Here is a 144,179-nt window from a genome sequence, read left to right as displayed (position 1 = left end):
GCTGCACCCACTAAGATATTAAAATCAAAATGCATTGGAATGAAGTCCCTCTGCAGCCAGATTTATAACCTTATTTTGCCTGGCATCAGGACAAAGCCCAGCTTGCTCATTCATTGCCTCATGTCCCAAGTCCCACCTATGTAAAAATGTGATCTGCTGCCACTGTGAACTGCAAACAAGATGCTATTTCCTTATTCAATGAATTAAAGCTTTTTTGCTTTTCCAAATAAATTGAAAATTCTCTATATCGTTTTGCATATTCAAATGAATTGTATCTTGTAAGGCTAATAGACATGGGCCTATGAATTGTACTATGAAGGCTTCACCCTTATATACAAAAAAAAAAAACACAAAAAGAACTTCACATTATCATGATGCAATACACTCACATGGTTTTCATTCAATATACTGTATATTATATTTTCCCTGAATCATAGCTGACTTTCATAAACTGGATCCCACAGCATATTTAAGGGTCAAACTTTACAGTTTTTATGCTAGCTAGCTATGATATACCTCCATTACTCTAAATCACGAAATTGCTATCCTCAGTCACAAAACCTGGAGTACTGGGAGGGAGATATCCTGCACCAAATGTCAGGAAAATTAGCTAATCTAGTTAACTGCAAACCACTGCTCATGTGGTGATTCACATGGTAATTGTCTGTATGTGAGTTGATTTAAGTGAGTATTGGCTAGTTAGATGTTAAAGCATCACTCACTACTTTTACTCAAATTTCAAATTTTGGCTTCAATGTTTCAGAACAGCTACTTGTGCTGTAAAGCATCATATGTGGATTGTAAAGCAAAGTCAGTTATGATGGCTTCCTTGCTTTTCAGTTAGGAACTCGGGGGAGTGAATTTACTTACTTTGTAGTAACTGTTTTCTTCTCTAGGCTGCCTGAAACTCGCAAAACATGGGCAAGATCAGTGGTTTCTGACAAATACTGTGCAGGGTCACTGGCTACTGATAAATAATAGTCAAGGTCAGTGATTTATGACAAACACTGGAAGGTCAGTGTATGAAATGAATGGCAACAAAACTTACACTCTTGCAACAAGCCTATTAAACAACACCTATGGTATCATAATGCACACAGTTGCAAAAACCCTAAAACCCTAAAACTTTAGGTCTGTTCCTGCACCATGGACCCAGATGGCCTCATTAGCACAGCCTTTTTGAAGAACCACAGAAAACCATGATCATGTAAATTGAAACATTATATGAAATAAACATAAGCAATTAAATTTGGCTGTGAGATACTCTACCTGGAGAGGCACGCAGAGACCAAATTCTCTCCTTCAGGGCAGCCAATTTCTGTGGATAAGGAGCCAGCTCCTCGGTGGAGTAAATAACAAAATTTTAATGTATGCTGATTTAAGCATAATTTCCTATCTTAAATCCATTAGCTACTCTCTTTGCTTAAATAAATCTCTCCCTGGAGAGTGAAATTTAAAAAAGTGTGGCTCACCAGCCAAGTAGGCTTCACTGTATTACAAAGACTATTCACAGATACTAGTGTTCAGCCATGATTGTGGAAACCATGCAAAATTTTGTGGAATATCCTGGAATGAGCTGACATCACATATTGCACAAATAGCCAGCCATGGTCATATGGCAGAAATGTGCTTATGAGTTGTTGCAGCAGCATGTGTTTTGTTTTTTGTTTTTTCTCATAATGATCAGCCGCTAAGAGTCTGACGGAGAATCTGACCATAGCATGGTGCCCTATCCAAAATCTCAATCTGACCAAACCAGTTGTTCTTCAGTGCACTCAGATGGAGAGCTGAAATAGTGTCTGCTATAGCCATGTGGGAGTTGAGAGCTGAGATCTGCTTTCATTACTCCCTCCCCCCCCCCCTCCCTTTCTTGGCCATGACTCATTCCTTTCATGTTTGCTTCCTGGATTTGAAGGCCTTATTGACAGCAGCGTTCTACTGTGGGCTTGATTGACAGTTCAAATTCTAATCCTTTTAAAAACAAACCTGGGTTTTGAGAGCCTTCCTTTCTCACCCTTAGAGCTGTTCCCTCCTTCATGATAGGGGTGACAAGAAATACATTGTGGTCTGACAGGCAAGAAAATGTTCCATCAAGGCTCGCCTTTAACTGGCCCCCAGGGCATTTTCTTGAAATGATTATCAGTAGTTTACTTAATGATTACCGTGTAATTTATTTCACTTCTGTTGCGCGCTTGTGTTCTGCCGGTGCCTGATTGCCTGTCCTTTTTAGGGAAGTGCTCCTTCTTTCCTCTAATTAGGAACTGATCAGATGCAGGTGTGTACCTGGGTACTGTATGAAAGAATTGCTTGAGAGACAATAAGGGGCCCTCTTTTCTGTGAATGTGTCACATCCTTTCCTATGCTGCAGCTTGTTCAAATCTCTCTGGTTACTGCAATGCAAAGGATTATGGAACACAACAACTGCATGTCAAATTTGAGCTTGAAATTCAATGTTTTGGTAAGAAATCACCCCCAGGAAATGTTGTGATTCATAAATCCTTTCTGTGTTCAATCAAGTATTTTCCTTCAGTCCTATTCCAATTGACCCATTCATAGTGCCTTTGACAGGCGTCGATCCTTGTGTGCAGTTGAGTAATTTCAGGGAAGTAATCTGGGAAGAGCACGAATGAAACCAATATACAAGAACACTCCAGTATATGGTATTAGGTACAAAATGTGTGAGATTTGTGTGGATTCATGTTGCTTAGGGTATTGCTTCAGAGCTCAAATTTGCGTGAGGGAAAAGATTGCTTGTGTAGGTATCACAAGTGCTCAACTGTCTAGCTGCTCATATTTTTACACTTTTTTTCCTACTCTCGCTCTCACTTACTTTTCATCAGATCCAATATGGTTTTTCACACCTCTATGCGCCTTAATACACTGTTGTACACACTCTGATATCTGAGCTGACTTAGTACTCCCACTTATAGTTGAATAGGGCTGTTTTTTTTTTTTAAACTCTGCTGGTTTAAGTACAAAGGGATACAGGTAGCTTATATTGCTGTACTATATTGTACCATAAAACACTGCACTCTTCATTAAGTATGGTTTCAGCACCTACCAAAGTGCAAAAGTGATAAGAGCTTGCACAGTGTGTGTCAAAATAACCTAATATTTTAAGAATTATGTTGAAAATGTTTGAGAAGGACAAAATATTTTTTTGAAAATAAACTCTAAAGAGAGAAAGGTTACAGATGTCCTTACTCCCAGCGTTCAACTACAGCACCTGCAATCATCTCTACACTCATATCAATGCCAGTATAGCAAGCCATTTTAACATTTAATCACCACTGGCCACTATGTAGCTATGGATACTGTCACTAGAAATTCTCTCACACTAGTGACGATTTTGTCCTCACTAGTGATGTAATGTTCTTACTATTACACATTTTATTTGAACTAGTGACATTTATTTTCTTAATAATGAAGTTACTTTTCCTACCATTGGCATTAAAGTGCTTACCAGTAACATATTTGTTTTTACTAGTGGAAATTCTGTTCTCATCAGTGACTTTTTTCCTCCCTTCCATATGGCATTCATTTTCTTGCAAGTAGCACTTTCATTCTCACATGTGACTCTTTTCTTCTTACTAGTGACAACACTATTCCCACTGGTGACATTTCTTACAAGCGACACACATTTTCTTACATCTTATGATGGTAAGCTTAATTTGAATAAGGACAAAGAAAGGCTAATGTAAAGAGTAAAAAGAGAAATCTTTTAGTGTAGTAGACGAGTACATTCAGTCCACAAAAAATATTCATTCAAAAAGGTGTTTGTTTGCAAACACCTCTACTGCATAATATTGCACTTGGAAAAAATAAAAACCAGTGCCACTTGCTGCATTTCCTTGATGGGGTCATGATGATCGACCCAATATTATTTAATTTTTTTTTTCTGAATAATTTCCAGTAGATGACAAATCTCTTTTACATTAACATCAGTTATTCCACTTCTGTTTGTGGTACAATTTTTGAGTTTATTTGCATTCACAGTACATAATATACTGACAATGCAATGCAAAAAATAATGCCATGATGTACTGACAGGTATCAGAACCCATGCTTAAGCTTTAAGTGACCTCCACCCACTGCCAACACAGCTAAATAAAAACATGCACCTTCTTATTTTACAGCACTCCTAGGTACACAAGGGCAGGGTTTTGTATATTTTTGTTTTCAGGGTGTCATGATTATATCAGTATGATTTACCTATAGTATATTTATTACTTTATTATTATAAAATGTAATACATGTTATTATTACTCTGTTGCAAGGATCCAGAAATCTCAATTCATATTTTTAACATTTATCCTGCATTTTCCTTCTCCTTCATTAAATTCTGCATGTTAAAAATGTTAAAGAAATCTCACACTTTCATTTGTTAACCAATAACATAATAAATGCAACCTGACAACATAATTGAATTTGAATAATATATTATTTAATATTTGATTCCTATTATTATTATTATTATTATTGTGTTTAACACTAGAATACCAATAGAAATGTTACTCCCATTTTCTTGTGCCTAAGGCATCTACATTAACAGGATATGGTTTTGCACAGAAATCAATAGATTGATCTATGGGGATGACCTTGACTATGATCCAAAGGCACTCTACTTAAGATATTAAATTTTTCTCCTCTATTTTGTCAAGATGCACAAAAATTCATGATATAAAATATGACAGAATGTTGGTTTCAATTAGAATTTAAGGTTAATGAATAATTTCATAGGAGCTAACACTACCACGTGAGTAGAGCTTGTGTGCTGTATCGGACCCCGTACAGGGTATAAGGGAACAATGGACATAAACAGCCCATTTTAACCCCCGTCACATTAGTGTGGCAAGACTGTCTTTTTAGTTTTCTCTTTAACCTGTTAGAATGATCCATCTGTGGTAACCACAGCAAGCCCCATAGACCAGACAGCAGGCAACGCAGACATAATGTAAAATAAGGGCCACTCTACGTCACAACAGATGATTTTCCCGAGCATTGGGTGCACGGGTGCTTTCACACAAAATTGCAACGTTCAAAGCCTGTCATTGCTAGGCACCTCCGTGTTGCATGGCTGCAGCAATGAAGGAATTTTTATGGGCCCTCTCCATCTCAGGCCCATGATAATGTGCATCTCTCTTGGGATTCATACCAGAAAGGATACCTACAAGCAGATATCTGTATCATAGACTGCCAGTGTGGAGGTCAGAAGACAACCTGAACAGTGTGCCATTGGGCAGAGTTTACCAGCACTATAAAACATGTAACTGTGCAAGGCTACCAGCACAAACAGGTATGGTAACACACTCCGCTAGAGGAATCACAGCCTCATGGGCATTGCTGAAAGGTAACCCCCTGACTGACATTTGTACAGCAGCTAGCTGAGATATGCCTCTGACTTCTACCAGATTTCATCAGCTGAACGTGACATCAACTGCCTGGACTGGGAGAGTGGTTTTGACCCCTGTGGCGTGTCCATAATCTTAATGGGTATGGCAGTGTGACCCCGCATAGAGCTCATACATCACACTGTCACTAGGTTTTTACTATGCGTCTCTTCGCCATGTTTGGGCACAGTGTTTCAGCCCTTCAGGCTTTGCTGCCTGGCGGTCTTTCTTAAAAATGAGACAGAACATAATGGATGGAACCCTGAGTCTGTGAATGAAAGAACAACCGCCAGACTCCACCAGCGCTGTGAACAGCGCATTCAGGATGATTACAAGGGCGGAGCACGCTAACTGTACCCTAATACACAGGGGCTGGAGCAGGACATGAGCTGCGTATGCAAGCGGGCATGTTTTATAATAAGCTGCATACACACAGACAAGCAGCACTGCCCAGTGAATCCATTATTGTCTATGGAGAGCTGGCAGCAGTAAGGTGAAAAGCAAGCGGAACAGCATGTGGTGTGAGAGTCCGTTAGAGTGGGCGGAAGGTTCAAGACTCAGAAATGTTCAACCCCCGTAGAGCCACTCACGCATGCTGTGAGGTGATAGCGAAAGGTAGCAAACTTTATTTAAAGTGATGGTGCATAACATGCAAGCAAAAATAATGCAAACAGCATTTTATGGAGAAATATCTGCTTTTTCTTTGATTAAAGCATTTCACATTTTTATCTTTGATTTATCATCTGAATAGCCAGCTCTACTGGGTTGCTCATAGCTTACTAGAATCTTAAAATAGTCATTCGTTCATGAGTTTGCTATTGCTTGGACCCCATCAAAACCACCCACTGTCTGGCCCCACTGCCAAAATTTAAACTGTCTCCATTTATCCTACCAAGAAATGGGGTATTTTTATTCTCTTCTCGCAAAACTCATTGTATATGCAGCCATAGTCTACCTTAGCTCTGTAACAGAAGTACAGATTGTTGCCAGTGCCTAAGGCTCTCTGTCTGGTAGTGTTTCTTTCTTTCACAGAACCAGGGTTAAATCTAACATTTTAAAGTGCTGGTGTTGGAGATACGGATCACACTGTGTTGTTGCTTTGCTTTGCAGATGCTCTTATCAACGAATACATGGAACAGTCACAATCTTATGTCTGTGAGCAAGGTGCTTTACCCCAATGTGTATTTGGTTTAAAAAGTGTATAATGGCAAAGCTCCTCCAGAATCCAACACCAAAATCATCATGCCACCATTGACTGTTCTAAATGGTGACTCTTGACTCTTTTAAATGGTGAAAGGTCAAATAATTCACCCCCAAAAACCTGCTGCCTGCATTACCATGAAAATTAAGTGAATGGAAATATCTGTGTCTGGCAGAGTTTTAAATCAAATTAATAATTATAATATTAATTACTATAATGTTCTTTGTTCTCCTTAGCTTCAGATCTCGGTGAGACATTTTCTGAAGTTTTTTTTTTCTCTTTCTTTCTTTCAGCAGGAGAAGAACAGCATGAGCACATGGCTGGATGGACTAACCCCTCCACAAATTAAGCCCCCAGATTAGCTTCATGCTGGCTGGCTGTGAGGATTCTTTGTGCCTTTGTACCTTTGGTTTTGAGAAAAGGGTGTGAGCGGATGAAGTGAGAGACGGTGATGCTGCAAGGTGCGGGTGACCGGCGTGTGCTGGTCTGTACCCTTGCTTTTTTAAAGTGAGCTCACCCATTTCGGGAAGCTTCACTTTGGTATGTTTTTCAGACAGGGCGATATTCTATATTCAGAAGTCACTGGTGCGACTGGCTACATGCGTTGCGTTGCTGCGACCGCACTGCATACATTCAGTGACATACAAATAAGCTGTTGTAAAGCCCTGGTGGCAAAAGGACTAGCACATAAATCAAAAAGGTTTTATGAGGACACTGTGCAGGCCACACTGCTACATTAGACCACATCCTTATCATTTTATGTCACACCTATTAACAAAAAGTAATGGCAGGGTAAATAATGGTAAATATCATTTTAGGAAGCAAACACTGCTTGAATTCATTTGAAACACATAAGTGAATTCAAGAGAGAAAACTGTGCAAGCTGAATCTAAATAAAAGACGGAATGTATTTATTTAGAGTCCACTGGTGTGTGTAAACTGTCAGATTGACTTTGGGATTAAACTTTTACAATGAAAATAATCTGCCACTGCTGTCTCCTTCCACATGTTTACTGAAGAGAGACCCAGACTGCTATCTGCAATATTCTTTGCTCCAGCAGCTTGGACGCCTACAGACCTTATTAAGACTCATGCATTAGAAATAGCCAATCATTAGTAGTACGGTTACATCCTGGTATGTCAAATACCCAAAATAATATTCGGCAACATCAAAAGCAAGAGGAAAAAAGTGTGAAATGAAGAGTGCCCCCTTTTTACCCCTCAGCGGAACATGAATAGCAAACAGCAAAGCTGCACGTCTTATTTGATGTCTTTTCCAGGAGAGACTCATGATGGTGACGAGTGGCAAGCAGTTTTTTTTTTTCTTTTATCACCAGTTAGTTAGTTGGGCTTTAGTTCACCCATCAGCCTTAAGATCCTGTAGAGTCCTGCACCCACCCCTGCCCCTTGATCCTACCGTCATTGCCCTCCCCTTTCTTCTCCCTTACGCAGTGGTATACCTCAAGTGACAGGTGGCCTTCTGCGTTCTTGTCAAAGCACAGCTGATTTCCTTCCCACTTCTACATTAGCCAAAAATTGTTTTCAGTCTCTTTACATTGGCCAACTAATTTATGTACAGACCCAAAAGACGTAAGCTTAATAAATAAATCTTACAATACTAACAACTGAAGGCTAGTTAGTAGTTAGGTGTTTATTTATCAGGAAGCTTTAAAGAGTAATTGACGTGACCCAAACCCTGAAGTTAAATACCTTCTAATGGCATAAATAGTATACATCTCCACAAATACCCACTTTAAAATTTAAAAAAACATTGTTGCATCATGAAATCAGGAGTAGCTTGGCATACCGGGATGTAAGCAGGAGAACTGAAGCAATTTCAGAAGCCCTGATTGTGTCAGGAGCAGAGATGAGAAATCATTTTCCAAGTGTCTTTGTTTTTTTCAGCATCTCAGTGGAACTGAAGGTAAACACGAACCTAATGAATTCACCAAACGGCGGCTGAGCAATTAGGACAGCTCAGCTGGCTGGCAGTACTCAGAGGTGATGAAGTAACACACTAGCAAAAATGTTGTTTTGATTGAGACCAATTAAAGGAAACTATCAACCACATGACCCCACTTGCATTAAAATTTCAATTAATCTTCCTTTCCCCCAACCTCATTGAGAGATGATGGCATGCTTTTTAGAACGTAATTTACAGGTCACTGCCAACCTTATCTTCCTTTAGTTCTCAAGGAATTGAGATATTCATGGAGAAATGACACTTTACAGCACTCATGCGCCACTTCCTTCATATCCAGCTGTGCGTGAAGTTCACTCTAAGACCTCTTCAAAACCTCAGTATCAGACTTGCCACCCATTACGGTATGTAACAGAGTCTTATGCTTGAAAATATTTACTTAGAATGCTACATATAATGGCATTAGATTTAATTTCCTAAATGGAGAGTACATTTTTGCAGACCAAAAAAATGCACTGAGGCTTGTTGTATGGTAAAAAAAAAATAATAATACAATAAAAAAACACACGGCAGGAGTGTGATTGGACATCCCTAGCATTTATAAATCAGCAGTGTGAAGCTGGTTTATAAATGGCTTGAGGCATGTGCTACAAAACAAAATGGAAGTTTTAGGTTTGTCTCACCACAACAACCTGTGCATTAACACATGCCAATGTGACAATCTTTTCCAGCAGCAAATTCCACAGTCCACTGCAGCGAAATGGGTGCTAACTGGAGGGTACATGGCTCTCCACTGATATCATACAAGAAACTCAACAGTACCCAACGCTTTGTAGGTTGGAGAGAACAGTGTAAAAAGTGGATCCTGGCTGACCTATCCACCTCTATCCTGCGCAGAACAATGGCAATTTGTTCCACCACTGTTGGCTCCCACTCACTTTTGGCAGACCTGAGCCGTAGAGGTCAGATGGGTTTACCCTGGCCTTAATATATCAGAGAACAGCCCTGGTTGTGCTTTAAGTCACATCATCACATACAAATGACAGCAGTGTGTCCATAAGAATGCTCATCTCACAATGAATGTAAGCTTGCGGTTATATAAAAAAAAATAAATACACTCAGTGACTGCATACATATTTTACACTTTTTTAATCGTGAGTAAAAACGTGTGACAAATAATTAAAGCTACACATCTGTTCTTCTGTTGCAGCTGTCTCTCTGAAAATAGCCTCACTCACCTTGATTTCACTTTACACAGTGAGCGACCACTGGCACGAAAGATTAAACCACATGAGTGTAACTGTGGAATATTATTATCAAGTTCCCGCAGTTGACTAAATACAGACTCCTGCGTGATAACGCATCAGGCTCTAACACCACATAAAGCTTAAAGAGTCGAGTGCAGCTTGCAGATTTCACTCTGCAGTTTCTCTGTACAGATGAAGAAAGCAAATGCTTTTCCATTTAGCGTTCTGTTCCTCAGAATACCAGGTGGCAGGGGAAAACAGCCTAACCAGTCTACCCTGAGGAGGGGGAAGAGGTTCGGGCATCGGAGCTTTTCCACTCAAGTCAGAATGAACTCCGCGGAGATGCGGTGGCAATGTAAATCTGTCACCATTTGAGAAAGAATGAGAGAAAAGGGGCAGCGGACAGGAAATTGGTCGCACGGGAAAGGGGGGAGTCGCAGTTATCAAGGCCTGTTCCGAGAGGCCACTGATGAATGGGAGTAAACTGTCACCCTGTCTCCCTGGACGTTCTCTCCCCCTCCCCTGAATTTGGGAATAATCACGCTTGCCGGGAAAGCAACTGTGTGCGGCCGTCCTCTGGTGGGCTCTAAAGATAATGGGGTTGATATTAACGCCCCCGTTAAACGTTTCCTCGCCGACACAATTAATTGTAGCACGTGCATCAGGGGAGATGTATACAGGATGCAATTACTTTTAGAGCTGTATGACAATGTTTTTTGCATAGGATTATTGAACCTCAGCCTTTAATATTGAATGCAATCAGTGCCTCCAGGGTATTCATAAACATGCATAGTGGCTGTAAATAATGTGGGTCTTAACTAGAGAACTATCCTGGGCGATTGCAGGACAGTTGCATTTGTGCTTTTGGCATAGAGTCATCTACATCTTTGACTCTGTTTGCTTTCTTGAGGTGTGATCCCAAATGTCGTGAGCATCTGAAGTGCTTTGGTCTCTTCAAATCCTGCATACTATCCCTTAGCCCCACTTATAATGGTTTTTACATTTCATGCTGAGAATGGACTGACTGCAATTTCCATCATACAGTATAATGGCACCATAACCATTGCTGTCTGAAAGTGACTTCTCTCTCAGCAGTCATGGTCCATACAGAGCTTGCCAAATGATTACAAAGAATTACAAGTTGCTATATATGTTTTAACATTTTATGCATTGTTATTTTTCAGCTGCAAACATATTATGAAGATAATTGTAATTCTCAACCATACAATAACCCATTTCTAGTTGCATACCCACATTTTATGTTTATATTTTTGTATTTGATGTATTAATTTTAAACATAAGTTTATATGAAGTGCATGTTTGACTTAAAAAAAGTCACCTCTTGTGCAGGCCTAATAAATTCAGTGAGCTATGCCCATCAATCACACAAGTCTATGCCGGAGGATGTGGACAAACAGTAGCTCTCCATCGAAATATGTGATGTCAGCCAGCATTTCAAATGTCAGGAACAGACCATACTTTCATTAAAATTAAGTCTACAAATGTTTACTTTATTTAAACAGCAGATCTGGCACTTTTCTTTACATTGTGAGTGATTTCATAGTCCATTTGGTATACTTTGAATGGATGTGTATCTCTAATTTTCAGTTTACTATGCCGGTCAATTGAGAACGAGTTGAGGCCGACTCAACATAAATATTCTTCCCATAATGGAGCTATTTTAATGGAGTCAATTTAGTTTTGAAACCAGAACTGCATTAGAAGAAGTTTGGTACCTTCACAAGACCACTTCATAATCTGTGAGATTTAAGACCTGCATGTTATGTCTCAAATTATTGCTGATGCTAAATGCAAGCAATGTTTGTTGCTTTATCTTTTTGCCTGTTCTTTTTTTTCTTGAAAGAATTGGTAGTTACAGCTTTAGCAAAGAGGTTGGACGTTTACGAAGACTCGAGGGTTATCAAAGCAAGACAATATATGAAAAAACTAATATTTTGAGGAGTGAAACTATGCTGGGGACTGTGCCATAGGAACATGAAAACTGACATGGAGAATCTCTCCCCAACCCAACAATGGACCATAAGAGGAGTTGACCTGTTGCTCCGCAAAGGCACTCTGGGATTTTACATACAGTATTCTGACAGGCCTGGCAGTGTCATCGAGTGAATATTTTAACAGTGTGTCAACGCTGTTTTCCCCCATGTGTCAAAACATCAGATCCTTGGGGGGATGGCAGATGCATTCCAGATATAAATAAATGCAGATAACCTGGGTTCCAGGGAGCAGCACCAGACAAGCTCCTCCACCCAGACAGCCTGTTATGTCCACAGTGACTTTGGATCACAGTGTGCAACTTTCATCTCGGCACTGAAATTCAAACCCGCCTCAAACCACGAGAAACACAGAATATGTGGGCCTTCCTTTAGAAGGTTGCTGACTTGCTGTTACTCACCTTACACTGCCTTCTGTAAAAATGTGAACAAGCACAGTCTTTGGCTAACTTTGCCTAACTTATTTCCATAAACTCTATCCGTCATACCTAGTATAAACACCAGCTGCAATGACGGAAAGGTAAGAAAGGAGATATTTTAAGTGAGTTTGAATGCTGCGGAGTCATGGCAGGTACTGCCACAGCTCTACACAGAACAAGTACATCTCGCTGAATCAAGGGAAGCCGCTTAGAAAGGCATTGTGCGATTGATTTTCACTCTTGTTGGATTTGGTTGAATTTTTAGTGCAAATTATTTCCACTGAGCTGGTATGGTTCCAATGTATTGTTAAATATGATTAATCTATTTCTGTTGTCCCCAGTTGTATATAAAGTGTTTGTGTGTGACTTATGTCTTCCCACTTTGCACAAACAGAGGAATATTTCTACACAGCGACACCTGCTTACCAGATAATTTTCAATGCTTGCACATTCTAATTTCCAGTTGTGTTCTAAACCCTTGGATGGCATACAAAATGGTACTTCACCTAAATTCCACAGGGGGATTTAAACAGCTTCCAGCATGGCGGTTAAATCCAACAAACGAACAGTCAGTCAATAAGATCATTTTCCTTTCAAGATTATTTAAATATCAGAGGAACAAGAGCCGAGACCTTCCCAAGGTCGAAAGGTCACGTACGCCTCGTGCAATATAGAGGAGGTCAGCAAGGGAACAGACACTCACGGTAAAGCAAACTCAAACTCATCTCTCTTGATAATAATCTATGATCTCCTCAATACAAGCAGCCGGTGAATTATTTCCATGATTTCCCCCCTATCACAACCTGTCCCTCTAAGACAAAAAAAAAACTGCCTTTGAAATGCCGATGACTAAAAGACATAAGAAACAAAGGAAGCATTTAATGCAGATGACAGCTGAAAGTGATTCTCTGGGTATCTGAAAGCCTGAAACCCTTCAATACCACTTTGCAGTTCCTAAGGATGAAGAGGAGAGAAAGGCCCTTAGGGCAGCTGTTAGGAATGAGACAATTCATATTATAGTTATGAATATTCCTTGATATGTAAACCCCCCCCCCCACCCAAACGCGTTCATTTTACAAAGCTAGCTAGTGCTGTGCAGGCCATGAAATATGCACACAGCAACAAAACTGCAGACATTTGTACATGGCATTTTAAAACTTAAACTGCTCTTCCTACTCACATAATTACTCTGTTGATGACACCTTTCTCTGAAAATGTTTTAAAATAATAATCAAAAGCACTTGCAAATGTATCTGTGTGGTATCACTTGTTTGTGATAAAAACCTGAATTCATTTCAATGCCAGTCATTTAAGAGATTCAGCTTCTCCAACAACACAAGGAATTATGTGCACTTCTAACTTTTGACAACTCCTGTTCAATTGCTCTGGCTGCTCAAGATTAAAACTGTTTATCTTCTTTCATGGGTGACCAGACCATAATGTCAAAAAAACTGGGATGAACATAAAAGGGAGGATTGTGAGTTACCTAAAAGCATCTATGTGCAGTGCACAACAGTGATGTATCTTGTAAAAAAAATAACATATTTACAAATCAATAGTGGATATCAGTGGAGTTATCTTGTCTTACTTTATATGAAATATTATGCTCCCTATATCCTATGTCCTTCTCCACTCACAATTGCTGTGTCCCTGCATGAAGGGGAAGAATTTGATATCAGCTGACAGAACAGTACAGTGACAGACACTTGTGAGCTCAGTAGCTGCTTGATAATCGAATGACTCATTTGGTTTACTGAAATAGGCAGACACAAGGGTGTTGCTACTCAGACTTTTACATCTCATGCTGATTCTCACTTGCATGGTGTTTCAGATTAGCCTTGCCATCCTGAGGAATACTGAGCTCTACAGACTTGTCAAAAAGCTTGTACTGTCATAGGAAGCATGGGTCCAATGTAAAGTGTCACTCATTGATTTTGGCACTTAGAGTCTCTTTTATTTCGCTTTGTTTGTTTTTTTTTTTTTTCCAATGTTGATTCTGTAAAGGTTGCTTATTTGCCTGGTTTCTGTTAGATAAGGCAGTTAGCCAGCCCACTTAACTGGCAATTTAACTACTGAAAGTCCACTCACCCTACTTACTCCTAAGTGCCATCAGGACAACTGTCATTTTAATATTTAGTACTTTTTAGCATATCAATTGGCAAGAATAATACAGTGTAACGCTAGGCTGCTTATTTTAATTCACAAACATTCACAAGTGATTTTATTAGCCCCGTTGTTCTCATTCTGAACTCTGTGCTCATTTGGGAAAAGACAACATTGAGTGACAACAATGCTTTGTGATGACTGCTTATGACTTGCTTAGAAATGGGTCCAGGTCAGAGTTAAAGATTTGTATGTGCAACATTCAAGGGTGCACCACTGCAAATGTGCAATGTTGCTGAAACGTGTTTACATGGTATATGTCAGTCTGTAATCCTGTACACATCTTTGCCAATCAGCTTTGCCAGATGGAGTGTTAACGAATGGAGTGTGATTTCAAAGGCTGAGGCGATTACCTTGTCTCAACAAAATTAGGTTACAGCACAAAGTAACCATATTGTTTCATAGTGTTGATGAGACATGGTACTTAAACTCATTAAGCACAGTATTTTACTGTGTTTTGCTAACGATACCTGAATTTAAAGACTCTTTTCCGCAAGTCATCGTTTTTTTCTACTCTACAGAAACAGAAAATTCACATTGCGAGAGGGCGCAGGGATTAATCAACAGGCAGATTAATAAGAAACCTAATCATCTGGTTCCAACCTCAAGTGGTTGATTAAAAAAAGGAAGAAATCATCAAGGAAAACCACATTTCAGATGAAGACTACAGCACAAACCTCAATTACGAAAATGATTTAAAAAAATGTGACCCGTCGATCCCGAACCGCACGCATTCAAAAAGGCGTGTGCATTTGTCATCCCAATTATGTCCCTGAGGGAGTGTCGGACAGGCGTAGAAGCTCGGATCCATCAGGCTCCTGTCAGAGACCACCACCTGACAGAGATGACCTTGAGTTTGACTTTCCCCTGTGCAACTCCAGACTGGCTTGATTTCGCTTCAGTCATGGCATATCAGAGGCCGCAAAGCTCTGAAATAAAGACAGCTGAAATGTATTGCCTGCAGAACAATTATTTTAGAGCCAGCCATTAAAAGGGCCCGCATGACAAGAACACCTCTGAAGTATTTTGCATTTCATGATCTGTCTTCAAGCCACAATCCCTCAGATAAGACCAGAGCAATCTATCTGGTGAATGTGTGTGCATAATGGGAGTAAAGCTCATTATTTACTGTTTCATTTTTCACATCTGAAGTTCAATGCCTGAAGAATTTCAATGTCATTGTAAAATATTCTTTGCTCCGGGAAATACAGTATGCATTTTCAATGACTCCTCGTTCACACCATTACAAACAGAAGGGGTTCAAACCAAGAGAACATTCAGCACACCGCCATTATCCTCTTGTTTTGAAGCTGTTCGGAACATTATGTTCTTTTAGTTGCCGTGTTTAGCTGTAAGAGCATAATACAGGGAACAGAACACTCGGCCCATGTTATCCACCATTAACCGTACAAACATTATTCTCATCAGAGGTCTAGTTTCAGGTTAGACTCTTCAATTTCATTGGTTTGCGCAAATAAGGTCCATTCTGCAAAGGACCGCAGAGACAGGAAATCCACCCCTTTCCTCTTAGACAGTTGTAATATTTGGATCCCTTATGCCAGCACACAGTTATAAAGAAGAATTGATCTGCACTGTGGCCCATTTTTCCTCCCATCATCCAGCAGTAAGCTGGGACAGCTGGCAAGAGGGCAATTTATGGGAACAGGTTTGTCACAGAGGGTGAAGGGTGGGTCATTCCAGCTAGACCTGATGAACCAGCATCTTCACCGCATTCCTGAAGACTCGCACATAATACTATCTATGGTAAAATATCATCGGAAATACTACTATCTGAAGTTAATGACCACGGAGGAGGTTGAAATATGTCTTGTTGACAACAAAAGCACAGCAGAACCCCTCAGACAGTGGACTTGTGGGGATTGTCACGATTAAATGAAAGGGCTTACTTTCATCCTCCCCACAAGAATGAATCACTTCATTTCTGTCTCCGCTTTGTTTTTATGAGAGGTCATACTGTATTCCTGAACATGTCTACAATATCCAGTAGCATAGTCACGTCTTCCCTCAGCTGACTCTTATGTATTGTTCACACCTGTTATTTTGAGGCCTACGGTCCGTATTCAATCACGGGTGAACTGAGATGGGTTATTAGTGGTGAGCAAACCGATGGGGAAATCAAATTCCTGACAGCTCCGCAATCAAAACTGCGCAACTATTGAACATGAATATTCCTTAGGAAGCTGTACAGTATAATGAGATGACTCACTGTCCCAGAGGTGGGGGTGTTTCCACTGAAGAGTGTCAGTAGCTATTTCGAACACCTTCCGGCCTTTGATTTTTACAGGTTGTTTATTACTTGAATGTACACTACAGTTATTGAGTAGGTAATTGCATTTAATTAATAAAAAAGCCAAGGGAGGATGGAATGCCTTGAAGTCAGCAAAATTCTAAAGCATGTTTCATAAATATCAACCTGCACCACAACTTTACAACTTTTTAATTATATGTATTATATGTTTTCTTGTTTATCCAAGAAAAAAAACAAGAGCATAACAACATATTCAAGATTATCAGAGACCCCCCCCCCAGTGTGCAAAGTTCACTCATGTACCTTTTTAATGTACCAGAGGATGGCGTTTGTCTCACTTCAGCTCTCCGGCGTAATGTATAGCTGGCAATCCCAAACAGGGTAGCATAATGGGGGGGGGGGGCATCAAAAATAAAAAGCCTACAGCTACAGCAAGCAGTACTCCCGTGCAGTGTGCATGCAAGCGTCTTGCTCTCAGATGTTTGGTAGTAAATCCTTCTCTGTTTCATGGTGATCAGCCATTCCCATTCTAGTGTAAACACAAGTTAATTATACAATTATGAAAACAACATCTGAATGTGTAATGACTGATGAACCCTAAGGAACTCTTTGCAGTCCTGCTTTAAGGCATGACTCCCCATTTCCCTCTTAGGGCATACTGATGGATACACACCATACCAGCTTTCCGCCATACAGTGGCAGAGATTTTTCAGTCTCCCCTAGTCATAGGATTGTATTTGTGAGATGTGTAATGCATTATATTACATCACTGCTCTCAGTGCTTACAGTGCCCACACCTGGAAGAGCGAGAATATGATTTAGAAAACAACAAAAAGAAATGAAATATGTGTAAAAAAAAAAGAGCAAAACTCAGCTTTACACAAACCGCAGAGGTGTCAAAGACAACAATTAAAGTCCTTGTCTCATTGTGCTTTGTATCCTTATTTGAATGACTTGAAACAAATTTAAATAACTCATTGTAGTGAAAACAATGTCTTTCTGGAGAGCTAGTGCAGGGATTTTGTCAGTGTGGAAAAATATTATAATGGTTTAAAATTCTGAAAAACCTGGCAAATGTATATTCTTTGGTCGTGACCAGCTATGCTCTTTTGACAAGATACATGATCTTAATCAGTTCTTTTCATGTGCTGCAATTTTGTATTTTTTCATGAATGCCATCAGTTATTTCGGTTACTCTTTAATAACAGAGCTCGCCCACACCAGCTGACTCATGTCTCAACATGTTTATAAAGGATTTAGTGTTTTCAATCTGGCAGTTTCACATTCAATATATCTTCAGCAAACTACAATGATTTCCACAGTAGCAGTCTGCAAGTTGCTTTTTTGTGACGATTATTATATGTCCATTCTTTCATACTGAAATTTGACTTGTGCACAAAAAAGCACAAACATAAAAAAGCATGTGTGTCACAAAATAAGGCACAAATCAATAGATCATATCCGTTGGTCTTGACATGGCCAACAAAACCGAGCATTGCACATCATTTTCACGTTGCAGCTCCTACGGTATTCTGGCCTGATTTATAATAGTTTGTTATTAGTTCTTTTCTCACTCACACAATTCCACCACAGCTCAGGGTTTAGAGTTCACTTCCTGTGAGGTTTCTGAGCCTGTTAAGAAGAGAGTGTCACACCAAGTGCGGCATGTCATTTAGGGCCGACCCACACTGTCACTCGCCAATTTGAGAGGTGCCGGAAGACAACGACATGCCAGGCACTGCCCGAAGGTTGCCAAGCCACTGTTGCAGGCCTGGAGGGAAACCCAGAATATCCATTCACCTTCATTTTGCTCCTCTAGAACTGTGCCAGCGTGGTCCTCAAGGACAGTGGAGGAGGAGGAGGAGGAGGAGGAGGAGGAGGAGGAGGATGCAACCCTTGGGAGGAGAAGAGCTTCAGAGGAGGCGTGTTTACTGAGAGGAAAAGCCACCTCAACTGCAGGGGCTCCCTCCGGCTTTCTCAGTGTCGCACAGGTCAACAAGCTCCCCTTGCCCTGCCCACCAGCATCATCAGATCCTCGCCAAGCAAATAAAAAAGCAATCTGGTCTCAAAGCTTGTGCAAACCAGACACACAAACGGAGATATTACAGAGAGGGCAAGAGTTTTACTATCAGAATCACAGCCCAGGAAGACGGTCCCCACGGGTTTCGCATTAGAGACAAGCTGGCTTACAAGTCCAATCTAGCCGCGGCACAGACCGAAATGTTGAATAGGATAGCAGCATGGATCTTTGGCTCTGGACCAATGCCCAGATGTTGCTTCCATGCACATATTTGATACGCAACAAGCGTGCTCTCTCTCTCTTCACATTCCTGTCTTCGTTGTGGCAAGTGATAAGAACAGCATGAAGTTAACAGCCCCTATATAATGGAAATCAATGTTGTGTTTACCGTTCCTTTGTCTTTGACCTGTTATGTTTTTATTTTTCCTCAAAGTATGCCTTGTAACAACCCATAGCACCTGGAAGGTGCTATCAGAAACACACACAACGAAAAGAGCTGTAAGCGCAAAGCTCCCCTCACACTGACTTAAACTTGTCTTCAATCACTTTTTCAAAGCAAGGAGGGGCCAAATATGCTCTGGAACAAAAGTTATTCTGGGAATATAATGAATTCATGACCCATGTGGGAGTCATGAGCTCTACTGCATTTGCTTCGGAGAGACCAGGAAATCCTTCCCTGGTACAATGTTTGCAGGCTACATGAATGATACAAACCACAAAAATAACCAAGCCCCCCTCGCACACAAATGGGGGGGGCGGGGGCGGGGGGGGTGAAGCCACCTGGGTCACATCTGCCACACGCGTACCTGCTCTGTCACCTCCCAAGCACCGTTTGAGCGATTAAGCGCCATCTTGTTTTGAAGTCAATCTGCCGAGATTGTGCAGGTATGCAGTTACCCCTTATGCCGGCACAGTCGGCGTCAGTAGGGCGCTGACTCCGCTGTGACCTACCGGGACGGGCCTGGGCGGCCGCAGGGACGGCGTGCCGCATCCCGGGGAGCAGCTGCTCCTTTTGTTTACAGCGTCCGGTCCGCTTGATTCGATACGATAATTCCATTACAGCGTTTGGAGGCTGAGCCGCGGCTATTAAAACACCCGCACCGGCGGAAGTCGCTGGATAAAGTGCGCGACCTCCCCCCCCCAGCAGCTCTGTGATGTGCGGCGCGGAGCAGCTGCAAGGCGGGGTGGCCACCAGCTGCACCTCCGAGTCACCGAGAGTTTTGCACGCGGTGGGGAGGGCCTATTCCTATCGGCGCGGCCTGCCGCAGAACTGCAAACAGACGAAATGAGGCGGCGCTCCTCTTCATTTCGCGCCTCTCCAAATGTGCTAGGAGAGTCTTTGAGGAAAAATATTTACCAAGCGGTATTTGCGTCTGTAACTGAAGACTTTCTAATGAAGTGAGAACGCGCCATTCCATCTTAATATCTGCGTAATATATAAATATATACTATGTGGGAATAAAATCTAATTCAGCGAAGAGCCATGTTTACTTCTTCCACACGGCAAATATCACATTCAAATGTTAATTAATCCCCCCCCGCTTATCGAATGACTAAACACCTACTGGCAGTCATGTATGTGCCACTGGAATTTAATAATCACCCTCGATTAAAAATATTCAGCTTGAAATCAATAGATGATCTAAATTCATGAATATATTCATTGCAATTATTTCATGCAATATCCTGGTATCAGACATAAGGATATCCATGCATCACTTCCTCTTTCAAAACTGACACATTTGAATCTATATTCGTGCCTGCAATAATTTATCTAATAACAGAATGCACAATGTACAAAGTGGTTCCTGTAAAATGGTAATGGCACGAACAAGATGTCTTCCCCTCCACTTCCAAGTCGGGGGATATCGATCCAGCATGCGGTGCGTTTTCTCTACACCTTGACTTCAGCTTGTGCCCTCGTTATTCAGCTGCGGGTTTCTGTTACATAACATTTGTGCATTTTCCCATGACAGACCCCTCTAAGATAACAGATAAGATATCCCCACAAAGCCATCCTCCCAGCTGTAATTATCCTTGAAGGATGCAGAGGAATAGAAATGAAAGTTGAAAGGTAAAGTAATCAGGGATAAATCACCCCCTCTCCTCACGGTGCTTTTACACAGGGAGGTAAAATCCTACATTTCCATGTGATTTTTGCAATAATGGTGGATCCGTTCAAAATAATGTATCGGAGCTCTGCAAATCAATAACAACCTTAGGCAAAATACAACTTTGAAATTCACAGCAAGATCATAGGCATCCTGTTCTGCCTGAGAGTGGGCCTTGGTTGGTGGATACAGTGCAGAACAAGGCTCTCGTGTGGATCATCAAATGAACTGAGTCTCAGAAGGCCTTCAATAGATTGTTCAGTCTTTTGAAGACCCAAGCATTTTAACAGGATGTCAGTTTTAGATCATGCTAGCCATATAGAGAGGTGCTATAAAAGCAAATAGCATTTAAATGTATCACTGCATGACTGAAATGTAACCTTAATTTAAGAGCTATACGACCTCAGATTTTTTTTCTCTGTAATACTGTAAACCCTGGATAGTGGATCTCCTCAGAATTAGCATCCATTGTCAGTTCAACAGATGCTGTATAAAAGGCTTTTATCCCTTCTTAATTAGAATGTTCTCATTACAGGCCTAAAAAGAACAAACCAAGAATGGTGCACATTAAAATTTAGGGGGAAATTTTCACAGATGACTGCACCTTATCAGGAAAAAAAGAGGGGCACAAGGTATTTTGTGTTGCTTTGCATCCAGGCAGCCTGGGCAGAGATTTCAGAAATGTGTTTTAGAAAGAATAGAATAGAATAATGGCAGCTGCTAAGCTCATTAAAACAAGAGGGTGGTGAATAGCCTTTAATATTTCCAGCTTATATATTATATAAACTGCAGTATCACAAGTAAAGCAGAACGATGCCTTGAGCATGTGCTAGATATGCCAGGAATGGATTTACGCCTATATCATCAATTACCAGACACTTTTTTGAGCTCCACTGCCTATTACAGTACACTGTCAAGTTTATAGGTTGAATTTCTGTTGAAGTTTACTTTTTTGGTGGGTGGGGGTATGGGGAGGGGTGCTCAAAGCATCCTACACCCAGTTTTTGAGGGAGAAATGGAAAGCTCCAGACCATTTTTGGTAACTTCTGCAAAGTCAAAGAAAGACTTTCAACAACTTCAGTTATTTACATCTATAAATAACTCCCCCTTTTAGGGAGTTAGCGGATTGACTTGCCCCAGTTAAATATATAATTAATAACCTAAAACGTCGGGGAATATATGCAGACTCCCTTTTGAGGAAAAGGTATTCAGACTTATTACAGTGGCACACTTGAATATTTCTAGGTTCTCTTTGATATTAGTTCATTCTTGAAGCATTTCTAAACCTGTGTATTCTTACGCAACATATAATTGGTAGGCTTATTGTGAAACATTTCCGTGTCATTTTGTCTAAAAGCTTTTTATTTAGCTTCTCAAAGCACAACACAGTGAAACAGAAAGAGAGTCAGCATGTGTCTCCTTTGAAGAATGGAGGTTCTCGCTGGCGTGCCGTTTGCCTTTCACATTTCCCCCTATCAGTGCACAAAACTCAGGGCAGGGTTCACGCCAGGGAACAGCCATCCAGCACCCAGCGGTTGGTGGCAATCACGCCGTTTTCGGGTTGGGAGTGAATTTCAAGGCGGCGTTTTTTTTTTCCTCCCCAGCACAGATGGCTTATCTTTTAATTAGTGCAAATTTCAACAGACACCCAGCGATGGGCTAAGAATGTCTTTTCATCCACCGGCAAATGGAGGGAAATGCTGAGTCATCGCAAATAAGGGAAAATCTAGGACGGTGTCAAAGGTTTGGGAAGAGAAAAGAAACGGAGAGGAAACAAAAGCGCGCCACACTTCCTGAGAACATCGCTCTACTATTTGCATTTTTTGTGAGGGGTTTCAGGCACTGGGTCCTTGCAGAGCGCGGGCTCGTTCCTGTGTCTGTAAACAAATCGGATTTCATTACGATGTGTCAACAGAAACAGATGTTGCTTAAGACAGATAAACAAAGAGTGTTGCAGTGATTATACTCCAATGAAAGATTACGCTGGTTTCAATTATTCATCATGCATTTGCATCTCCTGCTCCATAATTTTGTTGCAGGTCCCATCATTATAGCTCATAAATGAGTAAGGGGGATATTTGATTCCTTGTGTAAATATGATAAATTGAAGGATTGAAATTTTAAAAATTATAGAGATATTTGCATTTCAAAACATTTTTTTTTCTAGTCAACCGTAATGGCATGGACTCTTCAGCAAACTTGCATGCAATAAACTGTACCAGTTCTAAGGGTTGCGCATAGCAGGAGGGATAGTATCACGTAGACTCTTGGCACGTGGTAGTCGCTGGGCTGTACTGGCATGTACTCCATCTTATTGAGCTCTGACCTGCTTATTAAGCTATCATTTATATGAGGGTAGTCCAGTTCTTAATGAGTTCATATCTGAATGACAGTGTACATATTAATTTCTTTTGTAGTGGATAATTTCCAGAACACAACACCACATTGTTCTCAGATTGCACATGAAAGAGGAAATGACAGACTCTCAGGAATCTCATTCAAAGCCAAAAAATGATAAACATGCAAGTCATGTTTGTTTTCAAGTGGATTCATAGCATGAATATTGGCCAGCATTAAAGTAGAATGATGGCCTGTATTATGGACACTAGAGTCCTCCATTACAGAAACTATTTTTCTGGCCTGCATTACAGTAATTATACTATTGGCCTGGACTGCTTAAGCTACATTAGATATTGACCTGCATGGCAGAAAGTTGACCTGCATCACAGAAGGTAGACAATAGGCCTATAGTGAAGAAATTATGTAATGCAAGCCTACTTTCTAAACTAGACCTGCATTATAGAGGTGTGAATATAGACTACTATAGGACTAGAAGGACTATACTATTTGCCTGACTTAGATACAGGACTATATGACTATGTAACAAAATCTACGATAGAGTCCTACATTAAGGGAAATACAATGCAGACCTGCATTACAGGAGATTTGTTCCCAGTTTCACTCAGCAGCTCACCCCTCTAATGAATCACCATCCCTAATCTAATGCGCTTCAGCCAGGTCCAGCTTTAAAAGAAGTCTGTGTTGTTGGTTTTTTTTTCCAGCGAATGTGGACTGGAGGTTAGCCTTCCTGCTGGGGAATCCACGCAGCATGTGCGCTGGCAGGCCTGGGAAGGATCGATGGAGCAACGCAGAAACCCTTTGAATGAGACGTCGGGGAGCTTCACCATACCTGCCTGCCGTTAAACCCTTGGCCTTACAGAGACCGCAGCAGAGGGCTTACCCTCTCCAACTCAGACATAAGCCAAGCTGGCTGCGGGCAGCTGCAGCCTCTTTTTCGCAGAGCCTGTCTGCTTGGTTTGGTCGTGGTTTTAAGGCAAGGCTAAAATGGCCACAATCCACATACATGATTTCATGTTTCTTGACAGGTTTCATCCAGACTGATTTTCTTTCCAAACATTTTATATTACACATCAGAGCCTTTATTTTTGTTACTGGAGCAAATTGGATCTTCTCAAAAGCACATCAAATATAACACAGTCCTTCTAGTGATTCAGACCTATATCTTGAACTGTTTAAATTGAACCTCTCATAACAAAAGCCAGAATTAAGAGAAAGAGAGAGACATTATATTGTTACACTCTCGTAGGTAATACCCCCAGGGGGAATGTCTTGAGAGACAAGGCCCTACCCAAACTCAGAAGTCTGCTCCAAACCCTGAGATTGTTGAAGCAACGAGATGTGAAGATTTTAGTCGTCAGAGCTTTTGCCACTTTTTCCCCACATCATGTGGTTGTTCCCTTTCTGCTAAGACCCCTCTCCCATACAGTATACCCACAGAACACAGTATATCTGTTTGTGTTCAGAAAGCAGATATTGCATCAATTGTGAAACCCTGGAGAAATGTGGTTCGATGATGTTTCCCTTACCTAGAGAGGTAGCATTGCAAGCAGATTCTGCAGTAAATGTATTCTGGCTGGGAGATACTGTAGTCCACACTCCTTATGATATATAAGGGTGAGAGTTACATTTCTGAACCTCCAATAAATCCTTTGAAAAAGAACATGTAGCTGCTTGAGAAACGCACTCCTGCAATTCCACTTACTGCATTTATTTCCCTAATATCAGTGTGCCTACTCATACTCTTAAAATATGTCTTTCATCAGAATTAAAATAGGTAATGATGCTAGATTTTTTTTATCAATATATTGAGGATTATTTTTATGATGTTCAAAAAAGGATATGTGTAACTGCACATTATTAATATACCCTCCATTTCCCAACATTTAGCACTAGCTGTACAGGAATATAATATAGCCTAACCATATTGTGCTGGCCCAGACACAATGTGGTTCCATTTTTCAACTAAAGAATTGATCTGCCTCGAGTGAGCTCAAGGCTTGTAGGAAATGCAGTATGCTGGGAACTGTAGTGCAGAAAGTCATCTCTGAGGCAGTAAACAGATCACTTTTAAACAATGTGAAACTAGAGAAACCTGTTGCAGCTCATTTTGAACACAAGTGATACATCAAACGGCAATATGCTAGAAATCGAATGCATAATGTGAATAGGCTCTCAAACTGAAGGTCTATTTTGTTTATCCTCTGAATAATGATGTTATTATTACGCCTGTATGTGCTGCTATGTACCTTACCTGAAAATGGCCATAACTGCAGTGATGCACAAAAGTGTTCCTCATTTTTGCTGTGAATGTTTTTTTCTTTCCAGTCAGGCAGCTAACACAAGCTGACACATTATATATATATATATATATTATATATATATACACACACACACACACATTATATATTATATATATATTTTTTTTTTAGTTTTTCTCATTTCTAGTTTTTCTTGTGATCACAAGGGTTCAATGGGAAAATGTGTTTAGAAATGCTTTTTCTGACTTGTATGATCATCCAAATCAACAGCTCCAGTTTTGGGAGGATACAGCCAACTAAGGTGTAATTGCCCTCTCCAGGTTCCAAACACTTCCCATAGGAGTCAAAGCTAAATAATAACTAAAACCACAACCCAGTCAACTTGCTCTAAAGTAATGGGTGCGTACTTCTATGGTTGTTTGTTGCTTACACCCAGAGAGCATTTGCCTGGTCATAACAAGCACATACAAATATTCTAGTTGTGTTTTTCTTGATTTATTTACATACTTGAGTTTCTCAGGCAACAGCTGAGATTACTCACAAGCTCGTTTTTTCTTCATTTTGTGTGTAATGATTAAATGTATCCTGTAAGAAGCATGCATTTTCATTACAGAACATCAACGCGCATTTCCGCAAATTTGTATTTGTTTCCACTCGGCCATTCTCTACCCGTGCTCAGCTGTCTCAAGTGTCTGCTTCCTTCACATTGGAAGAGCTGGCAGCTAATTTGGCACAGCTGTGTGTGTGTCTATGACTAATACCAAAACTACAAACCGATGTGGCGGAAGCATTTTTCTTCCCTGAACAGTGCATTACGAGCACACTCTACCAACTCAAGAGCCTAATCTAATTTTTCCTCATCCTCTCCAAGCATAAAGCAGCCATGGGGTTGTCTGTCATCCTCAGTAAAAATCAGCGCAAGACAGCAAAGGACTTCAAAATAAATAAGTACATATTGGTGGATAATTCATTGGTGGTGCCCACAGAACTTTCACTCTTCTACCTTCAAAAAGTGAGCGAAGTTACAGTGGAATGTTTGAGGATGATGTGCTTTTTTTTTTCCCCTGCACTCTTGGCAGAGGAGAAAGAATGCCCTCTAGTGTTTCAGCTGGCTCTGAAGTATACACAAGAGCTCAGTCCTCATAAATATCCAACAAAGAGACTTATTTGTTTATTTATGCAGGAAAAGAATATACCACAGAATAGAGGCAGCTGGCAAGCTGCAAAACGAAGGCAGAGAGCATGCCCTTATTTTTGTCCTGAATCTGTCTACGACTTTGCCTTCTTAAATAAGGATCACCAATTAGGGGCTGAATCATTATCCTGCTTGATTGCATCTAATGTGGCCACTTTGCCTTTGTTCACTTCAGATAAGATCTTTACAGGTATCGCAAACAAAAATTATTCCGAGTTAAAAACTAATCTGCTATCTTGTTATAATTATTTCATGCAACCAGATCTTTGTCATGATTACACTATTTAATGAGAAGTACGAAAATGGCAAAGCTGCTTTGTTCAATGCAATTAAGTAAAGACGACATTCTGTTGGGTAATCCTTGATAAAATGGGCAAGCTTGTTAATCACGAAAAAGCTCAGGACCATAATCAGTTGAAAGGTAGGTTCTCTGCCTCCCCTATTTGCCACCGTGACTGGAGACACTTAAAAGGCATCATTATCCTCCAGATGAGATAGACTGAGTCCCGGAGAGAGGTTACATGAAATATACATTGAATGCAGGAGAATGCTTGAGCCACCAACATTATCTTTAAAACCTCTCTTTGCAAAGCATTACTAAACTATCATCAGATCCTAGGACTAAAGAGATGAATACTACTAATAGGGAAACATAGCACCTTTAATGCTGAGGAGTAGGCATCTTAACTGTAATGGAAAATTAGTCTTAAGGGGCATATAACAAAGAATTTTAGATGACAGGGCAGTGACGTAGCTGTCAGAAGTTTGAAAATAAACTTCTGAATCTCTGAAATGCAGACATTGTTGCCACTTCTGCAGTGAAAATAAAGATCACACAAACGTTTACAGTACTCTATGGTCTCTCGTCAAGCTTCAAATCATTTCACATTGTGATTTTTTCCATGGCTTAATTCGATGTTTCGCTTCAATGCATACATTAAGAAAGTATTTTTGTGTTGAATCAAGGGGATGTATTTTTTATATATATTTAGAGAGGATGACTCACAGAGACATCTGTCCTGCAGTACACTCAAAGAGCCTGTATATTTCTGTTTCCTTTTTTCATTTTCATTGCCAGGCAAATTGAATCATTCTCCCCGTATGTTGAAGGCTCTCCACTATTTCCTTCTTCTACCAGCTCTCAGGCTGAGTTAAAATAACTGATCTTCACCTGTCTCCATAGTAACAAAATCAGTTCTGATCACTCCTTAAAAAAGGGTTCTGAACTTGACATGTTCGAGGAATGATTTACAGAGTTATCTTGTAATCAGGCCAATATCCGGAGAGTTATAATATTTGTCTTCATGTTTCTGTCGGCCGTATTAATTGACAGATCCCTCCCACTGCAGCCTAAGTCCTGCTCGTCGGGGTGTGAAATTAGCCCATGGATTAATTGGGTGTGGCTTAAACAATAACACTCTGGCTCTAATGTCGTCTCGGCACACAGGGATATAAGGCGGTAGCCAGCATTCTGTGTCCCTTGTAGTCATCCCAGTCCTAAACTGTACGAGATCAAGCAAGCACAGCTCTGCAAATGAGACAAGTGCAGAGCCTCACCAAATTCACACACATTACATTATCATGTAGCAGGCAATATTATCCAGGGTGACTTATAGGTTATATATATTTACATTACCCATTTATACAGCCGGATATTTACTGAGGCAATTCTGGGTTAAATACAATTCTGGGTTGAATAAATTGAACCGGTAACCTTTTGGTTATGAGTCTTGCTCCTTACCACTATGCCACACTACCACCCTACACTTTCCTTTTTTGCTTTGTCAACTCTCGAAACACATAGGTTCAGCTAATAGGCCTTATACAAGTCAGCAACAGCATACCGTGCCCTAGACCAGGCTCACACCCAAGTATTGGACACAACTCCCTGTCATGGACTGAGGAGCTGGAACAACCCAGAGCTTTGAGTCATTATCTTTTATATTCGGATATGAGGTCGGGAAGAACCGAAATCCCTCTGAAATGAACAGAAGATGGTGCCATTGCCGATCAGTGGGTGGGTCAGCGATTTGATTGAATTCCGGCCGAAATGAAATTTCCCTCAGACACAGTTCCAGGCCTGCAGATAGGGTGACAGCATTGTTCATTATGGTTTTTCGGGTTGTAATCGAGGAGCCCTCTGTCTCTCATTAAGAGCACAACAACTGATTCTCCCGGCATTATCATTCTGTGCGACCTTCACGTTCACCTCATGTTCATTACTGGGATTGCCAGGCCCCACGTAGAAATGATTTCACAGTACATCAAACCGCATACAGGAGTGGCGCACAAAGTCGACGAGGAGGTGCGGGAGGTACATGAAATGAATATGAAATGGAAATGTAATTTTCTCTTAGCCAGAGGGGAAGTTGGTATTTCTCACATTGTGGGGATGGATCAAGACATCCCAATGGGTCATTTGGATACACACTTCAGAGATATCAAGTTGGTTAAGCATTGCAAATGTATAGCTGGGTCAGTCTTAATGGGTGTGTGTGTTGGGACCGGAGGGAGCTGGGAGAGTGTGTATGGGGGTACAGGGAGATTGCACACAGGATAGTATTCAGTATCTGCTGAGCTGTTGTGTCTGTTTATGAAGCATTTCACTGTAGCCAAAATAGGTGTCCTCGCTCCTGTTTTTCCCAACTTTTCCCCATTTAGTCTGCAATTCACTGGTGTGCCATTATGATGGAAACTAGAATGGGAATTACAATGATTTATACATAAATCATTGTAACATTTTACTAAATTATACTGAATGGATCTACACTTCAAAAAGCCTACATAACCAGGATGGATTATGATAATGATAAGTACCAGAATATTTCCAAGAAATGAAATTGTGTTGAAACTACATTCTGAATTCTGCCGGGATAGACAAAGCGGTTTGTCCACAAGTAGCTGAATCACTGACAAACTCAGCAACATATTGTCAGTCTTTTCATTGAAGCAGAGTCAGTTAGCAGGCTCTTAGGCACGGTGAATGGCTCTCCGATTGTCATATGAGCTTGAGAATGGAACACACCGCTACTCCTCAGTGAAAATTGATATCTGTCTGACAGATTTGAGATAGTTCCACAGCAGATCATTTCAGCCTTACAGGGCTTGCAGACATTTTTGGCCATGCTCTATTTGTTGTTCTTGACGCAATAACCAAATGGTAAATGAAAGCTGCATATTCATGATTGATGAATATTCATTCAAATACTTAAGATGCTTTGTACAGTGATTAACATATTGCCCAGCATGCAATTTTGTCATCGATGTCATTTTAGTTCAGGGGGTTTACACCAGGGGTGGCCAACCCTCTCCTGGAGAGCCACATGTCCTGCACGTTTTAGATCTCTCCCTGCTCCAACACAGCTGATTTAAATGATCAACTCTTTATGAACTCCTGAAGCTGCTGAACAACAAACTGATCATTTGAATCAGCTGTGTTGGAGCAGGGAGAGATCTAAAACATTCAGGACATGTGGCTCTCCAGAAGAGGGTTGGCCACCCCTGGTTTACACCAATACCTCTTAACTGGCATTGTTAGCCCCATTAGACTTATCCAGCTGATAACCTTGCTACAACAGCTTTGAGTTTCTATATGGTGAGACAGTAAGGTAAAGGTTTAATGGAGATAGCAAGGGTTGATTAAATAATGAACTGAGTGTGGTTTCACGAATGCCTACAGAGTGCAAGACATGCATGAACAGAAAATGGCAAATAAAATGATAGCATTTACGATTAATAGTTGCTACTTCAGTATGTTTGCTTAATTTTGAACTCACAGCCAGCCTAAACTATGCAGGATATGCAGATGTAGTTGAATTGCCAAAAAATGCTTTTAATTGTCAGGGGTTGTAAGGGAATAAATGCCAATAGTGTGGCTTTAAAATTATACAATCATTAAAAATTACAGGGCACTGCAATCCCATAGTCAAACCAGACTGACTTGTACTTAATGTGCCTGTGTGTTATTACACTTCAATTTTTCATTTAAAGAGTCAAAAGCAGTTCATGTCAGGCAGTAGCAATGTAGCCAATGAGTTCTATTAAAATATATATAAAAATAAATAAATAAATAAAACAGATCAATAAAATATTCACTTCCAGCCAGGTAGGATGACAGGCCGCTCAGCTGACTAGGAAATAGGCCAGAGCATGGTTTCTGAGCAGAGCTAACCTATGTGTTTTTTTTTTTTTTTTTTTTTAAACTAATAAAATTTAACTGAGCTCCCAAGTGGCTCAGTCAGCAAGGCACCTGTCTTTTTTAGCCAGGGAAACGGATGGAGTGGAAAAATTGGGGGCAGCTGGTTGATGCAAAAAGTTCATGTAGCTCTTTCTGGAGTTCAAGACTTCAAAAACAGTGAATAGAGCCATGGCTGACAATGTTCAGCCTTGAGAACTGAAGCATTTTGTTTCAACAATGCACTTCATTTTCTACAGATACAGTACATTACAAAAATGTTTTGTTCACTGGATGCGTCACATTGCTGAGGCATGCAGACAACTTCTAGTTAAATGCATTGATTTCTAGAATGTATTGATGCTCATTAAATTTTAAAGCCATCAAACGATAAGCAAAGCATTGATTAACAGTTACCTCTCAAATGGACATGCATTTGCACTGTTCCCAGGTTCCCTCAGGCCAATTCACACTTGTTTGAAAAAAGAATGGAGCACTCTTTTACACCAACATGCTGTTGTCAAAGAGCTACTCTGGGCCTCTGAGAAAAAGGTCATGCACTTGGATGTTTGTGCATGACAATGCCTAACAGATTGTGGTATTGGTACATGATGCTCCCCAAGACTAACATTTAGATGGTGCTATCAGGAGTGACCACAGCCAAAGGATCATTCACAGGATCTAGGGCAGGGGTGTCCAAACCTCTCTCCTGGAGGGCCACTTGTCCTGCATGTTTTAGATCTCTCCCTGCTCCAACACAGCTGATTCAAATGATCAGTTTGTTATTCAGTAGCTTCAGGAGTTCATTACAAATTGATCATTTGATTCAGCTGTGTTGGAGCAGGGAGAGATCTAAAACATGCAGGACAAGTGGCCCTCCAGGAGAGGTTTGGACACCCCTGATCTAGGGAGAGTTAAAAAAAAAAAAAAATAATTCCCAAAAATAAATGCATTTGTCAGGCATCATCACCCTTTGTAAAAGTAGCCAACTTTTCCAAAATTCCATGTATAGAACAGCACAATTACTGTTGCGTAGCAGACAGATTAATCTTTAATCTTTACAGTATTTGTGAAAGTATGCCATTCATTCTCTTCCTTTTTTTTTTTTTTAAACCTTGAGGTGATTGCACTTCATGAAGCCACATCATTCCTCAGGTCTAAAATCACTAATGGAAAAATACAGCTCCTTTCCAACTCCCTGACTAATCACAATAATTCTAGGCATTTAAATGCATTAAACAAATGTTACAATGAAGAAAGCAACCAAAATGTCAATCACTAAAGGGTCCTTACAGGAAAAACTATTGAAAAAAGCAAGCTATAATGATCAACCGAATCCGTTTCCTACAGGCAAACATTAGAACAGCCATGAACATAGACCTTTTTTGCGTTTTGCTAAAGATAGCTTTCCGGTACTTGAATACAAGGGAAATTGTGCAACAGGATTTTGGGTTTAAACAGTGGATAAAGTCCATTACCTTTTTAAAATTTCTCATTCATTTAGTAGACTCAGTAACAGCAAAAACATAAGGCTGAATATACCCAGACACCCAGCCTGCATGAGTGTATAATAGATAGCCCTCCCTGTGTGTGCTGCCAGCTTTGACATTCAGAGTAACTGTGGCACATATAGCAACCAAGCTAATGCAGTAAGATGAACATGTTTCTGCTGAGAGCTTTATCTGAGGTATTGATTCCCCACAGTCAGTAACAAATGTACATCACTCAGTTCATGTCCCTCATAGATGACCATTTCCAGTGGCTGACATGTTTGTAGATAAATGACTTGTAAAGGGCACTGTATCTTGCAACTGCATAGCGGAATAGGGGCCATAGTTCTGTGCTGAATATAATAGAATACAATCAGAGATTTCAAAAGAATGTGACAGTACAGCTGACTAAATTCACTGATGTTTTATATAAGCATAGATTGCCATTACATTGAAGGCCCAAAAGGTGTGGGACCCACTCATGAGTTTCTTGATTTAAAACACTATGAATACGCAGTTACAATAATTGAAAGATTTAGCCTTATTCTTACTGACTGTGCATTCTGTGCATAACAGAGCAAGTCCTCCGTTCCTTAACGCGATGAATTGTAACAGCCAGTACTGGGTCTGTGGTAAAGGTGACAGTTTGCATTTGAAAAAAATGCTTGTGTTTGACTTTGCTGTAATGGAAATGATGAACTGTTATTGAATTGCTCCTCTAGTTCTTCCATAAGGTGAGCCAGACTGGCAAAAGGCAGAAGCAGCACCAAACTTGGCATGCAGGTTCATAGCCGGGGCACCATGTTCCACAAGTCTAACTACATGTATTATTACAAATAAAATGACTTGGTGAACTAAAGCAAGTGACTGGAACATTGGTTAAATACAAATGAATTTTTGGGAAAATGTGCAAAGCTAAATGAGCTTTGGAAATATTATAAAAAAAAGTAATATAACAACTCACCCTACTGTTTGACCATTTGGGGTGGCACTGGCAGCATCAGGTGATGGAAAAAAATGGGACCGTGTTTTGCTCCAAACTTGTCAAGCTCCCGCACATCAATAAAAAGTTGAAATAACGTGGGGCATGGAGAGGATAACGACAATATCGACCTATAAAATGTTTGTTATGGCCCAGCTATGGGCCCAACATAAGCTGTCCCAAAGAAGAGCAAGAGTTGTTTGGCCGGTGGAAAACAGGGAAAAATCATAAAGGAACAAACTTATGGGCTTCCCCGAGTTGGAGGGCCAAGACGTGAGAGCTAGGCTAGGCTGGTCTAAATGTCTTGTGAATCCTTACCTCTCTCCCGTTCACAAAACACAGTGTCTTCCGGTCCACTTACTAGCCTACTCTTTCTATCTACACTGTGCTAGACAGAAGGATCTCTCACGTCGTGCAGGGAAGCCCAAAACATAAAAATAAAGACAATAAACCCGGGGGGGGGGGGGGGGTGTGTTGGGGGAAAGACACACAACAAAACCATAGACCACTTGTTGGGGGCACAACCATCTCTGTTTGTCTCTCCTAGATGTCTCTCCTCTACAGGCAAAAGTTGCACCATTTTAACCAGGATGGCACAGGTGTGACCAATTGGCTCGTTAGCACTGATCAGCAGCACAGCTTGTTAGCGATGATCAGCAGCGCCTTGACTCCACCTGCACACAGGCCATCTCAAAGAGAAACAGAAAGGGGAGGGGTGTGTAACATGTCACAATGAAATTATTGATTGTATTTTTAGAGAGGTCATATTTTTGTTAATGATAAAATTCATGTAAATATTGCAATTGACGATGATAATTAATTTTCCCTTAGCTGGTATGTTCTAGGGGAGGAGCTTAAAGGGGAACATAGATAAAGCTGGTCCCAATATTCATTTGAGGGGGTTGAGCTGAAGCAGCATTTCCCAAACCTCTCTTGGAGGACCCCTTGTACTGCATGTTTTAGATCTCTCCCTGCTCCAACACAGCTGATTTAAATGATCAGTTTGTTATTAAGCAGCTTCAGGAGTTCATAACGAGTTGATCATTTGAATCAGCTGTGTTGGAGCAGGGAGAGCTCTGAAACATGCAAGGCAAGGGGTCCTCCAGGAGAGCTTTGGGAAATGCTGAGCAGAAGAGATGGAGTAGTGTTGTGCTAACTGAAAGAAAAAGCTAAGTAGTTGTTTGAGTAAGGTGTTTTTGTCATTTGTAAATAGTTCTGCTGGGATTATTTTTCCTGCATTTCTTGGGAAAAATAAATCTCTCACCAGTGATGTGCATTACAATTCTTGTGCTGCACTCATCACTGCTCTGTCATCCCATCACACTGTGTGAAACACTAAAACATACTTAAAAAATATATTAATTATTATTTACTTGTTAAAATTTTACTGGAAAAAAAGCACAAGTAATATCAGCCACTTTATTTTTTTTAGTCTGCCCCTTATATTTACTTGGCTATTTAGGTATTTCAGCTGTCTGATTTCTTCCCTGGAGTTATGCGTTTCAGAAGCCTTTGGACATTCAATAGGGATTTGTCATGACTCCCAAATGAAACAGCACTTCTATTCTGTATGTATGGGAAAAGAGTATATTCTCCTTCTAATATTGTCATCTAGCACCTACGCTATTCGTTTTAAGAAGTAAAAGTGTATTCTGCCTTGTGTAAAAGCCCAAGACACATATGTAATGTTAACCCCGTCATACTCGTGTGTTTCCTATTTCTACTCACCAAGTAATACATAGAATCAAGGTCTAAGGGAGCTTTGCTATTTGTGCTTAAAACACACTGATGTAAGAAGTAGTCACTGAAGTACCTGTGAAACTGGCAATCAGTGTGGGAACTCTCCACAGGTCCCTCATCTACCAACCGAGGGTGACCATTGTCTGGTACTACCTCATGACTCCTCTTACTGCATAGGAAAGCTCGGTAACCTGTCTCCATTGCTCCTACCTTTTATTTTCAACAGCCAAGCCTCGGGTTAGACAACAGCAATCCTGCATGCCTGTTGCCATGGTATCACTTGTCACTTAAAGCTGACGTGTGGTGGATGGGCATCCCTGTGCACCGCAGATGAAATCGATTCTCACAGTGTTCCCTGAGTGTGCAGACGCGAAAGGTCAGACAAAACTGTTTGTGTCATGGAGCCGTCCCTTGCTGTCTTGTGTTTACAGATGGGCACTTGGTTGAACGTAGAGCTCTGCAGACCTGAGATTTCACTGTACGCCACATGGCAACAGTTCACCTACCCATTATATAGAGTTAAAGTAACAATGTAAATACATTGAATACAACGTATGCCAAGTTAAGTCAAATTCTTAAATATACTGCCCTAAAACAATAAATAAGGAAAATTCAGATGTTATGTCAGGACATATAGCCAAGACTTGGAGTTATTCATGTAGCATTGGTAAATGCATCGCTGGATCACCATTGCTGTGGTGCCTTGAATGACTCATTCATTTGTTTACTCCTACCCCTAGTCTACGAAGGCATTTCCATGACAGTATGGACAGTAATAGTAAAAAGCACTTCCCAATGGTCAAACACCCACAAGGCAAAGCCCAACGGTGAAGTATAATTCACCTGCAATTTGAATAGTGTATAGTGTTGTCACAGAATGAAGCCCTTATGTTTTACAATAAGTAAAACATAATAAATCGTTCATGGTTTCTTGACTTGCTGTATGGTAACTGAAGTCTCATACAAACTCCATAATGCATTTTGCAATCAATTACAGAGAGGAGGTTCAAACTGCTGGGGAATGGAGGCAGTGATGTTGAAAGGATCCCTCTACATTTCTGCTAAAACCTTGAGTAAAAAAATGGACTAATTGGTCCAATACACACCTAAACATGTAAAAAACATGTAAAAAATACTGACCTGTTCCAGGGAGCCAGACCTCAAGTGTCCATTCACTTCCCATAGTGCAGTGCATTGATGCCTGATGATCAGAAATTGAGAAACCAGTGGGAGTTTTCTCTGTCCCTGAGATGATTTAGTGCATTTCATTTGCAAGCCAAATAAGGTGTTAAGTAAGGTAAGATTTTGAGTAGGTAGGTGTTGAAAAATATGCGCAAAAGAAAGCAGATTCACAATGTAATCATATTTATATGAGCAATATTAAATAAAACTATCATGTGTTTTCTTAAGTAAAATATTATTATTATTATTATTATTATTATTATTATTATTTTTATATTATTATTAATTGTACATTTCTGTATGTTGCATAAAGAAAAATACAGTAGCAGTCAAGATGCTTAAGGCTAATTACCACATTTATTGTTTGCGTGCCCTTATATCTCTGCATGTGTTCTCTCTTTTACCAGAAATGTCTTCATATGTTCATGTGTCTGGGATTTTGTTCACAGTATCCCTATATGCATCAATCCACGTATGTACCTATTAAATACTTTCTCATGCACCCACATACACAAATATTCATCCACTCCCACTTGCTTTTGTAAACATAACGACAGACAGGCTTTTTTCTGCATCTTAAGTGGAGCTAGGTACTGGTGCATGCGGGGGTGGAGAGTTATGGGCGCACGAGGGTGGATGGTTGCTAAGGTAATTCATAATCCAAACGACAGGTGTGTTTACACAAAGTATAATGATTTAAGTTATTTTTGCAGTTAAATACATAGTGAGAGTTTTCTAATGATCGAAGTTGCCTCAATGATAGTTATCTGCATCCCAGGTATGAACATTAGCTCACCATAACTGAGGTACTTTAAAAAATATGCTGTCATATATTTATGGACACCTGAGGTTGCATTAACTGTGCATCAAAGTCTCTGCAGTAACCAGCTATCAAAGCATACGTCATTGTGTAAATGCAAATGTACACTTTCTAAATGGATAGGATGCATTTTATGAACTTTATTGTAGGGCTCCATCAAAGGCAGATTTCTAGCAAGATTTATCAGTGAACCTCTGTTTCTGTGTTCAGCTAAAGGAAAGGATCTGTAGGGGTTAGACAGTGAATGGCAACTCCTCGATCAAGTTAACATTTGTATATACTCACAAACAGCTGTTGTGGCCAAGTTGTGAAAAGGGTATTTTGACCAAATCAGAATGCAGACCAGATCAAGACAGAGTGCCATTTTCAGTCAAAAATATATATTTATTCAAGCATGGTGCATGTAGGAACACGTTTGCAAGAGTCGCTGAATGCTGTTTCCAAGACAACTGCTGAGTGTGCCACCTTGCGTGCATGAAAATGAATGTGGGGCACATTAGTCAATCTGTCAGTCTATATGCTGTGGCAAGCATTCTTTGATTGTTGAACGATTAACATATTTTTAAATATTGCTCCTCATGCTGTTTTAACAATGTAATAAATGACTTTTAAGGCCGTGAGGCAATTTTTTATCATCGGTTCTAAGTCTTGTGGACAGTTTCAGAGTCATGCACCTGGAAGTTGCCTTTACTTTGATGTACTTTAAAAATGCAGATGGTTGGGGAAGAAAAACCGAGGGGTAGTTACACCCTGTTGCTTGAAAAGAAAATGCCATCGATTCTAAGCCAGCAACCCGGCACACTCATTTCCCAGTTTTGATGGTCATTTTCAAGCCTTTTATAAAGGCCTTCATGTCTCAGGTAAAATACAGTAATCAGAGACAGTGGTGATGGGCAGTTTAAATTCATCTCCAAGAGACATGGAAGGCAATTTTCTACTTCCCATGTCAGTTCATTCTGGTCTCATCTTTGCAAATCTTCCAATTTCACACTTAACATACAATTGATAGTGCTTCTAGGTAATTTAGCCCTGCTATTTCAAGTGAACATGACAAAGGTAATGTAGTTGTTCTTTGTGGATTTCATTTTTTAAAAGGGCCTAGCTTGGCCAAAAAAAGGGTGACAAACTATGACACTGAAACACCTTGTCTCTTTGCTTTAAAGACAATTTTGGATGGTTACAGAAAACAGAGAACGAAAACCAAATTATACATACATCTATTTTTACTAAGCCTGTGGTATGTTGGATTTTATAGACCATCAGCTTGGCAATGCGCTTGGCATGTTTAACCAAAACTTTTCCTAGAACAAATGTTCTGAGTGTATTTTGAGTAGGACAATTTGTTTCAAATTATGTTTCGGTGCAGAAAATCTCACCTAAGACCATTTGCATTTTATTGAGAATATTCATGACATCAGAAAAAAACAAGCCTCTATTTGAACCAAATGTTATACACTTAGTCGCTGATTATTATATAGCAGTAGTATATTTCCATCGTTTTATTCGGTTAAGAACAAAGTGTGTTGCATGGGCAGGTTTTTTACTACAGTATATACTTTAATTTATGCCATTGCATGATTACAGGCCAATTGAATGAAATAAATGTAGAAATGTGAGAAAGTTTTGTGGATTTTTGTGGAAGTGGTTAACTCAATGAAATCAGGATGCATCCCTTTATCCAGAAAAGTCTAATGGCACCAATTCATCCTCCTTACACTCAGCTGCATGCTCTTGTCTCTTTCTTGTGAATATCCCTCAGCCCAGTCAAAGGGCACCCAGCAAGCCACGAAATAAGAGACTGTCAAGGAACAAATGTGCCCTGGTTTTTAATGAGCTTTTTAATTCAGCACATAGAACAGAAATTGAGCCCTAAACATCAAACATGAAATACCAGAGCGGTCCTCAAATGGAGTGAAGTTAATGAGTGGTCTCCTCTTACATCTAACTCAGACAGAATCCCATAAAGACTGCACTGCATCAAATGGCTTCGGATGCCAGCGAGCTCAAATTTTTTTGTCCTTTTACCATGACAGCAAAGCTACAACACATATATGCAAAGATGTATTACTGAACTCTTGTGTCCCCTTTGATGTCAGAGAATGTAGATTGAATGGAAACGAATTACTGACCCATGTTCATGACTGTCCTGTAATACAAACACATTTTACCCTAACCTGGGTGTCCTTTTACCAGGAGGTCAAGAAAATGCTTGTTTTGGATAGACTCAATATCCTAAAATATGTGCAAATTATATCAGATAACACTTCAGGAAGCATAAGACTAAAGATATGTCTTTGCTTGAGTTTCGATACGTCGTTGCTATAATAAGCCAGTAGTAGCAGATGCTTATGTTGCTAATGTTGCCTAGTAACCAGACTTCTCAAGTTGAGATGTGTGAAAAGATTTTCAAGGCTCCTGGTAAGGAAACAGAGCAAACCGCAAGCAAGGTGCGCTGTAAGTGCATCCCAATGGCTGAGACCAGTAAAATGAGCTAAAGGGTTCACTTCATCAGTTAAGTGAACCCGTCTTGGCAGAGCCAGACAAAGGGGCCTGCTTGAACTAAGCCAGCAGACACAGGGGAGCAGAGTCTGCACTGGACTCTGCCACAAAGAGCATTAGTTACATCGATTTGCAGAGGCAAACTGACATTTTCTTTGGTCTCGGTACTGACTGCAGGTAAATCACAAATTAGCCAACTAGTCCTCTCCTAACCTTGTCCACAAATGTCTCATAGCAAAAAAACACAAAAATAAAAATCTTTTGGAAGATGTTTTGGGTAGTGTTTTAGCCAATTTCTGCATGAAGAGAGAATTGCTGTGGGATCACATTCATATTTTGTTTATTTGTTACCACATTAGCTGTTTTTGCTGTGTATTGTCTTGTTTATTGAAGTTATTTTTTAGACATCTTGCTCAGGAACATACAGCTGTTATCACTAGTCTGCAAGTAGCTGATCCTATTATTATTAGTTGGATTAGTAGTAGTAGTGGTAGTAGTAGTTGTTCTCATGGTAGTAATTTAGCTAATAATTATACAATGCCTAATCTTACAATATAAGATGATCATGATGTTGATGGGGCAAACCCCTTGTGTATAGTATGGGGTATACTTATCTTTGGTAGAGTTAATGTACTCCATTTTATGATGGCATCATATGACTACAACCATCACTGGCAAACATTCTTCTCTGTCATACATCATGGAACCATAATATAATATCTTAAAAATGCTTAAAAAGGCTAATTATTTATATACAGTATGTACAGCTGTTAAAATGATTGCCATATCAAATAGCCATATAAAATGAAGCAAGCCAAGCTACTCAGAACAACCTAGTCCACACTAACCCACACAAACAGCAAACACTGTTCCAGGGTACCTGTGATTCAGCTTTGCTTCATGAGGAAAGCTTCAAGGAGAAATTAAATGAGTTTTTCCTTTAAATATATTCATTGAAATGAAATCAGCGATTTCCAGTATTGGATTTAGATGTATCTCTTCACCCCTGCACCTCACAGAACCAGAACATTCAGTGTAGGTTTACTCTTCAAAACATCAAGATAGAGAACATTCCACCCTGCCCCACTAAGGCTAAATACTTTCATTGAAAAACATCTAACCTGCTGTTCTCTAGACAAAGTGACAAACCCAGCACATATTTCAGAAAAAGCTGTCTCGCCTTTTTGTGGCTGCCTTTGTCTACTTTGAATGACAGGAAATCTTTGAAACAACCTTGTGCAGATATTGCAGATATTAAACCAAATTCTCAACCTGAAACATTTGTTTAGTTGTACAAAAGACCTAGTTTCAAAGAAAGAAAAAGTAAAGCACAGACTAAATACAGTTTTGCATAGTTCAAAAACAATTTACAGTAACCAAACCATGAAGTATCACCACTTACAAACCAGAAACACAATGGAACTGTAAATATGCTATATACTGAACATAGCATTCATTACAAGCATCATAAAATGAAACATGAACTTGGTAAAGAGCATTTGTTTTCTGCGTATAAGAAATATGTATCACGTGCATGTATCCATGTATGTTTAAGAATGAAGTATGCAGATTTTGAATATTGATTATCATTTGTTTTTGGTATCAGCCTCAGTATGAGTTTTATAAAATGATCCTTCATGCTTATCTGTGTGCTTGATTTGCTTTTAACTTAAAATCTAGACATTATAACTCTTGTGTCCTTTCCTTGTTTTCGCTCCTTATTTATACTAAATGAACTGTATGATGCATGAATGAAACGCACGACATTACATTCTATCAATAACATTCAAAGAAGTCACTTTAATTCTCAGATATGAAAGTTGCTCAAGGAGCAGGGCCTTGGTAAATACCAAGCAAAAACACAAGCCCTCTAACAGGAAGGTTTATGCATGTTCAGTATCACGACACTTTGTTTCTTTACTTGTACACCACATGCACAGAACGTGCCAGTAAGCCAGTAAATCCACATGTTCATTTTATTTTTCCTGAGAGCCGACAACAAAAAGGGAATTTGATCCAGGCTGTTTGGCAGACTGAGCAGAACTGTCTCCTGTTAAAGTGAGATGAAATGTGCCACTGCCTAGGAGGACACACAGACCACACTGACTGACTGCCTGTGTGGAAAGGTTGGCGGGGCGGGACTGGCCTAAAACTCCCGGAGCTGTGAAGCATGCTGGGAGAAGAGGAGGGGGCCCCGCTGTAGCGTGGGCTTAGGGAGACTTCATCAGGTAAGCTCTGGCATTGTGAGAAGACCCACAATGCATCGGCAGGGTTTAATGAGTGGTTTCAGACCTGGGGTCTCTAAGCTCCGGAGATGGAGGGGGGGCGGGGGGGGGGGGGGGGGGGGGGGTTGTCGATAAATGGACAAAGTGGGTGGTGGGAGTTCTATTTTTGGGTAAGGTTAACCTACAGAGGGGACATGTGGGACGGAGAGAGATGTTCAGTCATAGCCATCTCTCATCAAATTCACTGTCAGATTCCACAGGAAGAGCTGCCATCGCTCAGCTAAGGACAGTCCATAAGGAAACTATTTACTGGTAGTAGAATGCAAGCAGAATGTCACAAAAATATTTAGGAGGTTATTGGGGGAGACAGTATTTCAAAATGTATCATGTCTCTACACAGCTATGGAAAGAAACACTTACATCTACATGTGCTTATGATTTTTTTACTATTTAAGTACTGTTTAAGTAAACTGTATCGTGTTTATTGTGGTTGTATGTATGTTCTGGAAGTTAGAGTGAGTGGATTTGAGGGTTATGAATCTGAATTCTGGATGGGATATTAGTTTTGTGCTCTTGGGCAGTATTTTACCTCAGTCGCTCCAGCAGAAGTCCCAAGTGAATAAATGGGTTACACAACATGGAAAATGTAATGCCATCTTAGTCATCACGAATAAGGGTGCCTGAAAAACTAATAATAATAGCTGGTGGTTATCAGAGAACTTTTGCCCGCGCCAATTTCTTACTGCCCCATTTAAACTTTTCTGCTTCTACTTTATCATGCAGTTCCTCTAAATATTTATTTGGAATTCAAGTCAAATCATAGGTCGGACCCGTTGCTATATTGAACCACTGAACCTCTGCAATGACAAGACATGGTTTATTACACAGAGGAAGACCGGCGATGATAAATGCTGTAGACGATGTTTTTTTTTTCTTTCTTTCATCTAAAACACAGCCACATTCCATAAACATGTGTACAGCTTATATGCTTGATTTCAACAGGTCACGGCATTCCAACTTTCTATAGAGGGAAGAGGCTGCAGTCACTCTGGAAATTAGCATATGTTAATGGTTTTTCTGTTTACTGCAGAGCCTGTCTGTCATTTTTTGCTCTATCTGCCAGTTGATTCGTTTCCTCATGTGCTGCCAAAGCGTTACATTCCAGCATCTTTTTTTTCCTGCAATAAATTTTCTGTTGGAGAACAATGAGATTTTTTTTTTCCAGTCCACCTTTTAGTTGTTTTGTAGCAAGCGATTTTGGAACAATGCAAAGCCATAGCAGCTTCCTATTCCAGTGTCGGGTGAAAGCATTTTCAAATATTCTCTGGTGAGTGAAAATGATGATCTTTCAACATGGGTGCTGAGGGAACACGGCCATTGCTCTGCTGCCAGATTTCACATCGGTCAAACAAGTTTCACCACTGGCTGTTAAGTGGTAAATGTTAAGTCTGAGCAGTTTTCAGTTTTCCTGAAAGTTATGGCATGAATTGGTCAAAACGTGCATAATCAGTGTTTAAAAAAGTAAATAAGGAACTGAAAATGAGTTTTGGCCAAGTTCAGCATGCTGCTTACATGGCATAGGCATAGGCACTCAAGTAAGTAAATAAATCATGATTATTCTGCATCAGCCCTTTTTACCTGCCATTATCAATTAACTTCATCGGGGGTAGCATAATGTGATCAAATGGAGTTAATTACCACTTGTCTGGTTTGATGTTAATTTAATAATTGTTCCTCATTCCGATAAGACTAAGTGGAAGATTCATGAACAGGTGTTTCACTTATGAAAAACAAGCAAACAAATAAATGATTAAATAAATACAGGCCGAAACTGAAGCTTTGGACTGTATTTCCGTACATTGCCAATCATTTACAAGAACACAGTTCCAAGTTCCATTATCAGTTACCAACAAATGTATTCTTTGATAAATTTAGCACCACTTTGTGAATTAACCCCAAAGTCAAATATGATATCTCTCCAAAATAGGTACTTGGCTTTGAGCAAATTAATGGCATATGACTTTAACTGAATCAGAGGGTGACCTGCAAAAACTGTCAGGCTGTCTTGAAGAACAACCATAACGCCCTCTCCCTTTCCCCTCATTTCAGCTGTTTGGACACCAGCAGTGCAATATTTCGATAAGGGAAATATCAAGCCCACTTTGGCTGAGGCAGCTGAATGGTATGGATCCACAATTTGGCGTTTATCATGATGTTCTTCAATTAGTCTCGGAGCATGGGGAGAGAGGCCAAGGCACCTCAAACATTAGCCTGCGTGTCGATACATCACCGACAAGTGCTGCTTTTTCCTCCCCGTCTCTTCGGGAACTCCCACAGGATCTCAGCCAGAAGCCCCATCCAGAGCCCTTCAATACGCATTATCAACGTAGCGAGCGATTAGTCTTCCTCGCGAGGACTCGCCAACCCATTATACTGAGTGCTTCTAATACGAAATCAACAGTGCAAAGTCTGTTGCATCCACTCTGTGATTGCAGGCAACCTTGGAAAATGCCAAACAAATGATTAATAAATGTTCTTCAGGAGGGGGTGAATGATAATTCTATTAGAGTGATTGACATCTGCAGTCTTTTTGCAATTTGGTAAGCCCTGTTCTTAGACAGCTTTACAACAGAGGGTACTGAGAGTACTTTCTTACTGACATCCAGTCCCACATGAACCTAAATATCAGGTTTTTTCTTTTTTTTTCCTAACCAAACACCTACCCTTTTTTTTTTTTTTTTTGCAAAAACTGCAGACGCCCATGTGATTTTAGCCCAATTAGACTGCCATCTCTGCGTTTTCTTGTTATCTGCAGCAGTGGTGTGGGATTTGCCTGGGAGATGGGGGGATTTCCATGGCTCTGCTTGTATTATGCCTGGGACTGCGGGCTCCTCTTTCATTCCCAAAGGGAGGAACATTTTTTTCCGCTGGACCACTGATGTTTGCTGTCATACACGAACAGCGGAAAAAAAAATGCCCTGAAACTTTATTCAGATATCATAGAGTTTTGACTTTGACAGAAAAAGGATAGATGGTGCATGCAAATCATGGTGCAAAAAGCAATACCTGGAGCCTCAGTGAGACACGATCACATTCAGATGGCCAAATCAGATGTCTGGTGTTGTGAATAATGAATGGAACAGCCATTCATGTCTTTTTAATAAACACAGTTGACATCCCTAATGTGTCTTCATTCAAACCAAAGACAATACCAATGACTACTTTTATGAGACTAGTCCTTGAGCAAGAGAACCCATTCTCTGTTTTTCAAAGCCTAACAGACTTATGCTTACATATTAATGTACACTGTTCATGTCAATATATTTACCATGTGGTCCTTTGAAGGGAATGGATGCACCATTTAAATACTGTCATTTCACAAGTTATACCCTTGTGCTATAATACCCAGCCTAATTTTGTAGACTGCACGGGAATGAAAAATCTAACCCGCACATGAATTAAAAATTTGAAACTTTGTGTTAGTAACAGTTTTCTTTTTTTTCACTTGACAGGCAGCTGTGGTTTTTACCTCAACACTGTGTTTACAGAAGGGCTTTAATCAGCGATGCACATCTAGTGTTCACATTCTGTTCCATTTACAAAGTGGAAGGATGGTCTATTGACTGCCTGCTTCCAGTACAAGTCTCAGAAGACAATCCCTCACTGTCAATTAGACATAACAGTGTCAAGTTCTGTTGATTGTGACTGACCCAATTTTTGCTTGCATTTTGAGGGATTAGAAACTTTACTTCACATCGCATTCAAATTTCATGTAAGCAGCACCTTCCCCTGCCCCCTGGAAATTACAAAATGAATGTATTCCACTTAGGCAGAAGCACGGGAGGTATTTAATTTATCACCTTGTGTTCTCACTGCCGGCTGGGTAAGCTGATGGTCAGGATGAGAAATAGCTTTTATCACATTATGTACTCTACATTACTGATGCAGAGGAAGCCGAACAGATATCGCCGAGCCAATAAAAATGTTATGAAAAGGCAGCCACAGTAGAGTGGCCTACCACAAAATCGCTAAACATCCACTGTCACCCTTATGAAGCGTTTACTCTCTCCATGTCGCCATAAGCCCATCTTTTGCAGCGACACTGTGGACCCTCTTATTGCAATCCATTTCCCCGAAGGCTTGCTCTTCTACGAATTGTGCGTGCCGGACAGACCGGAGCTTTGTACTCTCCTAATGCGCTCCTTCAGGCCGTGTGTTCACGCCTCCCGCTTGGAATTCAGGGGGTCTGCTTGTTCAACAGAGCAATCACTTTTCACAGAGCCGCTGGATCAAAGGGGACATGGGAGCATAACAGACTCCTAGCTGCCCTGAGTGGCTACCTGCTTCCCATTTGCCGCAGAGACCAGCGAAGCCTCCCCGCCTGCCGGTGGACCTAACCTTTTGTGCTATGATGAGGTAACCCGCCGTATGATTACTCAAGCGGAGGCCGGTTTACAATGAGATGAAAGAGCGGTCGGGGGCTCTTAAAGTGCTGTCCTTAGGCCAGCTTCGCCAATTCGCCATTCTCCGCTCCCTGAAGTGCCAGCTCACCAGGGGAAACAGAGCAGAGGCAGAGGGAAACCATTAGGGGGTCCGCTGTTAAGACCTTTCATCTGTGATTAAATGCTGCAGACTGGTGTCCTCCTCAGAGGCAAAAGATATCCCGGAAGATGAATCTGTTTCCTTCATTTGTCCACACCCTGAATAAGAGCAAAATAAAGGCCTTGTTAAATTAGGTTGATGGCAGTAGTTAAATGGTAGGGAGCTGACTCCCAAGTGATGGAAAAATTGTGAAAGAAAATCTCCTGAAAAATGATTATAGATACAGAGTAAATATGTCTTCTGTGAAATAATGCCTTTAGTCACTTGGTTTCCAGTTCTTCCGCTTACCTTCCAGATTATGATGCCTGCTCAAAGCTCAGCCTTTATGTTGGTGTGCTCACATACCACTTTTACTGAACAGTAGTAGCAGTTGATGAAGTTATGTGGCAGGGGACCACACAGTCATTACACAAGTACAAGTATACACCTTACAAATGACTTATTTCAAGGTACGTCTGATACATGTAAAAGAACCCTCTCCCCCCCAAATATGCTGTGTGCTCAGTCTCAGAAAAATGTCACCATAATAACCATTTCCTCAAAAGAAGGTGTTGTTTGTGCAGTTCTTTCCCAACATTCTGACACATCCCAAACCATCAGCACTGGAGAGACGAAAGGCCAGCTCCGACGATGGTCACCGCTTCCAACCCTTTTTGTCAGAGATGGATTACCTCACCTGCTAAATTATATGGCCAAATGGCTCCGAATGGTGAACAAATTATGGCCCCCTGTACATCCCGCCCCAAAGAACAACCCTTAGGATTGCTAATAAATCATTTCCGTCCTGCCTCTGCCTTCATACCATGATGGGCACCGGGAAAATCAGACCTCGGGAGATTAATGTGTGATTACACAGACACTCTGAGCTGTCAGGATACTCTTCCAAACAGAGACATGGGCCAATTGAATCTGGATGCATGCTTATAAATAACATCTTCACCGCGCCCAAGGTTGAGAGACGGTTGCCAGCCTGTGGACTACGGTGGAGGAGGAAAGCCACCTCTTAGTTCCCGCCAATGATAGACTCCACCCTGGCCTCGCGGAGGTAATGATGAAGGTCGTTTGGGGTATTTCCCCTACATTCAGCGAGGTTCCTGGTGTGTGTTTTCTGGCGGAGGCCTATTTAAATTCAGCGGTTAGCACAGCGCATATCCGGCGCCATTATTAATGATGTCAGTTTTACTCCTGGTACGGCAAAGCACAATAAATGATATCCCCGGATCACTTATTACAGCAGCCCCTTAATTTATTCCGCTAAGGCTGCACGGCCAGTATTTAACATTACAAGGATGGATCTCCCCAGCTTACTTCTGCCTCTCTAATAAAGGTCATTTTTACCAGCCGCATGTGTATTAAATTTGACTTACAATTTTACCAGCAGCAACATTCAGTGTCAGCGGCTTTCAGAGCTCCTAAGTGAAAATCGATAGCCAGGGCTAAACAAGGTTTAAATCAAGGTGTAATATCCATAATAATTCACAGACAAGCCTTTTATATCCAGTCAGAGATCGACATCAAATGAAATAAGTTTTGGGGCCGGCGTGGAGCAGTCCTCCTGCCTGGAAATTGTTGGAGCAGAGAAACAGGCCGGCAGTGCCACGGGATATTTTCTTCCGAGCAGAGATACTCAAGCACCATGTCAAATTATATACCATGCAAGCTTTCAGGCCACTCACCCTGCTGAGAGGAAAGCGGAGTGGCTCGGCTCAGCGGTGGGTAGGTGCATTCAACGCTATCTGTTCTGTGGGTGTTCCAAAAAGAATCACAGATTTTAAGCAGGTGTTTAATCTCCGGGCTGTTGTTCGAGAAGGTGTGGCATTACCAAATGTAATGCCCACGGTGTCCTCAAAGAATCGTGCAGAGTCCTCAGCTCCAAAAAAAACAAAAAAAAAAAACAAAAGCCAAAAACTTATTTAAACAATGAATTGCTTATGATGATTGAATTTTTTTTAGGCAGACAATTGCAGACTGATATAAAATGTTCAACACGGAAGAATCAAATCACGCTTATGCAGCAATTCTTACCCTGGCAATACATTGTATTTTCCATTTCAAGGCAGAAGAAAAACCCTGAAACTCTGTCTCAGTTGCAAACAACTTGGATAATTGAATCAAAAATGATATCTTCTCTCCCTTGGAGTAGGCTCAGCACTTCACCTTGCTTATAACCTTTTCACAGTTACATGCTCTAGCAGAATCTATTTCTCTTGAATATATTTGGGTTTGGAAATGTCACATTACGTCATTAGAGTGCTAAGCACCTTTAAAGTTGTGCTTTAATGCTTTATAGTTCTTACTGAATATTTCTATTTAGGAACAAACATGCTGGAAATGGTGCAAGGAAGCAGCCTACTATGGGGGAGTTTCCTTCACTGTAGGAAATAAACATTTAAATATTGAAAGGTTGAAACAAGGTAAAATGTGTTGATTAATGTAAACCAAGGACATGTTCTCCTCTCTGACACCTCTGAGACATAACATTTCAGAGAAGGAGGTGAGCTTTGATGGGGTGCTGAACACAGTGATTTCAGTGACAGGCCCTAATAGTATAAATGAAAAAAGCCATAACAGCACAAGTACATAATGAGATGCACAAGAGGACCAATCAGGCCTTCATTGTGTATGGTTGTGTGTGTGTGTGTGGCTGGGGATGGGGATGGGGGCGTTCTGGCTTGTATAAGGCTCTGTAAAAGCTACTCAAACCACACTGCTTACACCCTCTCTACTACTAGAGTGTGTCTCATTGCCAGCTTTTCATCCTGGCACCTCTTTTAGTACATAATTTAAGCAATTTCAACAACAGCAACCCCAGATGCAATCAGGCAGCCTTACTACCAGAGAAAGTGGGTAGCAGGCCCTACTCACTCAATACTCATGTTTGTCTACTTTTATGAAATGGTAGGTGCCCTCCAGTTTTTTCACCCATTACTCATTATTCAACCAATTTCAACAAAAAAAATCTCAATAATGTAATAGACTGGCAATGGTAAACATGCCTATATTTAACCTTGATAACTGTGACCATAACCAATTATCACCATTACCCCCCATCTCCCCATGCCTATGTGAGCGCCCATCTAAATCCTCTAATTACTTACCCACACTGGCTGCCAACCAGTCAAAAAGCATTAGGACTCTTTGATATCCATCAAGGAGAAGCTGTGTCTCCCTCTTGTTCTCTTTCCTGTGGGGGGGGAGTCTTGTTGGTGGGGGGTGCAAGGGAGGTGGCGAGGGGGGGTAATATCATCCACTCGCAGATGAGGCCAACTAATGAGTTTAAAGATCTATTCACTTTGAACCGCCTTCAAGGCCTCGCTGCGTTGCCAATGGGCATGGGGTGCCAACTGCTGTGGGCCCTGCAGGGATCCCTGGAGCTGCGGCAAGGAGGGCCACACCTAACTGCAGACAAACTTGCATCCCACTGCACAAAGGGCAGGGGTCACCGCGAGCCGTCTGGCTCGGCACTGATGGCAGCCAAACAAGGTCTATGATTTTGCGCACATAACAGCAGTTCTTGGTAACACAGGCCTTTGGAGTAAGCTGAGGATCTCAGTATCACCACGGTGTATAAGAGGCAGGGGTAACACCAGTCCTCTCATCCTTTTGCAGGACACAGCTTATGATCATTGGACTTAATGATCAAAGGCTCAAATCCCCGGTGACACTACTGCTGTAACCTCAAAATTGTATATTTTCCCTCACCAGTGAAGAAGATTTCACCAGTGAAGAAATCCACCTTCATGAACATGTTAGAAGATTTCTTTTTAAACTTTAAGCCTTCAGCAATATTCAGCAAAAGGAAAAATAGTAAATCCATTTCATTCTTTTGCAACAGCATGCATTAAAAGTAGGTCTCAAACCCAGACCGTGTGCATGCCAGCAGTCTGAAGCTGGAGGCGTACATAAGTCATGTTGGGGTAGGAACTGCACAGTATAGCACTGATGAAGGGTTTTCTCTGAAAATCATCTGTCGCTCTCCTACCACCTATCAGCTTTGAGCAGGTCCTTGAATGTCCTCCAGATCTTGTTTAGGAGCCTGTCTCCGTGCTCCATTCTGGGGCTGCCACTTCTGCACAGTATCACAGCAACACAAAGGCGGCTTAGCTCATGACCCGCTGGGAACGAGGAGTAGACAGGCAGCAATGATGCCAGCCAGTAACTAAGTGGGGAGAGCAAGAGAGAGAGAGAGAGAAAGACCATCTAGCTGTATCTGGTCCAATTGCTTGTTTATATTGGCACAATATTGTATCCAGTGCACTGTTTGCTCTGATAAGATTGCCAAAGGCACAGATGCAATCAGTGAATAAAAAAGAAACATATTACTTTCTTATCCACAGTGTACATAGTTATATATCATCATGGGTCATCACCTGATTTTGCTGTAAGATTGAAACTGTCGATTTTTACACTTTCTTGCATTTAGTTCTTTATGAGTATTTCTATATATTTCCAGTGTAAAATGAAAGCGCTATAATATACAAAGGATAATGATGTAAGTACCGCATGTTCTTCACATAAGTTTTGCACTTTCATATCTGTCTCAAAAACAACTTTTTCTTAATTCATGTGTCAGTATTAATAGATATCATACTGGGTTTGTAGTTCTAGTAATTCCATGGAAACCGAGCCCAAAACCTTTGCGTTAATAGGTTAGAGTGCTGACCATCAATGATTCCAGTCAGTCTCTAATGCCACTATATGTGAAAGCAGTAATTATAAGTGCCACTATTTTCCGTGAAGCTTGAAGGCAAAAAAACACTTGAGACCCAGCTGGTGCAACACTAGAAGTGAGTCATCCATCCACTGGGTGCTGACAACAATGAGTGAAGGGACTGACAACATAAGGAGCAGAAACAGCTTTCCTTTTCGAAAGGCAGTCTTTTGTTGTTGTTTTTTTTATTCTATTATTTATGGGGTTTTTTTGGGGGATTTTCTAGATTATGCTCAATTTATTACAACATCCTCTGTACCCGTGCATTAGTGCTGAGGCACAGCAAAGGCAATCCTCCAATACACACGCCAGCAATGACAATCTTCCATGCTACGTGTCCCACTGTGCACCTGGAAATGGAAATGGGAGATGGGCGGATCCCACAAATGTTGTCTGAGTCCCTCCCGATGAGTGAACATGGAATCCCGACCAAAGAAACTCAATGTAACCTGGTGGAATGAGAGCAGTGCTGAATTCCAAAAGTGCTTAATTGAATCCCCTCCTCAGTTTCTATATCCTCACAGCCTCTGTAAATTGATAACTGTTCACCGTTTTAAGGACTATTTTAATTCCATAGGAGACAAGTGAAGGTAAGAAGACATTTCCTTCGTTGTGTCCTTCATTGGAGGATGTATAGATGTATCCTCACGGGGAAGAGTCTTTCAAGAACCTGAGACATAAACCCCTGCACACAAGCCACATGCTATACTTAAAATTATTATTGTTGCCATAACATAAACAGTCACAACAGCAATACAAAAAAGATGCATACAACATATAAGCAGAGGAGCACAATGACAAGCTACAATACAGATTATACAAATTATATTTTAACAATTGCATATGTCTTAAAGTTTTTGTTGTTGTTGATCTGAATAGTTTGTAAAGAGATGATGTAACATTTTAAATCCTTAAATCCTCCTTTAAAACTGGCTTTTTATACAAAACTTTAATTTCATGGGTGAAATGGCAGCAAAACAGTCAAACAATTCCATACGTTCCATACTAAAAGATACATATGTCCAGAAGATGTAGGAGATTCCTGCTAAAATTCATATGGAATCAACAATGTTTGATTTGACCAAAACCAACTGATGCTGCATCAGTCAGTTATACAGGAAGTATACCACTAACAAGGTCATAGCCACAATTCAGTTTAGCTAGTTAGCTAACATTTTGGCTGAGATTTTTCTCGATGTGTCTAAAAAGGGTCTTTTATGACCAATATTGTTAGTAATGTGGTAATATTTGTTTCATATGAGCTACATGCATGCATTAGTATACAAGAGCAGTATGCTAACGACAAACCTTTTTATGACGAGCATTATTCAGTTATTTGGACACTTACTGTTCCTGTCTTCATCTTCTCAGCCCCACTTCAAGCAGATGACTGGGAATGTTTGATTATTATCTGTAGGAACAATGGAGAAACATGTTGAAAATGAGGAAAAATGTTAATTTAATTAATTTGTAAAATAAAATAAACAGCTTTAATTGAATTACTGGGAATTTCATTGCATCTTGCAAGCAGTCATGGAATGAGAAATGCTTTATTGAATTTCAGTTTACCCCACGGTTAAGTTATGGGCATTCATTATTCAACATTTCGAATCTATCACACGTGTATTATAATGTGTCAAAAGCGCATTCGTAAAATTAATTATATCTAAGTGCTTCATCAAAGGTGTTATCATGTTGGGAAAGCCAATCACGATACTTGCGCTGTAGACCCATAACAGGAATAGGTGAGCGCTGCCCTCTGTAGGTAAAGCATCATGAGGGGCTGCCCAATGACTTTTTTTTTCTTTGCCCCTCAGGCAAGGGTGCTTTTGGTATGTAAAGAGTTAAAAGGTCAGCACTGGACAAAAAGCTGTTAAAGGCGGGGTTTATCAGTAGAATTCAGGAGTGTAATTGTGGATTGAAATAAGGTGGTCTCTCTATCTTTGATAGAGGTCAGCCCTCCAGGGGAAAATAGCAAAGGGATTAGGCATGGGGATTAGGCCGTCTTGTAATTACAGCCCACAAAAATTATGCAAATCGCCGTTAATCAATACGTGAGGTCAGAGTCTCATCCCTGTGTGGAGCAGCGTGGGACACGAAATGGAAATTACCAGTCTCGCCCACAGTTCATTTCCTCAGACAACGGGCCTATCGGAGTGAAACAGGTGCTGCTGAGTTTTATCCATCAGACACAGGGAGAAGAGAAGGGAGCACATTATACCCCATAACTTTGTGAAAACATGAAAACGAGGGACATGTTTAAAAGCTTCTTACAAATACGACAGATGCTACAATTATCAGCGGTTCCCCATTAGGCAGAAAGGCACAAATGCAAGCATTAACGTAGCATTAGCAGCATTATGCCAACATATTTCCCTTTTAGCCGAACGGGGCTTGCTACCATGGATACCTCGTGAAGAAGCTGAAGTTTGAAGCGAAGCTCAAGGTTAACCCAGATAAGCTGTGACAGTTCTAACCAAGTTGGAATGTCAGCTGCAAACCTGTTCCTGCCTTTCAGATTTATGGTGCGAATACAATTTCACCTTGTTTCTCAGCCATTAGTCACTGTTTGTGCTTTTTTTAAGTGCACTGTCAGGGCATTGTAAATCTCAATGAATGAAAGGGCCTGTTACATGACTGTGGTCAATTCAGAACAATATGAAAAATGTCCACTTATTAAAAAGAAATAGAGAAGGAAGTTTGGCAGATGGGATCTCATTGAACTTTGTATGAAGGATGCCTGCAGTGTTTTTCTTCAATGGTTCTGACATCAATCACCTGACAATAGTGCTTGTGAGTGTTTTGCATATGGCAGTAAAATTCAACTTACTCACCGTCAGACAGGCTTTGTTAACTATTCATTCACTGGTGTTGGTACTACATTTCGGAACAACACATTTCCTCTCAGGCCTGTGAATCGGTAAGAGTATAATCAGATGGCACCCCCCAAAAAATGCTTGGGGGTCTAAAACAGTGTGTGAAACATAACAGTTCATGGAGAATATTAACAATTCTTTGTGCATAGTCTATTCTGTCCTCTCAGTCCTGTCGCTGCATGCAGAAAGCACAGAGCTCTGTTCATGTAAAATGCATTCCATGTATTATTTATTATACTTTTCACAGCAGCCTTGTGAGTCATGGCGATTGAAAATGCAGCTCCTCGGTTTCGGGTCCCCGCATCCGTACCAACGCGAAGCGGCCCGTGAGCCCGACACCCAACAGGTGACGCGACTGGGCTCAATCAGGTGAGGCTCGGCGCGGTTCAAGCAGGAAAACTGGGTCGGCGGGTCACCGGTTGAGGGGTAAAGGGATAGAATTCGGGGGGTGGGGTGGTGGGGGTCATGTGCCCCTCCATGCCCCGCCCCTGCCCCTCGTGGCTCTGCCTCTGCTGATGATAAGCTGCAGGCTGTATTCTGGGGGGAGTGCTGGTGCCAGGCCGCTGCAGACCCACACTTCCATATCGGTATCTTGTCCTCAGGATGTTTCACTTGGCCGGCTTCACGTTTGAGCGGCCACGCGTGAGCTAATTAAATAACATCAAACAGCCTCTAAATTACATCGGAAACGCTTACTTTTCCATTTACAGGCATTACATTAAGATGAGGTCGGCCCTGTCTCGCCTGCACCCCCCTATCGCCCACCCCCCTCCCTTTGATATGCCAAGGTCAGCGCGGGAGCACAAGGATATGGACGGCACATGACCACACGCCAGCTCAAAGCCAGAGGGAGGTGTCAGCGCAGGGGTGGCCAGCCGCTTCACCGCGTCTCCAGACAATTAAAAGAGAGGGAGCTCTGCTTTTTCAAAGATCGCTCATTCTCTCTGATCCGGGCAGCGGTTTCCTCCGAGGCGCTTCGAGGTACACCCCGCTCTCAGTCTTCCCCAGTTTAAGATCAAAGTGTGCCCGTTATGTAGAGAGGCGGAGACCTTCCCAATTTTTATTGATGAATCTAAGAGCATTGGAGAGATTCACATGAAAGTCTTAACTATCTATTTACATCAAGGCCTCGGCCGACCAAAGCGATGTTGGAGGAACATGTAGATCAGATGCAAGCTGTAGGAGTTGCCTTGTTTTGTGTTTCACTTCAATGATGCAACATATGGGATTCCTGGAAAACTGGGGTCCGTGATGAATGACATTACTTTTCCTCTGATTACCAAGAATGCTCTCAAAACATTCCTGTGTTATGCTAGTGCTGTTGTTATCCTGTTTCCACAAGGTAATAACAATATTATTAACACATCTTGTCATCATTCGACTTGTGCCCAAATGAAGTAGACCGTTTCCAGCTCAGAAGAGCCAGTGTTCTTCTATTCTTCACTGCAAGTCTGGGCAATTTCTATGCTGGAGGGCGACAAGTTTAGAGTTACTTTTCAATTCCAAGAAATGATTTCAATTAAGCAATTAAGAACGCAAGCTGAGCGATTGACCCTGTAGTCCGGATGAGTCTGTTCAACTTTCAGATTGTAATCACAGCACAACAGCCTTGAGCCGCGCTTCCGCAAATGAAATCTGATTGCCTGATTCATTCATACAATTCACTGCCATTGCAGTGTCTGCTAGCACTATCCCTGGCAGCATCTTGCCAGCTATCTCCGTGAGGCACAGAGCTAATCACAGACAGCATATTCACCACCGCGCTGGTCTGTATCCACATCATTAGCGCCGGCGGTTGAGAGGGCATAAGAAATTACACGAGAATCTAAAATGGGCCGCGTTTGCCAAATATCCCATATGGATTGGGGGAAGCAAGTGAGCAATGGGCTTTTGCCATGCTCACGCTTAGCTACGTTACAATGAGGGGCACTGACACATTGACAGCTGGGTGATGTACAGTCATTTCACACCACAGCCATACCTCTCCTTATTGACACCCCCCCCCCCAATCCATATTTCCCCATGCTTCCACGCTACTCTTCTATTTTTCCTTCCTGTTAGCTCGTGTTCACCTGAGCCCTATAATGGTGCCCTTGCGACGTCTTAAAACGCGGAGACGCTCGTAAATTTCCAAGTGGTTAAGCCAGCTGTTGCAAAGTGTTCGAAAAGAGCACGCCGGTCCGCTGCCGTTCGCACAAATTCATCATGTTGATGGTGGCAGAAGGGGGACAAGGATCAGGCATAATTTAAGGGAGATGGACACAAAGGGAAAGGTGTGTGGGTTGAATGAGCGAGAGTCAGCATCGGGTGCGGGGGGACCGCCCGTTGAGAAGGAGGTTGGAGTAATCGTGGATGATGCCTTAATTAATTGTGACAGACTTGGGTTAATGGTCCATGGTGTCATTGGTTCTGATTTAGGTTTTATGACAGCATTAATTTAGGTCATCTGGACTGAAAATGGCCAGCGTAATTGACAGAGTTGCAGAAACATAGGGCTCTGTTTATTGAGCCAGAGCATTACAAATGGTCGCAGTAACACGGTTAATATGTATTTACAAAGGGGAGATTGAAGATTTTCTAAGGACAAATTCAATCAGATATAAATGAATACACATTGAGGAAACATGACGAGAGGCAGGCTGTGTTTGTTCATTTCTATCTCTTCTGACAAGCCCCATGCTAGCGGGTGAAATTAATGCAAAAACATCGGAAGCTAAAGACTGAAGTTTACTTACTCCATTCTTATTTGCCTTTGCAGGAGACATGTGACAAGGTTTGACAAAAGTGCAACTTAAAGCATACCGATCTTCCCCAGTGGTCCCAGGCCTGGAAGTATCCCTGGAAAAAATAGTAAGAACTTTTGACATGTTGTGTGGTCTGCTGCCATCTCAGTTCACTGAGCACAACTTTATTGTAAAATTCATGTGTTTTTGGATATTGTTTTCCCTGAATAAATCTCATAAGAAATTCCGTCAATGAAATGAAACCCGCCATGTCCAGAACCTCAACTCGTCTGAGCTGAGAGAATTTCTTTCCCCTTTCCTGGCTTGTTTAGCACCACAGGCTAATCAGTGTGGGAACATCTGAAAACCTGACTTTTCGTTTTAGTCTGCGTTCATATTTTGGTAACAAGCTGAGGCATCTGATTGGCATTTTATGAAAACACATTTTTATGTTCATAAATAGGGAAAGTGGCTTGCAGACACTGACATCTGATTGGAAATTCAATATGTTCACAATTCCCAGCTCTGCATGTGTACATCTGTCTTTTCATGTGTTCCTTCTGTCCAAATATCCTAGTTTCTAAACACAAATAAAACAAACAGCATGATCTCTTGGAACATGTGTGGCTGATATGTAGAAATCAATTGCTGTTCTCATTACTTCTCTGCTTTCTAAAACCACAGTCAAAGGGGACATATTTATATCAGTGTGGATTATTGTAAGGATAATTGTGAATGGTAAGGTTCAGTACTTTATTCTGTATACCCTTACAAACAATGTGAGATGAAATGCAGGGCCTTTTGTTGCACATAGCTCAAAAAAAAAAAAAAAACGCAAACAGAAAAAGACAGAATTCCAGAAGGAAATAAAGAGATCTTGAAGAAGCGAGCATAATATTTTTTCTCATCTGAGTACAAGCAGTGAGGAACAATTCCTCCAAAGAAAGGACAGTGAATGTTTGCTGTTACTGGATGGATAGTACGCTGGAGAATAGTGCCCCCGCCAGGTTAGTGTCACACACCTTATCCATGGCAACCACGGCAAAAGTCACACTGCTGGATTTAAGGTTTCACACTCAAAGAAGAATGCATATACACTACTTACACACACTGATTAATGTGATTGCATTATAGTCATGTAGACAGATCAATGAGAAACACTCCTCCAGTGAGCCGCTGATGTCCCAGGTACATTTACATTTATTCATTTGGCAGATGCAACTGTGGATTAAGTACCTTGCCCAAGGGTACAGCAGCAGTGTCCCAGCGGGGATTGAACTGGCAACCTTTCGGTTACGAGTCCGGCTCCTTAACCACTATGCTACACTGCCGCCCATACAGGTACTGTAACTTCAGAATGGTAGGGTTAGAATAAGGATGCACAGCCCTGAGCCTAGCACTTTGCTGTTCATCCCAAGGTTCCCCCCTCCCAAAAATAAAAAAAAAAAACAGTTTACCTCAGCCCTGCAAAGGAGCTGCTGTCAGATTATGATTGTTTCATCTCATTGCCAAAATTGCCACTGATTCTGTAAACGCTGCTGTACTACGCGTCTCCATTTGTGAGCCGGGGGACGAGCAGACTCTCACTGATATCATAGTTACATGTTACAGCATACACGGGTCGTCAAACAAAAAAAGCCCTTTATCTGATCTAGGGGTGTTGTACTTTCTTCAAACAGGTACTCAATGTCCTCCTCAGTCCAGTGACCCATCCGCCTACTTACTGACTTAAGCCTGGCCACTGTACGCTCTGCTGCCACCCAACGCTGCCACCATGTGGAGCATTTCCGCCTCTACTGCACTGCCCTGGACTCTGCCTGCTCCTCTGGCACTACCATTTTCTACCAGTAAAGAGACCATATGATGAGTATTCTTCTAAAAGGTTTGTCTCGGTGAGTCTTGAACAATAGAATACTAGCGGGCTCTTGCCAGACAAAGTGGCCATTGGTAATTCAAAACACTCTTGCACATGGGATGGGATGAAAAATAATTGACGGATGAAACTAATCTACCCTCTCCAGCGACCCAACCTAACCCAACATGCGCAGCCACTCTCCCACCCCCTGACAATTGAGATTTTCAAGTATGCTTTTTTAATGTCCCAGCATCAAAGTAACATGAAACGATATTTATTTCATGTTATGAAAAATGTGTTAGATGAGCACATGCGACATGTAATATTTAAACTTCCTATCTTGTGCATTAACGTTCAGGGACCGGCAAACAAAGACGTTACATAATTCCATTTTACAGTCATGTCCTCTCTCATCAGATTAGCACCTTTTCCGGTACAACAGACAATGATGTCTCATTGTTTAGCTAACCACATTGTTTTCATAATACCACAGGAAAAGTTATTTATGAACTTTCAAAAACATGTAACAAAGATAACTTGGTAAAAGTCAATGTCATGCTCCTGAGCACTCTCAATCCTATTTTACAGTACTGGGCATGCAGCGAGACTGGATTAAATGTTTGCTGGGCCTTAGGCGAACAGGCCACTTCAGCCTCCTTTCCCCCCTCCTCCCTCCCTCCCTCCTCCGTAACATAACAGAGTTACTTTTGATGCAGCTATTGATTTTGAACAGCCACCCACACACGCTTCATTGCAAACTTTTTTGTCACCCTTTAAAGCATTCTTCAGGAGGACACAGATAACTACTAGACCTGTAGTTGTTCACAGACAAACAAGTAAATGTGTGAGTGGAATAACTCAATGCTGTGAAAAACAGAAACCATGTATCTCATGATGAGAGCCTGTTTGGATATATTTGGTAGCATTCTTCGCTAATATCTCCCACTCGCTTTTGGCATAGCTAACACAGAGGCACAAACCAGTTGAAGGAGATAATATCAGGAGACACATTTTAAAAGAGAAGATTAGCTATATCAGTCATAAATTTATAGAGTACTTCATCTTTCAAGTTCCAAAATAGCTTGTTACCAATGTTTAAATAGTAGTAGTTTTGTTAGGTTATGTCTAGTTTGCAAGTTATCATAATTAAACCCATGAGAGTAATTCTTGTATGTACACTAGTCAAACTATTCAAACCAACAGGGTCCATTAAAACTATATTAGCTAAGAGATTGTGTATTTCATGTATGTCATCATAAAGTCAGCTAAAGTCTATTTCCTAATTTTACATATTTCAAACTACACTTCCCTTTATGTTTTCCTTTCTGACTCCACATTAATTTCTATGTCTTAAACTCTTTACAAACACATTTTACCCTTTCTCTAAATACTCTGTACTCCTTTTTTTCCTGCTGTCTCTTTCTATTCTAACAGTGCGGGACAGGAAAATTGACTATAAAACAGTTGTATAACTGAGTTGGGATGTTAGTGTTTACTGTGTTTTACAATTGTGTATTACACTTGTTGTTTTTAAACGTTTTCCCCATTGAAATAAATACACTGAAATACACTGAAAAGTCTAATACTCTATGAATCTACTAATTCACAAAAGAACTCACATATTCACCAGAGATCAGAACAGGTCAGTAATAAATAAGTACTTACGGCATATCTTGCTATACAGCAAAATTTGCTCTGTAGTATTATTTTTGCTTGGTGACTTTTTTCATGAAAGTGTTTTAAGTCTCAGTATTGGCAGCACAGGGTGTTCGGGGCCACTCAGAGGCCAAGGTGGTATCACTTCTACCAGTTAGGAAAAAACAAGAACGCCATTCCATACAGCTTCAATGGAAGTTGGTGGTGACTTATGGGGCACCAATCATGACAACTTAATTTTGTATTTCAAAAGGAAAATAGAAATGCTGGTCATATTTTCTCATTTTTTAAAGAAAATAGAAATAGAAACATATATCTTTAGATCTTGGGACCAGAAAATAAACACAAGATAAAATTAATATAAGAACAGTATGGACAAAAACCTTAATCAAATCATAAACTTTATCCTAACCCAAACCATAGCCCTGTCCCAAGCCTAACAACCCTAAAATTAAATCCCTAAATCCTAATCTGTTTCTTTGTCTCCATGCAGTGGCCATTTATCAGAATTGTAGCCTAACTTGGTTTAGCCTGTGCCCAAAGCTCCACCCAGTGGGTATTTTTGAGAATTGCAGGTACGGTGCCTTTGTAGTATAAGGCAGGTAAAGCTGTGTTGACCCACCGCCCCTCCCCCCAGACGGTAGGGTCAGGATGTTAGACCTGGGTGGGGGAAAATACATAGTGGTTGAGACTTTTTCAAAGCACTAAAGCACCCTTTTGAAAGAAGTTCATTTTAAATATATATATTTTTAGAGTATCGGTTTGTCTATATTCAGTCTTCCCACTGAGCTTTCTTTTCTCATCGTACTTGTCTACCCCTCGGTGAACACTTGCTTGAGGTGAAAACAATATCTTAAGTTTGAAATTGAAACATTTCATGCACTCGCTTAGATTTTTTTTCTCCACTTGATGGCAGCAGAGATCACAAAACTAAAAGAAATTGGCCAAAATAGGTCAAAATAGGCCCTGCAGTGAAGCAGCAAAAATACTTTGTTGATGCCACATCTTCAGCCCAACCACAGCAGTTGGTATCTTAAGCAGGCAGATTCTGGGTAGGATGCATGACTGAGCTGGGTTCTGTGGTTATCTCTCAGGGTCTGTATCAGGTCAAGTTACCTGGAGCTGCAGCAGCCCAGCCGAAGAGCCTACCAGTCCTCTGTGGTAGAAATGCATGAATCTGCCTTGCAGAACCACTTCACCAGATAGACAGTGTCTCACAACTAATGCCCCCAGTTGTGAGTGTGGGAAGACACCTCAGGATGCAATTGTGTATGAGGCTGTTTGTCTCCCAGAGCTGGGGCTGGGTCTCTCCCTAGCTTTTTCCCCTGCCAGCAGGAGACCCCCTCAGCAGTCACCAGTGAGACACATTCTTCACTCCTACCCCTGAGTCTGATTCGAAGCTGATTACGTATTTGCTTTTAATAATGAATGCGGTGTGCTCCACTGTTTCAGCCAGTGAAGTCTGAGACGCTGTGCTTCTGGTCCAAGTCCTCACTGTGCAAGCACAGAAACACCCTCAGCTAGTGAATGCAGGTGTGGGTGTGTTTGCGCAAGTGTATGTGTGGGCATAGATGTGTGGGTGTGTTTGTACAAGTGTATATGCGGATATGTATGAGCATATCTGCAGGTGTGTGCATAACTGCCTCTTGTGTATTTCCCTTCCATCTCCTTTAGCCCTTTAATATTTATCAAATGTATATGTGTGACTGACATTTACCAGTACCAATAAACATCCCATGCGTGTAATTTCATAACCATCTGCATTCAGTCAATCCACATCACAATGGTTTGTACAGAACTGTACTGTCACTGCCCTCAGCCAAAACGGATAACATTTATTCCACTGAAGATTCAGAAAAAAATGCATAATTTCATAAAACAGAGAATACACAAAAGCAAAAAAGACAGCTCCGAGCTCACACAAATTTAGACAACACTTCGCAATATCTGCCGAGTTAGAACTAGGGAGAAGTGTTTACTATGAACTATAAAATATTAACATTTTATATTAAATTAATATCAATATTATTAATGTAATATCATTTGTTAATTTAAATATGCATATTTGTTAAGTCCACTACAGAGACAGTACAATGAAAATGGTAATAACAACAGTAATAAACACACTATGGCTTGTTATATTGGAAGAACTACATTAGAGTCAAAGATTATATAGTAAACATGGAAATCCCCACAGGGTCACCGTCAACCTTTTCCAAGCTCCGTACATTTCCTGTCATAGCTGCTGTTTGATGCCTAGTAAAGGCAGCAGCTGACAAAAAACACAGCCGAGAAATTTTGGCCACAGCTTAGCTGTATTGTTGTCATGAAAATTATGTACCACATAAGCAAACAATACAGTCACTTAATATCAAAAGCAGCAATTTCAAGTATTTTGAGCTCTTTGTAAATTCACCACTGGATCAGATACAGCCTTCTCCATCTCTGTGCCTGTGATTTCTGTTCATTAAGGTGTGCACATGAGTTGGAGGGGCTCACTAGATTAAGAGGGCTGGTTTGTCAGGCTGTTTCCCTCTGTCTTCCTCCTCTTCTCCAGCTCCTGCTCATATTTCTCCAGCTGGGTCCAGAAACCTGGGTTGGGATCCACCACTGATCGGGCTGCCTTCACCATCTGAGATGGAAAAGAGGGCGTCTGTGTGAGAACAGAGACTCACACATGATATACACTTGTGTAGGACACACACCCAAGAAATTGAACGTATGCATGTGGACACGGTTTGCACTACAAGCTACTACTATCATAACAATGCAGGGAGACATACAGAAAAGTGAGACTCATTCAAGGAGACAGCCATAAAGGAGCAGCTGCTAACCAACCTTAGACAATTAAAGATACTATATGTGTTGGTTCACAGGTTCACAGTCAAATTAATTTGATTTGCATTATATGTAATTTCAGGTAATCCATGCCATGCCCGTGAAATCCCCCAACCCAGCCCCACGCCCCTCATTGCTTATGGTAGTCAACAGTTGACTAATTATTATATAATAATTATATAATCTAATAAAAGTCTTTCTGACAATGAAAACATCCAACCTTATGAAAGGAATTTCCATGGCAGTGCGTAGTAAGCCAGCTTCATCAATTGCATTGTACTAATATCCCACAAAAAGACAATAACCTGTTAATTATTTGATTAGCTTGCTAAATCTGTCTTGATTTGTGAACTGATTTGTCTGTTAGGACTTCCAAAGTTATTGTCTCCATGGTTCCAATAAGTTTAGATACATTACCTTCAGAATTAGGATTCTACATCAAGTGTGCACTCAATTGACGGATCGCAGCTGCTGTGCTGAGCTTGTTCTTAGAGCCTAACAAGCATGCCGCCCTCACCTGGAAGGCGTCTGCCAGGGAGAGGGATCGATGCTTCATGAGGTATGCCACGCAGATGGTGGCGGACCTGCTGCGCCCGTTCTTGCAGTACACCACACAGTTGCCCCCGCGCTCCGCCTCACCCTGGATGGCATCAGCGCAGCGGTCAAAATACTTGTGCAGGTTCTCGTTGGAGTCGTCAAAGACGGGCACCCTGAGCGTGCAGACACGCGTAGAGGGGAAGGGCTGCTGCTTGGACACGTTGATGCACAGGGTGACGCCCTCCTGCCGGATCAGCTCGTCGCTGCAGGCCGACCGCGCGTTGCTGATCAGCAAGGCGTCGGTGATCCGGCATAGCTGGAGCATCTCTCTGTCCTTCTCGCGGACGCGCACATACAAACCCGCAAACTCATACACACGCACACACACACTGTCTCACACATTTACACACGCATGCTCTCACACACTTACTGACATAGACACGCACTTGAACAGACACACATATGTTGAATCACACACTAACACACACCCTGTTAAACTGGAGGATGTAGTCTCAGGCCCAAAGGCTTTGGAAGGTAAAGAAATTGTGCAGGCTGATGCGGCTCTTCCTTTTGTCCTGGACTCTGTAACCCTGCACAGTGCACTGTGGCTATATTTACTGTAACATGCAGACGGGGTGATTGAGAGGCAATCGCCAGGTCCTAGTGCCCCTCTCAGTGTGCATTAGTTGTGATGAGCTGTGGAGAGATCATAGGACACATCTGTTCCGCTGTACTAATGTGCTAAAAGGATATGTCCAGCTCAGTGATTTCTAAGTGCATAACACTAACGTCTTTCAAAAAATTTGCAATGTCATAAGAAGATTCTGAAACAATAATGATGTCAATAATAGCACCTCCATATAGCTCCTCTCCTGTATTTCCCTAACTGAATTGAAAATGGAGAGAGAATATCACGTGTCTTCATACGATGAGCTAAATTCACAAATTAAATAGGTTTTATGGACCCTTCTGACCTGTGAAGATGCCTCTGTGCTGTGGTTTTCTGTGCTGTTCTGTACGGGCGCGGGTTTAAAACTGACACACACTGCTGGCTGGGGACAGTGACTCGGGAAGGACTGAAACCAAAGAAGACGGAGTGAAATGATAGGCTAAGCCTGGGCCAGATCCCTCCCCTTCCACTTTCTCCCCTCCCCCCTGCCCCAGCCTTACTTCAGCCCCTCCCCCACCCCTGCACAGCCCTGCAAGCCCAGGGTATTTATAGCTGTTAGTTAGAGGATGAATCAGAATCCAGTGACCACACTACAGGACATTTCACGTAGGGGTGCACCCTCTCACACATCTGTAGATATCTCCTGATATAGTGCTCTCAGTCCTTTACTCCACTACTTTGTATGTCCTGCTTACAGACAATATAAGTAAATAAAGGATATAACTTGAAAAGATGAGCAATAATGCTTTTCAGAACAAAAATGTGTCTTTTCTAAATTTTAGGCCAAAAGAGACACCCCAATGCAACACCTTGCAGTATGGATCAATAAAAATGACAAATTAAACACTAAAAGCAGAACCTAAACTGTCTCAGCAGTACAATGCTAAATCTGTAGTTAATTTTTATTTCGTTTTTAGCTATTTAGTGTTTTGTGTAGTTTAAGACCAAATATAACTGTTTGTAAATGTGTTTATTATGTTTTTGACATTCATTAATTTATTTCAATATTTTAAATATATATATAAAATATATATTTAATATTTTGACCGAAGGTTTCCTTGAGTAGTAGCAGCATGCAGGACTGCCCTACTCGTAGCGATGGGTACGCAATGACGTCGGATTCTCTCCACGCCTGCGTGATGTCGTCACATCGAACAAGCAGCGGGCAGCCATAGCGATACGAGAAAGTAAGCATAGACATGGAGGCCGTAGGCTAGATATTGTACGAAGAGTTTTTAGGCCATTACCATCAAGCCGCAACGCTTGAGAAGTGCATCTTTTTAAAAGACAGAATCATCTTCTTAAGACGAATCTGTTATCTTTAACTAGACACTTCTGTGGATATTGTGGGTGAGTTGAGTAGCATCGAGTAGCAGGAAAGATGACTGTGGGACCGGGCGCCATTTAGCTTAGCTAATACTGCTGCATAACAGCGAGGATTTGAAAAGGAAATCGGCAGCACGTTTTGTTCCACCTTATCTTTAGACAGACGAACACTCCAGATGTTAACACGACAACATCGGTCTTTAAGTACACTGCTTCCATTCGCGCTTGTGTAGTCGAAATATAGCTAGATCGCTAGTTTCTCACCTAGTGATTAGCTTGCATGTTAGGTAGCCAAGCAGCTCGGCCGAAAAGCGCGTTTTGGTCGCTCGCTAGCCGGATAGCTCGTTAGCTTATGGTTGCTAATGATTGTGTTTATTCAATACCTTTGGCTAGCTAAGTTAAATGTTCGCGGTATTGTTTGTATTTTAAGTACGTTTTAACTATTAGTGAAGATCGTATTCATTTTAGCGCTAGCCATTACAACACAACCAAGAGATGGCCTAGCTGTACGGCATGCCTCGTGTGGCACGGATACGTCAGGTAGAACAAGTTATTAACACGGCGGCCGAGTAACTGAGCTATAACTACCTATCAAGCCATCTAGCTCATATCAGATTGTCAAAGCTCATAACACTAGCAGGGCAACTAAGAATGTAGTCCTATGGCATACACCCATACATATAGTTAGCTGCCTACATATATCTAATGGAGAGTATTATGTAAACTGTAGTCCGATACAGTTTACCGTGTTACAGATGTATTGGTAAGACATGTCTTCTATCTACACCTGTCATTTAACAGAACCATTGGTTTCACATAATCTAATATTACAGCTAATTTCACAGTAATGTGTACTATATGCGAGAAGAGCAGAAATATTAACAGCGTTATCAGGTCTATGTAATTGCACAGTATAAAGAGGTTAAGATTGAATTTTAAACCATTTTTTTGCTGAATTGTTGGCAGAATCAATTGCCATGGTTACTGTTGGTCAGATGTCACACTGTAACATAGAACGGCTCCTGTACTAGATGTAGACATTGTTTATGTAATTTCATAAAGCATGGTCTGTATTGGTACAACAATTTGTCTTATATTTGGTTATGGAGGGCCACAGACTGTTGGTGTTGTGTCTGCCTTTCCCCTCAGTTGTTAAAATCATTGTTGGAACTGAAATTATCAGGCACCTCAGGTGTAAATCAGTGGCCTCAAAATATCTATCCTTGTAATATATAATTCAAAATAATGTATTGATTTTCTGTTAAATACATCATCATTTTTTGGGCAAAGGGTGTGGATCCAGTGTATAGGAGCCATTCAGACCAGATGGTGAGAGTGTGGAAAGTACATGCATCCGTGTGTGTGTGTCCAGTGTGACCAGTAGCGGAGGGGGTTTTGTGTGTGTGATAGACTAACAGTGTGAATGTTTTTCTTTGTGTATTTTTTTGAGATACCTTCTACAGACTATAGCATGTGCACAGCAGAATTGAGTAGAATCTATTCCAGGATCTTAGAGATGATACTCCACACATATGCCAATCAAGGCAGTGCTTCAGATACCATAATACTGTGAATTGTGTAAACTTTCCTCTTCTGAAACCTGGAGAAAAAAATGTAAAATGCTGCTGTCTAAACAGACCACCTTTCAGAAACTTCGGCAGTTGAAACTGTCAAGTAAAAAAAAAAAGTTAAAACTAAAATTTATGTTGTACTGTCAGAGCACACTTATGGAGCTTTACCCATGTCTTCTCATGACATACGGTAAGTTCTTCCTGCTGATACAGGTGTCTTCAGTTGGGTCATTCCATGTGAGAAATCCCACTTTTTTCCTTTATATGACACACAGGTTTTTTATCTTAAGCATTTTGGGACAGCAAATGAAGGCTATACACATAACCTAGGAACCAGTCTTAGATGTTCCACAGGAAACTCTTAACCTGTAACATTTAGAGTTAAGCTTGCTGCTAACAATAATTCTCACTACCTCTAGCTGCAGTTTACTTGACCAACAGTCCGTTGTATGTTGAAAAAATATTTCCACGCTTAACATAAATTGCAACTTATTTTACGACAGTAAGAAAGCAGAATGAGAAACATATTGTGGGACATCTTTCATGACAAGAGAATTTCCACTTTAATCATAAAAAAGGTGAAATATAAGAACATTACAATAAGAACAGACTGTTCTGTTCCAAGGCCCATCTTAGTTCATTATCAGTTTTTGTCTATATTTCAGATTTTGTTAAGTTGTGTTCTGCTTTTTTGCATTAAAATCAAATATCCAAGAAGCATTAAAACTAAATTTTAAAAAACCCATGAGGTTTTAGATCTAAAAACAAAACATAGACAGTGAATTCATCTTAGTTTATCATCTGCATTATCTTAGTTTGTTTTTGAATGATCCATGGGTTCTGATCCAGCAAATACTTGCCAGCTGTTGTTTGCATTTTGAAGGATTTGTGTGACAATGCTTTCTAGTGTTAATGTGAAGTTTATTTTTAACTTATTTCCACTTGCCCCTCTGGTTCTGTACACACAGTCTAAAGAGAAAGCATATATTTCTTGGTTCTAGTGATTATATCCTTTGTAAGACACTTGTTGCTTATAGCCTCTGTTTAATTTTATTTCAGACTTCTGTTATTTAAAGGAATAAATGAAAGCATTTACTCATTTTTGTTTAAATTGCCCCGAAGGATTTTCATAACTGTATTACATCATTGATGCTGTAGTTCAGAGTAATGTTACCCACGTTACTCTGAAAAAAAATAAATATAATTGTTACAACAAAGCTACTTCATTAAACCTGTTCTCTGCTGCATACACATGTACTTCAGAATTTCAGTTTGAGTCAACAATGATGGAGGCAAACAAAGCTAGACTTTTTTTGGCTCTCGGTATGAGTATTAAACTAGCTAACTATTGTTTTTTATTATGGAAGATCAAGTTACCATGCTGCAGAGTCAGCTGGGTGCAGGAGCCTGTTAGATGTGGGACTGGAAGCCCCCCTCAGCAGGCACACATGATATGGGAATATTACAGATTCCATGTTGCCAGTCTTTTTCTAAGCCCTGGCAAGCTATTTCTGTTGACTGCACCAATCCAGTGGGTTGGACCACACTGAAGGGCAAGTATCTGTGAAGTGCATTTGCTTTGTCTCTCATCAGAACGCCTTGAGCATTAAAAGCATAGCATTTACCTGGGGGTTTCAGTTGCCTTTGTCATTCTCTGTGCTGCTCCAGAATAGCCCAGGGCTGTCACAGGGCTCACAGTCACACGATTTGTGTCTGCGTCCTTCACAGTGGCAAATCAAAGCAGTGTTTCTTTTGCTTTGGGCTGCAGATGGGAATTTTGCGCTTTTCAAACATATTTTGTGTGGTTTTGTGCTCCTGATATGTGAGGCCAGAGGTACACCTGTCTGCAAGCCCCCCTGGGTGAGGTGCAGCCAACACTACAGTCCTAGCGGTGGCACCACAACCCTTGTGTCACGGTTGCTCTCAATCCAAGGGGGCATTTGTTTTCTTGGTTATCTTCAAGCCTTCAGGTTCAATAAAACATGCAAAAACTCAGGGTGACTTCAAGGTGTTACCAGTCTTGCACGGTATCTCTGCTCATTGCAGACCTTCATATGGAAATAAAGGCATCTAGATGATATCCTCAAATTGAATTTATTTAATGCTTACCAACATACAATACAGTTTTCGTTTTCATACAAATGTAATGTATGAAGCAATGGTAATTTTCCAGCAGTTTGTCCAAGCCATGAAAAGGCAGCATCTTTTTCAGCAGTGACTTCAATGAACTGATAATCTAACCAGTGGTTTCGGGTTTTGGTGCGGGAGAACAGCATGAGTTTGTTCAAACCAAGTTAGTGCATTTATTGATAAGTAAAGCAGAATGACCTTTGAAACATTCATAATTGGAATCTGTGTAGGGTAGCTTTATGTAGAGGGGTGATGGGACGTGTAGGAATGTGTGTTCTGATTTATTTTATTCCAGTATTCTGAATCTCCCCGGATCTAATAATTGAGCCCTGCCTTTTTCCCCTGTCATTGTATGAAACTCCAGTTCTGTGTGTGTACATTTTGATTGGCTTGCAAAGAAATGTGCTCCAGTCACATATTCATGCAGGAAAATTAATATCAGTGAATGGGCCCGGGACTACTGTTCATGGATATTAATGTGAAGGTTTGGGTTTTTCATTTTTTGTAAGAATTTTAATATTGGCACAAGGAGTCATCTCGTGGTTCTTTAATCCAGCTAATCGGATATTCACTGTCATCTCTAGTAATGGGTGACACCTGCATGCCATGGCTTGCTTGGGCCTGGTGTGCTCCCAGCCTAAGTTGTGCAAAACAGTAAGGTCCATAAAATGTCTGTTTTTTGCCTTCACTGTTGTAACCTTTTACTCAATATTCCAGATGCAGGTTGTAATGCTGCATATGTACACCATGTAAAGGGTAGCCTTCACATGTGCCATGTAGATCAAATGTTTAAACTGCAAGTGCAAATAATGAAATGAGTTTTGCAAGGTACTTTGGTCTCCCCATGCCCATTCAGAAGTAAGCACTGTCATGCGTATTGATTGCTTGTCATTTGTGACTAAAATGTGCTGCTCTTATAATTGAAAAGGGAGTGACCATAAACATTTGCCTAACGTGGATGTATGTGAGGAGACTAGACTCATTTTGCAGTGATCTAGTGCTGACCGGCTGCTAGTCTTAACCGCAACAACAGTTAATAGCTAGATAGTAGTTAACAGTTAATAAGTTCTTTGTGAGGAACCATTTTAAATTGTATTATATTTGTAATTAGAGGAGTCTGTTGGCTGTATTTTCAGTGTTGTTTACAAATATGGTGAAGCACAGAAGGAGGCCATTGATACAAATGACTCTTAATTTGTAGGAAGTCCAATCTTTTCTTTGGCATAAAGCAGAGCTCTGCTGTTACACTGGCAGCTGTTGGCACAAAGTGCTGCCAAATGGGTTGACCTTTTATTGTGACTGACATTGTGACTTCATAGCCCCCTAAGGCTGTTGGCAAATGAGAAAATCATCGCTGCTTAAAATATATGAAATATTTAATTTAAAGAAGCATTACAAATGTTGCTCCCTACATGATATTTGTTGTGTTTTTCTAGCTAGAATTGAGGCCCTGTCAGCTGTAGCAGAATCTGTAGCAGATTTCTCCTCTTTCATTTTGCACTCTGAAACTGAAAGTAAATGGGCAGTGCATCATTTCCAGATTGGACTGTATAAACACAGGGTGTGCTGTGGCTTCAATTGGGTTAATGCCAGATGAGGCTATGATGAAAAGTGAGGGTACATGCAAAAGTAAAGTGTGTTGTAAATACTTTCATGACAGTGTTATGTTGCACTGAATAAATAAATTCAGTGAGACTATAAGGCATTGCTGAATAGAATATGCAGAAGTTGCTACACTCAGGAATACTTAATATTCTTATCTTGCTACGGTTGTCATGTGAATGTTTCGTCAGTCACAAGTGGATTAATTAACGTCAGTGGAGCTTCATGCTCATTGATACGCTTACAAGGTTCCCAGTCATTAAAAATCCTAGTATAGATTTTCATGCTTAAGTCATGTAAAAGTCATGGAAATTGATTAAATATCCCACTCTCAATAAAATCAATAAAGTTAAAAAAAGTTATATTTTTTCTCTATAACTGGCAAAATGCATTCATCTTTCTTCACAGCTTGCTAGCATGATGTCTCTTGCTATCAAGTCATTGTGTTGATATCGCTAAAAACAGGGCTAACTCATTAGCTTGTACAGTATACAGTACCAACTACACACACCTGTTTCCTTTCCCATTGTTACTGCAATTTGACACTAGCACCAGTAATTTTTTCCATCTCTAAAATGTTCATTTTTTTGTTGGAAGACCGTCTGGCACAGCTACTCCTGTGAATGTCATGTTATCATAGATCATAAATTGTACACTGCTTCTTTTTGTAGTCGGCACTGTTCTCCCTTCCTTACTTGGCTTGCTGTGGTATAGTAGCATTCCTTTGGAAACCTTGGGCACAATTCGGTTGCTGTAGCCAAGAAATACTAAAAACAAATACTGGTATGTTGCACTTTGCATCTTTAAGATTAAGTACTTGACTCAACTGAAAATAAGACAAGTTAAAATACAGTGGATTCACTTCTCTCTGTTTCCCCGTGTCGTATTGTAGCAACCAGAACCGGTGCAGTGCCTTTGTGTTCTTAATTTGATAGTTAAACATAAATTGCTAGGTATAATGGTTGGATTGTTAGTAGAACATTTGTCAAATGCATTGTCTAAACATTTCTAAATGAAATGTTATGCACATTTAGTAATGAAAAAACTGCAGAGAGTAGTAACATCACAATGTTCAGTTAATGACCTTTTAATGCACATAATATAGTATACTGTAGTCTAGGTTCACTCATCCTCTTTGTTGTCGATTAAGGTTATTTGGTGTTTTGAAGAAAAATCCAAAAATTGGTGTCATGTGGTAAATCAGTGGTGAACATGTTTTAATTAAGAAGTTGCAGCTGATTTCATAGTTTGCTGTATTGAATACAGTTATATGTAGCTTGGTTTCCTTTGTACCTGCAGTGCTTGGTTTTGTACTGTAAAATTTGGACATGTGTTTTGACATCGTCATATTATTTATGTTTATTTTGTCCAGACATGTTGATGGATGCAACTTGTAGTAGGTAGAGGGTCTTGGTGTTAGTGAACTGTGTGTTTGTGATTATATCAGCTTTTCTAGCTTTTATGATATGTCTCCATCTTATTCTTCCCCCTCACGGGGAATATGATTATAGTGTTATGGTATATTTCTGTATGAATTCCCACATCTGCAATTGTATTGAAAACATTTAGGAAATGACAAAATGGGGTGATCTGATGTTTACCAATACTGTATACATACAAACTGACTACTGGTACAGCTGCTGTATCACACATTGTGTGGCCCTCGTTTCTGTCCAGTCACTTGTTTCATACCATCCAGGACTCTCTGTATCTATTACCCTAGGAATTATATTTCACTGAGGTTTTGACATCATAAACATTCCTATAAATACCAGAGTCATAACAACAATGTGGTGTGGTGACATTTTAAAGTGTGTTCAGAAATAAAGATTAATTGAATTGATGTATGTGTTCAGTATTCAGCCAAAATATGTTCAAAAGGGTTAGAGCTGTTTAGTAACATATTATGTTATTCATACATTTTTTAAGGCCTGTACATTTCTGCAGTTGCAGAATCACAGAGAATTTGTAGAATTATATAGATGGGATTTCCATTTTTCAAAGGAAAGGCCCTTTTTATGATCTCGTTGTGTGTTTTAGAGTGTAATCAAATAGGCTAGATTCAGTGTCTGTGATTTATTGTATATCACCTCTCTTACTGTGAGTTATTTATATGAACTGTATATAGGATACACTGGTAATTCTTCCCCTAACCAACCAAACGGGGGTGTGCACAGTGATAAACATCGTCACACCACTAGGAAGCACAAATGAACTTGTGTGGTCTGTTCATGTGCATGGGGCCTAACCTTCATTGCATTAGCTCTGATGCAAAATCATGATGTTTCATGAAAATGTACATGGAAAAATTGCATCAGTGTTTCATTATCTGAATGGCTACAACAGTGAGAAGAAGCATCTGGGCAGTCATGAGATGGCAAAAAAAAAAAAAAAAAAAATTAGGAGTGCAACTTTATATCTGCTAGAGTAAAACGTATTTTGAATAAACAACACATATGTAGCATTTAGAACTGCTAAAGTCTTTAATGCTTTTCTGTGTTGAACATATTACTCATGCTTTCATAGGTTTGGGCCAGATGTGACACTGTACAGGAGTATACGCATAAAAGGATTAACCGAACTGTGGGATGAAATGACTCTCTAAGATCATGTGTAGTGATTGTAAGGACTTTAATTTTGGGATGGAAAATAATAGACTAATTTATCACCTTTGCTACAGTAGTAAACTAAGCCATTGTGGACATTAATCAACCTTAATGCATAATAACAATAGTTGAGACTTCGTTACACAAATTGCCATGTGTACCAAATGGTAAGAGATATTGCTTGCATTATGGGTTGTCTGAAGCAACACCCGTTTTCATTTCAAATGCGGCAGGCCTGCTGCTAGTTGATGTACCCTGGCGAAATGTGCAAGCCATCTCTGTGCATTCGAATTGTGGCCGTTTTAAACCCTTTTGATGTTTCCTTTTGATAAGCTGGCACTCGAAACCACACAGGCTGTAGCGAACAGTATGTACCTCCCCCTACCCTATGTCAGTGGTTGAAATAATTTGAGTGCATTTTTTGAGAAGTAAATCCCTAGCCAACATGTGTGTCTTTGTCTGCGTTGTGGCAAGCTGTTATTGTGTAGGTATTACAGACCTTTCTGTGGGGCAGGGGTTGTGCTTATCGCCACAGTCTTGCAGATTTTCAAGGCTACAGAGGAGTAGTACATGTAGGATAGGGGATGGCAGCCCTGGTCCTCAGTCAGACTGGTGAAACTCCCTGAGTTCATGGTCCCATGCAGTAATGTACCCTAATAGCTGATCCAGTTATGTAATAATGAGAATAAAGCAGAAAGCTCTCTGGCATTAGCCAGGGTGGCCCGGGCCCCAGGATGTGACGGGTATTGTCCCCTCTCGCCTGCGCAGGTGTGCTCGTTGGTGCTGGCCATGGCAGCGGACATCGGCTCCCCGCCGCGCTTCTTCCACATGCCGCGCTTCCAGCACCAGGCGCCCCGGCAGCTCTTCTACAAGCGGCCCGACTTCGCCCAGCAGCAGGCCATGCAGCAGCTCACCTTCGACGGCAAGCGCATGAGGAAGGCCGTCAACCGCAAGACCATCGACTACAACCCCTCAGTCATCCGCTACCTGGAGGTGAGGGTCGCACGCACGCGCTCTCACACACACACACAGACACGGCCAGATCCATATACGCTCACCCGCAATCACAGGCACACAATCGCTGGCAGTCAGGTGTGTACATATGCACACAATCACAGGTGTAGACAGGTTCATACGCACATGCACGAACACACACACATTATACAGACTGGATTGGATTCATACACACACACTCAGACATGCACAGTTGGATTCACGCACAAGGACACAGTCACTTTTCAGGTGAGACACAATCACTTTTCAGGTGAGACTCACTCTGTGTTTTTTGTCCTGAACCTCAGAATCGCCTGTGGCAGCGAGACCATCGTGATTTCCGAGCCATTCAGCCGGATGCAGGGTGCTACAATGATGTAAGTCCAGCTCCTGAGGGACACTCTGGTTCATTAAACAAGAAATATAAATGAACAAATGTGAAGTTTTTATGTTTCAGTGAACATCTGTTGGAATGGATGAGAGTGTGTGTGCTTGTACACGTGTATGTGCCAGAGTTTTCGTGGCTGTGTTTAAAAGTACACTTGTTTTGGGATGTGTGTGGATATTTAGCACTGTATGTTTGTGTGTTTACTTGGTGTGTACCTGCATGCGTGTGAGAGAGAGAGAGGGAGAGAGACCGAGAGAGAGAGATTGATTGATTGACTGATTCCGTATGTGTCGGTGTGTGTTTTGAGTTCCTCATTACTGAATCATTGCTGTCTTTCTCTTCTCCTGCAGCTCGTTCCCCCTGTGGGCATGCTCAATAACCCCATGAACGCAGTCACCACCAAATTCGTCAGAACCTCAACTAACAAAGTCAAATGTCCCGTCTTTGTTGTACGGGTAAGTTCCTCTATGTGCACAGTCAGCATGGCCAAGCAATTGAGTCATGGAGACCTTAGTGACATGACGCAGGGTAGGACCTTTCAGTGTCTCACACGAGGAGAAAGGTTTTATTTGGAGCGAGCATGCTTTCAAAGATAAAGGGGTTAATTTATCCCTCCGCCATGCTTTGTATAATGAAAACAAAGTGTGGCGTTTTTTAAGACAAAGCTAAGAATGTCCATTGTGTCTTGTTTTCAAGCATTTAACATTGAACCTGTTTCTCTCGTTCTGTCATTTAGTGGACCCCAGAGGGGAGGCGTTTGGTGACTGGCGCCTCCAGTGGGGAGTTCACTCTGTGGAATGGGCTTACTTTTAACTTTGAAACTATTCTTCAGGTAAGCGATTTTCTTGGACTTTCACGCTTCAGAGATTGACAAAAATTGATAGTTCCACATTATCTTAAAATGTGTCAGAGAGGCTTGGAAAAGAGGTGATTTCTTGCGTTTCCAGATGTCACTTCTAAGAGTCATCAGAATGTGCTGTATGACACTTAAATGCTCACTTTTGCTTTTATGGATGGCTGAGGAGACTTCTTTATATTCATCAGTTTCTTTCCTTGGTGCAAAGCTCATTTTCCAGCTCTGTACAGACCAGGGCTAATGTGTGCCACAGTTTACATCCAATTTGCATACCTGTGCACATTCTGTTTACCATTCTTTGTGGAGGTGGTACTTGCTGCAAAAAGATATTACCTGGTCTGTACAGTGAGACTTACAATAAGATGGCACTTTAAATAGCTTTTAAGGATCAAGTTCACTTCAAAAATGAAAAATATTTTGAATGGTATATGTAGCACCTATGTTTTTACTTTTCCAAAGTGAACAGTGATCAAATATTTAACCTGGCCCAATGTTTGTGTGCTTTTAAAAAAACCTAACACGCGTGACTAACGTTCGTCTGTGAGTGTATGCGTGACAGCCCACTGAGCTTGAGGAAACCATTGTGCTCTTTCCCCCTTTCAGGCGCATGACAGCCCAGTGCGAGCCATGACTTGGTCCCACAACGATATGTGGATGCTGACCGCAGACCACGGAGGCTACGTGAAGTACTGGCAGTCCAATATGAACAACGTCAAGATGTTCCAGGCACACAAGGAGGCGATTAGAGAGGCCAGGTCTATACCCAATCTAACATTTTCTGTAGTTAATCCAAGCCTGTCACTGTTCCCAGAGTGTGGAGTGGGTGGAGTTCTGCACTGCCAGAGCCGTGCCTGTAGGGGGCGGCGTTCCGGCACGTGCGGCTCCTCCGTGCCGCTGTACTGCTCCCTGTGCTGCACTGTGTTTCTGTTCCCGATGATTGCTCTCCACAGAGATGTATGTGTGTGCTATTGCAACACTGCATTCGTTCATATCGTCCTATGGTGCCTGAGTGATGTACTTTGCTTTTTCTACTATACACATTACCATGTACAGAAGGGTTTTATTTTTTGCGTTTTTTTAAATAAAGTATTTGAACATATTTATAGGTATATTAGTAAATCTTGGCTGAGTGGAACGGAGGGTGAAACACTCCCAGGTGCAGAAGGTACGCTGGTTTTTAACTGAGAGTCTGAATGGACGTGGTCCCCATTATACACTCCCCTTCCCCTTTTACAGTCCACCGTCACACTGGGGCCAGGAATAAAGCTGCCTTTGTGATTCGCACCTTTTGAAGTCAGAATCGAGTGTCATTCTGTGGTTCTATTAAAGTGGACAACATGCTTTGTGGACTTAGTTTGGAATAAAGCTCTGCCTGCCTCTCACGCACTGCACTGCCACCGTACCTGCCTCCACTGCAGTGCGCTGAGGTCCCATTAGCAGAGGGGCCGGTAACCGCGTCGCCGGACTCTGAGCAGCCACATGATTGGTGCATCCCGCCAGGCCCCCACCCTTTCTGCTGTGAATCTGTGTTGGCTTGGCGGCGGGGGCGTGCCGGTGCAGAGCATCAGAAACGGGGCTCGGAGGGGGCGGGAGGGGGAGTTACGACACGGTTTGGGTGTGAAAAAAGGAGCATTTCACACAAGCCAATGGCAAATGACACCAACTTCAGTTTAACCAATCGAGAGGAGACAGAATGAAAGCTATGAAAGTATGAAAACATGACTATACTTAACTTGAAGTGTGGAGCTCTGATTGTACAAGTAATCAGTCAGGGAAGACCTGCAGAGGATGAATACAGAATGGGTTCCCCCTTTTTCAGAAGAAAAAAAAACCATTGTGGTTTCACGGCAGTACCCTCAAATGCTGTTTCGCGTTTTTATGACCTATTACTCTGCCTGGTAATGCTCCATTTGCTTTTTCTGTCGGGTATGATTTTTTTTTTGTTTGTTTTTTTGCCTCCCAACATTACAGCAGTAACGTCTTGTGTACATCTGAACTCGTGCACAAATGATCTAAATCTGTTTGAAATGACTTCAGTTCAGCAAGCTCCAGCAAGCCTTTGATGTCCAGAAAAGATATGGAAATAGTATACATAGGCTAACCAGGATTCGATTTTTGTTTTTTGTTTTTTTTCCCCCTTCTATGAAGAAATTCCTTTTCGTGACAGCGTTAGATGGCCAGACCTTAACGAGTACCAATTTGAAAATGGACTGCAAAGGAATTTTCATCTTTTGCAAAACGACAAATTGAACTGTTGATTGACTGTTCATTTCATGCAAAAAAAAAGAAAAAAGCTAAAGACTACCCATTAAAACATGTTATTGAAGTACGCAGTCATCATGCGTGTATAAAACAGTCTTAGGCTACCAGGAAGGCCAAATATAATGTTTAACAGCCGATGTCAGCTTTTGCACAATTTTTTTTTTTGTCTAGCTATGCACAAGCTAATTGTTAGCCAAATGACTTCCCTTCACAAAATAAAAGGTGGTTGTCACACACAAAATGATATGCTGATAGAAGTGATAAAAATGATGTGTGTGATCCCTCATGTTTTTTTTCCCCCCCGGTTTTGGATTCACAAAATAAATTTTTACAGATTACCCTTATGCAAAGTCAGATACTATTAACTCGGATGGTCCCGTCTAATCGGTAACCGTATATTATCATGTATTGCACTGTCCATCTTATATTCCTTCTGTACTTTTCAGTCTGCGGAGAGTCCATTTTTGGTTTGTGTAAACCTAACTGTTTGTCCTGTGTGTGACCCCTTTTGTGTTTGGTGTCTCATTTATCTGTGGCTGTCGCGCCCAGGAATAGAACTGCAGTGAATTTTTGACCCACGCTCCTCCTGCACGTGTCTTCTGGTGGCTTTTTAGGGTACTGAGCTAACTAGCCAAACACCCCAAGCACGTGAATGTCATTCTGCGCGCTTCACAACCTTTACTTGTACTGTCACCCCATTATATAAATACACACAGTCATAGGAAGTTCAACAGTCTTTTGGGAGGTTGTCAAAAACGGATGATTAACGGATAAATAGGTGAAAAAATCGAATCCTGTCAAGCCGTTTGGACATTTTTTTTATGTACGTATATTTTTGTTTTCGTAATATTTCATTTCATATAGAATCTCGTGCTATAGGCTGTTAAGTAATGGTGCTGCGCTTCCACCATACCTTTGGAAACGATGGCAGGAATGGGGACATGTTCTTTTTTTTGGCTTGGTATTCACCTGGAGAACACAGAGGGTGGTCATTTTGCAGGGGGAATGGGGTTTAGAGGGACGGGTTGTGTTGGTTGGGCGGTGCGGGGCACAGTGGCACGCCCGTGTGGCACTTGTTGATCTCTATGGGGGCCTGGCAGGTCCTCCCGCAATGTTGATTCTCTCCCCTGCTGTGTCTTCAGTTTCTCTCCCACGGATAATAAATTTGCCACTTGCTCCGATGATGGAACTGTTCGCATCTGGGACTTTCTGCGCTGCCACGAAGAGAGAATACTGAGAGGTAAGTTCGTGTTACCAGCAGAACACACACATGCATCCATTTACATACACACACCATGCCACTCACATCCCATTTTATACATTAACATTTGCCCTCGCCCACCATCACACACAGGGGCTTACATGCGCGTCTGTGTGCATACACCCCTATTACACATGTACACGCGTGCACACATATTGGCATACACTCTTACACCAACGCACATCTCGTTGCTCACACAGCCCGTTAAACATGAACATGCGGGCTGACATACAATGCCCCACCATCCAATACACGAGCACACACACACACACACACGGCCCCTGCCCCTCGACCCCTCACATGAACACACACACACACACATCACTTTCTTGATCCATGCTTTGGCCCAGTCTTTGCAAATGGTCAGCCTTAATGTGACAAAATAAAATTTCAAACTTGCTTGCTGCGGAACTTTTACCCCATGCGTCTTGTTCTACAAAGACCTAACAACAGCGTTCCCTGACATTCTGTTGCACCTTCTGTGGGTGCTGCAAAATCAGAGGGCAAGCTTAACTGAATTTACCCTTGATGTGAATAATCGCTTGCAGTGCATAATTTTTGTACAAATTAGTTTTTTGTCCCTTGTGTTTGTGTGTGTGTGGGACGTTCCTGAATGAATGAAAATGAGTGAATGAATGAGTGAAAATGCTGTTTGCACCATGTAGCTGTTGGTTCATGTGTAACCTTGGGTTTAGCGAACAATATCTGGACAATAGTATCGATAGCAGCCAAGTATTGTGGGCACATGAGTGACAACAGAAAACTGCATAAACTGTCTTTAATGCGTTTTTAAGGCAGTCATTGCTCTTGGGAAGGATTTGTGATCTGTGAGCTCCCAGACACCGTGAATGCACTTTCGGTATTTCCCTCTAAATGTTTTTGAGAGAAACAAGGACTGATTTGATTACTCAGAATCATACTGCCAGTAATCCTTCTGACACCCCCAAAAGGTTATCCATGAAAGAAACTGTCAAAATGCAACATTTTGGAATTATTGATTTCATGCCTTACAGTGCTGTAATTTCCATTTCCTTAAAAGGTAATGGCTAGGTAGTCACATTTATCTTGCAATGCCACAACAGCAAATTTGTCACATTTACAGACTGGGGCTTTGTGTTGTAAGTTAACCATTTAAGAACTGTAGTCAGTACTCTTTAACAGGATGCAATTGTAACCGTAAAACCAAGTCCTTTTCTTTCTGATAAAAGATATCACTGGACAGATTTTTTTTTTTTTGTACTTTTGTGGACATCGTTGACTTTTTGACAGTATTTTACCTTAGCAATTCAAGCATGTCTGCCATCTGCAGAATAAAGTTGTGTTGATTGTCTCTCTGACAGTGTACCTACAATATTTGCTTTGATTTTTTTTTTTTTTTTGACAAGTTAATCTCCCAAAACCTTAATTTTTCGAGTAATCACATCTTGTACTCTGCTATGGGGATAACCAGAATTTAGAAGTATTTTCTTGACCTCTGACTATGGCTCAATATGACAGCAGTGTGAAAAAATAAAAGGGAAAAAAAGACCATTTTCTGGTCATACTGCTAAAGTACAGCACATTTTCAGGAGGGCTTCACAGAAATGGAAGCAAATGGGGACAGGCTGTGTCTTAGTTGTGCTAGCATTTGTCAGTTTTGGACACAAAAAATCTGACAAGCATTCAGAGTGAGCTGATGAAATGCAGGTCACCATGATTGTGTCCCCATGGATATGCCTGATGTGAACATCACCAATAAACACAAGTTTGTACATTTTTTTTTTCCAGCTTACACTGTCACATTGTTGGATGAATGTGTTCTGCCTGAATAAGACACTGCTGACAGCAATTATATGACTAATAATATGACTTAATAACAAACCAGGCAAAATGACTGGCAGAAACCAATACATTTCCTCTGAAACACTCAAAAATCAGATAATGCAGTTTTGAGTAAGCATTGAGTTTTTATTGGATCCTTCGGTGTTTATTTGCAGCTCGGTATGCAGCAGTATTAATGCAGTATTTTCAACCTATATGTATATTCTTATAGCTCATACTGATGATAACACAACCCATTTCCTATTAATAGGTAATTATAGGTAAATGGAAGTTGTACTCAGCTGTGCCAAATTGCAAAACTAGAAGACCATTTTTGTCACTTACTTAAGCATGTTCATGATTTAGTTTACACTCCCCTTCAGAAAGTTGGGAATGGTAATTCATGGAGTGGAACACAGCTACACAATAAACATGACTACAGTTTTTGTGCAGGCTGAGTAAAAATAGGAGCAGACAGTACAGATAACTACAAGTACAGGTAGCTACAGGTCACACTTTTAATCTGTGTAGCTGTTTACCCTGTTATACACTGTAGTGTGCTGTGCACAGTGTCAGCATCATTTTGCCTTTTATTTTTATCCTTCACAAAGTGGAAGGCTAGCAGAGGAACCAGTGGTGACATGATTACAGTCTGTAAAAAAAATATCATTAACACCTTTGAAGGAACATTTCCTACGGGGAATAGTCTTGAAGACTTCCCTGACTTGTGTTACCAGACAGCTTAATAAGAGTTTCACAGTGGTGCTGTAGACTATTTGCAGCAACTCAGAATTTCACTAATAGTTCTAATTAAAGTCACTTAAGGAGCTTTAGCCAGTTTGTCACAAGATTCACAACTGCACCGTACTGTTAGAACACTTTAGAGAGGACAGCAACTGATGCCATGTGTAACTGAGTTTCATGCAGGAGTTTGAAAAGGTAATGTTTAAAATATTACAGCTGCTGAGATATTGTTCAGCAAAGGTATTTTATGAGTACAGCTGGCCTACAGCTGTACTCATGAAATGCCTTCAGCTGTCTAAAATAGGTGATAAATGTCTATCACTGACATGTTTTAGTTTTGCCAGTTCACTCTCTCGTAACAGTAACAGTAAAGTAAAAACAAAAAACGGCTTCAATAGTTTCTGTACTGCAAAAACGTAGGTGTAGCCACGATGTCAGGAACAGTGAGTTAATAAGGTTCAAAAAATTACAAAATCATGTGGACTTGTCAGCTGGCCCTTACTGTAGTGTTTGGAACTTTCATGTGTGGCTTTTGGCTAAGCCCAGCTAGCTTGTTAGCCAAAAGTGTGTGCAGAAATAAGTCAAATTTGAAAAAGAGTGATGTAACTTGCATAGTAATAAGTACATCAGAAGTCGTGGTGGTGTAATGCAGTTTAAGAAAATGACAATGATATAATAGAAGTGGACACGAAACTGGGTGTCATTGCTATATTATAAAGTGTATCACTTCAGAACATTTTATATTGTATGCAGGATGTAAACAAATAGTTAAAACAAAATGGTCAAATCAGGACTGAGCTAGTCTAGATAGCACTTTTGTCTGGTGTAACTTTCATTGATGGTCAGAGCCACTTTTACAGTGTCAGTGGGAATTGTTTTGAAAGTTGTATGGTTTTGCAGCATGTATGCAACATACAATTTACACAAATTAAGTTATTACCTTTGTATTACACTACCAGGGCCATGAAAGACCAACTTCATCTGAGCTATATTCAGTAACTCAATGTGTTCAGTACATGAAGCTGCCTCATAAAACTTTGCCATTTGTGCTTTGTAGAATGGCACACTTCATATATTGCCTTCTTGCTTTTATGGAGTGTATTATTGCCTCAGGTATGGCCAGTGTTAGAGGAAAAGGACATTAATTTCTGGTTTCCATTAAGAAAATGGGGGCACAGCCAAAAGAACCTAGAAATCAGATACTCAAACAAAGCTCCACAAAGAAGCCTTTACATAATATCAGAATAGTATGAATGGTTTCTTTATATCTTTATATCTATATTATGTCCTTCCAGACCTACTTTAAAATGATTTGTTTTCCATTTCAAGGGGAAGTGAAGCATGTCTCACTACAGTAAAACCACTAGATTAATTTCCTTCACACCCCGTTTAGGATTGAATCGAAAAATGTTTTCTCAGTCAAAGATTATAATGGGTTGAAACCAAAAATATTTGAGTGCACGATTTCTAAAAACCTTTGCTGTTTTGCCATGTTGTAGCAGTAGTGCCAGACACAGGATTTTTGTTCTGCTTAAATTTCAGGCAGACACTGATTTTGTGTCTTCCAGCATGTCACATTTCCTTGTTTGTGCTTGTAAAAAAAAGAATCCATCTGCCCAAATGGGTTCCAGCATCTATAAGATTTTGATCCATATAATTGAAAATATTTGAGAGTGAAACTGTTCACTAGAGATACAGATGTGTGCAAAACTAAGAAGTGCATTGTGAATTTAGCGTGGGCATTCGTGAGGAGTGTTTAGCCACATTGAGAGCATTTCCACTGTCGTCAGTTACTAGGGCAATTTTACAATTCAGAATCACACATACAGCACAGTTTAATTTTTCAGTTATGTCTTGCTAGAGCTGATTATTTTAGCACTGCTTTTACCAAAGAAAAGTCTGGTAATTGTTTTCATGTATATGATTTGCATCTAAGCACAAAGCTAATCACATTTACAGCATGTACTTTCACTAACAAGAAACCGTATTTGTTAAAATTGGCATCATTTGAAGAGATTGTGATTTGTCATTTGGTTTGTGATGACCTCAACATGCTGATTTACTGTTTGACATGATGGGTTCTCACACTTATGAGTGAGTGTGGTCATTTAAACACAACACACTGCAGTCACTTTGTTTTCATTGCAATAAGTTTAAAACCCATATTGACCACAGGTATAGTTAATATCCACTTGTTTCAGACCTGATAAATAATTGTCTGTGGTAAGTGGACATGATTAGAATAATATGTTTTTGTAAATGCAATCTGTGTGAGCAGGTGCAGATCAAATCGTTCGTGTTTTTTTGTTCCCCCATTTTGGTCAAAATTGCAATAAAGTGACCAATCACCAACTTCTCAGAAACAACATGTAAGAGCTGCTCACAAAGATATAGCGGACCTGGATCTTAAGAGCTTGTGTGTATGAGAGAGAGAGAGAGACTCTGGAGCTCTTTGTGAGACACTGTTGTCTGTGTGTACAAAGCCACTGACTCAGGTCACATTATGCCACAAAGTAGAATGCTGTTTAAATAGTTATTACTATAGCACATATGGGTTGATTCGAGTTTTTCATTTATTGAATCTTTAAATACATCCTGGGAAATTAATTTTCTCACATCAAAAGAGCTTCGTTTGAAAGAACAGGGGGCCTTTTTAATTGAATAAATTTATGTATTGAGTGTGCACGGATGTGTGAGGGAATTAAATGTCCAATGGGTTTTGCACATTGAATTGCTTTTCTTTTGTACAGAATGATAAGTCAGAGAAGAAAGAGAAAACATTTATTTTGTCGGTATAGTGGTCTAGTGTTTCACCTGGCAGAAGTCCCTACCATTGTGCTTGTTGGCTGCATTTGTCAGATGGTGGTCCTTTGTTGTATTACCCGTGTTGCAAGGATTGTTTGCGTGTTTTGAATGTTTGCAAATGTTTGTTCAAAAAAAAAAAAAATTGACGTGTATGAATATTCAGGAATTTTGAACAAAATCCTGAAATAAACATTTGAACACCTGACAGGGCACTGAATAAACAGCTTTTCTTTTTAAACCATGAAATTGTCTGAAGGTGCAACTCAAGGAAATAGGCATGGTGGCTTGTACATGTAGTTTTGGTTAACTTTGCATCTGGTAACACTGCTGTTATTGCAATAACAAGCCCTCATTTTTACCCTTTTCTACATTTCAAATGCTGAGTTACCAGAGTGCATGCGATTTGTGGTCACAGACTTTTTTGGATTTACCTCTAAACGTCACTGATACTCAGATCCACCATTGTAAAAATATCCTAAAGGAGCTCTTAACAGCTTTTCTTAGGGTCTCCAAGGACTATCCTTTTATAAAAGGATTTACTTTACTACCTTTATTTTTTGTCAAATTTCAGTGGGCTTTTCCTTTTGTGTCATTGACCCCATATGGCCCTTGTAGTCTGCCAGATATCCTGTCACATTTTTCCCATCACATTTTTGCATTTTTCATCTTAACAGCATTTCCTGTCATAATTTAGGATAACACACAAGTCTAGAACACTAGTAAACTATATCCAGCATTCCCACTAAATAAACTGACAAATCATCTATGACAAATCCCATTTGGTTTTTCTCTGAAAAAAAAAGGCATTTTAAACTTGTTGGGCTAAGAATTTACCTACTAAAAGGCAAGCAAAAAACCTTCCCTTTATAGATTCCCTGAGTGACATAGTGCCGCTAACATGTAACACACTTAACAACAATGTTGACAAATTTTTCAAAGATTCTGGTGTACCCTGAATAATGCAGATATGTGTGCAGAAGTTAGTGCTAAGTAAGTAAGTTTTTCTTAAGAGTTTTTGGAGCGGTACTGATTTAAACTGACATGCACCATCAGTCAGTGGATATCCAGCCCGAGCCAGGAACCGTCTGTTCATCTGAATCAGAGGGTACTTACTCAGACTGAGACTAATGTACTCAGAGTCAGTCATATCTTATCTGAACTGAGTCAAGCTCATTGATTGCTAGTATCAGTCAGTGCTCATTAAAACTGAATCAAGATCAGTTATTGCTAATCCACACTGAATCAGGATGTCAGGATTGAGGATATGTCAAACTGAGATTAGCTTTAGGATCAGAAGCCACTGGTTTTGGATGACAGCTTGTCCACATTTTCTAACTGAACATATTCACTTGTTCATTTGGCCATAAAGCATAAAGATGGAGTACATGCAATCACTCATTCTGCTGTGTTTGTACCTGACAGCACAGAATACAGAATAAAATAACATTAAGTACATTGAGCTGAACACGCTGCCCCCAAAAAGCATTTCCTTTCATTTTGGTTATTTGTTTTACTTTCTTTACAGTTAATTTGACATTTTTAAAATGTGTATAATCCAGCTGCCAGTTATTTACACCCCAAACCTTGTACTTGCAGTCCTTCAGTTACATGAGTAGCACGCAAAAGATATTTCATCATGTCATTGAGTAGACCAGAGTATAATTTTCTTTTATTAGGACTCTTTGTTTAAATGTTTTTTTTTTTTTCTTTCTTAGGTGTAAGATGAAAATCACTATCAGATTTTTGAAGGTGCTTACACACTACTGACATGTCAGTTACCAAAATGTTCAATTTGTTGTACCTTTGGAAGAACCTTGCATCTGAATCAGCCTCTGTTTTAGCCAGTAGCGCTAGTGCTAAGCATGTAATATGTTGGAGTTGCATGTCAATTCTTCCCAGATTCTTCCAAAAAAAATTGAAATGAGGGATTATGTAAATCTGCTGCCTTTTTCTAAACTTCCCTCATAGTGTGGGGGTCTCTTATCACTGGCTGTCACATATACTAGCCTGATCCACCAGGGCCTAGTTTCAGTTCATGTGTGAAAGTGACAGCTTACTGCTCCAGACATTGAACTTCACTGATCTGATGTGGACACAGGCTGCATCCTACTACATTGCCAAACCAGTTTGATTTAGCCATCTTGTGTGTTCTTGGCCAAACCGATAGCTTGGCTGTTTGATATTTATGAAATGAACTGGCCGTTAAATGCAATGACTATGGCTTTACGTAAGTAAATGTCTATTTGGTAAATTGGATCAGAATTCTTTTTAAATGACCTAGCTTTCTAGTGGGATAATGTCAGGTATACTGCATAACCATATTCTGTGGCTAACTACCTTCATCAACCCCGCAGTGTAATTGTGTTTCGTGTGGGTGAGGGCATGATGATCTATGAATTCCCATGAGCAATGATGATGATTTAAAGGGCAGGAAGCATACTTGGTGACAGGAAGCATGCAAAAGATGAGTGGGAACCTGAATGAAAGGGCTAATACCCAGCAGCACTACTGACAATAAACCATTAGCCATTCACAATTTTGTAGCATATGCTTTTCTCAGGGTTGGAGTCAACTGCCTGGAACCAAATAAACCAGATTGCTAAAGTTCAGTGACAAACCAAATTCAGTCTGCCCCAGGTAAAAGACTAAAGCTATTTCCCTGTGTGCATTAAACCACTGGTTTGGTTTTGTGCATTTGATCTACTGAAAAAGAATGGCTGAATGGTGTGGTTAAGATGAACAGACATGAAAATGTAATTGCTGTGCATCATAGCAGAAACAGAAAGCTGTGTTACGTCAGAAGATTCATAACAGCGTTTTTACAGCTGTGTAAGGTGTAGATGTGGCGCCTGTTGGGGAATGGGCTCACTGCTTCTAGCACTTTCCTGTTTTCCTGTTTCAAAGAGCTGCATCAACACAATCACATGGTAAACACAACTACCTCACTAACCTACAAATGGTAATCCACAGGAAATTTTAAACAATGTGAAGATTTGAAAAATAAACACAGTACACTGTTGTGTCTAAAGTTTCTCTTGAGCTCCCGTTACAGATTGTTCTGTACTGTTTGTCCAAACAGGTCATGGTGCAGATGTCAAATGTGTGGACTGGCATCCCACCAAAGGTCTAGTGGTGTCTGGGAGCAAGGACAGCCAGCAACCAATCAAATTCTGGGACCCCAAGACAGGACAAAGTCTGGCAACTCTGTAAGTACTGGATCTGGTTCTGTGTTATTACTATATCAAAGCATACAAACCCCAAATGGCCGCTGGTACAGGCCTTATTATGCTCTCATTACTGTTTGACAGCTCTCAGACTGTTTGACTGTGTGTGGTTGGTGCTCTGTATTGGAGAACATCATTCAATAATTAATGCTTTATATAATAATCCTCTGATTCCATCCACAGACATGCCCACAAAAACACAGTTATGGAGGTAAAATGGAACCTCAATGGCAATTGGCTGTTGACTGCTTCACGTGACCACTTGTGCAAACTCTTCGACATCCGCAACTTAAAGGAAGAGCTGCAAGTCTTCAGGGGCCATAAAAAGGAAGCCACAGGTCAGCAGACAGACATGTGACTGTACATTCTTTGCTGCTCCAAAACACGCGCACACACACACAAACACCACCTGCGTCCCCATGTAATGTCCCCATACCTTCCTTCCTCCTCCTCGCGTTGCCCCCTCGCATTTACTTCTCCCCCCAGTTTTTCTACCTCACCCCCTCTCCTGGTCCCAGTACTTCCCCTCACATTCCCTCCCTCCCCACAACTACATGCCCTCACTCATGCACCCCTCTGCCCCCGGAGGCACACTTACTACCCCCTGACACTCACCAGTAGCCTGCTCATATTATGCTCTCCCCCTACTTTGTGTTCCTGGCCACAGTTTGTTGGGTAATGTTGTTTCGTTTTTTGTTTTGCAACCCTAATGTGAGTGTTTTGCCTGTGTGATTGTGTGTGTGTGTGTGTTTGGTCCGTGTGTGTTTTGGCTGTGCGATTGTGTGCGGTTGGTCCGTGTGTGTTTTTGTTTGAGTAGCCGTTGCCTGGCACCCCGTCCACGAAGGCCTGTTTGCCAGCGGGGGCTCTGACGGATCCCTCCTCTTCTGGAATGCAGGGTAAGAGTGACAGCTCAATCATGCAATCAGCTCACAGACTATATTCAGTGATCAGACCACTGATACACTGCCCACAAATGTGAAGAATGGCAAATATGGTGATAGGTAAAGGTATTAGGAGTTACAATAATTGTTACAGAGACTTCAGTAATGATGTTAGTAGTTTTTGTAGAACATGTTTCTTGTTCAAAACCAATGAAACTGTGAGTGTGAGTTGATATTAGAAAAGATGACCATACATTAACACTGAGCTATTGTCTTAAGTCTTCATTATGTCATTGTTTAACTTGGATGAGGAGGCAGGAAATGTCAGTCATAGCAGTAGCTTGTCTTTTGTTGATCTGATGCATATTTTCCTGACATTGAGCAGATTTGTGACATTGTTAATACTGATACTTGATGGTTTTAAATACATTCCTGTGAACACAGTGAGCAGCATTCAGACAATTTGAATAGTTCTTTGGCAACAAACAGAATTTTAATGATTGCCAAAGGGGAAATGCACACTGTTGCTCTGGTCAGACTTCCTGTAATGGCCATATTCAGTGTCAGTCACCTTTTGGAGTGACTCTGCATTCCTCCGGTTGCATCAGACACCATCCTGCAACCTGCAAGGATCTTCTTAACCCCGTGTCCCAAGAGCGCAGGTGGTCTGACTGCTCCGTGTGTTTACATGCAGTGTGGAGAAGGAGGTGGGGGGCATGGAGATGGCACACGAGGGGATGATCTGGAGTTTGGCCTGGCACCCCCTGGGACACATCCTGTGCTCCGGATCCAACGACCACACCAGGTACAGCACACAGTCACCCGTCACAGCAGGTATAGAGCACAGGCCACACCGGTCCCCCTGTCACAGCGGGAAGGGATTGTAGGAGATCTCAAAGCATCTACATTTACATCACATTTATTCATTTGGCAGACGCTTTTATCCAGAGTGACTTACAAGTGAGGCAGAGTACAACACAAGCAAAAAGCCATACTATATAAGGAGTCAACAGTATTAGAAGTGCTGCATGACCAGGTTTCAGTAGTTGGCCAGACAAGGTACAAGCTAGCTGGTAGAGACATGAGTGCATTCAACTGTTAGATTTGAATTTATTATTTTTTTAAAGGAAAACAAGGTTTAGGACATAAGAAATTGCTTTAGGTGGTAGTTTTTCAGGTGATCAGGCCAGTGCAGAAGGGATGTGTCCTCAGATGTTTCTTGAAGATAGTGAGGGACATCTGGCCCACATGAGAGACATGAGGGGCATCTGGCCAACATATTTACTTTTCCAGCCTCAGTGGAGTGCATGTTCATTGGCTGTGCCTCTCCTCAGTAAATTCTGGACCAGGAATCGGCCTGGAGACAAGATGAGGGATCGATACAACCTAAATCTGCTACCGGGGATGTCTGAGGATGGTGTGGAGTATGGTGAGTGGGTGCGGATTTCCAGCTTGGTGTGCATGATGTGACTAAGTGTATATGTGTATGTGTATGTGTGTGCGTGTGCATGTGCGTGCAGTGTATGCATGTGTGTGTCAATGCTGCTGGTGTTGCTTGTGTTGTAACAGTGTATTGTCCCTATACAGATGACATGGAGCCCAACAGCCTGGCTGCTATCCCTGGGATGGGCATTCCTGAGCAGCTGAAAGTGGCAATGGAGCAGGAACAGAGTGGTGAGACTCTCAGATATATAACATATTTCATTAAGTCAGTGCGTGTAATGCAGCACACTATAGAGTTTACATGTCCATGCACTTCTCGGTATCAGGGCAGTGCTGTTGGTATGAGTTTTCATATCCATGCACAGTGATGACTCGTCCTCTGAACAAATTCTGCCTCATGAGGCGGAGACGTGGGGTGATGCTGTGTTCCGGGGTGAAGGCACAGCAACTGTGCAGATCTTGTCCCGTGCTAGAGCCCTGCACAGCACCTTACAGTCAGTGGCTGACTGACCGGATCAGTGTGTGATTCTTGCACACATGTACACATGCATGAAACACCAGGAAAAAAGGTTCATACATTGTTATTAATAGAAGAGATTGGTGCATGAAAATGTATTATATCAATTTGTTTATTATCATGAGCGATACAGTATTTTAATGTCAGTTTAAGAGAAACGACATGTGACAGCAGCTTTGAAATATCCTGTGTGGTTGGCTGCCACAGACATGACTCACCATGGAGCTTGGATTCATGCTGTGAAGTCTGTTGTGTCATAGAGTAATGCTTTTCACTGCATCCCTCACTGAGGCTGATGAATATTGCTTACTGATTTGCTTCATAATTTGTTTGTGTTGGTCATAACAAGTCGTGACAGTGTTTTGGTGTCTGTTGTGCCAGTAAGCCATCTTGAACCAATTTAACTCCTCACTTGTAAGTCGCTTTGGATAAAAGCATCTGCCAAATGACCTAAATGTAAATGTAATGTAACACAAGTGGGTCCATGAATGTGGGATGATTGGTGTTACCAGACTAATAGGTGGTAATGTAGTTTACATTGTGTGCCCAGGTAAAGAGGACGCAACAGAGGTGGAGATGACAATCCCTGGGCTCGACTGGGGTATGGAGGAGGTGATGCAGAAAGACCAGAAGAAGGTTCCACAGAAGAAAGTTCCTTACGCCAAACCTATTCCGGCCCAGTTCCAGCAGGTAACTACCCAGGAGGAAGTGTACCTCTGTCTGTACCTGCTGTCTCTTAGTGACAACCTCCATGAACCATTATGGCTTTACCGATTGCTTCTGCTGTTTTCAGTTTCTAGCATATGATCATTCAGCCTGTCCTTGCCCAAGATCTCACTCTGAGATGTACCTGCCAGTTGTCTGCCATTATGTATCATCTGTATAGGAGCTGAAAGCTTATTTATTTTGTGATCTGGTTTTCTTGTTCCTGTACTTTATATGGGCAGTTGTGAAGCAGTACTGAACCGTAACTGGTTTGTGTCAGCATTTGACATAGGCGATGTGTCACGATGACTGAGGGGACACTTTTCTGGTCACTCTCGTGTCCCCCCCCCCTCACCCACGTGCTCTCTCTGCTTGTGGCACAGGCATGGGCAGAGAACAAAGTGCCCACTTTGCCCCCGGGAGAGATGCCGAAGGAGAGGAAGGACGAGAAGAAGCTGGATGTGAAGAAGAAGACGCAGGCCGAGATTGAGCAGGAGATGGCTGCCCTGCAGTACACCAACCCTCTGCTGCTGGAGGTCAGTAATGAAGTACCACATTCTTTCAGCAGGGGGCAATATGGTGTCATTTACTAAATCACACTGACATTTTGTCATCTAGCAGACACTCTTCTAAACTGTATATATTGATTCTGCAATACTTACTAAAATGCCATTCTTTCTGTTGTTCTCCGAATCTCATAAATTCTAAGACATAAGATGCAGAGGATCTATTACTCTGGAAATGTAAAATGATTTCTCTATGAAGTAGTCATTAAAGTTGATCAATTTTATTGTGTTGTTGAAAATATATGTTTTGGAGCATACAAAATGCATGCAGAAATACAGTAAATACTGTAAATAATAATATAATCTCAAATGCTACTAAAAGCGTGTGCCAAGAAAGTAAATTGTCTTGTTTTCTAAAGCCTCCCATGTCATGAGTCTCATCTTTTTCTTGCTACAGCAACTGAAGATTGAGCGTCTTGCTCAGAAACAGTCAGATCAGTGCGTGCCACAAGCAGGAGCCCAGCAGGGGGCGATGCAGCCTTTCCCAGGCCAGGGGCCCATGCCTCCGCCCCACCAAGGATTTCAGCAGTCTCTTCCCCCACAACAGATGCCTCACAACATGCCACATATGGGCCCCGGGGGCCTCCAGGGCCCCTTCATGCCTCAGGGCCAGATGGGCCCTCCAGGGCCGCAGATTCACCAAGGCCCCCCTCAGGGATTCATGGGGCCCCCAGAAATGCATGGGCCCCAGGGCATGCAGAGACATCCAGGGCCCCACAGACACATGGGGCCTCAGGGGTCACAGGGAATGCATGGTCCTCCAGGAATGCCCCCTGTGTCCAGAGGAGTGCCGGGGCCTCCCCCAGCAGGAATGCAGTGCCCCCCTGGGCCACCAGGGGGCATGATGGGGCCCCCCTCTCGAGGAATGGGACCTAGAGACAATCAGGTGCCCCCACCTCAAGGAGGCATGATGATTCAGGACACACGGGGTCCCCCGCCCCAGCGGAACATGATGGGCCCCCAGGGGCCCCCCATGCAGGGAGGGATGATGGGGCCTCCAATGCATGTCCAGCAGGGTCAACAGAACCCCCCGAGGACACACGGCAACATGCAAGGCCCCCCAGGCAATATACAGGGCCCTCCAGGCAACATGCAAGGACCCCCAGGCAATATGCAGGGCCCTCCAGGCAACATGCAAGGACCCCCAGGCAATATGCAGGGCCCCCCAGGAAACATGCAGGGACCTCCGGGCAACATGCAGGGCCCTCCTGGCAACATGCAGGGACCCCCAGGCAACATGGGGCTTCCGCCCTACATGCAGCAAGGCAAATCGCCACTTTTGGGTGAAGGATCCAGAGGACAGTATAACCAGGTCAGTTCAATCATATTTAGGTGACTCGGTCCAACCTGACAGTGAAGCCCTCTGGGGAAAAAATATCTTAAGTCTATTCCAGCAGCATGGTGGTGGAGGAAACAAATGTGTTGTATACTTACTTTAGGATTGTAAAACAAATAAGCTTTCCTGAACAGATCTGAAATCGAATGCCTTCTACTGTTCCTGGCCTGGTCATACGACAGTTGTCTCTGTGAGTCTTGAGGCCTACTGATTAAAATTATAAACAGAAATTCAATGTGCAACTTTTTGGCATGAAGCTTTGAATTTTATTAAACTTCTTGAAAATTGAAATTTAATTTATACACATGCACTTTTGTACATTTTGTGATCTTTTTGAGTTTATTATTTGCACGTTGAACATTAAAGATCCTCAGCCACATTGTTGGAGTCTAAATGAATTATTGCCAAACATAAATTCATAGTAGAGGCGAGAGGCGAATTCCTAAATGATAGAAAAAAGATGAAAAGAAAAAAGTATCCTTTTCATCCACTATCTGTGCTTATGCGTGTGTTTTTAATTATATAAATCAATTCGATTGTTCTTATCTACCATTGTTCGCCCAGTTCTGACTCTTTTTTATAATATCCATGAATGATAATTTGATGTGATATATATTTTCACAGTTTGTTAATATTAATTAGTGAAGGGATGACTGTGCAATAGCAGTCTTGTCAGTCAAAGTCAGATAAAAGGCTAGATAAAATAGTTCCTTATGCTGTAAGGTGTACACTTTGAGACAAATTCAGAGCTCTTGATGTAGTGTTTATGGTTCCTGATGTATAACACGGGTGTTTCAGATGGGTCAGACTCCAGGGCCACAGTCCATGATGGCAGGAATGCAACAAGGACCCAACGGCAAAGGTAAGAAGCGATGTCTGTATTTTTGTTGCTACTTTTGTTGCTGTTCACCCTATTCTATTTCCTCATTTAGTGTGGTGTGTGTTTTTATTGGATAGTGTACACAGGTACACAGTGTAGTAATGCAGTGTCGCCTCTCCCTGTACTTCACTGTTGCTTTGTTCCCACATAGCGTCAGTGCCGGTTGCATTAATGAATTCTCTGTAACTACACTTTTGTCTCCTAGGAGAAGCTCGCGGACCCCCCAACCACCACTTGGGGCCCCCACCTGATCGTCGAGGGCAGGAGGGGGGTGGTGTGCCGGACCAGGGTTCGGACAGGGGGGGCCAATACTGGGGAGACTCTCGCGACGGGCGCCGCGGGCCCCCCGACTACGAGGGAACGGAGGAGCGATTCCACACGCGGGGAGACGATGCGTGGAGGCCCCCCATGCAGCAGCGGGGCCCCGGCCAGGACTTCCAGGGGGACTCCAGGGGCCACAGAGGAGGCGCTGGCGGGAAGTGGGAGTCCCACCGGGGCTCTGAGGACGCACGGTTCCGGGGGCGAAGAGAAGACAGGTGCGTACCCCTCATTCAGGCCCGCACCTGCCATCACTCTGACTGTGATTATGTTGAACACACAGGAAATGGTTCAGGTGCATCTTGGTATAGAAGGAGATTGAAAGCTGTAATATTTTTGTAAAGAGGATTGAAAGTTGTGGTATTCTACTGGTTGGTATGTGTAAAGAGGATTGAAAGTTGTGGTATTTTGCTGGCAGGTTTATGTAAAGGGGGTTGAAAGCTGTGATATTGTGCTGGCAGGTTTGACAATTATGAGGGTCCTGGGGAGGAACTAGACCAGAGGCAGAGGGAGCAGAGACGCCCTCCACACCCTCCCCGACACGGCCAGGACACGGAAGACACGTGAGTCTCACCCTTTACTATACTTAACGCTTCTCACTGCACACTGAACTGGTCACACGGCTCCCCACTGCACTCTATAAACGCCGCACAGAACAAACTTGACATTCCTCACTGCATGCTCTTCACACCCTATCCACACTCCGCTCTGCGCATTAATAGAGCGCTGTGAGAGAGCTTGCCGCTGTCTATTTCTTGCTCATGAGTGAACTGGTCTCTGCAGGTTCCGGAGGGGAGGACCCGCCCGACAGGAGGCGCGGGGGGGCCGCGGGTACCCAGATGAGTTTGGGGTGGAGGAGAGCTTCGACCCCGCCGAGGAGCCCGGGCGAGGCTGGGACAGCGGGGGAAGAGGAAGGACACGTGGAGGGGCTCGAGGAGGAGGGGGTGAGAGAGCTTTGTCCCTTCTCTGTCCATTCATTCCACCCATCTATCCTTTTATCCCTCTGTCTCATGAAGTCATGTCCTGATCCATCTGTCACTTCTCTCTCTTAATGCACCAGTCTGCGTCTCTGTCCAGGGACCAAACCCCAGTCTAAACTGTCATTTGTCCATCTGTCCATCCAAAGGCCAAACTCAAGTTCTGTCTGTCTGTCTGTCTAGGTGCCCGGAAGGGGCTTCTCCCCACTCCTGATGAATTCCCCACTCCTCATTACGAAGGAGGAAGAAACTCGGACGGATGGGAGGGAGGACGAGATCAAGGTACAGCACTCGGCACTGGGAGAGGGATAAATGTATTCAGGCCAGAGCTGATTGAGTCTCTTAAGCTATGTTCACACTGTCCAAATCCGTTTTTTTGCATTTCCGATCAGAATGCGATCTTCCTGATTGACTGTCAGCATCATATATTGAGTCCGCATTATATATTGAAAGTGATCAGATCCAATCTGTGTCTCCGGGTGGCAATCCTCATTTTCGGTCTTACCCACATTGGTTGCTATAGTAATGACATTGTGCCCAGAAGTAGAAGTAGTTGACATAAACAAACCAAAATGGAGGGTAATGAAATGAAGGGCTTGCTTATTCACAACACGGCAATGTGGAGCCGCAGCGGAGACGGAGGAGGCTTGCCTGCTCCGCTGTTTTTCATGCAGCCATCACCGCCGGTATCACTCATCAATGGCTCCCTGTGCCACCGAACTAGCATGTTTCCTGTATGTGTGATATACACGTGAACTTTATGTGGCATCAAAAGTCACAAACGTAAAAGACACCTGAAATCCGATCAGAGCATTCGGACCTAAACGGATCTGCAAAAATGCGATTTGAATCGGATTTCAAACCGCATATGGATTTGGACTGACAGTGAATATAGCATTATGGATGTGTTGAGTGAGTCTTTTAGGTAGGTGTTGTGTGAGTGTCAAGCAGGTGTTGAGTGAGTCTGTTTGTGTTCAGGCCATGAGGCCTACCGGGACGGACAGCGACCGGACCACACCCCGCGTGACAGTCCTTCCCCCGCCAGTAGGGAGCGCTCTTCCTCTCTGCAGGGCATGGACATGGCCTCCCTGCCCCCCCGCAAGCGGCCGTGGCACGATGGACCAGGCACCACGGATCCACGGGACCGAGACTCGCCAGGAGCGGGCTCAGATGAGAGAGCAGCAGGTACATACGTGTGAGCGTACATGCGTGTGTATGTGCACAACTGCTTCCATGTGTCTCTTACAATGAGAGTGTGTGTTATTACCACTGTATGTGTGAGTTGCATTTAACATGTGCAATTTTGCAAATGTCAGTGTTGCCAGTGTATGATTATTGTGAGTATATTAGCATACTCTATACATATATTCATATATTACATATACATATGAGTAATCAAGTGCTTTGTATTCCATGTCCGTTGAATTTTGTCATGCATTTTGTGTTGTGTTGTATTTTGAGTGTATTGGGTTCCACGATACGTGTTGTGAGTACATTGAGTGTATCAACTGCATGTATCAGTGGTGTGTGTTGCCTGTGTGTTGCACTGTTGAGCATGTCTCTGAGGCCCCTCTGTATCTCTGCAGGGCGCTCCTCTCACAGGGACGAGGGCGGATACGGAGTGTCGTCCCGAGGCGGTAGAGGGAGCTGGGGTCGGGGGGGAGCGGCTGGAGCCGGAGGAGCGGGCGGGAACATGAGCGGCGCGGGTCCAACGACGAGGCGAGGGGCAGCCCGAGGGTCGTCGCGAGGGGGCCGTGCCCGGTAGGACTGGATCTGAATAGAGGGCGAACGCCAGAGTACACCACCAGGTGGTGCTAAGGAGCACAGAAGGACTGCAGGGAGGCGGGACCAAGAGAGACACACCTCCACCTCACATCATTTGAGCTCCCAGCAGAATCTATGTTTGCACACGATGAGCTCTATGTATCAGTGTATATCTATGAATCTCTGTGCATCTCTCTGACACATGAGTCCCAGCCTTCTCCCTGACTCTCAGTGGTCGTACTGGGAATACTGAGCGTGTAGCCTCACATCTGACCCTCACCCTGGTCTCCTACTGAGGGCGGAGCCTCCAGACTCTGATTGGACACTTGCTGAAGGTGTGGCCTCCTCACTGATTGGACAAACGCTGAAAGTGTGGCCTCCTCACTGACTGGACACATGATGAAGGTGTGGCCTCCTCACTGATTGGACAGACGTTGAAGGTGTGGCCTCCTCACTGTTTGGAAACATGCTGAAGATGTGGCGTCCTGTAATCCTCATGGAATCTGAGATTGTGACATCCCACTATTAGTATAGTTCTATCTCCTTTCAGCCCACACAAGCCACCTGATTTCAGTAAGTAGAACGCAGCATGCTTAGCAGGGTTGATGGGAGGTGAAGTCCAAAGTTTGTTTAATATACACCTGTAGTCCTCACTGTGCACTTCATATTCCATGAATTCCTCCACACAATGTTTAATGGCATTCTGCCTAATGAACGCACCCTGATGTCCATTTTCACTTATGACACAGAAACCAGTGAGCCACTCACCTTTGGCTGTTCTGGGCCCCCTGTGTTTTCTGTTTACAGAGGAGCTGAATTAGCCTGTCTCACTTTGCGCTTTGCTCTGTTTATGAGGCCTACCAGGAAAGAAGAAACTTACAAAAGCATTGTTTCCTCACTGAGACTCCAGCTAGGAATTACTTTGGTCTGATCACTCTATGTCCTCATGGAAACTGAGAATCCAGCTGTGATTACTCTTATCAGAGGGTATAATTCTTACTCCAGCCAAAAAGAGGCCCTGAAATCAGCAGTGGCAGTGTGTCAATAATGTGAACATACCCTAATCTCACTCCTATCCCAGCACATTGCCACTATCCCAACAGAGTAATGGCAAGACTGGGGCTGGGAAGAGAAATCCTTTCACCCTTGCAGTAGGGTGGGGGGGGGGGGGGGGGCTCTGCTTTTTCTTCACACAAATCAGTCGTTAAATGTACAGTAGTTTTTTTTCCAAGAGCAGTAGTTTTTCCATTCTGATAAAAATGAGGTTTGTTTTTTTTTTTTTTTTGCTCAGTCCTTAACTCCATTTATTTAATTTTCACTTTTAATGTAAAATGGGGGAAATCATTCTGTAACATTACCAGGTACCTTCGTATGTTGAAGGTGCATTCTTTGTTTCTCGATGTACAGTTTGTCAAGAGATTGTCATATTGTTTTGTCCATTTTTGTAAAAGATACAAAATAGAAATTTGTGCAAAATTTACCAACAGCATTCTGCCTCATTTTCATTGTTTCCTTTCTATCCACAGTGTGTCGCTCAGATTAAGCAATTAAAGAGCTACTTAACTGCATGTAAAACAGGGAGGGTTATGGTCTGGAGTCAGTACTCCCTTGGCTAAAACTGATGGAATTTCACCATTCCAAAATGGCTGGTTTCAGTAATACACTTCAGCTTCATTCTTTCATCCAAAAATCAGGAGTTTCTTGTGATTTACAACAAAAAGTATGTTTGTTAAATGAAAATACTCAAATCCAGGATTAAGTGATACTTTATTTTAGGAAACATAATGCATGTATCCCCCTTTTGCACTGCTGATGTACAGCTCAAACCTGAACACTATGCAGTGGTCAAACTCGGCACAGTGCTGAATATGGCTGACATTGGCCTACATATTGTACAAACAAAATTAAGAAATGCCTTAGTCACTGGTAAGGCAGACGTAATTAGCTAGCAAGCTAAAACTGTATTAAGCAGAGGGTTGGTAATTAGCTACCTCTAGCAATTTATTGTGATTTGAGTTTGCTAGCCTGCTAGCAGAATCATAAATGAAATTCAGAAAAATGTATACACCCACTCAAAATTATCAAAAGGATCATCAAGACTCCACAGAGAAATAAAGGGCATAGTGCACATTCACTAGCACCATCTTGTTGATCCCTTCTGGCCCGATGTGCCTATGTAAACACACTCTCTTGATAATGTCTTCCCTTGGCTGTGGTGTTTAATCCTGAGATTGTCTTTAATGTAGTCAGGTTGAAAGAATTTGTCTGCAACATCATTGCTAGTATAGTCAAATGAATCTTGTTTTTCAACATATTCATAAATTTTCTCCCCTCTGTAAATCATTTAATTATGCTAGATCAAAGACCATCTGGTTTGGTAGATCACTTTGGTGACTTTTTTTTTAAACATGGATGGCTGACAAGACATTTGCCAGCAGAGGACACTGTTTACTACTGTTATATAGGCTACACTTGTGTGAAGGGCTCAAATCCTGTGCAGTCTTAAATATGCTGAATACAAGGAGGAAGTGTGTGCAGGAAAATGACATTACTTGTCTCAGCTGTGAAGTAACAATGCTAAATGTGAGTTTCTCCAGCTGACCTTTACTGGCCCATGCCTGGTTGTCAAACCAATCAGTACATTTTATTTCTTGGAGCATCTGATGGTACGGCAAGCAGAGAGGTCCTTGCTAAATGAATGGGGTGTCCCATGATAGCGGCAACAATGTTTTGTACAGTTTGTAATGTACTACATATATAAAAAGCAAGGAGTTGCAACAAACATGAAAGTGCTTTATACAAACTGTTCCAGTGAGCTTTTTATGAAGGGCCCTAAGCTCCTCATAAAAAGTGATGAAAGTAAATGTAAAACATTGTACTTCAAAACTATAGTAATATCTGGACTGATTCCTATGGATTCTACCCCAGCAAAAATTGCCCTCAGTCCTTGGGGAAAATAACTGTGTATGTTTATATCATCCTCATGAATTTTAGGTAAGTTAAGTTCACAGAGATTTTTCACCTTTGAAAATGACAGCTGCAAGTTTGTAGGAATATACCAAGCATGTTTTAAGAGCAGGGCAAAGCTGTCAGTAAAGACATTGCCAATTTCAAAGGCATTTCTTTTTATGTCAAAAGTTAAATGTGCAGTATCCATTTCTGACTTACATGCCAAAGGAAAAGCATATGTAATGCTGTATCTAAATGCTCCCCTCCTCATATATGCAATTAACAAGAGTAAGTGGGCTACAATTCTTTCTTTTCAGTTAACCTGTGAAACCAAATGTTTACCAGTAGGAATATTATTCCAAAAAGAAACTTGCTGTGAGGAGGCTGAAAGTCAGTTGCAAGACTCTGAAAAGGTTAGCTATAGAAGCTCAACAGTTGCAGTAGTATACTTTATTAATTTCAAGAATTTATTAGCTTGGAAAATTTGACTGGTGATACTTTGTAAAAACTATCACCTATCAAATCTATAGATACATCACAGTTGTACAATGATTGAAAGTAAGAAACGTTTAACTCTCTTAAGTTTCTTTTCCACTGGAAATTCTGTCATTTATAAACGTAAATTTCAGATACAGCAACACCTCATTCTAGTGACTTGTCTTAATCCTTTAAAATGAGGGCTGATGTCAAAATACCTTTAGTCCATAAACTCCCATATGAGTGCTACCATTTTCCATGGAGTCCAGACACGGGCAAAGTAGAACTGCTTCGTCTGAACGTTGAGCAGATTACTCCAGAAATTACTCGGAATGGAACCTCAAACGGTGTATTAGTACAGAATACTCATCTTATCCACAGACCGAAATGTCCACTCCTATGCCCTCGTGAGTGTAGTGAACAGTGGCCATCACTCACAAAAAAGTTAGTTAGCTAGTTTTCCAAAGTCAGTGTCAAATTGGCATAGTCTTCCCCGAAACAGTCCTCTTGACAGCCGACGCTACCAAGCCACCCATGAACCGTATGCCGGTGCTTCCGCCGGGGAGCAATGCGACAATATAGCCGATGATTGCGGCGATCTGAAGCGCTGCACCGAGGGCGGTGAGCAGAGTACTGTGGAGGCTCAGCGCTGCGTACAGGGTGCCCGCAAGAGAGCACAGATACACGGCAGCACCGGGAGTCGGTGTCGCTATGAGCTTGCTGGGTCCCCGCAGTATGGCCGCACCGAGGAGAGCGAAAACCGATCCGAGAGACCACAGAAGAGCGAATTTCCGGGCTTTCAGGAGCAACAGAGGCGCGTACAAAGCCGACAGTCCGAAACAGAGCGCGGAGAGTGCGATGCAGGCTCCGAACGCCAGCAGTCTCTGCGAACGACTCACACCCGGCAAACACGGATCTGGTTCGGACGACCATGGCCAGGAAAAGCCGGTGTTTGACCCTTGGCCTGTGGAGCTGCTGCTGCTAGAACCCGAAAAGGGACTTGACCAACGACCAAACCAGCTCCCGTTCACTGAGCCATTTTCTTCATCCATGTCGACAACCGTGTTCAAGCTGGACTGCGACGCATTCTTAGAATTACCTTTGGACTGTGCCAAGTACTCTTTCAGCTGTCTATTTAAATCGGCCATTCTTTTGTTGTTGCTGCAATTTTGTAGTTCCACTTACTCTCTCACATGTACCAGGAAGTTGGGAATTATGGAAATAGACAAACGTCATCAAAGCGACGGAAAACGACCAAGAAACGGCAGAACCACGATCATACTATTTCCTGATTTGAATAAGGAGTTCCGGTCACCATATGCAGAATTTCAGACGTTTCGTGAATGGAGCAGTTCAGAGATTCAACAACGCAGGGGTGCAATCAAAGTGGTGTTAACAACATTGACCAAAACTTTGCACGATTAAGTCACAGTTTCAAAAAGCGTATTTAGTGCAGTGTAGATTTTATACGATAATGCAGACTGGCACTAACACTTTATATTTTGCACCTAAAAATGTTTGCAATTGTAATAATTAACACTTGTTAAAGTGTCATTGTATGAATTAAGATCAGGTAGCTAGTTGAGTTTCAGATAATACGTAATATATCACTCGAGTGCATTTTCAATTCCAGTGTAGTGATAAAGCAGGGATTCTAGCAGAGATGAGTTGCTTTCACATAGCAAATGAATCTCATAGGTGTAACTGTGGAGTCTCAAAGGACCAAATCAGACCGCGCTTCCAATGTGACAAGGAAAAAACTTCAGAAAAGAAAAAAATATTAGTTATGGAGTTTTAAAATTTAACAATATTTACATTAAGTAAAGAACCTCACTGACTTACAATGTAGCCGTCTGGAGACCGACGTCCATTTATTCACGAGGTTTGGAACCTTCCCGGATTGTTCATTCACTTAACAGCACGCTTTACATTTAAATATATGTTCCTCCATTTGCAGGGGCCTCTCGAAAGCCTTTGACTTATTCGTGTGGAACAACGCGACAAGTGGCAGCCTGTAATTGTATACCTTGTTTTTAATCCTAAAATAAGTTCGGCACATGCCGTGCACGTTTACGCCATGTCCTTATACGTATATATAGCAATACAGCTAATATTGTTTACATAACAGTATACTTTAATAGAACATAATACATTTAGTGCCCAAATGATGCCACGAAATTGCAGAATGAAACTGCTGGTCTGTCTTGATAAAGGGTAATGCAAGGCCACTGGTCAGTACGGAAGTTTGGATGGTCTATAATTACGCCCTCACCTCATTGGGTATTTGTTTCTTAAGCCTTTTTGGGGTTGTCTGAGCAGCAGCTGAAACCTCGACCACACTGTGCTTACATATCGGGTACGATCAAACCCTCCACAGTCCTGATCTGAAATCGACGAGGTCGGAGCAGAAACTAAGGGACCAGGTCAGTCACTGGACACACACGCACTGGACGCACTAACAGTGAGGTGCTCACAAACATGCACATCAGTTGCACAATGCCAGCAACTGCCGGGTCCGTCTCACGTGTCATCATCCGTTTGTCTTGGTGGGCGCACGCTGGACAAGTATTAATTTTCTTTCGCGGTTGAATGTTATGTAATAGTTTGTAGTACTTTAATTAATTTTTTGTCATTTTTTCACCGCTGCATGTGCATACAAACATAGAACATCAGATTAAAAAAAAACTGTTTTGCTCTATATTGAAAGGGAATCGTTCTTGTAGATTTACCATTTAACTGTAGTTTGTATTATCAGTTTTAATTTCATTTGTGTTATCTTTTTGACATGCATTCACAATATTATTTGATAGTTTTGGCTTTGTTTTCTTAAGACGTTTGACAGTAGAATTTGAGTATTACATTCACATAGAGGCACATTTTGTTTGTTGTTTCACAGATGAATTTCCATCCCATCTATCATTGTCCTAGCGCTGTTTATCGTAGTGGCTTCCCATACACAGAGAAAGCAATATTGCTGTGCTGATAATGGTGTGTCTCCCTGCAGCCACCATGTCTGTCTCCCAGATCACCCCGTCTCTCTTCCTCAGCGGCGCCGACGCAGCCCTGAACAAACCGCTGCTCTCCCGCAAGGGCATCACCCTCATTATCAACGCCACCCTGGAGCACTCGTGCCCCGTGTACCGCGGCGTGCAGTGCCTGCGCGTGCCCGTCGCCGACCTGCCGCACTCCCGCCTGGGCGACCACTTCGACAGGGTGGCGGAGCGCATCCACAAGAACCGGACGGGCGGCACGCTGGTCCACTGCGCCGCCGGCATGAGCCGCTCCCCGGCCCTGGTCATGGCGTACCTCATGCGCTACAAGGGGGTGACGCTGCGCGAGGCCCACCACTGGGTCCAGGACAGCCGCCCGTCCGTCCGCCCCAACGCCGGGTTCTGGCGCCAGCTGCTGGACTACGAGAAAAAACTCTATGGAAAGAACACTGTAAAGGTGGAGCTGGTGGACTATGAGGACAAACTGTATGGAAAGAACACTGTAAAGGTGGCCTCTCCTCTTGTGGCAGACTCCATCTATCAGTCAGTCACCATGCCAGTAAGTCCGTCACAGGGTATTGCTAGATACTGTCTGTACCGATGATGGGGCCCCTGCTCCTCTCCCTGCACCAGTGATTGTTTTCCTACACAACTACCTGTATCAATATGGAGCCCTTACTCTAATTCCTGTAGATAGGGCCCCTACTTTATTTCTGTACTGTACTGATTCACAATCAATCAATCAGTCTTAATGGGGAGAGTAGTATTTTAAAGTGTAATTGTGACACTGTATTTGTGTCAATGGTGCTGTGTTTTTGCCATGTGATATCAATGAATATCACGGTGGAATTTTATTATAGATATCAAAAGAAGGGGCCAGTTGTGGAGAGGGGAGTTTAAGCACATTAAATAAACATATGAATGCAGACAAATATACATGTTAGCAAACTTGTTTCTGTTACATTATGATCATACCAAAGTGACAACCATCCCATATGAGGGGTATTCTAATGTTATGTTTGGTTGAGGAAATCACTGGGTGATAAAAGGGGCCGGTTTAGAGTAAGGTATGTTTGCGGAAGTCGGAACCTGAGTTTGTTTGCAAATATTTGCGAATGGACTAGTGATGTTCCAATTCATTTTACACTGGCAATTTTCAAGCGCACAGGGGTCCTTAACATATCCATGTAATGAACCTTAGCGCTGTTCTCTTAGATACAAAAATTGCAGGGTATATAAAGCAGACAATCATGGGGAATTGCTTGTGTGTTGTAGTACTCACCTTCCCTCTTTTTTTAACTTGGTCCTCCTTCTTTATGGAATTTCAAGGAACCGAGCAGCTATGAACAACTGCCATGATGTGGCAGCGAACACACACTGGTTTTGGGGAGGATGCTTCACAGACATTTTGCTACCGTCAGAAAGTTTTGGAGTGGTCAGGTGCTGATGACACAAAACATTCCATCAGGTTCTCACTGTCAACTTGTGCCATAGGCAGTCATCACCAAGGTGAGTTCATATGTATTAGCAATCTAGCAGCAATGAAAAAGGCGGAAAAAAGAGGAGAGATTCAAAATCTGCGTCAACAGTTGTTTTGCTTATCATAAGTAGACTGAATTGCCTTCACACTAGCTAAATTTCAGGATGAATCTTACCCCACCTTGTTTACGGCACTTCAATCACAACATTTTGACCCTGTAGATCCCACTTCAGCACAGTGCATACCTATATTGACAGACCCTATATATGTGGTTTTAGTATAGTGTATAGCTCATGGTATGCTGTTACTGCTGTATTAGGTATGTTTAGGATGGGCTCACTGTTGTGAACATTCAGTGTGGAGTATAAGGGATAAAATGGTAACTGTGTAATGGTGTTCAATGGTTTGTTTCACATGATGTTGAAATATAATGTAAATGTTACTTGCTCCTGAATAATAATACCTATTCACCCCTATGCAGTTAATGTTGAAATATAATATAAATGTTAGTTTGCTCTTAAACAATAATACTCATTCACCCCTATGCAGTTAATGTAGAAATATAATGTAAATGTTGGTTTGCTCTTAAATAGTAATACGCCTTCACCCCTATGCAGTTAATGTGGAAATATAATGTAAATGTTGGTTTGCTCTTAAATAATAATACTCCTTCACCTCTATGCAGCTAGGTATCTGAGTTAAAGTCCTCAATATATCAATCCAACCAGCAGTGACTGGCACTTCTTGAAGACTAAACAGTATATTTTACAGGGCACACAGGTTCGATCAGGCCTTTCATAAATCTGCTCAGAGCCTGTGGGGAGAGCAAAATAAGCAATATAGTTGGCAGTGAAACACGTGTTTTTACTCTAATCTTAACACTCCAGTAAAAATAAAAAAGCAACATTTGTTAGACTTAGTTCACACCCTTCAAACAACAGGTGTAATGACTACAGAAGCAAAGGCAAAATACTGCTAGAGGTCTTGGATGCCTTTAGAGTGGAATCAGTTATATAATACGTATGATTGAAAGTATGGTTTTATTATGGAGTAATGGTATGCTCTAAGATACAAGCTAACCACCTGCAGCTGTTTATACTGCTCACTAGGCTGCATGTCGAAAACTGGCCAAGACACGTGTTCATGACCAACTGGCATGCCACACAGCGCAGATTTGCTCGGCCAAACATCTAATCACCCATAGTTCACTTAGTCTGTAGTGGTATTTGGTGTGAAGATAAAGTCTTTAGTTTAATGCAAACAGCAATGTGTATGGCTGTACTTTTAGGTAAATAATAATTTGTGGCTCATGTCTTGTGTAAGCAGTAGTTTGTTGCTGTCGTTTTAGGCAAGGAAGTTGTTTTTATAGTTTCATGTGAGCGGTACTTCATTGTGTTTTCAAGATGTTTGACGTACCGTAAGAAGTAGTATGTTGCTGTAGTTTTTGGTGAGCAGTAGTTTGAAGTGAGTAGTTGTTTGTTGCTGTAGTTTCAGATGAGCAGTTGTTTGTTGGTGTAGTCTGAGCTGATAAATTGTTTATTGCTGTTGTTTCAGATAAGCAGTGGTTTGTGGAGCTAGTGTGAGCTGAGACATTGTTTGTTGCTTTAGTTTCGGGTGAGGAAAGGGTATTCATGAGAGGGTGGGGAGGGAAGGGGGGAGAAAGAGAAGAGTTGCCAAAATCCCTTGAGGACTTGGACAGAAAAGTACTAATTTTGTCAGAAAAAGAAACATAATTTATTTTCAGCTGAAAGCTTGCCAGTGAGGGCAATTAACTTCAAGCTAGCTGGAAGACCATCTCTGTGAGCTTTTGTGTGTGTGTGTGTGTGTGTGTGTGTGTGTGTATGTATGCGCCCACAGTCTCATGTCTGGGTGTGCATGTCTGCTGTATGTATGGCTGTACGTGTTTGCGAGTATGTTATGTGAGTACAGTTCGTGTTCTATAACCCTCACCCCAGGTTTTGATGAATGACTCACAGTCAAACTCATGACCTTTATGGAAAGAAATCCCTCTGCAGTATCCCATTACTCTACCTTTCTACTCTGCAACTCTACTCCTCTGCACTACTATTCCTCTACTCTCCTACTACACACTACTCACCTTCCCTGCTCTACTTCTGCTGCCCTTGCTGCTCCTCATATGAGAGGGGGTTGGTCCACCTTGTTCCAGCTCCAGCTCTGTACTGCATCATAAGGTGCGAGGTGTGTTTTAGTTTCGCTACCAGTGTGGTGTGTGTTGTGTTTATTTATCTGTGTTGAAGAGATGAGTCAAAGAGATGAGCTCCGGAGAGCTCTGTTTTTGCTCTACCCAGAGGGAGGTGAAGACCCCTGCTGTCACTGCGAATGCTCATTTTTCTTTCTGCACATAATTTGACACCAAGCGGCCTGGTAAGATCCTGCATTCATTTTTTCCCTGGAAGGGATCCGCCTCGTTCTGGGCATGTTTACATTCTGTCCCAATGGCTGGCAGAGAGCACGAGAATACGGGCGCCACCATGGGCGTACGATGACCTCACCACACCCCCTGAGACACACTGCCCACATTCATCTCTGTAAGAGTCTGCATATGTGTAAGGGGGAGACTATGTGTGTGTGTCTGTGTGGGTGTGTGTGTGTGTGCGCGCGGGTGTGTGTGTGTGTGCATGTGTGTTGGAGATTATGAGGGCACACATTCTCTGTTTGTCTCAAACCATGAAGCGTAGCGCTTGCTGCAGTGGGAAAAACCGCAGACAGCGAGGGCATACTCGAACACAGACAGATTGTCTTTTACAGCTAAATGATAGAGTTGTATGGTGTCCCACAGAGACATAACAACTTAAAACATTCACCTGAAACATTTTTGTGGGTTACAAAGTCAAATGGAAATGAGATTTTAACAGATGTGTCTGAAAGTGTTTTCACTGATGTGTGTCTTCTGCTGTGAATTGGCAGCAAAATACGAATTCTGATAATAAGAAGTTATGACTGTGAGATCCACTTCAATGAAAGTGAACTCTGACAGGAGACCACTGATCTGAGGTCAGTACTATAACATCCCGGGGCACAGGAGGACCTGACTTCTTCCAGGTGCACAAGGAAGCTTGTGGAAATCCAATATGAGGGTCCATGTTTTATATAACTTAATGTCAGGGTTACTGGACTCTTCAGCCATGAAACATGGTTCATGAATACTAACAAACATTGATATTTAACAAGAAAAGACAGTCTTTAAGGTCTGAAAGCAAATAAATATGAAGACTTTATTTTCCTTGTTATGCTTAATAATATCAAATGAGGATAAAACTGTAAAAATACATCTCTATATACAGAAGTTCTGAAGCCATTTCCATCTATTTACAAACAAAACATATGGCTGTCCTTTTTAAGGGGGTCAGAATTGGAGGGGATGGGGTTCCGTAGAAATAATCCAAGGTATCTGTAATTACCAAGTATAGCTGGAGGCTTGACTGTGATTAGATGAGCTGCTCCATGTCAGGCATGATCTGCTCTCCTTGTCAGAGATACTAATGCAGTCCATTCAACTCCATCACAGTCCACTTAGCTCCATCACAGTCCAGATGATGTCTCCTTCTGATGATGTCATATGTTCCATAGTAAGGCTGCTTTTAAATCATCAGTTCAGTCGCTATCTCTATAGATACATATGTGTGTGTGTGTGTGTGCGTGTTAGTTGCTTCAAGATCTGTATAGGCATTTGTGTGTTTTGGTCAACTGAGTTTGTGTGTGTGTGTGTGTGTGTGTGTGTGTGTGTGTGTGTGTGTGTGTGTGTGTGTGTGTGTGTGCGTGCGTGCATATGTGCGCACGCATGTGTGTGTTCAGTTCAGATGCCCAGCAGGATTCCTGAGAATATACTCCCCTTCTGGACTTTAAGTGCAGACCCTGTGCCATTATCAACAAAGACAGACACGTATTCGCCCGCCTAGAAGACAGAAGAGACAGGATTAAAGTTAAGCTCTGCACTCAACTCAGGTCTGACTCCACATCAGTACTTTACTCTACATTACTTACATAATATTTGCTTAGCAGTCACCTATCCAACACAATGTACATGTCTTAAAAATTTTTATTACCCATTTATACAGGTCAATATTTACAGAGGCAATTTGGGTTAGGTGCCTTGCCCAAGGGTACAAGTGCATTGGTCCACCTGGAAACCAAGCTGGCAACCTGATCCTAACCCACTTTCTACTACACTGCCTTACCCTGTGGTCACACCTGACTCCAGATCAGCACTTCACTCACAGCAAAGAAGCACATATGGAACTGGATTCTAATACTACACAGTTCTAGAAGATCATGACAAATGCAAATCAGGAAAGACATATAAACTGAAATGATCAGTGCATGATAATGATAAACTCATTCAATTTGTGTGTAGAACAAGCTGGTGCTGTTGCAGAGAATCAACGATACCAAAAAATGATCATTTCCCATTCACCAAAAAGGGACTCCTACCTGTAGGTACAGTGTTCCAGTAACAAGGATGCTAAAGACACCCCCAGTTGTTCCAACTCCTGACATGGCTTCCAGAGACCTAGTGGACATTCATACGGGCATTACAGAGGCTTGTGTATGTTGGAGCCATTTGTTTATTATAAAGATTATTTATATTTGGTAGTTCATATTGGCTTTTATGACATGGTGCTATTTAATTTCCTATATGGTTTAGTTATGGTCATGTTTATGTAGTCATTGTACATATATTGCATACATATTGTTTATTGCACCAATTCCCGCTAGCTTTTGCGAGGTGTAGCAATGATGCTACAGATGTGCAGGTATGTGCATAAAAGGCAGGCATGAAGTTACTGTAAGAGGAAATGCAGGATGATAAACAGGGCCCTGGATGCATTTGACTTGTGTTGAAAATCACCACCCTGTTATTGTCTGTGGTTTAGATGTTTCTGGCCTAAAGCCGACACTGTGTGTATGTGTGTGTATATGTAAGCAAATGTGTGTGTGTATGTGTAAGCAAGTGTGTGTGCATGTGTGTGCGTGTGTGTGTGTGTGTGTGTGTGTGTAAGCGAGTGTGTGTGTGTGTGTATGTGTAAGCGAGTGTGTGTGTGTTTGTGTGTGTATGTATGTGTAAGTGAGTGTGTGTGCGTGTGTGTGTGTAAGCGAGTGTGTGTGTGTTTGTGTGTGTATGTATGTGTAAGTGACTGTGTGTGTGTGTGTGTGTGTGTGTGTGTGCGCGTACTCACATGTTACTGTGACAGAGGGACTCGATGCAGATGGAGGCTGTCACGCAGTCCCGCTGCCTGGCTGCAGTCCTGCGCTGTGTCTCGCTGGACTCTGTGAACGTACCCGCACAGCGTCACTAAACCCCTCTGTCATGCTGCAGGCGCACCCTGCATTAATCACTCAGCTCCTGCTCGACAGATTGACAAAGCTTGACATATGCACCGTATATCTGTAGTGTTTGAATCTTTCACTGAACAAGTGGCTGTTTGTGTGAGATAAGTGCATTGGGTGGAGGGGCTGGGTAGAATTTCTCGTGAAAAGAATGGCCCTGTTCCACAGAAGGCCAGAGGCCCTTATCTGAGAGACAGCCCTCCGCAGAATGACAAAGATCCTAGGGATGAGCAACACACCCAACCCTGCAGTGTATGTCTCATGGTGAACTACTCTAATGTGAATTTCACTCATTTATTTCATTCTCTCTCACTCACTCACTAACTCACTCACTCACTCACTCACTCACTCACTCACTCACTCACTCACTTACTCACTCACCTACTCACACACATGATCACAGGTAAGAAGGGCAGTGTTGTACCAATGAGCAGACTTGCTGTGAGCTGGTAGAACCCAGACACTGGGGCTGTGTAGCGGCCGCTGCTTCTGTTGAAGTCCTGGCCCCTCTGGAACTGCTGCTCTGAATCTGGGGGCTGAGAGACAACACAGAGAAGAGTGAGGAGTGTATGTGCGTGAGTGTGCAAGTGTGTGTTTAATTGTGAGGGACAGAGCTTGCATGTATGATTGTGTGAGAGAGAGTGAAAGAGACAGAGAGAAGACATGAGACAGTTTTTTTGGGAGGGAGTGTGTCTCTGTGAAAGAATGTAAGAGAGCATGTGACAAGGTTGTGTTTAAGATAGTGGGAGAGAGTGTGTGTCTATGTGCAGGACAGTGCTAGTGTATGTAATTGTGGGGCAGTGTGTGTGTGTGTGTGTGTGTGTGTGTGTGTAAGACTCACATTGCTGAAGGGCTGCAGCTCTAGCAAGCTGCGCCGGTGAACAGACAGGTCATTCTGCAGGCGGGAATGGAAGGCAGTGTCCACACGGGGGTGCTGTTCACACACCTGGCAATGAACACCTGTTTCAAGCCCACCGGTGTCTGTCACCTCTGTGAGAGAAAGCAGAAAGAGGGAGACAGCATTCAGTCAGAGAGCAAAGGTAAGCTGTGGTGATGGGAATGAGGGAGAGCTGCATCATTTGTGTGTAGTCATAAGGTGAGGGAGACCCAGTCAAGATAGTAAAGCGACCTTTCTGCTTCTCTTCTCTCACTCTACTGCTCTCCCCTTTCTTTCTCTCTCTCTCCCTAGTAACTAAATACTCTCTGTTTTCAATGGAAGACTTTCCCGCCATAATTGTTCACTTGTAGCGCCCCAGACCCTGCCCTGCCTACACACAGATAACCCTCTTTGCACCTAAGCCCAACACAAAGGGAAAACTCTGGTGCCATGCTGCCCTGCATTACTGTAAGGGGAGCAAAAGTGAGAGAGCGTGTATGAGAGTGTGTGTGTTTATTGAATGTGTGCAAGGATGCCTGCCTATCTGTGTGTTTGTGTATGCTTGCATTTGCAGAGTATGTGTTCCTCTTTGTGGGTTCTTGTGTGTGTGTTTAGAGCGTATGTGTCTGTGATGTATATATGTGTGTGTTTGTGGAATGTGTGTGTATGCTGAGGGTATGCGTACATGCTTGTGGAATGTATGTGTGTGTGCGTGTGCGTGTGCGTGTGTGTGTGGGGGGGGGGGTATTTTTGTTTCTGTTGAATGTGTATGTCTGCATGTTGAATGTGTGTGTGTGTGTGTGTGTGTATTGAGAGTGTGTATACAAGCTTATGGAATGTGTGTGCCTGCCTGCCTGCCTGCATGCTTGTATGTGTGTGCATGCATGTGGCGCCAGCCTCACTCCTGCTCCCAGTGTTGTTGTGAATAAGAGGTTTTCTGTTTCTGTTAGAACAGCCTGCAGCTCCCTGTGTCTGAGCAGGCAGACATGTGTCTGCACCTCTGGCACTCAGCCAAACCTCCCAATCCCTCCCACCACACACACACACACACACACACACACACACACACTCTCTCTCTCTTTCTCTCTCTCTCTCTCTCTCTCACTCACACACACACACACACACACACACACACACACACACACACACACACACCCAAACACACACACTCTCTGTGGGAGGAATCTGAGGAATTCCTTGCCCAAGCCAAGTTACATCCAAGCTCTGGAAAATTACCCTTATTAAGGGATCAGACCAGCCCACAATCAGACTGCTAGCTTCACCAGAGAGAGTCAGACACACAGAGACAGAGAAGCAGTGGGACAGACACACAGACACTGACAGAGAATTACGCATAGAGACAGATTCCCAGACACACACAGACATAGAGGGAGACACAGAAACTCACACAGGAGACAGAGTCAAATAAATTATCAATCCATCAGGTGTTAATACACTACCTGAGTGTATATTCACTGCCTGAAATCATTTGATAAAACAGACGTAAACACTGATCAAGTACAAGCTCAATGATCACTATTTAGCCATGGACAGTGGTCATGACAGATGTAAAGGCAGTGCAGATTATGCGGTCACTATTACACAGTGAACGTGGATACACAGCAGCACTTTCTCCTACATTGTGAAAAAAACATAATATAGAAAAATATAGACAAGAGCAACATGTTTTTCAAGATCTATGATCTATGACTGCAGGTTGCACAGACAAAATAAAAGAAAATGGAACAATGAAAATATTAGGAGAGGATAAAACAAATTCCAACTATATAGCAGCCTGTCATACCAGAGGGACAAGGAGTGACCACTAAACCTGAAACTTGCCTCAGGATTTGTGTATTCAGTCAGTAAATATTTTGGTATTTGCTCATGTATAAATGTTTGTGTTCTTTTAATTGATTGCAGGGGAGGATGTTCAATTAAGTGGATGTAATAATTGCTTTTTAAGCTTACTTTCAGTGCTCCTGTTATTTTGTGTTTTAAAATGCTTTGCCAGTAGAATCCACCTTATCGTCAAACCAATACAATTCATCTGGATTGAACTGATTGAACACAGAGACAAAGACTGAGAGACACTGAGACATACACAGACAGGCAAAAAGTCAGAGAGTGGGAGACACTGGGACAGACACTGAGACATTTAGGTCTGACTGTTGACAAGAAAATGAGGGCTACCTTTCAGCCGAAGACGGAACTGTTGTAAGAGTTCGTCCTGCTGCAGGGGTGGGGGAGCAGGGGGGCCAGGGGGCCCCTGGGGGCCTGGAGGTCCTGGGGGGCCAGGGACACCATGCTGCAGACGCAAACACACTCTGATGAAGACCTCCCAAGTTACAATTGCAGGTGATTGCAAGACTATACTGACCATACAGACTTCACATAAACACCATAGATTGCCCTGCAGCTGATGGGCTTACTGTTTTGCTGTGGGATACAGACTAGGAAAGAAGGCTTACCTACACTCGGATCTGCAAGAGTGAAGGCCTTACACACACACAGATCTGCAAGAGTGAAGGCCTCACATACACAGATATGCTTAAGTGAAGGCCTCTCACACACACACACACACACAGCTACCCACCTTTGAGGTCTTTTTGGGAGGTTTGACCTTCTTGTTGTCCCCCTTATTTGAGTTGCGCCTGAAGACCAGCCAGGAGTTCCGAGGGTTTACCAGGGCCATGTCCGAAGAAACAGACTCCTGCAAAATTCACTGCGTCAGAATCACACCATACAGAAAAACACCTGACTGTGTCTTGTAGTATACAAAAACATGTGTACTCTGTGGGTCTCACTGTCTGTGTGCCCCTTCTTTGCCTGAACAACCAAAGCACAGATCACACATGGTACTCAGCCACTCACCATGGCAACCAACCAATAATCACAGCCATGGAAAGACCTGCTGGCATGGAAACATTAACAAACCAATTCTGACTATAACACTCCACAATAGTAAGATTGTGTTTTCCTTCAAATTTGTGCTATATAATTTCCAGCCTTGAAACGGCATGTTATAGCCCGTATTATTACATCAAAAGACCATGACTACGGTCATTATGTCATAGTCTATGAAACTCTGAGTCAACTAAATATTTCTCAAGGGCAGGTATATCATATGGAAGACAAAGCCATATAAGTGGTATAATAAATGCGTTTCAAATATTTAAGAATTCAAAATTATGAACATTGCTAATACAAATTATTGAGTTATTAAATTCTAGTTTTATATCCAAATGTAAAAAATGTTATTTTTAGCTTCATTTCATATGTTATATAATATTTAGGGATTTGAAAGTTAACCTCTAGGAAAGTGTTCAGCAGGGTGAACCAAGCACACATAAAGTTAATACCCCTTCAAAGCAGTTTTAAGAATCCTTGTTTTGCTGTTATTTCTTAAGTAGTTGAGATGGATGCCTTCAAGGACCTGATATAACTATGCATATATCTGGCCCTGCTCTGTACAGGGCCCCAAAGCTCTGGTCATATGGGACACAGAAGAGAAGGTAATACGCGATGCAGAGCACAGGGGATTGGAGTAAATCAATCTACAGTATTTGCGCGTGTGTGTGTGTGTGTGTGTGTGTGTGTGTGTGTGTGAGAGAGAGAGAGAGAGAGAGAGAGTGCAAACATATGATTGTCTGTGTATATGTACTATATAACTATATGTTTGTGCGTGTGTGCGTGTGTGTGTGTGTGAGTGTGTGAGTGAGCACGTACCGGGGTGTTGTTGCTGAAAGTCGGGTTCTCTCCCTGCAGCTCTTGTGCACTGCAGGCAGAAAGGAGAAGTCCCAGGAGAAGTGGTAGGATCCCTTGCAGTGCCTTTCTGTGGAGCATGCTTGGAGTCTTCGCACAGGTGATACACAGGTGACAAGAGTACTCTTGGTGTGCCTTTACTATTGTCCCAATTCAGTTCCTCACCACTGGGTCTCCATTCCTTTATGGGACTGAGGCTCACTCGTCTCTGTTCACTCTGATTCTCTGTCTTCAGTTCAGTTTCACCGTCCTTCGGTTCTTCTTCCCAATGCCTTCATGCTCCTCAGTTTGTCTTTGTGTCTCTTCCTCTCCCTCTCTTGCCCTTTCTCTCTGCAGGAGTGTATCTCTCAGTCACTTCAGGGCACAGGCTGGTCCAGTGTTTGCTCGCTTCTTCCTCAAGGTTTCTGTTTTCCTCTGAATGTGCCTCTCTTAGGAGTCACTGACTCTCACTCTCCCTGTCTGTGTCTTGCATACCCTCTGTCTCTTTCCTTCTCTCTGCTGGTCTTTTTATCTTCCTCCCTTCCCCCCGTTTTCTGTATCTGTCTCTCTGTCTTCAGCTGTGACTGCTCCCTCCACCCACTGCTCACGCTCATCTCACACTGCCTCCTCATGGTTCTCTTTTCTGCAGGGTCCTAATGCCCCTCTAGGGATATCAACATCTGTACATTGCAGGGTCCTAATGCCCCTCTGGGGACACCACACTCTACACTTGGTTGAAATTGCCCATGATTCTGATTCAGCAAAGAAAGCTACAGAATGGTTTCCAGTTCTGCACACCCGAATATTTGTTCTCAAAGTTTACCAAGCTAACTATAGGCAAAACCATTTTGTATTCTACCCAACCACCTCTAGGTGCACTTTTATTTCCCTCACAATAAAAAAGATAGAGTCCACAGACAATCAAGATAGCACTGACATGATGCAATTTGTTGAGATATTGTGTCTAAGGCCTCTGTCTGGCTGATGAAATTTCGCTGGAAATTACCAATGAAACAGCAAAATGCAAAGAGTCCCGCCCGGTCCCTTTATCAGCTTGTCCTCCTCAGCCCTGCCCTCTTCTTTATCACCCTGTACCCTTGAGCCACACCCTCTATAATGGAGTCCCTGAACAATGACATAACGACACAGCTCCATGTCCTGTTCCTAGTGCAAACATGTAGCAAAACTCCTTCAGTATGTGCATGTAACCCATGTGTTAGAACACAGTAATTCTGATATTGTATGTGAAATTTTGGCAGGCACTAATGGTACTATATGTGACTAACTGAAGGAGGATGGTAATAACCTTGTATGTAATTAAAGGAGGGCAGTAATGGTTCTGTAAGTGAATGACAGAAGGAGGCTGGTAATGGCACCGTATTTAATCAAAGGCGATGACACTGTATGTGAGTGACTGAAGGAGGATGGTGATGGTGCTGTGTGTGAGTGACTGAAGGAGGATGGTGATGGTGCTGTGTGTGAGTGATTGAAGGAGGATGGTAATGGTGCTGTGTGTGAGTGATTGAAGGAGGATGGTGATGGTGCTGTGTGTGAGTGATTGAAGGAGGATGGTGATGGTGCTGTGTGTGAGTGACTGAAGGAGGATGGTGATGGTGCTGTGTGTGAGTGATTGAAGGAGGATGGTAATGGTGCTGTGTGTGAGTGATTGAAGGAGGATGGTGATGGTGCTGTGTGTGAGTGATTGAAGGAGGATGGTGATGGTGCTGTATGTGAGTGACTGAAGGAGGATGGTGATGGTGCTGTGTGTGAGTAACTGAAGGAGGATGGTGATGGTGCTGTGTGTGAGTGACTGAAGAAAGAGGGTGATGGTGATCTAAAAGCAAACATATGGATGGACTTATTACAGTTGTTTTTATATAGTGGTTGTTGAAGTATATGTAAATAATATTTCATGTCTGAGGGCAAAATGACTTTTCTTTCTTCTTGTCTGCTCCCTTAATTTTAACAGGGCAATGTATCTAAATAAACAGTCAATGAAGAGTTATTGAAGAAGTCACATGTCTTAAATATTGCTGCACTAAGGCTTATTTAATTTCAACATATTTTCATTTAAAACACTTTTTGGATTAGTTAGATGAGTTAAGTTAAAGTCAGCCTTGAAATGTATCAAAATAAGATTTATATTTCTTGTAAACACTCAAATACTTTTACAATATTTTTTAGGCTGCTTATTTGATATAATTCAAAGCACAGAATGGCAGGACATGGCCTGCTTGTAAAATGTGTGTTGGTCCAATCTCAAGAGGGAGCTCACCCACTCAGTCCCTGCAACACTGTATCAGCAAGTTAAAATACACTGGGGGCATCTCTGCTTCCCTTAGCCAGCCTGTCCCTGTATCGAGTGTATGCAATGGTGTATTGAGGAGCTAAGGACTGTTCTAAGCCTTATTCCAGTTTTGAAAAATGTAAGTGTGTAAGAGGCCTTGAGCTTTGGCATATGCTGGTATAATATAGAGACTAAGATATAGTGGACTCTTAGAGGGGAGAAACAGAGAGAAGGCCAGCTCCTTCCACTGATCTATGATCCAATAAGCAAAGTCTGCCATTGCCCCCAACTTCATCGCTTCACACTTCATCGGGCTTACCACTCCCAGGGGAATTGTACACACCTTCAGCGGGCGGTGGGTTTGGATATGGCTGTGTGATGAGATTGCAGCACCTCAAGGTGTATCCTACTGAATAAAACCTCACAGGTATAAGTAGAGTGATTGTACCAACAAACTGCAGGTTACTGTGATCTGTGTAGAATATGAGAAGTTATGTAGAGTTTAACTCTTGTGATAAGCTGTGTGAAATCTCTATAAATGCAGGTAAGCTTCTATGCTTTGACTGCAGTGCCACACTGTGTTCAGCATGCAGATTGCAGTTATATTTCATTCATTTTTTTTTCTTCTTCCCTGGAATGAGCACTTTTTATCATATAACTTGACTTGAATTGGATGGTGTGAATGTGGTTATTGGTAACATTACTTGTTAGCTGGTTAATGAGCTTCAGGACCAACAGATTCAGGGAACTGGGATATGGCTCCTGGGAAAGGAAGGTTTCCACAACCATTTATTTCACTTTGCATGCATTTTCTCTCTGTCTCACTGTAATTTTCAAATAAAAAGCCATACTACGTATTTGTATTACGAATAAGGTTAGCTGCCACAACTAATAATGGCTGTGTCTGTAATGAATGACTTCCCAGGTGTGGTAGACAGCTGGGTTTTGAGCTGCAAAAACTAGCCAATACTTTTTCTGATTCAGGAAGAGTATGATTTTTTTTTCTTGTACATGTTGAATGCAAAAAGTCTGTGAGTGGTTTAAACAGTGAAGGAAATCTGTGTTCTGAGCTCCTTGAGTTGCCAATGTGAACACACACACACACACACACACACACACACACACACACACGCACACACACACACACCACTGCTATCCTCAAAACCATACCTGCTTTCACAGAGACACACATTCTTCCACAAACACACACACAGAACTACAAGATTGAATCCCTCAGCCTCCAGTATCTCACCTGATACACACACAGACTCAGTGTATATGTCAGATGGGATACCGGAGGCCCTTGGGTCCCATCTTGTGTTGTAAAAAATAGAAACCTACAGAATTTTTCAAAGTGTCAGTTTATTTGACAAGGCAGTGACACACCCCTGCCAAGGCCTATCGGCAGGGGCAGGGGGGTTATGGCCTGGACTGAGCAGACCGGGTGCGGGGTTAGGGGCGGCCGTGGTCGCGGCGTACACTATCGATCCACTCCATGTAGTTCGAGACCTTGGTGTAGATGCCCAGCTTCTCTTTGTGGCCGCACCCTTCTCCCCAGGACACCAGGCCGATGAGGAACCAGGTGTCTCTGAACTTGGTCACCATGGGGCCTCCGCTGTCCCCCTCGCACGCGTCCTCCCTCGTTCCCACCCTCCCCGCGCACAGCACGTTCTCGGTGACGTTGTTCTCCATTTGCTGCTGGCACTGGTCGTGCTCCACCAGCGGGATTTTGATGAAGTAGAGCGCGGAGCTGTAGTGCTTGTCTTTCTGGTCCCCCTTGCCCCAGCCGGTGACGACGGTCAGAGTGCCGTTCTGGTGCAGCACCTTCTCGGCGAGCCTCCGGTCCGGCAGACACACCGGCACGATGTAGTTGGAGAAGTGAATGGGCTCGGCCAGGCGGAGCAGGGCAATGTCATTGTCCACTGTTATGCTGTTGTAGTTGGGGTGGGGGATGGATTCTGACACAATGGCTGTCACCTCCGTGCCTTCAATCTTAAAGCGCTCATAGTCTCCTGTAAAAGCACAACAGCAAATTATCCAGACAATAATGAGCGAGTGTGGGGGAGGGGGGGAGTGATCCAGAAGAGGTGAGAAAAGCAGAGACAGCGGTGATGAGACAGCATGTTGTAAACGCCCCAGCCATCAATTCTGCAGTCTCCAGAAACTGTGCCACACCTGGCACATCACCCAGCACCTCATCAAGATTTTTGCCAAGTCCTGAAGAATGCAGCCTGACCTACAGTCCTGACAGCCACTGACTGTCACCACTCAACAAGGGTTACAAGAGGACCTGGATCTGAACTAGGTCCTAGCAGTAAGCTTAAAAAATGTATTATGGTCTTCCAAAGAAAGGACAGATCCTGCTTCACCCTAGACAAAACAGCCTGAGAACATGCACTCTTAGTTACAACTGCCTCTGACTGAAAATGATCATGTCAGCACGCTTTAGCCTGGCGTTCAATGTATTAAAACAAAAAGCCAGCAGATAGAGAGTGAGAGAGACGCAGGCAGAGTGACGCACCCAGTCTTACGCTGAGTTGGGGGTTTCTCTCGAGACAATGAGCAGCAGTGAGAACCCAGTTATTGTCTAGCAGCACCCCCCCACAGTGAAGTTTCCCCTTCCCATTCATCACCAGCACCTGGGGAATACAGACACAGAGCCGACTACAAAAACATGCATATGCCTAGGAATACAGAGCTGACTACACAAACACAACTATACGTGCAAATACAAATGCAAACAAAAAATACCCATATGCGTATGTGTTCAAACAAAAAGAATCCAAGTGCGCTACAATCAACCTCTATAGCCTGACCACAGTTATATGTCATTTATTGCTCTCTTTCTCCCTGTTTGCTTGGTGGAAGAGCCACAGCTGAAGTGTTCCATAGATCCTCTCCATCTTTCCAAAAGGTTAATATGCGCCAATGATTTTCCCTTGTTTTAATTTGCTTTTCCAGGATGTCTTATTTTTCCACTCTGCTTCATGACCAATGATGGTCTGATGCAGGCAATGATATGTTTGTGAGAAATTAATTCTCAAATATATCAGATTTGAACACTTTGCAAATGCACTTCTGGCATTACACACTGCTGTATCAGAAAAAGCACATCTTCCATGGTTTGGCATTTTCACCATTTTTGTTTGCTCATATTTTGTATACAGTATTAAATATTATGTTGTTCTCTAGCTTTAACTGGTTCTGTGCCTGCCTTTATTACATACAGTATTGCAACCTCCCTACTCAGCTATCAAACTAGTTTCTGATAGTTTGCAAATTACTTCATACATATGTCTAATTTCTCACAACATGACAAACAAGCTTACTGGCCTCACTCTACATCTAAGAGAGAAAGTTTAAATTTATGGTGTGAGCACCAAGTAGCAAGTTAAATTGATTTTGGTGGCTTTTCAGTCTTAATAACTGACTGTCCCTCATCTTGTCTTAGCTTGTCTTTTATGAACGATTAAATTTGATTTTCAAAAAGACAAAATGTCAGCCAGCATATTTTAGTCAGCAGTGAAAATATATATCTAAACCTCTCACATGTAACCCTCGTCTGAGCTCAGCTATGCAGCACATCAGTGTCTGTCTTTTCTGATGTGATCTGAGGTGTTATTGTCATTGGAAAGTCTCAAAAAATGTGTCTTCAGGCCAGTTAAAATAAGGTTGTCTTGGCGTGCAGTGAGTGACATCATGAAATGAGAGGGTGTCTGTGTGGGACAGAGGGCATGCTAGGGACGCTACCTGCCAGGGACTCTCCCCCTTCTTCCCAATCTCTCCCCCCACCACCCATGGCTGCAGTCCCGAAATGGGCTTACTGTCCGAAGCCCTTGCCACTAGCACCTGTCCACAGGGGAACTCCACTGCAGAAACACATGCACATACATGTGCTGAGACAGTCATACACTAAGATATACACACACACATGCAGACACAGAGAAATATACAGGCACACTCACATGTACACTGAGATACACACACAAGCACCCGTTCACATAGAGACATAAGCTGACGTCCACTCCTACAAGCAGAGGCAGACACGTACTTCATACTAAGAAAGGCACACACAGAGACATACACAGAGACAGAGAGAGAGATGAAAGAGAGAGGAAAAGGGGAAGAGAAAAAAAAGATCTCACCTGATGGGATACAGGTTCTGGAGTTGTCATGGAGGTTGTATCCAGGGAGACAGCTGCAGGTGCGGCTCTGTCCGTCTTCGCTCTCCCGGCATATGTGGTCGCAGTCACCATTGTCCTTCTGACAGCTGGACGCCGTGCTAGCTGAACACAGCACAACAACATACAGCACAGTGTCTGCACACAGCCCAACACATTGCTGAACAAAGCACACACTAACTCAAAAACAGACACGGTTAGGAGCCCAAGCTCACGCATGTTGCAGTGTTTTCCCTCGAACCCTGGGTTGCACTTGCAGGTGTAGGACTGGTACAGGTCAACACAGGTGCCATTCACGCAGTGATTTGGCTCACACTGGTTCCCATCTGAGAGACCCAAAAACACAGTGAGATGCAAGCCAGCTGAGCCACTTTGTAACTTGTGGAACTGGAGTCACACCTACCAGTGTACACGGTCCAGAACTCAAGCTGAAAGACAAGAGGGTAGATCTGTCAACCAACCAGTCCACCAGTCTTTCTATCTGTCTGTTACTTGTTCTACTTCAGAGTTATGGTCTTCCATTGTGACTGTGTGGTGTTTCTAAGCTCCCATGCCCACTCAGCAGACATCCTGCCAGGATGCCGTATTGCCACACTGGGCTTACCGTGGCCTCTCGAGTTTGGAATATCTCCCGGGCCTCCTCAAAGTCGCAAATCTCCTCCACGCACTCGCGCTCCTGGGATGGGGGCTTCAGCTCCTCTAGGAAGCTGTTGGCCCGCTTGGTGCGCAGAACCATGTTTGCCTGTGGGCCGCTGAAGAATACTGTGGATGGATGGATGTACGTAACCACTCTTACTTGACTGGTCGTTATATTTCAGTGGATATGCATTGCACATTGCTATGGTGTACTGTCCTGAATGGCTATGTGGACAACACAGACAACATGGCAACATATATGGCAACTATTCCTAAGATTGAGAGACAAAACAATTGACCTCATGCTCCGTGCTTGGCCTGAAACCATATCAGGTCACAGGTGAAACTATTAAGCTGTTGGAGAAAACCTCGGACCTCACACCTGTGTATGACGCCATTCAAAAGGTAATAGCCACTGCTTTGGCAACAGATGCCTGAAGTTTAAACTAAGCCTTACAGTGCTTTCTATAAAGCTTACATAGAGATGAGGCCTACCGGACTTGCTGATGGCACTTGAAGACCACAGAACAACCACCACAAAAACGCTGAGCAACACCTTTCCCATGACTCCAGTGTTTGCTGAGAAAAAAATGGTCTATTTCCATGAAATCGTACAAATATTTGATGCATATACTAATGAACGCAGCCAACAGCAGGATGGAGTCCTGTGTTATAATACAGTTTGGGGTATCCAGTATCGGGTCATTTATTTTTTTGTCTAAGGCAGTAATATTGTAAGACAAACCTGTTTGCGCAAACAACGCCAATGAAGGTCTTCTATTACGCTAACATTAATTGTGTTCTAATCTTCCTAACAGGCTGAGAAATCCAAAGGACTGAGTCTTTCGTCCTGATTTTGTTAGTTGTTTGGGCTACTTCGTGTGGCCACAAAAAAACTGCATTACTAAATCACAGTTGATTAATGAAGGATAGAATGAGGTAAAACATACAGCTAAAATATATTCATATTTATATTTATATTCCTGAAGATTCAAATATATAAAAAGTATTTTACTTACATTTTGCGAGATAAGGACAGGGCAGGAACTGTGGTGGTGTTTAAACTATGTTAATGACTAACTTCAACTGTTTACTGTGAGTCCACAGTCTGTGCTCATTTGATTTTTGCTACTATGCCCATCCCCCTGCGCCCCCCCCCCCGCCAGCACTCCCAGTCCAGCACACACAAACACACCAACATTCAAACATTGACATACATGAAGAACTCTCATATACATAACACATACACAAGCACGCAAAACACGGTATATAAAATCGCCTCTTCTTCACATACAATTTCTTATTAAATCTTCAAGAAGCTGTCATTCATGCAAAAGAATTTTTGAATAAGCTAATGTGTATCAGGAAAGACATTACCAATATACTTCCCTCTAATATTTTATTTCTGAAAATGAACACTGTTCACAGCCTGCAGGGTTAATAAAGAAGTGTCCAGTTGAAAAATACGCAGACATTTTCCTCACAGGTTACCGCTGGGTAAATGTAGGTCTTGCACTGACACTAGACAGTGCTTCTTCATCATTCTTAGGGCACTGAACAACTCGCTCGGATTTGCTGTTGAGTCAGAGACTGTAAGAGCAAATTGGACACTGTGATAGGTTGACTCTAGATTATAGATGAAAAAGGAGCTATGGAATGTACAGAGTGGCCTGTTCTCGGCTTATGCATTCTTATGCACTTATGTTCTTATCTGTGACAGCCTCTCACGCGGGCAGACAATCACAGAATGGCAAAGCCTTTCAAGTCATCTGTTACAATGGCTGAAAGAGAGAGAGAGAGAGAAAGAGAGAAAGAGAGAGAGAGAGGGAGGGAGGGAGGGAGGGAGACGGAGACAGACAGAGAGATTGGGGAGGGAGGAGGTATAGGGGCTCAGATCACAGCTGTGAAATAGCTGTAGGTGACTGACTGATTGATTGGCTAATTGATCAGCAATGCCTCACTGTGGCAGGGGTTCCTCTGTGTGGAAATTTACTGTCCGAGTGCCTGCTCTCCCATCCACTTCCTGCAGGGGGTGCCTGCCCTAGCCTACATAAAAGCCCAGAATTTAACCTGAGGCAGCCTGCTCTTCTTTGCCAAAATCATTGAACACAAAACCTTCCCGGCGTTAATTTGATCCTCAATGCGCCTCAATCTTAAGCTTTATTGTTAAGAGCAGAATGAAAAATGTTGATTTTTTTTGCAAATTTTTGGAGAATGTAGTACTTTTTTGCCTCTCCTTAGAAGAAACAAAATTGTTTTTCACGGGTCAGATTCACTTTCTGGGCTTCGGTACTGAGGTACGCTGACAGTATGATTTATAGGATGCTATGTGTTGTGACAGTCTGGAGTGAAGATAACACACAGCACACTCTGTACTGTTGTACTCCTCCAAATAGTTATGTTATGCCTACAAACAGTTACAAGTCTCTTCATTCAAACTGAACAAGTGCTGAGATAAGAGGATAATAAGTATCACACACACACACACAGACACACACACACATAAGCTTTAGATGTATGTTTGAAGGCCTTTGGTGTAAATAGGTCATTTCTCAAATTTCAGATTTACTGATGTTTATATGATTGCTTTAATTCATTGGAATGAAACCAACAGCAGTGAGTTAATTAAACAATTAATTCATCATACATTTAATTTAAAAATGTCTCTGTCATCTTCATTAACATTGAGAAACTAAGTATGTTTAATGTTTTTCTAACCGGACTATCAGTTTGAATGTCATTGCGTTGTGCATTGAGAATGATGTACTTGGTTCAGTTCACTTTTCATGGTATGGGATTAATGATGGAGGAGGCAAAAGACAGCTTTACTTAGTGCTTAATTTGTTTCATGTCTTTGTTTCTCAATGAATCCCTAAAGAACTCATTTTCAGCACAAGGCTGTCAGTATTGGACTGAACAAGAAGCACACGCCCTTATTGAACACCTGCAGATCATGCATCAGCTAGGATCATTGGTATCGGTGTATATGGATAACAATTTACATAATAATTGAATATAGATAATAATAAAAAAGTAAAAATCAGAATACATATTACAACACAATAATAGCTTTTACAAATCAATTAACAAAATACAATAACACTGTGAAAATCAAAATATCCTCCCAAATAAACTTTTTTTTTTTTTATTAATAAACGTAAGTCATGACTCAGCACGTCCATGTTGTGACTGATTCTATTAAGATTGTGTCTAGTAATAAATGACCTGCAGTTTTTCATTGTGCAGGACATGGGCTGATTCACAGAAGCTGGTATGCAGGGCATAGGGAAGTAGTAAAATTCTGATCCATAGAATAGCATGTCAAAGGAGGTGGATCCAAAAACACACACATAAACAGCCAAGGGAAATATTTGTCTTATTTTGTGGAAACGAGGACAGTTATTAGGGATAGGCCTTTGTTCCCTGTTATTCCTTTGTGTTCCTACTTTGTTTCTGCGATTGGGTTTCATGTGCTCTGTTTGATATCTTATAGAGGGGCCTGAATGGGGGTGGTGTTCGGTTCCACAGCCAGGAAGCATTGAGCTGGAGGTGGGGTTGTCCCTAGGACACCCAGTGTTCATCAAAGTGATCCAACGGGCAACTCTGTCTTCTCCCTCCACTCTGAAGGTCAGCTTCCATCCATAGCTGGGCACGGTCTCACGTCTAGAGGATTGGATTAGCTGGGACTGATCTGTATCCTAGTGTGTGTGAGGGACCGTTCCCATGGACCGGGCCCCACAAGTCTCTCCATTGGAGTACAAGTTGTGGAGTCCTTGTGCTGGAGTGATAGTTCTGGAGTCCACATGCTTGAATTATATTGTAATAATTTTGGAGTCCTGGCTCTGGCTGTTATGGGTCAAAAGGACAAGAGGGAGAAAGAGATCAAGTTTAAGCCTGCCAATGAGAAAATCATAGATGTTCTGGAAAGTTCTTTGTTAAATAAACTAGAACAAGAAATATTCAATGATAACATATGCTAAACTGAGACTGCAGTCACATACATAACCAATACATTGATTGCATTAGGGATTAGAAATATCAAAAGCATTTTCTGTGCAAAGTAAATGGCGGAGCATCTTCCATGCACCAGATCCTACTTCTGGTTAATCTCACTGTCGGATTTCACTGTTACAAGAGTACACTTATTGTTGAAAAATATGGTTTTATGCAACTGAATTGTTCTGTGGAGAGTGTCTGGTGTCTGGGACACGTGGTCAGATTTAGGCCACCTGGGCTCTGTTTCAGGGCCCAGTTATTACAGAGGAGATCTCAGAAGGATTGCCTTTCAGTCTGGGCCCCTTATCTCCTCATCAGCTTAACAATATCACCCTCCCAAGAAGAGTCTATTACTTTTTATGATCACTTTCTGGGCTGTGGTGTGAAATGCTAATGAGGTCATCTTACGGTACCCGCCTGAGCGGTGAAGCAGAAGTCCCACTTTTCTCTCCACGCACAATGAGGTATCGTTTACTTCCCACCTCGGCTTTGTCTGGAGGGCAAGAGGGCGTGAGTGCGGGCACCGCATGCCACTTTTCGCTGAGGTTTATAAATTGGTCAGTTCCGCGGCTCGGGGGCGTTCATTTTCAAAGACGCGCGGTCTAGCGGACCATGGCTCAGCGCTTCACTGGAATGGTGAGTGCTGACTCTCCCTTCTCTCCTGCCCCCGTCCCCTCTCACACTCAGGTGCTCTGACAACACACTCGACCAGGTGAGGGAGTGGACCAAGCACGGCAGGTGTGGAGTGAGGACATTTGAGAAGGCAGGTGAGGTAGTGGACTGAAGTGTGGAGGCTGGCCAGGATGTGTGAGGTAGTGGATCGAGAAATGAAGAAGAGGACTGAAGACGGCAGATGAAACCTTGGAATAAAAAAGCTGCATCCTGTGAATTGCAGAGTGAACATTTATCTACATGTGGCGCAAAGCTGACAATTGTTTATGGAGAACTGAAAAAATTGTACTTTATTTTCTGTATGTTGTCTTCCTTTTCATAAGCTTTGCATCACAATAAATGTTCACTCTTAAACATTCAGGGGTTACTCTATTCTTTCGGTTTTTATTTTGTCATTTGAGCACTTGTTTTTTTCTATTATCCTGCACTTTCCAATGCTCCCGTTGGATCGCACAGGGGTTTGGAGATTGAAACAGGGGAGGTGAAGTGTTGGACTAGAAAGGACAGGTGTGTTACCGGACCACACAGCATAGGTGGGTTAGTGACCTGCACAGGGCAGGTATGCATATGGAGATTGGACAGGGTAGGTGAAGAAGTCCGCCACATAGGTGATTTTGTTTAACATAGGTGAGTTAGTGGACCACACAGGGCAGGTGTGGAGTAATGAGTTTGAACAGGGTGTGTGAAGTATTGCACCACGCAGCGTAGATGAGTTTGTGGATCGCTTAAGGCAGATGGGGGTTATGGACACTGGTGCTGGGGCTTGCTGTGCATGTTGATTGGCTTGTCAGCTTAATGGTGCTCTTGGTTTGACTATAACAGTTTTTGGCCCTTGTTGAGCCACATCCATGTGCTTAGTTAGTTTTCATTTATTTCGCTTAAACCCTGTTTAGTAACACAGATTAGTGGTCATCTTGATTGGCTAATACGCACAAAAATGAAAGGATGTAGACCATATGGTAATTTATTAAAGAGCTAATTGATCTTAAACTGAACCTAATTTTCAATTTTGTAACTCTGCACAATGATTTAGGCTTGTGCTAGTGCGTGAGTGGGAGTAGTTATGTACATGTCTGACTACCATCTCTCATCTCTGTCCCTCATTTGAAAGTCTTTTCACTTTTTAAATGGGACTTTTGGACAGTTGGCATGTAATGAGGTATGTATGATATTGTCATAGCATGGGAGAGATGGTACTCAGAATGCCTCTTCAATTTTGTGATGGGACATGCCAAAATGGCAACACACAAAAACAGAAGAGATACAGAGAGAAAACACATAAGGGCACAAGTAACCTAAATGTGATGAAAAATAAATCTGTTGTTAATTTTTTAAAGGAGAATGAATCATTTTAGCAATTTTAGCAAATTTAATTGCATTTACTTTCACAAAGTAGTGGGAACGCTAGAGGAAGACAAATTGGTGTTCCACAGATGAATGCCACATTTAGCAGTACCCAGAGAGGTGATATGATTGAAGAATGTGTGAAGGTCTTTAACAAGTTTTTGTATCTAATGTGCTCTTGTGTATTGTATTAAACATGCCATAGTTACAAGGTTTTCAACATAGACCAAAGTCTCTAAAACCCTAAATCTCTGTCTCCCTCTTTCTTTTCCTCCTCATTCCTTCCTCCTACGTTTGGTCTCTCTCTGTCTCCCTCTTTCACCATCTCCCTCCCTCTCTTCCTCCTCAATCCCCATCTCTTTGTTTTGTCTCTCTCTGTCCCTCCCTCTCTCTCTGCCTGCCGCCTCTCTCTTTCTTTCTGTCCCGCAGGTGAAGAGGACTCTCCTGGGGCTGATGCTCTGGCCGTGTCTCTCTTCCGCCATGATCATGCCACAAGCTCGAGGAAGTCCAGAGTTCCCCCCTCCCCCGCCTGGTTCCCCGGATCGTCCCGCTCCTCCTGATGGCTACGAAATGCCCCCCGACACGTACCCCACACCCCCCGGGGGTTATCCCATGCCAGGGGAGGGTTATCCCATGCCAGGGGAGGGCTATCCCATGCCCATGGAGGGACACCCCATGCCCTCTGGCATGGGGCTTCCCCCGAGTGCCAACATGACCCGAATGACACGCTCCTTTGACGGTATGGGAACCCTGCCCCCGGGGGCAGAGCCTGACTTGGCGTTCTGCCAGTTGCTGCTGGAGTCGCCGGTGCCGCCACCCATCAGCAGTGTGCCTTGGTTCTGTGTCTGCTCCCGCTGCAAGGGCACGGTCGGACCCAAAGGCGACCGCGGGGACAGGGGCCTGCCAGGTAACCAGGGCAGCTGGAGTGCCCTCACACGTTTACGCCACATCACTGTCCAATTCCAATCAACCAAAGCGCTATCAATATCATCAAATTTCATCAAACAGTAGCAACATTTCAAAGAAAATGTGCACTCTCAGCTAGAAAAAAAAATCCATGAAACGGTTTTGACTCTGGAAAAGGGAGTGACCTGGAATATCTGATTATTGCAAAACACAATGTTAAGCAGGAAATCTGGGACAAATGGCTATGTCTGTCAGCAACAGAAATTGGAGAATAAACAGTTTTTTTCAAATTCATTTGGTCGCTGGAGTCAAACGTACAGTCTCATGTAGTGAGGCAGGATTGTCGTTAACTTCACCCTGCTTTCTCCAGGAAGTCCAGGTAGCCCAGGCAGAAGAGGCTTCACTGGGTTCCGAGGTCGACCAGGGTTCGTCGGTCGACAAGGTCTCAAGGGTAAGAATACATCTCAATAATACTAACATAGCCCAACAACACTGAATCTATACTAAGAGAACACAACAATGGCACAGCAACAACAGCATGACCTAACAACAATGCAACTACAAATGTACAATTCAGAAACCCTGTGGCTACATGACCACAACTGAAACACCACTGTGACTTCACAACTCAATGCAAAACACTGTGACTACACTAATATGGTCCACTAACACTGCGATTGCCCTGGCACAACTATCTTTTCAAAGGGCAATAGTCACCATTACAGTAACTAGAGAAAAAAGCAAAGCTTGTTTGTCCAGTATCTATGTAAAAGGTAAGACTCGTCATGGTTGTAATTGCTGGTAAGAATGCTTTGCATATGTAGTAGTATTTTATAAATTTGTTGCTGTGTTAAGTGTGTCCACCTTCATCTCCTTCTCTCTCCCTTAGGACAGAAAGGTGATGAGGGACAGAAGGGAGAACGTGGAGCAATGGGATTCACTGGGGCAAAGGGAGACCGTGGCTATAAGGGTGAGTTTGAGACTCCAGTTGAGCGTGGGAGATTTCTGCATTAATACCACAAATGCTGCAATCACCTGCTCGTCTTTGCTGTGCTGTGTTTTCAGGGGACAAGGGGGACGCAGGAATGGAAGGACCCGAAGGGGAGCAGGGACCCAAGGGGGAGCCAGGGCATTGCCCGGCCACATGTGAGAGCGTTCAGGGCCCAGCAGGTGACCCCGGGCTGCCGGGACAGACGGGAGTGAGAGGGTTGCCAGGTACAGCAGGGACACCTGGGATGAAGGGGGAGAAGGGCGACACAGGTAGCATGGGTCCTCCTGGCCATCCAGGGGAGCAGGGTGAGAAAGGGGAGCAGGGAGCTGAGGGGGCGTGTAACTGCCAGGATGGAGTTGACGGTATGAACGGGCACCCAGGCCCACAAGGGCCCAAGGGAGACAAAGGGGAGATGGGCCTCAATGGGCAGCCAGGGATGGCTGGTCCGAAGGGGCACCAGGGAGACCAAGGTGTCATGGGAGCTCCGGGGCCTTGCTCCCCTGCCATCCAATCAGCTTTCTCCGCTGCCCTGGGCTCCATATACCCCCAGCCCAACCTCCCGGTGGCTTTCACACATATCCTGTACAACATGCAGGGGCACTACGACCCCAACAGCGGCATCTACATGGCCCCCGTCAATGGCACATACGTCTTCAGCTACCACCTGTCCGTCTTCAGCAAGGTGCTGAAGGTGGGGCTGTTCCACAACTTCATGCCCGTAGTGAAGACCACCGAGCCCATGGACCTGGGCACCGCCTCGCAGCAAGTGGTGCTGCACCTGACCATGTTCGACCGGGTGTGGGTGCAGGTGAAGGACTCCAGCACCAACGGCATGTACGCCAGCGGAGAGAGCAGCAGCACCTTCAGTGGCTTCCTGCTCCACCCCGACTCCTGCGACCCGCCACTCTTCCGAGACTTCCCCCCGTCTTTGCAGGGAGATTTCAGCTGGGGCGAGTTAAGACCCCCAATTATCCCTTCACCATAATCCCTCTCTTTTGCTGGGAGGATGGGGGGTGAAGAAATGACAACAGCCCCCTAAAAGAGGACCCCTGCCTTACTTTGCACTAGCTAGAGACAAGCCTTTTACAACAACCCCACTGAACTTTCTTATAGTCATCCAAGTTTCTCTATATAATTTCATTCCTCATAAATGGCTCTGTTGTCCATGTGGTATATCTCAGATAAATTAAATAAGTGAACTCACCTGTGTGTCTACCGCCTGTATCCGCTCCTTCTGTCCCTGCTCTCAGAAGCGATGCACACCTCCATTTAATCATTTCTCTGCCCAAAGCCATTTGAGCCAGACACTATCACACTATCTTCCTAGCTAGTAAGTTAAATTATTTATTAGCTCTGTTTCGGTAATTTAATTTCATCTGTATTTTGGATTAAACTTGAAATCGCAACTTCTCAATGACACTAGAGTCAGGATTTTTAGAGCCATGCTCTCCACAGCCCATAGTGTCTCTGATCCAGAAAGTCCTCCACTCTGGTGATTTTTGTGTAGAATCTATATTTCTGCATTGCTTACACATCCCTTGTATCGCCAAATTATAAATACACCTCACACAGAAAGTTAGATTGGAAATTGCAAGCCTAGTTCTTACACTCTGCTGTAGGTGAAATTGCTTTAGAGACTTGGCAGATGTGTACATGACAGCTGATGGTATTGGCAGATGAGTGGAATCATTGGGATTGTATAGGTGTGCACCTGTATCCAGGTGGCAACTAAATGTGTTGGTGGGAGTGAGACAAAGAGAAACTAGGAACTGGAGAGATCAGAGGAGGTCTTCAAATGCCAGGTTGTTTTAGGCTCTTATTGCACGAGCTAGAATCAGACGACCCAACAAAGTCACCCACTCCATGCATCAGAGAGATTTAACTTTATGATTTACAGATTTATTTTTAATATAATTATTTTTGTTGGATTTTTTTTTGCTCTGTATAATGTTTATCCTTTCTAAAATAAAATTTTGATGGAAATGACCGCGCCTACTGTAGTTTGAGTGACAGAAGGAAATGGCCACTTGTTACTGTGAGACCACAAGTGGAGATCAAGAGGATCATAGAGGATGATCCAGTCATTGCGAAATATACTCCTGCTCATGCTGACTTCGACGCAAATTCCAAGCTACTCACCCGGTGTGTAACCAAAATAAATTACATTGGTCCTGAATAAAAATGTCTTTCCAGGTGAGACTCAGCGTAAAAAAGAGCACAGCTCACAATCAAAACCCAGACATATCTTTACACAACCCAATACCCCCACACATCTAACCCAAAACCTGATCTTCACCAGCCCCAGATGGCCCGTTCAAAGCAGCCTGCATCATATTCATTCTCAGGTCACACAGATTACTCACAGTTCTTTTATTACTACAACACGTCAGTTACACTTTGACCTTTATTATTTTCATGTTTATTTCATGTTTATTTACCTTCGAACAACACCTGCAACTCAGCCGCGTCTGCTCCTTGAGAGAGGGAGGACATGGATATAACAAGTCTTCATAACACAAAACCGGAAGCTCCTGTTCCTTTTACCGAGACTTTCGTTTGACAACATACAGATACCACTGAAGTCTAAACATTACAGACTTTGTAGTTTTAAATAAAGTTTTACCCCTAATCTCAGACTGGACTGCTGTAGTAAAACAGCCTAAGAGATACTGAGGTGCAGACATTTCCACCCTTAAATACCCCCACCACTCTCTGTACGCCCCCTACCCATCTTACATAAACTCTAGCCATCACTATACTTGTCTAAATCTCTCTATAATCCTAATCCCCTATTATACACATTCCCCTAGTCCTTCTATACATCCATACCCCTGTCTAACCCTAACTGCCTCTACATGCCCTTGGCACTACGCCTGCACCCTATGCATTTCCTGTAGTCCTTGCAGTGACCTTGTGAGGGTGTTTTGAGTGGCATTGAAAAGGGGGACATGCCTGGCCCTCGAGCCCCCCCCGCAGATTCATCACCCCTCGGCTGGGGACGCGTTGCCGTCATCCTCCTCGTTTTCCTTCGATCCCTTCACGCAGCAGTTCTTCAGATCGTCAAGCACCCCTTCCTCCAGCTCACTGTCAGGCAGCACACAGACAGGGAGAAACACCTACTCACACCTACTCATAGAAGGGATTTTCTTTAGTTTTACTATTTTCCACATTTTAGAATAATAGTAAAGACATCAAATCTATGAAATAACACAAACAGAATTATGCAGTGGCCAAAAAGTGTTAAAGAAATCAAAACAAATCTTGTATTTTAGATTCTTCAAAGTAGACAAAAAATATTTTTTAAAATTAAATTTTTTTTGGAAAGAAATTCATACATAAACAAATTTCAAGCATTTAAGCAGTAGTCTTTAGATCAAAATTAGGTGTGTCCAAACCTTTGACTGGTACTATATACACTTAGTACTCCTCTAAAATCAAGTTACTAATATCAGTTCCATGTTTGGCACGGTTTCTATCTCATGGTACACTTGAATAAAAAGAGTTCCAGACGTCCAACCATGAAAAAATAGTTGTGCTACGGACAAACATTTATACGTTTACAACCTTATTAGATACAAATAGGACTACTGTTACACTGAGTAACAGAGACAGAGACAGATTATACTCTGAATAACAGAGGGAGACAGTACTATTCACACATTGAGTAACAAAGACGAATATAGGACTAATCACATACTGAATGACAGAGACAGACTTGACTAATATCGCAATGAGTAATGGAGACAGACAAGACAACTCACACACTGATTAACAGCAACAGACAGGACTAATCACATACTGAATAACAGAGACAGACAGTGCCTACTCACTTATAGAACATTTTGACTAGTCACTCACTCACAGAACAAACTGTACATGTAGACAGAAGTGCTCACCTTTCTGCAAAGAAAGAAGAGAAGAAAAGTCATCAAAGAGAGTCACCCTCCTCTTCAAAACACACACCATCAATGACGTAAACAGACAATTGTTTGAGGTGGACCGTACCTGGCTCAGGTTTGCGTTGCATCAGCTGGAAGGGCAGCTCCACTTTGACCTCACTGAAACACAGAGACCAGTCTTCCGTCAGTTATCTCGGTACTGACATACTGCTGTGCTAGCACACTGACTCAATGCCTCACTAATGGCCTGACACACTGCTGCACTGACACACTGCTGTACTAACACAGTGACTCAGTACTAGGCTGACAGTGCTGCCCTGACACACCAGCTCACTCTTGGGCTGACACGCCACAACACTAACACACTGATATACTTACAATCACAAAAACACTGAATCAGTGCTCATCAAAATTTTGAAGATGGATACTACTTTGCCACCCTTGCTGTAGGGTCAAACCAAGTAGGAAAAGAGTACTCTCCAGTATTCCTCCTACCCCTGTGCTACCAACACTACCTAAACACTCCACCCACCCAGTACTCCAAACATCTCCCAATACCTCACAGTACTCTAGACACCTTTCAGCACCTTTCAGCACCCCTGAGTCTCACCTGTATCCAAACGACCTATAAAAGATAAAAACAAAACAGATGTTAGAGCTGGATGAGATGGATATTCGAATTTCACAAACACATACACACAGCACTTCCAGAATATACAAACACATACAACACATTTGTGCCCACATACATGCACAGCCCTCATACTGCTCACAGTATACACATCACACATCATACACACAGACATACATACACATTCTCATGCGGTCACACACAAACAGAGAAAAAAACATATACAAAACACACACACACTTACCCGCCGACTCTGAGCTTGACCACCACTCTGTATGACACAAGGATCCCCAGCACCTCCTGCAGCACACCGTCCTTGACACTGCAAGAGAAGGGGTCATTAAAATACATCTTAACCAAGAAACATCCTCACTGAAGCACAGCTTAACCAAGACACATCCTCACTGAAACACAGGTTAACCAAGACACATCCTCACTGAAACACAGGTAAACCAAGACACACTGTCACTGAAACATAGCAACTAAGCCACATCCTCACTAAAACACAGCATAAGCAAGACACATCCTCACCGAAACACAGCATAACCAAGACACATCCTCATTACAAAACAGCATAACCAAGACACAGCCTCACTGAAACAGTTTAACCAAAACACATCCTCACTGCAAGACACCTTAACTAAGACACATCCTAAGTGAAACACAGCTTAACCTAGATACATCCTCACACTGAAACAGTTTAACTAAGATACATCCTTAGTGAAACACAACTAAACCATGATATTCTCATTCAAACACACCCTGACAGAAACTCATCTTCACCATGACACACCACCTCCAAGAAACCCCCTAACTGAGGCAAACATTACCTGAAATACCTCTACCCTGATACATACCCTAGAGCTACATTTTGAGGCAAATACTCATTCATCACTGAATACAGAGAATATAGTGAATCAGATATCATTCTCAGATCCTTATCTCCTGTTGAACCAAATCTGTTTTTTTTTTAATCCCATCATTCACCACACATCCTGCTACCTTTATGATTAGTGACTTACATGCTACTGGAGGCTAGGCTGGTGTCTTCATACTTCAGCTTTCCATCAAGTGCTATACCCTTCTTTTCATGGTTGTTAGCCAGCAAGGGGAGGATGGTGAATACTTTTTTCAGGGTGGCACCAGGTTCCACGGTATCACTGGAGTAATAGGAATAGATGTATCAGTTTTCCTCACCATTGAATACACCAATGATCTGCGTATGTTGTCTGAAAATAAACCAAGAGAGGGACCAAGAGGCCAACAAATACACACTCACTTGGGTTCCTCCATAGCCACTGCCTTCACGTAGCTGTCATTAGAATACAGTACCACATTGGCCACCTGCTCCACTGAGAAAACAGGAAACAGGAGGACAGAGGTGGGTGCCACTGCCATGTGCCCCTCTGAGTGACAGCCCTGTGTTTGCCTGTGATGGAGGTCTCTGCATCACTTTTTCCCTCTACAGAGTTTCAGTTCTGTGTTAAAACTTTGTTCTGCATTCAGAGTGTGAATTTTATGAAATGGTGAATTTTGAGTGTCAAATGCCTTATTTCACATGTCTCAAGGTAAAGATTTAACCCTGAGGAACATAATTTTAACCCTTGCTTTACATTTCAAGAAACCTGAGGATTGTATCCATACATTTCACCCTATATATCCCTAAACGCTCACTTTATAAGTCACTAATATTGAGGAATATAACCCTCACTCTACATTTTCCTCCTTCTGATGAATTTAACTCTAACCATCACACTACATTTTGCCAGTCCTGGGGACTATAGTCTTGACTGTTGTTTGCCAATAGCCAATGTATGGGTGTCTGGAGAGTTTGTGAGTCTTACCTAATAAGATGATGTTCTTCACTGTTTTGTTGGAGGTATTGTTGATGTCCACATGGATGTTAATTTTCTCCCCATGATAATATATCTGCAGAGAAATCATTTTTAATGATTGGCTTCAATTCTCCTCATCAATAATCTACATTACATTACATTATTGCCATTTAACAGATGCTTTTATCCAGAGAAACCTCCATGGGTTACAGTTTTTACATGTTATCCATTTGTACAGTTGGATATTTTACTGAGGCAGTTCTGGATTAAGTACCGTGCCCAAACGTACAGCACCAGTTGCCCCAACAGGGAATCAAACCAGTAACCTTTTGGTTATGAGCCCTGTTCCTTACCACTAAGGTACACTGCCACCACAATCTAGTAAAATAAACTTGTTAAAAATATAATTAAATAAAATAAATTTGGGAAAAAATAATACATCTGTTGCCACCTCGACTGTCATTGTATTCTCCTGTTCCTCATCTCACAGTGGTTGTTTTATCTGAGGGGTTAAATTTACCTTCTTCCCCAGGCTGGCCTCCAAATGCAGAGGTTTTTCGGACATGACCAAGTCAAAAGTGGTCTGCACAGAGGGGGGTGGTCCATCATCCTCAGGAGCGTACTGTACCTTGCGGATCATCAGTCCGACGGAACTCCTGAGAGAGACGGTCACAGTCAATACCCTCCGCTTTTAAATGGTCACAGCTGGTAACCTCCACTGAAAGAGGCGGTCACACTCAATAATACCCGCTAAGAGAGATGATCACAGTCAATAATATCCATCTTGAGACAGTCAGCCAGTAACCTCCAAAGAGGGAGATTGTCACAGTCAATATCATCTACCTGCAGTCAAAAATCTGTAGGGATACCATAACGAATCCTCAAAGAAACTTGAGGATTCTTGTAGACACAGAAACTTGGAGTCAGTGGGGTCTCACATTCTGTCATCTGGCCTCACCTTTTGCGGATTTTTTCATCTGGGCTCTTGGCTGAAAAGGCCTTTACTTCAAAATCTACAGCGCAGTACTGTCAAGAGAACAATGTGGGACACTCAATATTATATGAGCCAGACAATCAGAGACAGAAAAGAGAAAGAACAAGAGAGGTATACAAAGAATAAGGAGGGACACAAATACAGCAGGGGGAGGTGAAAGAGAAAAGAATTTGCAGGTGAACTTCATCGCCCTCACCTTCCCCACATCAGTAGCTGCAGGCTGCAGACCCACAGAGCACGGCAGGTTGTCTGGAAGCTGAAACACATAAAACACACTGACTGCAGACCCTCCTTCCTCATAGAACACACCGGAAGTGCCTACTCACTCATCTAGTCACAGAACACACTGACAATGCCTATTCACTCACTCACTCACAGAACACACTGGCAGCACCGACTCACTCACTCACAGAACACACTGACAGCACCTACCCACTCACTCACAGAACACACTGACAGCACCTACCCACTCACTCACAGAACACACTGAATGCCCATACTCACTCTCTCACAAAACACACAGACAGTATCTGCTTACTTGTAGAACATTTTGACTATTTCTACTCACTCACAGAACATATAGCATGTCCACTTTTCTGCCTTTACTCTGTGTATGTGTGTGTGTGTGTGTGTGTGTGTATGCCCTCCAGGTATGACAGTCCCCTCACCTCAAAGAAGAAGGGGTAGGCGTTGTCCCCTAGCTTGCGCAGCAGTTTCTCCTGCATCTTGGTGTGTGTGCTCTTCTCCTTGTCCTGCAGGGGAGGGTACACCTGCCGGGTGCACATGTAAATGTCCCTGCGGAACGCTATACCCAGGACCTCCTCATCATCCGGGCCGTAGCGGAACACGCAGGACAACGTGACGAACGCTAACGGAAAGGCACAGACACGGTCACGCGCCGTCAGTTACTCCTCTTCACAAGCATCTCTGTTAAATTGTATGAATCACCTAATTTCTTAATCTGAGATGTCTACACATACAGTATCAGCTAAAGGTTTGGACACAACTTTTATTCTTTATTTTTTCCTCTTTCCACATTTTAGAGTAATAGTAAAGACATCACTAAAGACAATCTGTGAAATAACACAAATAGAATTATGCAGCGACCAAAAAGTGTTAAACAAATCAAACCTATGTTATATTTTAGATTCTTCGAAGTAGACAACATTTTTTTTTTTAATTTTTGGAAAGAAATTCATACATAGGTATCAGCTTCAACATTTATATTTGTCTAGGAAACAAATTTCAAGCATTTAAGCATAAGTATTTAGATCAAAATGTCTTTGAATACTTGTGTGTCCAGGTGTGTCCAAACTTTTGACTGGTACTGCACTGCTCATGCTATGATTAGGTGTCAGAGACAATTCACACCTTTGTTTCCTTTCAGCAGCGATGGATCAACCAGGACAACGCCATCTAGTGGCCCATAGGGAAAGAACAGGTTAGGATACCTCGATGTTGGACGTTTGTCGGCTGGATTTATGTTTTAACAGCTCTGATATCTAGAACAGATTATTATCTTGTGAAAAAGTAATGTAAACTCTCATATGCATATAAAGGGAACATCTTAATACGTGTCAATGCACAGTTCTGTAAAAATAAAATCAGAGAAAAAGATACATTCACAGGCTACAATACATGGAATTATGTCATCTTATATGGCTAGAGAGAACATTTTGGCCTTATGGTACTGCTTAAGAAGGAAAAGCACTGAATGAAAGAGCTCACATCACTTAATTTTCAATGTGTGGTATGGAAACCTCAGTCAACAAGTGCAGAGAAACATCACTTGCAGTTGATGGCCTGAAGCCCAGTAAATGAAGATCCAAGAAGCTGCCTAAGAAGGATGAGCAATACTTGGAGATAATATCATTCTATAAAAAGATGACCTTTGAATTGACAACAGGTCTGGAATAGGGCTCAGGTATCTGTCTGTCACCTGTATGAAGGTCACTTTTGAAATCAGAAGGCTACTTAAAGGATGTGATGCAGCAAGAAAACCTGCTAGAAAAGTCTATAAGGCTACTGTATGTATTAAGATGCACCAGAATATAAATGGCTACAACCTTTTGTCTGCACAGTATATATTACTATATAATTCAATAATCCACACTATTGTAAAAAGCCTTTTAATGCTTACTGTATATTGTTGAATATAGTTTACAGTCCATCTGTGCTATTTTCTAGATATTCTTCAGTTCAAAGGCAAGCAACAAAATGTAACAGAAAGTAATCATTAATGAAGTATTATCTGAAAATATTCAGAAAATATTGAGAAATATGAAAATATATTCTTAATTTCTTAATGTTCTGTTTAAATACAACCCTGTAATGCTGCCACAATTCTATCTGTGTCTTTTAGGTGGTTAATCACTAGGTGAATGGTTGTGCTGACCGATTGATAGATTGTCAGACTGATGAAGATCAATGCTTTTTTAATGCTACGCAGCTGAACTCACCCACTGGGTCCACAGAGTCAACATGATCCACAAAGTCCCTCCTCCCCATGTACACGCCCACCTAATCCGACAGAAACACACTGTTACACTGTGGTCTGCTTCCATCAGGGGTCATGAAGGCAGAAAGCAGTAGGTCCGGAGGGCTGAGAGGATGAAGGGCTGGGGGCAGCAGGCTAGGAGAGCTGGCGTGTGGAAGGGGTATTTGTTTGTAAAGCTCCCTATTTTTTGACATACAGCTGTATATTGGAGAATTGGATGAATGTGACTATAGGTTGTATTTTCAGAATTCAAAATTACACACAAAGGTCACAGGAAAACCATTATAAAGGTGAGCGAGTATCACACATGGGATAGTCACCTGTCTGGGAATGGACACTGACTAAACCAACGTACATGGAATCAATCTCCAGGAAAATTAGCTGTTAGAGCATAAAAAGGCAGTGTGCACTCACCGTCTTGTCCCGAGACATCTTCTTAAACACAACTTGTTTGGGACTCATGGTGATGATATCAAGAACCCCGAGTCTGAGACAAAACAGACAATGCTGAACAGAGCCAGTCAATTTGCCTTACTAAGGCAATTATTAAATAATTATGAAGGAAGGAATTGTGAAATAATTCCTTCAACTGCGCTACCCCTATACCCCAGCCTGCTGCTGCATGCAACGCATGTACGATATTGTAACCCACATTCACATACGCACTAACCTGTGGAACGTGAAGTCAAGAGGATGCTGGAATGGTAAGGAGTGGAAAGGCCTGAGCTATGAGACAGTATATGTATCCTGTGTGTCCCTCATTATCCCTTTCCAATCATGTGATCATCTGACATGCACACACACACACACATACACACACACACACACACACACACACATCTTACCTTACCTCCAGCCTGCCCCAGGTCGTGCATTTGATCTGACCAGGCTGAGGGGATTGCCCTAGTTCCACTCAGTCAGCATGGAGACAGATTAGTCACAATGACCGTGACCGTGACCCGACAGGTGTGTGTCTGTGTCTGTGTCTGTGTGTGTGTCCGTGTGTGTGTGTGTGTTGGGGCAAGAGGGTCACAGCAGGGATCGGTAACATGACACAGCTAATGTCATATTGCAGATAAAGGGAATCACTCAGTCTCTGCTCACATTTTGTAGGTAGCTATTCAGCTCATGGGTGTCTCCTCACTTTTTGCAGATTAAAGGCATTAAACTGCTATCAATCGCATAGAAGAAGAGCAGCACATAAAATTCTCTCTCAGATAAAAATGGTAACCAGTCCAGGGCACTTATTTATAAGAAGCAGATGGAGAGACAGGCCCAAGACATCTGGGGCACAGGTGCAGCCATTGGCTGGTGTTCAGTAGTTTTGGTGAGTGAGGGTGATGGGAGACAGGACCCATTTGTAGTACGCTGATTATCTCCAAAGAATGGAATCTAATTAAATTTCCCTTTATCTGATCTCCGTGCATGCTGTCTTATACTATATGCAGGTAACAGCCAAAATAAAGGCAATGCCAACATAAAGTGTCTTAATAGAGCAGTGGATCACCACAAGCCACTAGAACAGCTTCAATATGCCCTGGCATAAATTCTGCCAGTGTCTGGAACTCTGGTGGAGGGATGCAACACCATTCTTCCATGAGAAATTCCAGTATTTGGTGCTTTGTTGATGGTGGTGAAAAAGCCTGCTTTGGGCGTCACTCCAAAAATCTCCCATTACTTTTTAACTGGGTTGAAATCTGACAGATGGCCATGGCATGTGGTTTACATAGTTTTCACGCTCATCGAATGATTCAGTGACCACCAATGCTGTGTGGATGGGGGAATTGTCATCCTGGAAAAGACCACTCCCATTAGGATAGAAATGCTTCACCATAGGATGAAGGCCTTCACTCACAATGGCTTTGTATTTATTGTCATTTACACTGCCCTCTAAGAGACTGAGTGGACCGAAACCATGTCAGAATTTAGCATGCACCACTTGTTGAGAACAGGGTGAAGGATGACTCATCTGACCATGTGACATTTATCACTGCCGTGTTCTTTGCATCACTCAAAGACAAAATCTCTTCCTTAAGCTATGGCAGCCAAAATCATGGGCAACAGGGCCAACCCCCACATTGCTATACATGACCCTAAGCATGATGAGATGTTTCATTAACTCAGGAGCCACACCTGTGTGGAAGTACCTGCTTTCAATATACATTGTGTCCCTTATTTACTCAATTGTTTCATTTATTTTGGCAGTTATTTTGATAACTGCCATTTATTTTGATGATTACTTATCACACAATGGTGATAAGTAATCATGGGGGTTTGAGGATCACTAGAGTCTTGTAGTTAAAAAATGGAGAACTTCAACAGCAATAAAAAGTATTGTTTGGAGTCACACAAGTTAGACAATTACACAATCAGTGTGTTGCTGTTGTTCACTACATCAACTGATTCTGAAACCTCATATCCCATGAGTTTATTTCCATGAGTGTTCTCATTCAGCTCCTGGGAAGGTGTGTGTTTGTGTGTGCGTGTGTGTGTGTGTGGGGTGGGGGGGTGGGGGGGGGGGTAGATTAGGGTAGATTTCACTTGGTATGTGTGGATAAGGGTGTTAATATGCGTAAGAGCGTTGATTGGGCAGGGATTCGTTTGTGTAGACTAGGGGGTGGGGGCTGGCATGTGTGTAGGACAGCTGATTAGTGGGAGTATGTTTACTGGAGTTGGTTAGAGTGGAAGGCAATGGTTGTTTAGTGGAATGGGATAATGAGACATAAGGTATCAACACATTGGCATTTCCTGTGTGTGTACATGTGTGGTTGTGGCAGGGGGGAGGGAGGGGGTTTAGTTGTTTTGGGCATAGCAGGAAGGAACTCGGCCATAATCCGTTGTTCTCATTGTCAGCACTGTAGGAGAGGTCAGCCAGGGATTACTTTCATAACTCTAAATCAGAGTCTACAATCTAATGAGGACTTCACAAATAACACACACCTGCAATGAGACACAGAGCGCCTGTATACAGCTCTCTCCTGACCCTGTTCAAGTACTCCCCTCCAGAATGAGTTTGCATAAGGAGCTACTTACTTCTTCACTGCTCCCTGTGACCTGACTAGAATCCAGATGTGTTGCAAAGGAATCAGAATCTGTCTCTTGAAAAATGTTAATTTCCCTTTTGCCCATTGACTTACCGCAACCTTAGTTTTCCCTACATCACCAATAGTTACATTAAAATTACATTACATTCTCAATCACTTAGGTATAATACCCTGTTTTTAAAGATGATTTTGTTTAAAATCTTGCTTATATAAGGTGCTTTCCTGAGTGGGAAGAGCAGGGAACTAGAGTCTGTGGATGCAGCAAAGAAGCAGAGATCACACCAGCAATGAGTAAATGACAACATTTTATTACATAAATATTTACAGCCAAACAGATAAGAGCAGACATTTCTCTGCTCCCCACATAACAGGATGTACTGATGCACAGCCACACCTGTCATATACCTGAAACTGCAATGGGAACAAGCTGACAAAAGAATGTCATTAAAACACAACAGACAGCTCCTGCCACACTGCAGGAGTACTGATAAAATATCATTGAAGGAGGGACATATTTCAACATGTACAGAACTCACATTTGTGTGTGTGTATTCACCAAACCCTCTACATCCAACACCAGAAAGATACACGTCTCAAATTCTCTCTTATTCTCTGACAAGGCTGCAGGGAAGTGAGACAGAGATTTTGTTTTTACTTTTAAAAGTTCTTTATTAAAAATATTTCATCCAATAGAGCTTGAAGAAAGGGAAAAAAGAGAGACCACACCAGCTTCCACATGGTCTGGGTACAGTACTCTCACATGTCACGTCACAGTCACATGTAAACAAAGACTAGAGAGGAAACTGTGAGACAGGAGTGTTAAGAGGATATAATGGGTCTGTGACTGCTTCCCAATCTCCCCCCTACATCCTCATTGGCTAACTCCCCTTGCCACCCACTACACAGTCATTTGAATACAATAGGAGTCAAATCTGACCGAGGGGGGTTGTTGTGCCAACTGTCCTCTGTCAGTAAGTCTGCACAGGTGTTGACTGCACAATGACAAATGCAAGCCGATGACCAATCACTGTTCGTCATAGGGGGAGACAGCTCAAACCACCCATCTGAGGCCAGGGGCTTAATCATCCAGAGAAAAAAAAAACATTTGCATAAATGTAAACAGTACCACATGGGCTGTAAATGTTTTCTGTCATCGCTATAAATTAAAAATAATATGCATAAACATGCCTTCATATTGAAATAAAGGAGCTACCTGGCTGGACCAGCTAGCTTATTTACTAGCTATTTATTAGCTTTCATACCTAACCAGATAGAGCTAGCTGTCTATACATTAGCTA

General features: G+C 42.2%; 8 protein-coding genes across 8 annotated transcripts; 3 read left to right on the top strand and 5 right to left on the bottom strand.

Annotated features, from left to right (window-relative positions):
* Window positions 1-62,479: 62,479 nt before the first annotated feature.
* Window positions 62,480-63,861, bottom strand: dusp28 (dual specificity phosphatase 28). The gene is made up of 2 exons (XM_036553680.1): window positions 63,458-63,861; window positions 62,480-62,734 (listed from the first exon to the last, which is right to left on the bottom strand). Exons 1-2 carry the CDS (start codon window positions 63,800-63,802, stop codon window positions 62,606-62,608), a joined length of 474 nt encoding a protein of 157 aa, XP_036409573.1. The 5' UTR covers window positions 63,803-63,861; the 3' UTR covers window positions 62,480-62,605.
* A 1,460-nt stretch (window positions 63,862-65,321) lies between these two features.
* On the top strand, window positions 65,322-98,242 carry wdr33 (WD repeat domain 33). Its single transcript, XM_036553955.1, has 23 exons — window positions 65,322-65,497; window positions 74,151-74,375; window positions 74,684-74,752; window positions 75,114-75,218; window positions 75,500-75,595; window positions 76,223-76,374; window positions 79,024-79,121; window positions 87,571-87,697; window positions 87,899-88,053; window positions 88,533-88,611; window positions 89,291-89,401; window positions 89,931-90,025; window positions 90,184-90,270; window positions 91,107-91,246; window positions 91,645-91,797; window positions 92,225-93,139; window positions 93,962-94,025; window positions 94,249-94,579; window positions 94,823-94,924; window positions 95,145-95,305; window positions 95,522-95,620; window positions 96,317-96,523; window positions 96,925-98,242. The coding sequence occupies exons 2-23, from the start codon at window positions 74,172-74,174 to the stop codon at window positions 97,101-97,103; spliced, it is 3,729 nt and encodes a 1,242-aa protein (XP_036409848.1). The 5' UTR covers window positions 65,322-65,497; window positions 74,151-74,171; the 3' UTR covers window positions 97,104-98,242.
* A 2,115-nt stretch (window positions 98,243-100,357) lies between these two features.
* On the bottom strand, window positions 100,358-101,775 carry sft2d3 (SFT2 domain containing 3). The gene has a single exon (XM_036554725.1). The coding sequence runs from the start codon at window positions 101,674-101,676 to the stop codon at window positions 101,002-101,004; it is 675 nt and encodes a 224-aa protein (XP_036410618.1). The 5' UTR covers window positions 101,677-101,775; the 3' UTR covers window positions 100,358-101,001.
* A 932-nt stretch (window positions 101,776-102,707) lies between these two features.
* Window positions 102,708-104,138, top strand: si:ch1073-184j22.2 (dual specificity protein phosphatase 18). Its single transcript, XM_036554726.1, has 2 exons — window positions 102,708-102,951; window positions 103,533-104,138. The coding sequence occupies exon 2, from the start codon at window positions 103,538-103,540 to the stop codon at window positions 104,120-104,122; it is 585 nt and encodes a 194-aa protein (XP_036410619.1). The 5' UTR covers window positions 102,708-102,951; window positions 103,533-103,537; the 3' UTR covers window positions 104,123-104,138.
* A 4,613-nt stretch (window positions 104,139-108,751) lies between these two features.
* si:ch1073-184j22.1 (erythroferrone) lies at window positions 108,752-115,557 on the bottom strand. The gene is made up of 8 exons (XM_036554914.1): window positions 114,954-115,557; window positions 113,821-113,937; window positions 113,418-113,532; window positions 111,189-111,337; window positions 110,772-110,883; window positions 110,197-110,287; window positions 109,451-109,529; window positions 108,752-108,914 (listed from the first exon to the last, which is right to left on the bottom strand). Exons 1-8 carry the CDS (start codon window positions 115,068-115,070, stop codon window positions 108,816-108,818), a joined length of 879 nt encoding a protein of 292 aa, XP_036410807.1. The 5' UTR covers window positions 115,071-115,557; the 3' UTR covers window positions 108,752-108,815.
* A 3,060-nt stretch (window positions 115,558-118,617) lies between these two features.
* On the bottom strand, window positions 118,618-123,166 carry proca (protein C (inactivator of coagulation factors Va and VIIIa), a). The gene is made up of 9 exons (XM_036554912.1): window positions 123,092-123,166; window positions 122,568-122,651; window positions 122,041-122,198; window positions 121,840-121,864; window positions 121,652-121,762; window positions 121,401-121,541; window positions 121,006-121,124; window positions 119,777-119,894; window positions 118,618-119,267 (listed from the first exon to the last, which is right to left on the bottom strand). Exons 2-9 carry the CDS (start codon window positions 122,635-122,637, stop codon window positions 118,708-118,710), a joined length of 1,302 nt encoding a protein of 433 aa, XP_036410805.1. The 5' UTR covers window positions 122,638-122,651; window positions 123,092-123,166; the 3' UTR covers window positions 118,618-118,707.
* A 5,488-nt stretch (window positions 123,167-128,654) lies between these two features.
* Window positions 128,655-131,291, top strand: LOC118796113 (inner ear-specific collagen-like). Its single transcript, XM_036554944.1, has 4 exons — window positions 128,655-128,991; window positions 129,361-129,441; window positions 129,880-129,960; window positions 130,056-131,291. The coding sequence occupies exons 1-4, from the start codon at window positions 128,655-128,657 to the stop codon at window positions 130,964-130,966; spliced, it is 1,410 nt and encodes a 469-aa protein (XP_036410837.1). The 3' UTR covers window positions 130,967-131,291.
* A 1,671-nt stretch (window positions 131,292-132,962) lies between these two features.
* On the bottom strand, window positions 132,963-140,299 carry saga (S-antigen; retina and pineal gland (arrestin) a). The gene is made up of 15 exons (XM_036554943.1): window positions 140,252-140,299; window positions 139,800-139,860; window positions 138,712-138,756; window positions 138,009-138,208; window positions 137,537-137,596; window positions 137,305-137,372; window positions 136,867-137,002; window positions 136,356-136,440; window positions 135,791-135,863; window positions 135,534-135,671; window positions 134,756-134,833; window positions 134,491-134,505; window positions 133,987-134,039; window positions 133,878-133,881; window positions 132,963-133,080 (listed from the first exon to the last, which is right to left on the bottom strand). The coding sequence occupies exons 1-15, from the start codon at window positions 140,297-140,299 to the stop codon at window positions 132,963-132,965; spliced, it is 1,182 nt and encodes a 393-aa protein (XP_036410836.1).
* Between the last annotated feature and the right edge of the window lie 3,880 nt (window positions 140,300-144,179).

The sequence above is a fragment of the Megalops cyprinoides genome, chromosome 20 (assembly GCF_013368585.1).
Source record: "Megalops cyprinoides isolate fMegCyp1 chromosome 20, fMegCyp1.pri, whole genome shotgun sequence".
Lineage (NCBI taxonomy): Eukaryota > Metazoa > Chordata > Actinopteri > Elopiformes > Megalopidae > Megalops > Megalops cyprinoides.
The sequence above is the reverse complement of the archived record's forward strand: the minus strand, read 5'-3'. Positions and strand labels throughout refer to the sequence as shown.

Excerpts from the sequence above, each read along its gene's own strand:
- dusp28 (XM_036553680.1), bottom strand. The coding sequence starts at position 63,802 with ATGCTCCAGCTATGCCGGATCACCGACGCCTTGCTGATCAGCAACGCG. Across the intron at positions 62,735-63,457 it reads CCCTGGCAGACGCCTTCCAG|ATGGTGAAGGCAGCCCGATC; the intron begins GTGAGGGCGGCA and ends TTTCCATCTCAG.
- wdr33 (XM_036553955.1), top strand. The coding sequence starts at position 74,172 with ATGGCAGCGGACATCGGCTCCCCGCCGCGCTTCTTCCACATGCCGCGC. Across the intron at positions 94,925-95,144 it reads GGCCAGGACACGGAAGACAC|GTTCCGGAGGGGAGGACCCG; the intron begins GTGAGTCTCACC and ends TGGTCTCTGCAG. Across the intron at positions 96,524-96,924 it reads CTCAGATGAGAGAGCAGCAG|GGCGCTCCTCTCACAGGGAC; the intron begins GTACATACGTGT and ends GTATCTCTGCAG.
- sft2d3 (XM_036554725.1), bottom strand. The coding sequence starts at position 101,676 with ATGGCCGATTTAAATAGACAGCTGAAAGAGTACTTGGCACAGTCCAAA.
- si:ch1073-184j22.2 (XM_036554726.1), top strand. The coding sequence starts at position 103,538 with ATGTCTGTCTCCCAGATCACCCCGTCTCTCTTCCTCAGCGGCGCCGAC.
- si:ch1073-184j22.1 (XM_036554914.1), bottom strand. The coding sequence starts at position 115,070 with ATGCTCCACAGAAAGGCACTGCAAGGGATCCTACCACTTCTCCTGGGA. Across the intron at positions 113,938-114,953 it reads CTTTCAGCAACAACACCCCG|GAGTCTGTTTCTTCGGACAT; the intron begins GTACGTGCTCAC and ends TGAATTTTGCAG. Across the intron at positions 109,530-110,196 it reads TCCCTCTGTCACAGTAACAT|GTCTCTGGAAGCCATGTCAG; the intron begins GTGAGTACGCGC and ends AATGTCCACTAG.
- proca (XM_036554912.1), bottom strand. The coding sequence starts at position 122,637 with ATGGGAAAGGTGTTGCTCAGCGTTTTTGTGGTGGTTGTTCTGTGGTCT. Across the intron at positions 122,199-122,567 it reads AAGTGCCATCAGCAAGTCCG|TATTCTTCAGCGGCCCACAG; the intron begins GTAGGCCTCATC and ends ATCCATCCACAG. Across the intron at positions 119,268-119,776 it reads CCAACTCAGCGTAAGACTGG|GAGACTATGAGCGCTTTAAG; the intron begins GTGCGTCACTCT and ends GTGCTTTTACAG.
- LOC118796113 (XM_036554944.1), top strand. The coding sequence starts at position 128,655 with ATGCCCCCCGACACGTACCCCACACCCCCCGGGGGTTATCCCATGCCA. Across the intron at positions 128,992-129,360 it reads CGGGGACAGGGGCCTGCCAG|GAAGTCCAGGTAGCCCAGGC; the intron begins GTAACCAGGGCA and ends TGCTTTCTCCAG. Across the intron at positions 129,442-129,879 it reads CGGTCGACAAGGTCTCAAGG|GACAGAAAGGTGATGAGGGA; the intron begins GTAAGAATACAT and ends TCTCTCCCTTAG.
- saga (XM_036554943.1), bottom strand. The coding sequence starts at position 140,299 with ATGAGTCCCAAACAAGTTGTGTTTAAGAAGATGTCTCGGGACAAGACG. Across the intron at positions 139,861-140,251 it reads AGATGTCTCGGGACAAGACG|GTGGGCGTGTACATGGGGAG; the intron begins GTGAGTGCACAC and ends CTGTCGGATTAG. Across the intron at positions 138,757-139,799 it reads TGACTCTGTGGACCCAGTGG|ATGGCGTTGTCCTGGTTGAT; the intron begins GTGAGTTCAGCT and ends ATGGGCCACTAG.